Raw genomic sequence first — 123,652 nt, forward strand, 5'->3', positions numbered from 1 at the left:
AGTCTCCTTGAATGCAAACATGTCCCATACTAATTTCATCTGTTTCTGCCTTTTGTGCTTCTCCCTGTAGAGCCCTTGCAGACTAAGGTTGCAGATACCAGTGGGAAGGCAATGCTGCCGCTGATGTTTGGCTCCAATGCAAATAAAGCCAGGATTCTGCCACCAGGTGGCCAAACACCTCGCAAACTAGCCCCTTCCTTCTAGTTTAGAAGAAACCCTTATCATCATCTTGTATTTTCACATCTGATACGTTAAAAATAAGTATTAATGTTTAAATCACGGCAATTCACAAAAACTAAATACGATAAAGACGCTTGAAGACAGATGGGAGAAGTGAGCATCCTCACTGCACAGAAAACTCGCTTCCTACGAATGCTGCGCAACTCTTCTGTGAATCAAGAGCAAGAAAATGGTGGAGTCCTCACAACCCACTTGCATGTCCTCTCTTCCCATCATTAAAAGACAATCCAGGCTTTCTAGCACTGCTGTTTTGTTAGGCAGGGACTCAACCTTTTTAAAGTTAATTACTTAATACGCCAGAATCATATTACTGTTCTCATCTGCCTGTATTCCTGTTTGATTTGTATAAAAATGTACTAAGGAAGACAACTGCACCGTTTAACTGCAAGACTGAACTTGTTTTTCGTTAGTGGAGAGGAAGATAACAAAGTTATCACAGACAGCAGTTCCCACCAAGATTCGATTTGGAAGCTTTGCACAGAAGCTAAAAATAAAAGACAGTGCGGTCATAAATCATTTAAAACAGCATTCGTGGACACGGAGCACTTCAAAAAGGATGTGATCAACTGAAGTGAATGGGATCTCAGGGGTACACAAGGAGCTGGGATCTGAGAGGACCTTCTGGGCGCTCTCAGCAACCCAAAGCCCACGTGCTGGGTTGGGGCAGGGGATATGCAGAGGCGCGGGGGCAAATTCACTCGGTCCAAAGGGACAGCAGTTTCGCAGCTGTCAGAGGGAGCTATTAACTTCGGACATATGAAGTTAGTGTTTGTAAAGAGCTGTGAAGATGAAAGTCCTGAGGATTAAGATTTCCTTGGAGGGCTTCACTCTTTTTTTCAGTTTTAAACAAAGTTTTTAAAAGGCTTCGTATTAGGTAGGAAATATAAAATGCTATTTATCCACACAGTCTTCCAGAGAGCTATATACAGAGACAAGAACTACGCACACAGATGTGAGGTGAATTCCATATCATCTGTTTCTGTTCTGATACTGGCCAAAATATTTTTGCTCTAAAGAGAAAATAACCCAAAAGCTTCCCACAGAAGACTACACATCAGGGAAAGTGGAGAGCTGGTTCACAGAAATCTCTCAAGAAGAATGTGCTGTTTGTAAAAAGAGGTAATAGCCAAATTCTCTGATCACTCTGCCTTCAAAAGCATATTAAGTTGTTATTAATAACAAATAACATATTAAGGCTTTTAAAATCCCGAACCTATGTTGTAATTATAGATAACATTTTCCCCAGAGTTCTCAGGAACGGCCAGCAGTATATACTTTTAAATTCAACCAACCTGTTTAGAAATCACTGCAAGTACTTATGGCACATGATTTCAGACAAGTCTCTCAAAACTTCTGCTGGGTGGTGGTCCTCTCACTATCTGCCAATAGCAAAGGGCAAAGAAAGTAGGTAATTTACCCCGAGACCAGTATGGGCCAAACTAGGACCTAACCTCAAGCTTTCCAGATCTGCTTTACATGGGCAGTCGGTTTCCACTCTAAATGCAGTTGGCTAAAAATACTAAATATGGGAATACTACATTAATTTTCAACACATAATAAGCAACAAGAGAGAACTGCTGCAAACATCAGCCACAAAGTTTAATTCAGTAAGTTGTTTCAATAAAGCTGAGCCATTTCACTGAAATACATTGATTTTGACCAAGTTTTCTTTGCTGACAGACTAAGGTTCAGTGCTCTGATCACTTCTGATTAGAGAGATGAAAACCCAAGCAAAAGAAACTTCTGATTTCTGACTGTAAAATTACTATTCGACATAGAAGTACCTTGCAACATTTGAAAGATTCCTTGCATCCACGTGGCACAAAGACAAATGCTATACAGGGATAGCCACACTAAACCTTCATCAAGCGCTTCTCTTGGCTAAGAGAGTCAGACATTTGCCAAATTTAGACTGCTTTTACATAATAAAATTAATAATAGTAGGTATTGGTCCCTAACCAACACAGTCACTAGAACCTAGTGAATGATTTGATTAACGCACCAGGTCACCTACAGTAGTGTAAGAAGAATCACTCTCTAAGGCTCCATTAACTTTATTGACTAGGCCAACACTGAATATCATGTGAACTTAGACATGCAGCTCACAGGTGGACACATAGAAGTGTTTTAACATTGTGCTGAATCCCACCTGCAGTGTGTAAAAGAGATTTCTTCCCATTTCAAGAATATTCAGGAACAGCAATAGATGGAAAAGGAAGAAATGTTGCTTTGCAGCAAAGGGGCACTTGCTTAAGTCTGAGAATCTAGCACATCCTAAACCTGCCGAAATGTAGTGACAGTCTTTAAAGGGAGAAAAACAGCTCAATAATTAGAGATTTGCCACCTTATCTTCTGATCCTATACAATTACCAGATAGCCAAACTATGTACAAGTCTGAGTAGAACCTGACGTTAATTCTTCCCCTGTAGCCTGTATCTGTGTTGGTTTTGGCTGGGATGGAGTTAATTTTATTCATAGCAGCTTGTGTGGGGCTACGTTTTCGATTTGTGACCAAAACAATGCTGATAACACACTAATGTTTCAGCTACTGCTGAGCAGTGTTTGCACAGCTCAAGGCCCTCTCTGTTTCTCCCTCTGCCCTCCCAGTGAATAGACTGGGGGTGCGCAAGAGGTTGGGAGGGGACACAGAGAGGCAGATAACCTGAATGGGAATGGTATTACAGGGATGTCTGATTTTCAGCCCATTTTTTTCCCCGTGGAAACACAGAATATAATCCTGGAGTTCATTTCCACCTCACCTTTCCCAGATTATATCAGTTTCTGACTCTTCTAAAGCCACCCTTCCTATGGCTTTTGCTACTTGTGACACCCACAGCACCAACATCCATAGCAAGAATAACGGTATCAGAAGTTGCAGTAAGTCCATCAGCAACAACGAAAGTGATAGCAGGGAAACAGGTTAGCCAGTGTACACAAATATTGCAGGGCACACATGGATGTGGCATCAATTTGTAGTTGCCACAATACAGTATTGCTGCTTAATTTTGTAGACGACTCAAGGGGCTGAAAAAAAAATCATTTAAAAGCAGAAGTAGAATTCAAAATTATCTCAGAAAAATGGGAAAAAATGGTCTATGAAAAGGAAACAAAGTCAACAAAAATAAGAGCAAGAACCTAGACTTGGGCAAAAAATATCCAGCTATAATAGCAAACTGTTGACTTGGGAGCAGGAGAGGATCTGAAGATTGCAGGGAGTCATGGGCTTCACTATGTCATACTCTCGTGAAGAAGGCAAACACTGCATTATGGGGGGGAATGAATAGGAGGATATTCCACCAAGAATGGCAGTAACCCTTTCATATCAGACACACTGATAACACCTCACTGAGATATCCACTCTCGAGACTTCCATCACATCACATCTTTATGAACCAGAAAGACGCCAGAGCACAAAAGAATAAGAAGAATAGAAAAAACAACCTACAAGAAAACATTGAAAGAATATGCACAGTTTAACCTGAAGACTAGAATTTCAAAAGACAACTTAATTGCAGTCTTCAAACATGTAAAAGGAACCTCCAAAGAATGAAATAATGTTTCACACATTCATAACAGACAAGATAATAAATACTGGACTTGAATCATGGACAATTCAGATTAAAGAGTAGGAAGACAAACGTTTCATGATGAAAAGAGTGAATACTGGAATAGGTTGTCCAGGAAGGCTGTGGATTTTCCCTCCTCAGATATCTTAATAGAGAAAACAGATCTAGGAATGCCACAAATGTACCCGATCTTGTCTCGGGATCAACTAGATAATTTTATCTCCCGTCCTCCTCCTCTGATTCTATGGATGCCACAAACCGCTTATGAAAGGCTTCGGGTTTACTTAATACATTTCATAAATCCAGTGTGAGCAGATCAAGTATATGAACAAGTTGTAATTCCTTTCACGTACTTAAAACTACCTCCTCCTCATGATAAGGGACATATTCTGACATTTTTAATGGTGCAAAGCCCAGTGTAACTCTAGTGAAACCATAGTCTGTCTCAACAGTTGTTCTCTAAATGTAATCAATGCATATCCTAATACACACAGTCACATGGAGAACCGGAGTGCTGGTACTACTCTAAGGAACAGTAGGCATGCCAGTTTTTGTACCTTTTTTACTACTTAACAGTAGCAAATCCTTACTATCAACCGTGGGAGAGGGTGATTCAGGCAAAGACCCAAAATTTTAGTACAGACTGGTCAATCTTAGTGGCTGGCTGGCTGAACCAGCCAGTCCTAGCAAATACTTGCGAGGTTTTAGCTAAGTTATAATAAGCTATATTGCTAAGACTATCTACCTAATGAAAGAGCAGCTTGGATAAAACAATGAAAACCTAATTCCTGCAATAGCAACCAGGAAAGAAGAGAAAGGGACTGAAAGAGCACAAGGCCACCATTTCTGATTGAATTTGCCCATGTTAACTCTAAACTAAGAGCCTACATACTCAGTTCCAGTTGGAGATGCCATCATCCATAAAGACGCTGTATTACTGTCAGTTGTCTTCTTCCACCTCACAGGCAAGTTCTTGGACCTACTGAACTAGGGTCAAACATTCAAACAGTTGTTCTGCACTAAAAGGGAGAACGTTGTAAGAGTTGGAAGAGCTATAATGCTTTCCAACAACTACAAAGCACACACCTGGAGCTGGCTCTAAAAAGTGTCTAGAGACATGAGAGATCAGCTGGCATCCCCAAATGAAGCCTTGTAAACCTGTGACAACAGCAATGGGGAAGCTGTACAGTGATAACTGTGTATTTATGCCACATTAAATACCTGCCAGCTCTGTTAGCTGTTCATATCTTGTCTTACAAGTGCTACTCCAAGCCATTTGCACATAAAATATCAGAATTAAATAAGATCTTAAAATCACAGCGGAAAGAGCTGGGAGAGACTTTGAAAAGTCATCTTGTCCTGTCTCAAGACCAAACTGTACCTATCTATCATTCCAGATCGACAGGTGACCAGTACTTGTGCATCAATGACCAGAAAGCACAAATCAGAAAATCTTGAATAAAAATATTGCCCTCAAAGACACTAGTCTGTGAAGAATGCCTTCAACTTTACTCTAAAATGTTAATTATGCTTGTGGTTTTTGCTAAATTTGTTTTTACTGCATGTATGCTCTAGGGTAATTGCTTTACAAAAGCTAAAAACTTAAAAAGAATGAATTGATGGATTTTCAATTCTAAGACAGAACTTAAAGCAGGTTCATCGGAGCCATTTCAGGCCACCAGCTGCCCTCCGACCACATGTACAAAGGCACATGCAGCTTGGGCACCAGGGAATGAACTTTTTACATCTACCCACACATCAAGAGCTCAGACTGTGCTTTCTCTAACGTAACCAACACATTCATTTTGTGTTGTGTGATGTGCCTCTGGGCTCTCTGTGTACAGCACTTAGGTCACACCTAGGAGGCAGGACACCAGGGAGGGTAAAGATGCTTGTTGGTAAAGATGTCCTCCAATTACGCAGTCCTTTTAAAATATAGTTCTAGTACTTCACAGAGACTTTATCATAAGTCTCAGAATAAACAGAGATAGCAGGGCAGTTCTGCAAGATTGATCACCGGGCAGGATACAGTGTTTAAAACTACAAATTCATCAACTTCTACAATGATAGATAACACTTTTCCAAAGATTTTCCTGGGACAATCCTGGGATTGAATTATTAGCTTTGAAATCTGGGACCCAAGGAAAGCTTAAATGTTCTTTTAGAACCAACTTCCAGTGGTTCTTAACGTGGGGGGTAAAATTTACACCAACTTCCCTGTAAAGGGTGTAGCAGCGTGACTTTCTTGAAGGAAGCATGTTACCCTTCCTTCTCGCTTTTAATGATATATACAAATGCAACATCTAGAAAAGTAACGTTACCACATAGCTCCATCAATATACACATGAGAATTATGATGTTAGCAAGCTTGGATTTCTAAAGTTTGTTCCTTCATACTGGATTAGATTGTCTTGATTTGTGAGGGCTAAAAATGGCACTTTTAGCTGGGATATTAAGGATCTTGTTTCCAAACCAGCTACGCTTAAAGTAAGAGTATAGCAGCCTCTGTCTCCACATCTTTTCATCCAGCAGTCCAGCTGGAATTAGAAAGAGAAAACATGCTTTAATGATACAAATACAGATGCAGAAGACAGGAAATGCTGAAGAAATTTCAACCGAAGACAGAACCCTTAAGGGACCCATCAAAATGTTTCTTCTTTCATAGATTGCAAGAGATTTGTGATCTCTTGCCATGAGAGTTACTATTTATTTTAACATGTTATTTTCCAATCAGAACTTGCATGAAATTTAAAACAAGTTGGTTGAACTCAATATGTAAAATCCCACTAAATCACATTTGATCATGACTCTAGGAATAACTCATTGTTTGGATTAATGAACAAACTGGAAAAAATCAGCCCAAATAGACCTAAGAATGAATGTTGCTATATTGATTTCCTAGCAAAGCAACAAAAATCCACATTGTTCTCCTCCAAGTATTTTAACAAGTACAAAGCAACAAGCCACCACTGTTACACCAAAACTGCACTAAATGCAGCATCTCTCAGTCTTACTCCAAAGGAAAACACAAAAGGTAAAGGGAAAAGCAAGTGGAATATGGACATAAATGAGAACTACCTATCTGGAAGAACACCAGTAACTAGCAGAAAGCCCTGCTTTCCATTTTAGCTGAGTTTACCTCAGCTTACATCAACCTCATTTTACATTACCTCAGTTTACATCAACGATGACTTCAGGCAATCACCTTGACATCAGCCAACCACTGGTTATGGATAAGAATAATGATACCACGGCAGCTTTTGCACTTCATTTTGTAGCTAACGGTGTGGTACAAATTCATGGTGCTTTCCTTCAATTTGAGCAAAAATAATAACCTCAAAATGTGGGTCCTTAACACAAGGACAACTGCCTCATGCTTCAGGCAGCTTTCTACAACAACCACATGGGCCTGGGGAATACCAGGTTAAACAGTACAGCCTGAGAAAAAGCAAACAAGAAAGTGAACATCTCACAGGAGCCTGTTTAGCTCATTTTCCCCAAGACAGACCCACGCTGGGAATCTTCAAGGTATCAAGGCCTGAGGCAGATGATCTGCTTGACTACAGCATCCATCCTGGTTCTCTCCAGAGAACTTAGTGACAAACATAATTGAACAAAAAGCTCTGGAGCCTGAGCTCCTGCTCAGACTTCACCCAGGGCTTGATGAAGCAGCAGTAACGATGCTGTGCTGGTGCAGCACACCTTCCCTGAAACCGCTGAAAGACCTGGAATGCAGGTGAGAGGATGCAATTCCTTCAGCATAGCAAGGAAATAAAAAGGAGGGGAGTACCCCGAGTTGGAAAAAGCTGACTTGATAGCAGAGAAACATTGCATTTTATGTCAGGCACTGAGCACAAGAGTAGCAGCATATATTACATCTAAGAATCTTCTTGTCTGACAGGGCAGGACATGGATATGTTCTAACACCTGTTAAATTACACACAGATTCACTTGAAGAGAGAAGTCCCTTTTCCTCCCTGGTTACACCAAAGAGTACATAGGAGCACATTTATAGCAATGTAAGAAATCCAGCTTCCAATCCCTGTTCTCCCTAAAGACACCTGAATTTACATTTTCCACCTCTCAGTGCCAAAGAATTTAGGTATTGGGTATTCTTCTGGATGAAGGAGGTCTATTTAAAATATTTGAATATTTATAAGAGTAAGGACTGAAGTCTAAGCGTACTGTGCCTTCCACGTAAGTGCCCTAACAAGCTGTGTTCACTCTCATAGCCTCATGAATATTTAGAGATACTTATGAAGAGGAACAGCTTAACCTGAAGATATGCATGTCTGGTCAGTGACCAATTACAACAAGATTACTGTTCTCAGTGTATCTGGTAAGCACAGTCTCCCATTCTGAAAACTTCTAATAGGGTAAGACACATTTTCCTGTATCACTAGCTTGACATTGTTACCTTTACTCCATATTTCAGAGTCCTTTCTGGTCCAAAGAATATCAGTAGTTTTGCTGAAACCAGAATAATAAAATATGCACAGATCATGAGTCGAAGAGAAAGACTTTTCTACGTACAAGTCAGATATCCTTTGTGAAACACAGTGCTTCCCTTGAGGAACACAAATTTTGAGAGAAGTGATATTTAGAAAAATTGCATCTCCAGCACAGCATTAGATAAAGACTTTTCTGTGGCCTTAAAAGACAGTCACCTCCGCTCCTTCTTGGCTATCCTCCAGGGGGGCAGATGAGACCAGAGGCAACATACGCTCTCAAAGAAAACAATTTTTAGTCATGCTTTACACCACCAAAGACTGCACTTTACCTAAATTTGCTTCAGCGTTACCACATTCTAAGCAACTACTAGCAGCTACTATTTCATGTCCTGTAATCTCCCCAGTAGCCTAAGGAAGATCAAAACTTACTGGAGAACAGTAGAACTGGCCCTTTTATCCATGGCTTGCTGGTGAAAAATAGTATAAATCAGACATTAAATCACAAAAATTATCATGACAGCTTATTTTTAAGTTATTTCTCTTGCAGCAACACAAATTTACAAAGATCCTACAGAAAATAATTCACAACACAGTAGATTTCTACCTCTACCAGACTTATTTGCCAAAATGGGGGGGGGGGGGAGGGCAGGGGGGGAAGTACTAGCTCTTCAGGGAAGTTGTAAAAGACCACCAAGGGACTAGAAATAAACACTTATTCAACCCTGTAGTATTTAGTGATCCATTTCTTAATCTAAGCAGTTCACAATAGTTAACAGAGCTGTACAGGGCAATGGTTCAGCAGGAAAAGAACAGGAAGCACGTTGAGACACTTAGACAATGCCTCAACCTCTCCTATGCTAAGGGCCTTCCACTTGCCATTTGGAGCCTTTCCCTGTAGCGCTGCAGTCTTTTGTTTGCAAGTCTGCTCCCTTTCCCTTATGCACTGGGAGGACGCTGCAGCAATGTTTTCATCTGTGTCCTTCTGTCCTTGTCCTGTTCTCCCAGCTCTGCACCTGCAAAGCCTGAGCCTGCTATGTCAGGTTTCCGACGGAAAGTGATTGACACTGATGCGAGAATCATCCTTTTTTCCCCTCGCGCTTTCCTACCCCCATTTTGTAACTTCTACACAAAAGAAAAAACAAAACCTAGTGAATAACACAGTAGACAGTAGTCCTTCAAATAGCGGATAGGCATTTCCCAGTGGCATCCATGCACAAAGCTTAACAATCAATAAATGCGCAACTCTTGCCTCCGATCAGAGTATGCTCCAATCAGTGCTAAGAGCAACACAAGCAGGAACAACCAGCAGGGAGTTTGAGCAGGTCCCGATCAAAACTATACAGTTATTATCAGAAAAGCATTATGGCGGACCACCTGCCACACTAGAGGGGATGCCCAGGGGAGAAGAGTCACCTGGGGAGATCCCTGTGATGATTTTCTTCTTTGCTGGCCATTGGAGAGTGTTTTTCCTTAAGGTTCGTCCACTCTCCTCTCTTTTTTGTTTTTTGTTGTCATCAGAAGTAACTGTTACCATTAAAGCTGTCACTTGCCACCAGCTATGGACTGTCTCATCATCCTTTGTGCAACAGGTCTGCTTGAAAAATACTACTTCATATTGAAAAAAGAACAAAAAAATTGCATTAATTCTTGTGCAGGGGGGCAGCAGCAGGTTTATCAATCACATCCTCCGTGAATGTTTGTATTACTGCAATGACCTCAACTTAAAGAACACAAGGACTCAAAATCAGAAAACTATTTTCTGTACAGCTTCCTTCTGCAACAATGTATTTGTATTAATCAAAATGTTCTCAAAATGTACACCACTTTCTACAAAAAGTCACCATGATAATTAAGCACTGGCTCTATGCTAAATACAGTATAAAAAAATCAGTTGCCTCAAAGATTATAAAAACTCCAAAAGCAGAAGCTACATTCTGAAGAACTCCAATGGCCACATGGATATTATTCCTTTGGCTCAGCTAAAAAATGAAAAACTAAAACCACTATACACTTCTGGTTTGTCAGGCTTGTGGGTTCGTGTGATCCACAGTGTCCAAACCAACAACAGGTAATCAGCAATTAAACAATATCCTTGGTTTTAAAATATATTAGCAACACATAACACACTGGTGTTATTCTTAACATATGAAATATCCTTTAATATAATTTATGGCTTATATAGTCCTTCACTGCAGGGATGTACTCATTCTTTCTTTTTGGTGAAGTCATATGGTTTCCACCACTGTGCAAACTGCAACACCTTCTTCCTCTGATCCTCAAAGTTTTGTCTGATTCCTTTTCTCCAGAGCTGCGGTTCCAAGTCCAGCATGCCACCAATAATTTCCTTTGCAAGTAGAAGACAGACAGATAATGACAAATGCAAAATTACCATAATACTTCACACTATTTTACCACAGAATAAAGAAATATATATTTTCAAATGATGAGATTATTTGTCACTGTTTTCTTCAAGTGCTAGTTATTAAAACTTGAAATTCTGAAAAATATACCAATTCAAAAATTAGAACTGTAGCTGTTACATGGTTGCCTCAGCAAAATTCTTAAGTACAGCATAGCGATGTACTGCATAAAAATCCTAACATTGCAAGATTGTTAATATATTAGTACATTTGTGACTAAGAAAAGTTCAGAAAAAAGAAAGCTGCCCACTTTGCTCTTAACTCCTTCTGAAGTAAGTTATATTTCTCCCCAACCACTCTTAATGTTTTTGCAATATTCACTCTTTCAATAAATCATTGCTGTGACATAATAAAGAAAGGAAGAATTTATTGCAGCTCTTCTGTATATACTATACTCTCTATACCACATGGAGTAATTTAACCACACAAGTATTTTACTAGGAGTTGTCTGTGAGTCTGTGTGTGTATGCACACTAGCTTACACAAGCAGGAGTCAGTGCACCTATACGAGAATACTATGGCCATGAAAACTCTTAAATAGATGGAAGTATTTTCCATCTATTAGATTATATGTCAAATATCTAGAGTTCCTATTAATTCAAAAGAAACATGGATCTAGAATCACATTCTGAGTATCAGCCAGTGAAGAAATCAACTACTCTCTTATTCAACAAGCCAAGTTATGACGACTCACCAAGAAAAGCCAGCTAATAAACTGGGATAGGTACATCAAAGTGGCTGCTCTGGCAGCATCTGTTTTAACTATTTAAATTTTACAAAACAGAGTATAATTAGTAAACTGATCTTTTACATGACAATACCTTTCCAAAGTAATAAGGGAACTTGTGTTGATCTTCAATGACATGAGCAAATCCTCCTTGAAGGCCAAAGTCCACAGAAAAGTATGGTAATCCTTTAGGAACCTATACACGCAAAACCACATTTTTAGATGCTTAACAGACTGTAGGCATTTAGTTAACCTCCCCACAACTTAATGAACTTGAAAGTGGTTTTACAGTTGATATATCACATTTTATTTTAAACCACCCCTCAAACCCCGTATGTGTAGTATAAAATTGCAACAGAGAAACAGTGAAACAAACAGGTAAGGGGAAAGAACAATACACAACAACTAGATAAAAAGACATGGAAAACTGAAAAGATGATTACTGGGTGGCAGAACCTCCAGAGGCCACCGCTGCAAGCACCAGGTAAGAGACAGGGAGGGACCAGGCAGCAGCATGCACACTGAGCCCATGCCTTCCTGACTCCACACCTCTGAATTACATGGGTTGACTAGAAATTTTAAGACAATCACCAGCAAGTTGCGTTTATTAAAGATAAGGTGTTGTGTGATAACAGGAAACATCTACCCAGTGGAAACATTGACACTCAGGGGGAAGGGGAAACACCTTTATGGAGAATACACTACCAGAAAACCCCACTACATGACTGGAAGTTATCATTAACTCGCCGAATCGGATAATTTTATAATTCAGTCAGCCTACAGAGCAGACGCTGGTTATCCTGCCACAAGGAAAGACCCTTCAGTCTGACAGAGTGAGAAGTGCATTCATTTATTGCTACAGTATTGCAAGTAGTTTCTGCTGTTCACTGCAACAAGTTATTTTCCAGTCTTTTAAATGTTGAGGATGTTCCTGTACAGATAAGATTTACAAAGCCTCAAATTCATAAGCATTTCCTCTGCTACAGTCCAAATAATTGTGCAATTTTCACAAGGTATGTTCCATACATTGCTTGAAAATTCACTCTAAAAATAATTAAGACTTAATACAGAGGGGCAATGTAGCATAGCAAGAAAAAAAACATTTTAAATGAACTTAAAAAAATCATTAAATAAGGAAAAAATGGGCTGGCGGGTGACACCTTAAGGAAGATGTCAGCTTTATCTTATTTGTGTCTAGCAATGTATCAGGTCTGGCTGGGACAGAGTTCATTTTCGTCACAGCAGCCCATACAGTGCTGAGTTTTGGACTGGTGACTAAACCACTGTTGATAACATGCTAGTGTTTTGACTATTGCTGAACAGTGCTTGCTGCCGGGTCAGCTCTCCTGACTGTGTCCCCTCCCAGCCCATTGCCCACCCCCAGCTCCCTCGCTGCAGGGAGCAGAGGGAGAAGCAGAGAAGGCCTTGATGCTGTGCAAGGGCTGGATGCTTAGACTCTGCCTCTGGACACCATAGTCCCAATTTCTGCACACAATCTGCCTATTAGATGATGTCTCAGTCATGTCTGACCCTCCTTCCAGGCACCAGCATCTCCTAATACAACTCTCCAACTTCCCAAACGGCAGCTTGGTCTCTAAACTATACTCTTATATCTTCCTCAAGGATACAGGCACTTCTTTTACCCTAAAATCATGTTAAAATCACACAACCGTGTAACAATTTACACTCAGATGCACTGTATTAATTTAAAGAAGTGTCGTGACTTAATCTGAAAACTGGCCTACCTTCAATTGGGTATATGATAGTCACAAAAATGTATGGCTAAGAAGATTCTTAAAGAAATTAAAGGCCCTGATGCCCTACCATGTGTCAAGAAAATTATACTTCATTTATTTGTGACACATGTTGGCTTTCCCTGTTCTGAAACACTGATGAGCAGAAGATATCCAAAACATGCCTTTTTTGTTTTCTTTTTACATCCACCTAAGTTTAAAGTCTTCCCTAAGTCCTTGCTACAAATTAACTGAATTCCTTCTTGTCTGCACCCAATAGTGCTAGCGAACAACTAAGTACTGTCTTCTGTGAAACAATCTCCTATATACAGAAAACTACCATCACATCCCATTTCAGTCTTTTCTTTCCTAGACTGCAAAACTTCTAAACCAGTTTCTTTAGTTAAGTTTTCTAACCTACGCTCTCCTCTTCTGTAACTGTCTTAAAACACTGTACCCAAAACCAGACCCAAATTTTCCTGGTGAAGCCTCACCACTTTGAATAAGGTGACCCATAACTGACTCCCATTACGTTTATATGACATTTCAGCTTACGTGGCAGAACAAATTGTCTTTTTGCTACCTTTGCTACCACTGTTGGTTTATTTCAAGAGTCATCACAATATACAAAACCTCCCCTACTATACAGCCACTCAATCCCTTACTCTTCTGCATTTAATCTCCCTCTTTGTCACATCAGGCTTCAGGTCTCGTTATTAAAACCCATCTCCTCCTTCTCCTAAACTAGGATTTTTTTAATGCAAAGGTGCTATATTTACTAAAAGACACTGTCAGAAATTAAGTATTATTACTACATAGTAGTAAACTACTTGTGGTAAAGTCTATATACCACACATCTTTAATATTAAAAAGATGGAAAAATTTTTGAACCTAACAGTTTCAGCATTATTTCTTTAAGATTTGTATATACAAAGATGTTTCAGTTTAGTATCCAGGAGACAGATAGAGTACTGTTCCCTTGTTTTAGAAAAAAAGACTTACAATGCTATTTATATTTTCGCTTCATAAACTTAGCAACACAAAAGGCTGTTCTAGGTCAATGAAAAAAGACACATCATATTTTTTCCAGGAAAGTAATTTGCAAATCTTTGATCTACCTTAATTCTTACAGTTAATCAAGAAAATTATGCTGGTACATGTCCTCAAAGTGCCAGCTTTTTTCTCAGTGCTTGCAGCTCAGTCCACCAACTGTTGAAATAAATGGGAATCTTTTCCCTAATGTCAGTTAGGAGTTCAGTCAGACCCTTAATTCTCATCATACCTATGTCATCTCCTGATGCACTAATCTAATTGTGTTCCCTTTCTGCCCTCTTTGAAACTGTTAATAACGAAAAAAGATGACAAGAATTTGCTGAGAAATTCAGTGTTCAAGACATTTCATTACTTACAGATTTCCGAACATCTTTTGAAGAAAGATCAATTAACTTCTTGTTCATGGACCACTCTTCATCAGATTCCATTATAGCTTTCTGTAAAATCATTTTATCTAAATGTGAAAATAGTCCTTCATACAGCAAGCAAAGAACTAACTTTTTAATGTAGTGAAGTACACTGCACTGCAAGTTCTAATTATTTCTTAACAAAGTAACTTTATTTTTGGCAACCTTTCTGATTTCCACAACTTACACACTTTATAAAGGCATCATATAATATCTTCAAACTCACTTAATTCTGTTCTTTTTTTTTTTTAAATTTAACTTTTGCCTGACACAAATTATCTCTAACAAGTTTCAACTAAAAGGTCACATTCTCTTTTTACTAAGCTCATACAAAACCTCTTATGAATTCATTACAGTATATTAGCCTTTTTTCTTTTTTTTTTTTCCTTTTTTAAACACTAAGAGGAGAATCCAGCTTAGAAGGCTGATTGCGCCTAAAAACCTTTAAAACTGCCTCTGTATCCTCCATAGTATGGAAGTGGGTATAGTATAGTGCAGGTACCTTTTAAATTTCATTTGCTGTGTATTTTAGTGGTGGAAACTTCTGAAAGAAAGTTTTATGCAAATGACATTGCATTAGATCTTGTACTTTGTCTTTCCTTTAGTATTCAGACAAAACACAAGTTTCACCAGCACCTGAAGCATAGCAATGAAATCAACCAGGTGGAGAGTTTCAAATGTGGTAAAAGTTACTGCATTGCTGTTCATCATACTGACTGCTCCACTTCATCAAAAACCAATCACATTATTTCCAGAAAAAAAAAAATAATATTTCAGAGAACAAATAAAATAATTTACTTATAAAAGGCAAATCATGACCCAGTTGCTGAAAGCCAAAAGGCCTCAGTTCCAGGCAAGAGCTTCAGTGAGCCTTTCCTTACAGGGTCAGGAGAAAGTGACCAGAAAAGCTACAGAAGAAACACCTATCATGCTGTCTAATGTTCATCAGAGACACATGTAAAATTTGGGCTTACTGAAATAAAATGGGGATGAAACATTATATATTGGTATTTCTTAAAACAGTTGACATTATTTTCTCATTTTGTGCTTGCCAAGGCACATGTATGGGGTTTTAAGTTTATACTACAGGACTTAAGTAAGAAGTATTGCAATCCTTACAGCACTTCAAGGAACTACAATTCTCTCATCTTCTTCCAGTATTTGTCAGTGTAGTCAGACTTGACGCAACTGCACAGTGACATACAGCTCTTCCATTGACTACTTGAAAAACAGAATTACCTCACAGTGCTTGTTTTAAAATCAAGGAATACGATCAAAGAATGGATTAAGCAGTAGGATCAAAGAATCCATCTTTTGAAAAATAGTACTTGAATATTAAAAAAAGTTTTCCAGAAATAGATGAATTATGATAAATACATTCAAATGACCTAAGAAAAAACATTTTTGTGTACCTTAAAGTAGATTGGAGCCATATCTCCTACTTCTTTTGGAAGAGGAATGCATTCATATACCATGTGATACCGTTTCTTCATACTCATGTTTGTTTCTAGGAACACACAGTCCAAGTCTTTAGCTTCAAACATTTTCACCAACGCATTTCGGAACATCTGTTTAAAGAAAAAAAAAAAAAAATTATAATTTGAATTAACCTTTCAAAGCTTTCACATATAATATTTTATATTATTTCACTAACAATTTAATATGAACTATATTTCCTATGATACAAACATAGGAAGTCTAGAAAACTATTGTGAAATACACATTATAATTAACACTACAAACTCAGTTTTAATAAATACCACCTATTTTTACAGTTGAAATTAAAATTATGTTGAAGAACATAACTGTGATGCTCCATAAAACAACATGGATTTAACAGTAGGTCCCAAGCTTGCTATTTCTAAGAAGGTAATGTCTTGGCTTGTACTGACTACAGATACCATTATCCTTTCGCTAGTCCTTCCAATGACACAGTTAAAAAAAAAAAAAAAAACAAAACAAAAAACAAAAAACAAAAAACATAAAAGACATTTCCACTAGGCATGCTTGACCTTTAAGGAAAATATTAATGTTGCCTCAAAATAAAGCCAGCTATAACCACCATCTTCAGTGTATGGAAGCTAACCTAAATGTAATACTTAATACATCTGGCCACAACATACACTTAGACATACAGTTCCCCTTCACAGGGATTAGGTGCTGCACCTATTCAAAGTGTATTTCAATTTATAATTCTGCTAGCTCCAGTGTCAGGGCCCTACACAGGCTCAACAGGCTCTGCAGCCTCTTCTACCTGCTGGTGCTCTGGCTGCCCGTGCAGATGGGCAGCTCTGACATGCTGCAGCTGTAAGCTGGGATCAGATGCAGCAGAAAGAGCTGGGGAAAAAAGAGCTGTGAGAAGTGGGGGCCTGGCCCCCCATCACTCAGGAGCTGCAATTAAGCTCAGGCCCTCACTTTTGGTCCTTGCCTGAGCTAAGTTTCAGGGATGCCTGTGCCCAGCCATGTACCTGGCAGATCTTGGCCCTGACTTGCTGACTTGACCTTGAACCTAAGTCATCGCTGCAGACTTGTCTGGCCATCACTGGGCCGTGGCTGACCCTGTCTACCGTCATGGGACTTGCTCTCTTCTGCTAGCTTGGGTACCATGGGACTGCGCCTTGTCAGTGAGGTCACTTCCCCCACCTGCATTGCCCATCACCTTCCACCCTTGACTTGCCTTCCTGTGGAGCAGCCCGCTCTTGCTGCTCCCCGACTCTTGGCAGTTGGTATCTGCATCCAAGATATGCAAGAGCATCATTCTATAGCTTACACTGTAGCTGCTGAACTAAATTATCAAGCACAAGGGATGATTTCTGAGACTCATTCAGACTCATTTTCAAATGCACAAAAGATCTGACTTTGTGACAGGGTGAATGTTTCCAAAAGCATCTCAAGATCTTGAAAACTGCTTTTTAAAAATGAAGATCTTTGTATTATACATGTTCCTTATACCATTTCCACAGTGTAAGCCAAGAAATGACTGAAACTGTATGAGCCTCATAGACCACAGGTACCATAGTTCTACAACTCACATAACTCATAGGTTGTCCTTTTTGCATTGATTTTTTTTTTCCAATTAACAACACTCAGAAGTACAAACAACACAATTAAAAGGTTAATCCCATCTAAAGGTTTAAGATTCCCTATCTTAATGTAAATGGAGAGTCGATGAATCAAACAAGCATAAGCAAATACACATTCATAAACATCAGCAAGTACTGAAGTAAAACAGACGGAAAACAAATCACTACCAGGTTTTCAATGCAACAGGACTAGAAATTGAGCTCTCTTCTCCCCACCCCTTTGTGATCTTGCACAGTATGAATCAAACTAAAAGTCTAAGAAACTCGGCCAAATATATATCTTAACCAGGTATTTAAGCTCTCCAAAGCAGGCCCTTGTGCCCTGAATTTTTCCTCACAAATAAGCTGCTCCATGCTGTGACAAGAAAACGCTACCACCACCCCCCTAACACAATCAATGAAACACAGCTAGAAGATATTGTCCAGTGAATAGATCACTGTACCATGACTGATATGGGACTTTATTGTGCAGAGCCACAGGCAACTGAATTAATAGCTTGTTGTCTTCTCCCCCTCACCCTAGCCCCCAGACCTCTACTTCTGAAATACACCAAAGCAAGCAACTGTGGTAAGAGAAACATTAAACCAAAGGTTGAAAAGACTATTACTTACAGTTGCTACCCTGCAATATCAACTGAAATATAAATCCACTGAAAAGCCTAGAATACCTGCAGATGTTAGCTAACGTTTCCCAGAGTGCATTTACTTTTTTTTAAATACATTGCACTTTTCCTCCAAATTCTGAGTGGGCCAAAACATCAAGGATAATTAGCAATGGAAAGGACAAAACTATTCATAGGAGCAAATAACAGGGCTTGGCTTATGCTCAGATGCACGACATTGACACATGGAACAGTTCAGTCAATACAGAACATGTAAAGATTTATGTCTTTGCATATTAAAAAAATTACATGCATATTTACTTTGGCAAGTGAGCACGTCAGTCTAAAACACTGAACACATTAAATTCATGTGCTTGAAGGCATACAGTATAAAAGAACCCTTCTTGCTTTATTCCAACATATCTTAAAAAAAGATCCCAGCAAAAATAGGTAGCTAAAACATGTGCTCAATACAACATTTTATGAATATTTAAAGTGTGATAAGCTTTCTTCCCCTCAACAGCAATATAAAATATGGCTCTGTCATCAGAAAGTTAGTTTAGTCATGAGTAAGTGTATGCTTATACTCCTGCTAAAGCCTTCCAGACTCCCCCCACTGAATTACATGGAAGCTGGGGAGGGGGGGGGGGGGGCGGGGGTGGTGAAATCTGTGTCCATCACCTCCCAAAGTACTTTGTTGCAAAGAAATGTTTAAACTGTCTATGAATATATCCACAGGGTCAATGGATAATGGTTTTACCAACTAGTTGCATTTTCTAGCAAGGAAAAGACTAGCATTGAATACAGGAACTGCATTTGCTTATCTTTTATTTATCCTATTTTCCTTCTCATACAAATTTAAAAAAAATATCATCTACTTAGTTAAGAGAGGTTAGGATAAAGATATAGAATAAACATATTTATCACTTTTCCCCATGCTGTGCTGTTCCTCCTGATCCTACTTGTTGCACTTATTTGCTTCTTATCCAACTTTCTTAGGCATTTCTGTCATATACAATAGAAATCCTTTCCCTTCCTGCTTGGGGGGAGCATAATTTACTAGGAAACACTCTATTACATCAGCCATGAGAATCAATGTGGGGAGCAAATTTGGAAAGTCACAGAATCCATCTGCCAGGCTTGAGGCAAGACCAACATTACTTAAAATAATTTCAAACTCATGAATTAACCTGTTTTTAAATCTAAGCAACTGCAAGCAACAAAGCCTTTCTCTACTCTGAAACAGGCTCTAATATTTTGATATAAGAGGTTGCAAGTTGTTTTCTCTTTGTAATAATCTTGATGGCAGGGGGGGATTGACAATCACAGTCAATCTCTTAGGCAGAAGCTTGTTACATTCCTCCCTTGATTTTCCTTTTCCAAAGAAAACAGAACTCAAAACCTTCAAATGACTTCATAAGAGAGTTGGAAAGCATGACCCATCATGCTTGGCACTTTATTCTAACAATTCTTTTCCAAAAAGTAGGAAATTGGATTCTAACAGGGACCTCATTGATTTGAAGAAGACTGAGACAGTTCTCTCTCAATTGACATCCACCCAAAACCCAGATTAGCTTAAAAAACCTAAAGATATGTAAACAACATATCTTCAGCTTGTGTTTCATTGTAAGTGATCTTTCTGCCCTGACAATCCTTTTCTTTTCCTTGGCACTCCCAAGGAAATCCTAACTGTGAAGCCAGTTATTCTACTTTCTGTAAGGGATCAGCTGTACCTACATCATCCCCAAGAGATGTTCCTCTAACCTGGTTTCAAAGACCTCCAACGACAGAGGTTCTGCAGCATTCCAGCCAACTTCCTCTAGTGCTTATAAATGGGAACTTTTCTTCAGTGTGTACCCTGCATCTCCCTTTTTCAATATTTGACCACTAATTTTCATCCATAACGCAAGAATGTTCTGCCCCTTAGTGGAATCAGAAAAGAGCTGCCAGACTGGAAATTATGAAAATAGGTACTTAAGTATACATCATTATTCAAAACAACATTATTTTACAAAACTGTTAGAACATGAGACAGTTTCTCAGCTGACCTGGATTTCTTCCCAGATGTCTTCATCCAAAAGAGTGGCTGCAGTATGGTGCTGTAGAGGGGCTATCAGGCAGTGACCTTCAGTAAGGGACTGGTTGCTTGGTAGGGACAAGTACACCTACAAAAAGCGAACAAAAACTGAAGTGCCCATTTTTCTAGCATTAAAAACCTTCCCATTGCTGAGGCTAAGAAATACATCATTTGCTAAATTCAAACCAATAGAAGCCATTACCTTCTATTTACAGCAAGGCATTAGTAATTTTAGTGTTTTTAAAAAGGTCCCATTATCCATCAGTACCTCCAATGAACTAGTAGTATCCAGAGAGCAGTTCCACCACCAAGGCAGTAATATCAGCCTTATAGACCAACCAGTATCCTAACTATTACAAAATCACACTGCTTAGTCCATTACAATACATTTTTTAATATATATATAGATCTGTATGCATTTTTAATAAAATATAATATATACATAAAAATGCATACAGATAGATATATCTCTGTATATATATGTATTAGATATATAAACACATACAATACACAGATTATATATACACAGATATATACACAGATATACATCTGTATGCATTTTTTATATATATATTATCCATCTATATAAAAAAATAAATGCAATGTAACGTAATACATATCTATGCATTTAATTCCTTGGCCTATAAAAAGTTTCAAATCAAATGAAAAACATCAATAATAAATGAAAACTTTGGAGAAAGAATGACAAAAGAGCCTATACTGACACATTTCAGATGTTATAAATCCAAATATTTATGCAACTTTTAAAAGCATTAACAGAAACAGGAAGGTTCCCTGAACCAAACTTCTGTCTATTTCAAAGGATTTTAGGCTTAAAAATGGAATTCTCCATTTAATTTTCTTTGATACCATTGAGATACAGTCCTTCACCAGTTCAAATTTCCTCCAGTGCAGGGTGATTTAGTCTTCCACAAATCCACCCACAGTCTAATCTCTGCACTCGGATCTTTCATTATTGCTCCTGTCTTCCACAAATCCACCAATGTGAAGTTCTGATATCAAAGATTAGCTTTAAAATTCATGACAGATTTATATCTTTTTCTCCCTCACTCTTGAGGAATTCGTGAAATCAATTGGAAGGGCATGGAAAATAAGATGCAGAACAATAAATCATTTCATAGAAGCAATTTCATTCTTAATCTTAGGCACTCTAACATCAACACTGCCTTCCTTTATTTCTTTTTTATTTTTACATTTGTGTTAAATTGCTATTTTCTTACCTTGGTGCCAATTGCAATAATAAGATGTTTAGAAAGTTCACTGCTATCAAAGCAGTATGGGCACTTTTCCATGCGTGCAGCAAGCTGCTGGTGCTCATGTATTGCTTTTCTTCTTTGTATTTCCTCCTCTTCCCCACTGCGCGCTCTTTTGGCTGCTTTGGAAACAAACATGTCATCCAGAGTGTAGTACTCTCTGTCAGTTTTTTCCATGAGCTGAAAAGATACACAGAAAAATTGCGTGTATATATAAAAAAGCAAGAAAAAATACTTAGCTCTTTGTAGTATCCTTTATTGAGAAAAGCATAAAGTAAGCAGTGGCATTGCTTCCTTCCATATGGCATCTGCAGCACATGCAATCATCAGGTACATCTCCTGAGAGCAGTTATACACAATCTTAGACAGCATAGGTATTAAAATATAGATGTGTGACAGCAGTGAGAAGAGTATATTACTACATTCCATCTCAAGTTAAGGGCTAGGTATTTCAATATCATCTTGACATAACTTCAGCTTTAAATAGATGCACAATTTTTTAAATCATATATTATCATACCTTTTATTTTGGTCTTCTGCCTCCTCCTCTTCTATTACGACTATCGCTATCCATTAAATCATCTCTTGTGAAACAACTAGACCATGACTCTACACCTCATACTCATATTCCGTGAAAACATGCCAACAGTTATTCTTACCAAGTGAACAGTACTAAGCCATTTTGTGAAGAAAACAGTCTTTGTCTTCAATATTTAGTCTTTCTTGAGTGCACCTGTTGCTAGATATGAATAACGAACACAACTAGCACATTACCAGAAACAAGGCTGAATGATCCACAGGTTTTTTGTTTGCTCATTAATTGCTACATTTTAGCCAAATGTGCCACATTTAAAGGAAACTCTGAAAATACAAAATTTTTTATGAAGACATGCTTGAGGGTCAGTGGTATCTTACAGGATCTTAATAGTGGAAACCCACACAAACTGGATATGTCTCACCTAGACAATATTTAGGAGGGGTGACGCAAGGTGACAGAGGACATGGTAAGAAGGTGGCCTTATGGCAATAGCAGCAAGAGACAATGAATTGAAAGGAAAGCAAGAAAAGTATGGGGGTCATGGGACTCAGACCCAAATGACAGTAGATTTCACTAAGCTTCATAACTCACAGAACACTTTTATATATATATATATATATATATATACACACACACACACACACATATAGCATTAGGCTTTATCAATCTTTTTTTATTTTGATGACAAACAAATCCCATGATATCTTACCTAAATCAAGACTTAGCAAGTCTTGATTGTAAAGATTAACTTTTTAAAGGACTTAGGAAAGTATTTCTCCATTTTCTGTTCCGGCTGCTCTACACAACTTTAAAATTATGTGCCATTAATGCCCTAAACATTCAACACACATACTTAAAGCGAATGTAGAAAGCATTTAAATTAATTTTTTCAAGTTTTTATCTTTAAATGAAATCCCAGTGCTGCAACACTTTTATGCTATACTTGACTGTAATTTTACCTTGAATAGTTTCAGTAATCTCCTTATCAAAACGACAGGGAGAAAAAAAAAGTACACTATACAGATTTCTTGATATTGGAAGTGCTGGTCCTTCAGTCTTGGCAGATTTATGTATGAGTAGTTTTGCTCCAAGAATTGCTAAGGAAATGGAAGAAGTGTCTTCAGAACAAATCCTAATATATTTTAGAATACTGACTGGAGTAGCCCTATCAAAGGACGAATGTTAGCTGAAGGCATTTGGAAGGCATACTATCATAATTGAAGCACAGTCTCCAAATAAAAGAAGATTTTGCACATATCCCAGGCGTAGTTTGTGTAGATAATCTGATATTAACAAAAAAAACCAAACAAACAAAAAAAGATTTTATCTTGTAGGGTAGATAAGTAACTTCCCCCCCAAAAAACACAGACAACAGCTCTTGCTTTTCCTGAATACTGCAATTCTCTAATACAGACCAACAACTCATTTTGAATATGCTCAGTACTTTCATTACCTAACAACTGAGGAGCAGCCTCCTTAATATTACTTTATCTAGCTATAATACATTTAACTGCTTATGTGCATTTCCTACTGGAAGCCCCTGCAGACGAAAATCAGTAGTTCAATAGTTCAACTCCATTCTTGTTCTGTTTTACTGTAATGCTGTAATTCTATATTTAAAACAAACAGGAGACTTCTGAGCTTTAGAAAAAATATTTAGTGGTTTGGGTGTCAAAAATCAAGTCTCTGTTCCTCCGTCATATAAGCATAAGGTAAAATTAGAGCTTCAGTAGAAGAAACAGCAATAAGCACTACCTACAGGATGGCACCACTTTCTTATTACCAAAAGTAAAGGTTTACTATTTTCTTTGGGTTTTTTTTTAAATAAAGAAGTCTGCCATGAGAATGCAAATACACATGAAACAAGACAGCTGGCAGACTACAAAGAAGAGGAAGAGTGGAAATCAAAACACGTTGGCTATCAGGGGTATCACATGCACCACAGAATACCATTACTATTTTGCTCTGCTTGCACTTAGAAGAGTCATAGAAATGCCTGGTTTGTTATGTATGACCTCTTTTAAATAACAGTACTTTTCAAAACACCTTAAAAATACTCTACAGATCCTCTTGTGATGAAATAAATATTCATCTTATTAAACAGGATGGATGATGCCTTTCTTCAACAGTGGATAAAGTGCTGTATATTATGAGACATCTGGGACCCAAAACAGAATGCTCACCTAAAAAGCAGTAAACTTTAATAAAGTAAGTGCTGTCTAAAGACCAGATCTGGTTTCTCCTGGTACAGACCAACAGAAGGTCACTACATTTCAAATGGTAATTCAGTAAGACCAAAAAGAAATGATGTTGCTGTTCTTCAGGAATTGTACTTTTCTGCATCGTGTTCGACGCAATATGAAAAAATATTCATAATTCAATTACTCAAACCTAAGAGTAGGTCTGAAGCAATATAAAGTCCAAATACATGACCTTGAGTGGAGTCAATGAAAACAAGCACAATCCAGGAGACTTAAAAAAAAAAGCTACAAATGCAACAAAAAAAAGGAAAAGGAAAAAACAAACCAACCAACCAGCCATTGGCAAAAGTTGCAGTCACCCAAAAGAATGGTGAGAAAGATTATCCAGTTGCACCAGAAAGTTCTCCTAGTGTTTCCTGGAAATCCAATGGTAGTATTTCAGGATTCAAAATTAAAAGTTCTCAAAGTGAAGGGAAGCAGTGGAAAAGATTAAATAGTAACTTCACTTCCAATATTACTAAACAGGCTATATACATAAGTGGAATCATGTGCATACATCACCCATTCAATGTAAGCTCCTAGTGCAGCCTGGATCCCACCCAAGGTATGTGCATCAGGCTAGAGTAAGTCAGCAGAGAGTTAAAATTTTGGATTTTTCCTGGAAATAGAAAGATGTGCAGAAGAGTTCTTCATACAGCTAGAGGCCGAGGGCACCAGACAACATTGCATTTCTGGTTTAAGATGTAATATATGTTGGTCAACAGAATTAGATGAAGCACGTTAGGGAAGGAAGTAAAATAAATGTAAGATTACCTTGAAGAAGCAAAGGAACGAGAAAAGGTAGGTAGCAATGCAGCATTTTGGGGAGAGAAGCCATAGCAAAGGGATATTTAGAGAAGGAATATTCACAGATCAGGTTCAGATTACCTCTACCAGAGTCTCTACCAGCTACAAAATTATAGAACCCATTGCAATACCAACAAATAACAGAAGATAATAACGAATGCAAGGCAGTTCAAGAAACCAACACCCCAGCTTCAAAGACATTAAATAAATGCTTGAAATAAGCAGGGTCTAAGAAAAAAAGTTATTTTAAATGTTTCAACCTGTTTGTGCAATAAAAATAAGCCTCGTCATTAATAATTCATGCCCAACTGGATGTTCTTCAAGCACTATACCCTTCCCTTGCTGAAGAAAAACAGATAAGGACAAAGTGGAAAAATGAGGGGTTATTTTTTTTCCCCTTTTTCATACCTTTAAGGAGAAGTTTATAAGACCTTTATTCAAGTCGTAAGTCTAGCACATCAATGCACAGTGCCATTATACTGCAGTTTTGAGACAAAGAGACCAAGTTGCAGATGGTCACCCTGTCCCTGAATCTTCATTTCTTGCCATGTTTTATCACATCCTTTAGATGACTTTAAAAGAGTGTTAAAACGGGATGTATTTTCACATCTAAAAACAACAGCCATGAAAGGAATAAGAATTTCTTTGCAACTCCCCTATTACTACTGTGTCCTTCCAACATACCTCAAAACAGTTCAGGAAGTACAGAAATCTAAAAAACAGGCAAAAATATCATCCAGCAAGAATTGTGTACTCCTACTGAAATAAGATATAATATGAATATAAGTGGAAAAATCCATTCAGCAATGTTTTCTGCCTTAAAAAAACAAAAAATCACTAATGACATTTAGTCCGCAATATTGGAATAGTAGCAATGAACGTCACTAACACATTCCTTGCCAGCAGCAATGAAAAAAAAAAAAATATATTTTTTAAGGGCATAATTCCTTAAATATGATTATCCCTCAAATCCTACAAATGCCAAACATCAATGTGTCAGAACTGAAATAAAATAAAATGTAGCTGCTAATATGGCAGACTATAGAGTACTCTTCAACTGCTACTCTAAATATTGGCCTTTTTGAAAAGTTATTCAGGAAGAAAATGGAAATTCTCTTTCAAAAAATTTATACTCTTACTTTTGTAATAAGGTGCCCAGTGTGTTCTGCCAATTGCATTATTTGGCTATAACGTAATCTCTGCAAAAAAGTTAAAGGGGAACTGAAAGAACAAGAAGAAAATGTTCTCCAAAATGCCACAAGGAAAGCAAGTAATCATTTAAAAACTGATTTCTTTCATACATATCTTCTTCCATACAAAAGACAGAGCTAGTACAAATCCAAAGAAGGAACTATGCTGATGTATTAGTTACTGGAAAGCTGCTGTTCTGCATCAGCTGAAGCATCACACCTGTTAAACGTGAAAGTCAATGCATTCTGGAGGTGTACATTTAGTTCCCTCACCATGCTTGATATTGCTTGGTACTGCCCTTGCTGTATTTCAGGTGTGGCACAAAGATCAGAAAGAAGCAGCAAGTCACTTTGATATATGAGTTTTAAGTTGGGATGTCCTACAAAACATCACTGAACTGCCTAAAGTTAGTATACAAAATTCAGACATCTATAAAGGCAATGCACCTGAAGTCCTTGTTTCTACCAGACACTGGCCAAAACCAAGAGCTGACCTAAACAGACGTGCTCATAAGACAGATCATCTCCACAGTCCCTTGTCTTCTCTTTCCCATTTCACTTTTTTGTTCTGGGCTCATTTGCCACATTCTCCCTTCGTATGCACCCTCTATTTTACAACTTTCTTTTCTCTTTTGGCAAGCACTGATTAACCAGAGAACACAGAGGCAGCTTTAGGACTCTTAGCACCAGGCAAAATGACATAGCCTCCTACACTTCATAGCGTAATTGTGCAACTGTGAAACTTCTACCATCCATCTGACAGGGGATCCATTTTCCACAACCAGGACGCAGTTTTGGTTTAACCAACAGAGACAGCACCACAACTTTGCTTGCCCTGGCTAAGAAAGGCCTGTAATACACAAACTTTTAAACAGCAGTCAGGGAAGGCATCCAAACTTCTCTCAGGAGCGGATAAAAATCACCCTTTGGGCTCTCATTTGGAAAGCTCAAATACAGTGCAAATGTGGCCAAAACCCAAGAAAAGGAGAGAGATCTCGAACCATTCAGCATGGGAATTCAGAAAGAGATCAGCATCTGACTATGCATAAATGAGAGTGATTTGAGAGACGGAAAAATTACAATGTTGTATTTGCTGATGAAATCCTTAACATGATAATTACCATGAATAATATGAATATATTACATGAATAATTTCATTATATAACATTCTGTTCATAAAATAATTGATGTCTTTTTTCATTTTTTTATGTTATTGAAGCCATCAGGCACCTTGGCATGGGGCTACCTCCTAAAGTAACTCTTGTAGATTTGTGCAAGGTACACTCCAGGGTCAGCCTCATTTTTCTGCCAACACATGTTCAGATCGCTGGAACTGTATCTCATAGCTTAATTTTAAACCAATTCTGTTTTCCTTATTCCAAAGTAAAACCCTTGGAGTCTTATACACTGCTGGCTGCCTACACACTCCATCTGAAGCGTGCTGTGTGTTGTGTCTCTTATCTCTCCCTCTGCTGCTATTACTTGCTCTTTGGGTGCACCCTTTGGAAAGAAAGCCCTACTAAAGAATTTAATATCATTGTGATACTGAAAGGAAACCTCAAGAGACAGAACTCCTAATCATCAAGGATTATTCCTATATAATACCCTGAGTACACTTTTTTCCCCTCTTCAAATTTCCTCTGAAATTTGGGGATGAAACAGGAAATTCCATTAAACACAATTAGCACAGTAATAAAACATACCTGCATCTTTCTAGTGCAGATTATTTTAAGCTTTTTTGTACGCTTGCTTTTCTGCTTATTTTCTTGTTCCATTTTGTATGCAACTATTGAACTGCTTTTCCTGTTTTCTCGCTAACGCAATCATAGTTAAAGTTACTTCCATATAAGCTAATAAATGTGCATCTGCTTGGAAAATTTGTGAAAAAAAGTCTATAGATTGTATAAAACGTATCAGTTTGGTTTTAAATTGTCATGGCAACACTGACGTCTTCAACTTTAAATGACAGAGTTAATATTTGTGGAATGCTGTACTCATATTTTGGGAAGCTGCAATAAAGAAGAATAAACCATTATTTTAGAATATAAACCTGAGTGACATATGAATACATCTCATCACGTTTAAATTCATTCAGCATTTAGCACCTATTGTTTACAACAAAATCACCTCAGAAAAGTCTTTCTGATCTCAAATAGCATTTGCTTAAGCCAAATCAAGGCAGAATTTTATGATGTTAACTTTATTACAACTCCAATCTCCCTATGAGCACAGATATCTGAATTTGTAGGTTTAATTCAACATATAATTCAGCATACCGGCATTTCCCAAACCTGTCATCCCAGTGAAATAAATAATATTTTAAACACATAGTATCAAAGGATTTTAACATATCAATGCGCAGAGTGTTTTTAAGGCCTATGTCACTGACAGGAAAATATTATGAATCACATTGATGAGCAAGGTAGTTCAGGACTATCTTTGAGCAGCAGAAGTCAAGCAATAAACAGACAGCAGAGTACTGCTCAATGGTTAGGGACTAAGCTCCTTTTTGTTTCAGTTATTTGAAATGAAAACTGTAGATTTTGCTATAATTAGTTATTACGACAGATAAAACTTTATATGCAAGTCAATAAAATGAAATGTAAGCCAAACAAAATACCTTCAGCCACAGAATTCTGCTATTAAAAGTGTGATTAGCATTTAACTTTACAGTTATCCTTGGCCATAACTTTAATGCCTAGAAAAGACTGTCCTGCACAAATCTTCATTTGCAACATATCTTGTAATTTTAACATAATTCAGGAAGAACACCAAATGCTTACGCAGTCATTTAATATGGGCTGAATCTACACAGTTCCTCCTGTTCCCAGGTCTTCTTCCCTAATCCAGCTGTCACTGCTGTCGATTTGTTTCCACACGCAGGAACAGCTTTAACTTTGTGTCCACACAATATACACAGGAAGTTGTTTAGTGCATTGAACTGAAATGTAGCGGAACGCAGAACAGGGTGTTTGAAGTTATTTTCTCTTAGGTTTTCATATTAATTTTTTTTACAGCAAACCATGCATATGCTTAGATCTTTAAGTAAATGTAAAAAGCAACAGTGCACCAGAGCTTTGTTAGAGTTTTATCATGTCTATTAAATACTGTGCTAGAATGGCTTCACCATGTGAAGAAGGAGAAGAAAAACGTTTATTACAGAATAGTAGCAGCAGCAACATTCTGCATTTTTCACTTTAGCTTTTAAAATGTTTCTAGACTATTATTTTGGTTTATGGTGACGGAAATGCAAAGATGTGCAACAGGTAGGTTTGCATAGCAAGTAAAAATGATAAGGCTGAAAGCAATTTTCCATTTTACAGACTTCAGAACCAAGGAAAGGCAACATGCAAATTCCCTTTTTGCAAACCTGTAATACCAGCATACCTCTTTACTAAATCCATAAATGAAGGTCAGCATTAGTAATATAGTTCTGTATTTTTTCACTGCTTAAATTCATGTTATGCATGTTATGAATGTTACTGCAGAGATTTTTAAATAAAATGAGTTTATGGCCAAAATTTAAATGGTCTGATGAACAATACAAATTAATCTTTCTCACTTTCTTTTAGTAAAATGTAATCAAAAAGAAAAAAAATGCCTTAGTAGAATTTATGCATACAAATAGAAGGTAATTTCTATTGAGATAATGTTCTAGAAATCAGCCTTTATACACCCACAAGCATCTATTGACATAAGGCAAAGGATTACGTAAGTCTTAACAGCACCAATTTGGGAAAATTGAACTACTTACAACAGTCAAGGGCAGAAGGAACTACAGACAGGGTACTTAAAGCTATCAGTAGTGAAAATCTGAGACTTCACACATATTTCGTATTCTAAAACTGGCAGGAAAAAAAAAAAATCAGTTTTCAAAAATTTTGTTGACTTTTTTGTATCCTATAGTCATGCCTCTGTAGCAGCGAGAACCCAATCTGCTTTCAAAGCTGAAGAAAGTAAAAAGTAGAAATACAATAACTTCAAACAGATTTTTTTTTTTTTAGGTGTAACAGTGAAATATGAAAGAATCAGACTTCAAGGCCTGCTTTTTTCCATATATCAAAAAGATTAGTGTTGGGTTTTTAATTTTTGTTTAAAAAAAGATTTTTCACCACTGAAAATTAAAGATTTGGGCTTTTTCATGATATTCATAAATTTGACACAATAGCATGCACGGGACAGCTGTGGGAGAAGCTGTATTTCAAACTGTCTGAGATAACCGACATCCACGTCAACCTGCTTCAAACAGAAGCAAAAAAGTAACAGGAGATAAGAGCCTCAAGTACAACAAGGTTGTATTAGAACCACGACTACAAAAAGAAGAATGGGCAAGAGGGGAATGATAAATCGGAATTTGCTTTTCATCTAAATGTAAAACATAGGCTCAACAGGTAAATAAATAGCAAAGAGATGGCATATTCCCTCCATCTGATCTCGTGGAGCTCTTGAGAAAAGGAAACTTTACAGGTGGGAAAAAGACTTACAAGGACGAGTATGGCTTGACCACAACAGATGTTTAGTCTGTGAATCTGAGTGGGAGCCAGGCATGAGATAACATTATACAGACCTTCATTAGACAGAGGTTTCATTGATAGAGATTTTGGGTCTACGTACTGACATTTCTTCCAAGTCCCATTTAAGAAAGTAAATCCTTTTATGAATTATATCTTTCTATTTCAACATCTCCATCTCCCTTTACAAAACTGCAATTATGCCATTATCTTCAGAGATTCATAACAACTAGCCTGTATATCATTTGAAATACCATTAAAACACTAAATATCAGGAAAGTAACATTCATGTGGAGCAGAGTATTCAGGTGTGTAAAAGCTGGAAAATATACCGGTTTGTCTTTCTTATTCCATTCCCATTCGTGAGAGCAGTGCCCATTTCCTCCATCCTCAACAGCCACATCACTGGAATTTTCTTTTTGGCATAGTCTGGGAAAGTGATAAAAGCCCTGGGAAAATCCATGAAGGAAATAATAGTGCTGTAGTCTATAGGCTTAGCGGTCACCATGGCTGGCCACAGGCACAACTGCATGGGGAATTACACTGCTGGCTGGTCCAACACGTCACAGGAGTAGGAGCAAACACCCTGCACAACACTGAGGTGATGAAGACAGGGAGGGTTTTGGCTCTTCTGTTCACATTGGTAAATCCACATTGGATTAAAGGTGGCAATAAGGGTGATCACACTGCGTAACCAAAGAGTTGTAAGGACTGGAGAGCCACCTTGCTGCCAGATACTGAGCATTCACTGGACTCAACAAGATACAGACAATATGGAAAAATATAATCTGACCATAAGATAGAAACTCCAAACAAAAAAAACCAGACATATTTGGCTATATTATGGTAGCAGAATCTCCTTAAGTTTGTAGCTTAACTTTTCTTTTTACTTGGCTGACCAGCCAGCAATTTTAAGACAACTAACAAATGCAACAGATTAAAAAAAAAAAAGTAATTATTTTTGGTAATTCAAACAAATTTTGTTTTGTTTTCCATTCAGCTGAAAAGAGGCATCCAACTGAACCTAAGGATGAGCCATTCATCAAACATCTGTTTTCCCGCAAATTATGTTGGCATCAGATTTGACATTAGAACTTATGGAAGCAAAAACACCACTGTAATGAGAAGCAACTGTGCAGTAGAGAACCTTATAGGAAGGTTGTGGTAAAAAGACACCCTCTATTTCATTCTTCAAAAGCAATTGCCTTGTCTGCAGTGGATAACTTCTTCTATCCCAGTAGCCACTCCCAGAAAATCACAACAATCACTCAACAAAAGCAGTTCAGACTGATAAGATGAATGAAATCATTCAACAGAATTTAAGGGATAGGATCTCCCTTCTCCCATACTAGGTGATATCATTTATAGACTTTCAGCAGTTTCCTCCCACCGCTCTTCTGAATGATGACAGATTATTTTTGTGGATATTTTTTCCACTTCTCAAATGAAGGCACAAAGAGAAAGTAATTCGTATGTGTCAAATTTGTGTACTATGTTATCAAACTAAAACTGACAAAACAGGTTTGGTTGCTAGACTTCCTGCTGGACATAAAACACCTTGCTGAATCCACTTAGGAGAGATGCAAGATTTTTGAAGATTGTTTCACTGAGCCCCAGATCATAATGCAGATACTCTACATAGCATAGGTTTATAAAGTACATCAAGAAACCATCCAGAATATCTGTGATCACGCCCAAATTTTTCAGACTGCTGCCAACACTGATCTTGTAATATTGTGAACAAGAATGCATTCTACAGACATAGAAAGACATGGAAAACTCAGGATGCCTAGGAGCCAGTTTCTTAACTTAGGATCAAGAAACAATCACCACCTGGGGAAGACCATCACATTTTGTGGTGACAAGAGCTAGGAATCGCCTGTACAGAAACTACCAAAACTATTTCAGATTTTAACAGGAAGAACTGGCATTTATGATGCTTCTTTTTACGAAAACCGAACAAAAATACCTTTGTCATTGTTTAACCTCAGCCAGCAACTAAGCACCACAAACCCGCTTCCCCCTCCCCCCTCCCAGTTGGGGGGGGGGGGGGGGAGAAAAAGGTAAAACTCGTGGGTTGAGATAAGAACAGTTTAATAACTAAAGTAAAATAAAATACACTACTAAGAAGAAGAATAATATTATAATAATAATTGTAATGAAAAGGAATATAACAAAAAAAGAGAGAAATAAAACCCAAGAAAATACAAGTGATGCACAATGCAATTGCTCACCACCCACTGACCAATGCCTGAGCAGCAATCCATCCCTCCCAGCCAACTCCCCCAGGTTATATAATGAGCATGACGTTCCATGGTATGGAATACCCCTTTGGCTAGTTCAGGTCAGCTGCCCCGGCTCTGCTCCCTCCCAGCTTCTTGCACACCTGCTTGCTGGCAGAGCATGGGAAACTGAAAAGTCCTTGGCTTAAGATAAACGCTACTTAGCAACAACTAAAACATCAGCATGTTATCAACATTATTCTCACACTAAATCCAAACACACTGTACCATCTACTAGGAAGAAAATTAACTCTATCCCAGCCGAAACCAGGACAACCTTCAAAACCTAAATGTCACATTGCATGGAACTGGAGGACTTCAGTACCATGAATTAAAATTTGGACAACTAAAAATCCATTGCAACAGTAACTGACAAAAACATCTACTTTGAGCACATGCTCCAGCACACTTAGCTAGTAAATAAATAATATGGCTCAATCTTAAAAGATTAGTCAAGAGCTAGCTATTCATTCAAGAAGCTTGTTCTAATAAAATAATGTGATGTAATGCATCTTTGCCTAGTAACAAAAAAGAAACACAGTACATAGCATATGACCCAAAGCTTACTGAAGTCAGTAGGAACTTAAGAGCCTTCCCAAACTAAAATAAAGCAGTTGCATAAGCCAGGAAACAAAATTTCTTAATAATGTTACAAGAATGTATTTTATCCTTAAACAAAACAAAACAAAAAAAAAAACAAAAAGAAAGAAGCCTTTAGAATGAAACATACTAAGCTCAGCTGCTCGCTCTAACCCAGTGTGATCATTTTATGTTGCAAAAATTGATCTCCAGCAATGCCTAAAATGTATGGGGAAAAGCACAAACAAAGCATGTAGAACTGACACTTCTGCTACACACTTGCAACTCTCAGCATTTCACTGTGGAAATCCTAAGCCAAAAGCCTATCTAGATCTCCCTATTTAATATTTGCCAATGAAACTGTACTTCACAAAGTCACTGTATTTTTTTCCTCCCACTCACAATTAAGGTCTCCACAGCATCTCATGCTCTACAGCGCGAGTTCTACGATTTCCTTCTTCACTGAAAAAAAAACAAAACCAAAACTCTCCTTCATGTTAAACTCTACTCTGCAACCACCTCACATATGAGAAACCAAAATAGTTGTTTTCTATTAAACTTTTATGCTAATTGTGTGTTCTAGTCTACCAGCTGCCCTTTTCCCCGCCCCAGGATGAAGAAATTTTGCTTACTTAGGTTTTCTTCAAACAGCCACCATTCTGTGCCTTTGACCACAGGGTATGCTTTATGAGCTTGGGTAGCATCCAAGCTATGGGTGCACCATGGATGCACTATAGTAGCCTTATATGTTTTAAATTGATCCTAAATTCCCTTTTTTCACAATATCCAAAATTCTGTTTCTCTTTTTAATCACACCAGCACTGAGACGATGTTTGTAGACTCACAATGACTCTCAAATCAAGCAGTAACAGCCTCTTGTGGTATAGGCACTGTTACAGCTTTCACTCAGCTTCACGATTGCCATCATTTTGCATTCATCAACCCTGACTTTCATCTGAATTTATTGCCTTGATACCTATGGTGGGATCTCTTTCTCCTTATTTGGGAGGTCTATAGCATAATCTCCTGTGTCTGAGCTAGACATCTTAATTCCTTTTATACCCATAATGTCTTTCAGACGTCATTCAAAACAGGACAGATGACTCACACCACTAAAATATGTACGTCTCTCCAGCAACTCTCTAAAGTGAATCTTAAGAATCAGTTCAGATACAAGTTTCACAACATTAGAAAAATCCCAGCTTTGTATTTTGAAATTTTACAATTTACAATTTACAGTGACCTCTATTTTTGACAGTCCTGAATAATTATGTAACAATAACAAATTGTTAGGTCATAAAGTATCCCTTCCTCCAGACGGTTTATATATGTGTTGAACAGAAGAGATTCCTGATGAATCCACTGGTAACCTCCTTTTATAATTAAAAAAAACCCAAAAAACAAAAAACCAAACATTTACTCCTGCCCTCTGTTTCCTTTTTAAAGATTGCCATTATACCTGCCATCTTCTGTTCCTCAGGATGAATAAAGAATACACTCAGCAGTTCATAGTTCAGCATGTCACACCTGACTTCTTTCAGACCACTTACAGGAGGATGATTCGGTTTTAGCCATTTGTTACAATTCATCTCAAATTCAAGTTTCTTTTTGAAGTAATGGATTTTATAAATTTGAGCTAAAATTCATTTTACTAACACTGTTAGCTTGAGACAGTTTTTCACTTATTCCCTATAAATATTGGCTCATGCAAAAGAATTGCTCTGACCTCATTTATAGAGGATATTAATGCAAATAGTTCATTAGTTCTTCTGGCATGCACTTATCTTTCCTAAATGCTCTAATTGCACCTTAATCAGGTTTTTTCAAGACCACATTCTTGCAGGCTTCTTGCTTCCAATGAGTTTAACTCCTACTTTTATGCTTTCAGCAAACTCAAAATAATTACTTAAAGTAATTCCCTCAAGATAATTTTTCAATCTTTCTTATCAAAGCTTACTTCTAAGCCTGCTAGGCTCACGCTCTTTTCCATTCTCCTTACTTGGACATGACGAGTACTTTTTAAATAATGGTTGGGTTCTGAATTGGATTTTTCTTTTAACCTCCAAAAGCTCTTTATCCTTCTGTTCACCTACCCTTGGATTTATTTTTAAATAAAAACAATTAAATAAAGTTTTATCCCGTTTTGGAAGGGTGCTCACTCCCTTAGAATGTTTTCACCAGGGGCATACATGTGCAATTAGCACTGACTACTAGAGAATCCCTCATAACCTGCAAGCATTTTCTCTTTATGTACTCACTTTAAACTCCCACTAGACTCCACATTTCTTCATAATCGTCTCTTTATAGAAGTTAAACACTGTATTGCATTTTTCTCTACTATATGGATGCAGAAGTTCATTTGCCAAAGTTCACCCTCATTTGTACTGAATCTTTATTTTTAAAACAGCTACATACCGAGCCAGGCCATTTCTGCAACATTCTGAAATGGATCACATTTCACCACTGTCCCAGAAATCCTTACAGTGCAAGTAACTAAAATCTTTGAGGAACTGGCTGCAGGTACAAGAATGCTAACCAAAGATGTTATGCATACAGGATTTGGTTTTCTGTTTTCTTCAAATTCAATAATTATAGCTCATGCCTTTTAGCAATAGGTACAGATGATAGAATGGGAGATGAGGAGCCACAGAAAGGAAGTAACAGGGGATATTCAGTCCAATCCCCAATTAACATAACTATTCATAAACCAAAAGCAGAGAGAAATACCAGGTAAGGAGGTACCATAAAAACTTCCAAATTGCTAAAGGCCAGGAAAGTACATAAGGGCTGCATCATTGGAAATGTGACCTGTTATACTCTTTCTCCGAAGCAGTCGCTGTTGGACACAGAATACTAGGCTGAGTAAATCTCTCATATAGCTGCTCTTGCATTAGGTGTCTCAGTCATCAAGAACTTGGAAAATTCACAGCATTTCAAAATTGAATAGAAAAAAAGAATAGAACAAAAAAATACAAAGAAAAATTATCAGAATTTTCCCTTTGAAGACTTACAAAACTAAATAACATAGAAATCTTTGATCTCCCTTCAAGTTCGCTAGTCTTCCTCGTATTAATAATTACTTAATATAATGTCAAAAATACAAAAACCAAACCAAGGACAACTGAACATGCTCTAAGAGTCAAATGCTATTTCCAGTTTGAATTGAAGAAACTTGGAATCAATAAATATATGAATACACAAACAATACTTTTCACAAAGTTTAGAAATTTCAGGGGCAAGCCAAGTACATTACTGTATAAATGCACACGTGTTCCTCAGAAAAGTCTGAATGACCTTTCATTTGAGTTTGGAAAAATCCAAGCACAAACATATTTCTCATTTCGAGAGCACTCTCCACTATGTCTTCATAGGGGCATTGCAAACATTTCCTATTACCAAACTTATGAAGCTCCAATTAGCCTGGTTTTATTTTCACATCTCTGAAAAGAATCAGAGCACAAAAAGCAATCCTGTAAACTGTTCAGTGGAAGCAGTCACATGAAAACATCAGACTGAACACAGGACAAATTGAGCACATTAATAATAATTTCAGAAAGACATGTTAATATTGATTTACAAACTCACCTTCGATGCCCAGATTTGAGTTAAAGATTTTTTTTAAATTCCATTCCACTTATGTTTTAATATATAGGCATTCATACACACACCTCTCAACCACCATTTTTCACAAAAATTACCTCTTCTAAAGAAAATACTTAATGGAGACAAGACAATACAAGATGAATAAGGTCCTTGAGAAAACGGCAACCATTTCTCTTTGTTATGCTTATTGTAATATGCGGACAATACAAAGTTCTATTGTGTCCTTACATTTTCATTTACTTGTAAATGTTTACATGACAGATATGGTAGTTAATTATAGTTAATAGTTTGCACTATTACACAGGTTTTGAAGCAAAGTTTTATGTGTTTGGGGTTTTCTTCTGGAAGGGAAGATAAAGAAGGAAATCAAATACCGGCCACAAGATGTGTTTATTTAACTGGAACCCACAGGCATCATTTTTTTGAGTATGCCAGTGGCAGAGAATGAGAACTTCTACGAGAAGCAGCTGAATGAGAAGATGCATAAACCACACTAAGTTCTGATAATCTCTCCAAAAGAACTTCCTGCCAGATGGTTTATAGCATCAGGTTAAATATTTTCTAGTGGGCACTATCATGGTTTTTCCGATTCTTTTAAGTATCGCCTGAAGAAGGAGAATTTTAAAAAGAAAAAAAAAAACAAACGAAAACCTACTCTCCAGGATCTAGATCTGGTCTGCCTTTCAGATAAATGGAAAAACAAATTTTATCTGTGATGATACTAATTCCATGCTAACAAGCTTTTTCAAAACCTGCTCAGTGGTGCACAAAATACTGGAGCAGTAACCTAGTAAAATTTGAAGCATGCTAGAGAAACTGTATGTCGTAGCTATTGGAAATCATATTTGTCAAACACTTCCATATCAAGCACAGAAAGTATCCTTTACTACTGAGTTTGGATGACAGAAATTAATCACTCCATTTGCACTGCAGTATCTGTCTGTGAGTTGGCCGCTCTTTTAAGTGGAATCATTCATGGAACCATAATATATAAATCTGTGTGGCCTGTGAGCACAAATTATCTCATCCAGGACATTCTGATGGAATTTCAGGTAGTTTGCTTCAAATCTCATTGATTCTTGTAACTTGTAGATGGAAGGAACATTCTAAACACTAAGAAAATGCTGCTTTTATTTGTCACTAATTTAGGGAAAATCTGCTTTGTTGGGCAAAAGCAACCTATTAATGTACAACACACTCTAAAAGTGTTCACCTCAAAAGCGTCAAATTCTACTGGCAGAGGAACAGCACAATCACCTCTATGAAGGAACTGAACACGCCACACTTCCTTCATGCATGCATGTTTCCATCACTTCGATAACATCTACCAGGACCATCTTACAACAGACTTGATCATTATTCAAGACAATCAGAATTCTAAATCAAAAGCAACATATCTAGAGCACTGAGGCCTCATGTTCTCCTTGATATTTCTAATAATAAAATGCTTAATTAAAAAGCCATACACACGACACCTTACCTTTGACGCCATACGCATGAACAGTGAGTTTTGATCCTCTGGTGTTCTCATCTTCTCATTTTTGACCAAATCCTTCAGGTTCATACTATCATCATCCTGAAAATACCTTACTCTTTCTTTATCTATATGAGTAGGGACCTGGAAACAAACATATTGAAAATAAATATTAACCTAGTGAGAAAGATCAACTATAAAATTCAGATCCTAATAATTTAAACAAGTTTAAAGCATCATGAATCAAGCTAAGCACATCTGAAACAATTGGGCTTACTGCTTCATTTGACGTAAGGAAAAGAACATCTTCCCCTTTCTTCAATTGCATCAGTACATCTAAATAAAAATATAGCCTCTTCCCAAAATCGCTATATCCTTTATATCCTTAAGCTATCAGAGCTACAACTTTACCACTCAGGAAAGATGTACAGTAATTCACTGAAACAGTTAATCTGCTCACAAAAATGGAATATTCCAAAAAGTAATCTTCATTATTTACAGAAGCTTTTGAATTGTCAAGTCACAGACACTTCTGAAACACAGCAATCACAGACAGTACTGAAAACTTTTACAAATGTGGTACCTCTGCTGTGAAATGTAGCCATCTTAGACAGAATGCACAAGGGAACAGAGCTTGTCCTTTAGGGCAGGACTAAACTAAATCCTGAAGGAGCATAGGGAATGGTCATTAACATAACACAAGATGGCATTTTCCAAAATGGAAACAACAGGAGGATGACAACCAATTCCTCACTCTCTTGTGCCTTTCACTCCTCTACAGCAGTGTTATAAACTGATCTGTCCTACTCATCAAGAACATGCTTGCTAGTAATCTGAGGTATTGTCATCTCCTCTTATCCCAAGAAGGTCAAAATGTTAGTTTATTTACTGTTGCAAGCAATTATCCTAAGAATAAAACACTGCTCCAGCCTCCAAGCTTCTCACTGTTCCCCAAAGCACTTTGTTACAAAGATTAGGTCATAATTTTTATACTGTAGTAGCAGTATTTTTGATCAGAAGAAAAGGAAAATTAGCCGCTGAGGCCTGAGTATCTCAGTAAAATCTTTCTTATTTTGGGAATATTCACCTCTGCTAATCTTCATTATTTACATAACTTTATGTAATATAAACTAATTGGCTAAGAGACTGTGATAACTTGAAAAACTTACTTTTCCTTGAATGTACATTTAAATAAGCCCTAAAGTGATCCCTAGGGAAATATAGTCTGAAAATAAACTTAATATATGCTTAATAAATATGTACTCTAACACTTAATTACAATCATCTTCTGAAAGGAACTTTTTAACTACCTATTGACATTCTGATAAGACAATCATATTAATTATGGCATCATAAAACTACAAAATCATTTCAGAATTACACTTTAATACACTTGTAAAACTTACCATCTGTTGCTTTCTCCGTCCTCCTTTTGGCTCCTGTGGTTCAGTTGGTGCGGTCACAGGCCATGCCCTTCCACTTTGATCTGTTCTAACAAGGACCACTTGTTCATCATCTTGACGGCTTGAAGCCTGTGTCAGGTTTTAAGACATATTTTAAAACAGATGATACAGACAAAACCAAAAGAAACACCTAATCCACACTAAATAAATGCTTAAAATCCTAAAGATTAAATAACAGATTCTTTACACTTTGCATGTTCATTATAATTCAAAGCAGATAGTATTACCTTACAAAAGGTATTCTTTTCCATATTCAAAAAGAACAGAATACTAAAAATATATTCAGCTAGGTAAGTGCAGAGTTAACAAATCCTTTCCAAAAAGAACCAAGTTTGTATTCTCAGTTCTTTCTCACAAAGCTTCATCCCCAGAAGAAATACAATGCTTCTGAAGTCTTAAATAGATAATATTGAATTAACATACACCACCACCATTATAACGGTGTATTCCTGAAAACCACCTGAAAAGCTGCAGCATGTTACTACTTCTGGGCTTTTTGTGGACAGGGGGTGTTGAGGGGGGGTTGTGTTGGTGTATTTTTTTCCTTTCAAAACTTGGCTAACAAACTAGCCAAAACGTTAGCTATTGCTTTTCAACACATTCCGTTAGATCAGACTTTTGTTTCCTACACTGCACCTACTACCAGTACAGATCACTTTTATCACAATGTAATACTGACTTTTTTTTAATCTTGATTCTAGGATATGCAGAATAGGAAATACAAACATCTCAACACAAGTCTCTCTATGGTGAAGAAGAAACAGATGAGTAGATTTACACTGATTATTTAGGTCAAATTAAATCATAGATTGACGCAGAAATGACAACATTTAAATCATCTGTTTGTGTGCTGAAATATATGGAAACACAAACAAGCATTTACCTGATATATGCCAAATAAGTCATTTGCCTTTGGATGGCAAACACATTCAGTCTCATATAAACTATACTTGTACTTAATTACTGCTTCTACATACCAAAAGAAATTTGAGAATCATGAGGAGGGTATCTTCTAAACCTGACTAAACCAAGCTCTTGAGGTGCTGGAGATGCGAGGTGAGAGGCACACACAGGACAGGGCACCAAGGGAAGCTTTCACATGCTTACCCTTGGTCCTCATGGTGGAATAGAACCACCAGTTCATCTGCTGGAAGAGCAACACAGTAGGGCACAAGCAATCCAGATTTCGAATGCACTGAGGACAAGTACTGACACAAATGCTGAACAAACGGACTAGGAGTGTTGCTCTACTGAATTTTCTACTCAGAAATTTAAAAAACCTAATCAGGGACGTGGAAGTCAGCAGCTGCCTTGGCTGCAGCAACCACGAGATAGTGGAGCTTAAGAGTCTGAGGGAAGTGAGGAAGGCAAGTAACAGAACAAAGAAAAAACCCTGGATTATAGGAAAATGGACTTCAGCTTATTCAGGGATCTGCTTGGCTGGATCTCAGGAGAGATGGTCATGAATGACAAAGGTGCGCAAGAAAGCTGGTTGATCTTCAAAGACGACCTCCACAGAGGATGAGAAGGGTCCGTTTGATCTGCTATTTGGCTAAATGTGGAACTTCTAAAGAAGCTCAAAAACAAAAAGGAAGCTTACAGAAGGTGGAACCTGAGACAAGTTACCCAGGAGGACCACAGAAGCACTTTCCAGGCATGCAGGGATAGAATTAGGAAAACCACAGCTGAAGCTGAAACTAGCAAGAGATGCAAAGAACAAAAAGCAGGGATTCTATGAGTATATTGGATATCCCTCTACAAGCAAGGACAACATAGGTCCACTGCTGAAAGAGAGGAAAGACCTAGTGACAAAGGACATGAAAGAGGCTAAGACACTCAATACTTTGCCAGTCTTTACCAGCAAGGTTTGCTCTTGGGCTTCTCAGGCCCCAGTGCCTAGCGGTAGAGTTTGGAGGACAGAAGTACTACCTGCAGGAAAGAAGGATCAACATAAGGACCACTTAAGCAAACTGGAAATATGCGAGCTTATGGATCTAGATGGGATGCATATATTACGCTGGACAAGAGGTCTCTATCACATCTGGAGAGTAGTGGTGATCAGTGGATGCCCCTGGAAAAAGGTAAATGTATAGTTACCTTCAAAAAGGTGAAGAAACACCAGGGAACAACAGGACGACCACCCTCACCTCAGTCCCCAAAAAATTACAGAACAAGTCCTCATGGAAGCCCCTTCCAAGCACAAGAACAACAGCAAGGTGACTGGGAACAGCCAACATGGATTTGCAAATGGCAAATCGCGCCTGATAAATCTGCCCTCTGAGGTAAGATGACTGGTTCAGTGCACAAGGAAAGTACCAGGGATGTTGTTTACCTTGAAGTTTGCAAGATTTTCAACGCAGTCTCATAGTATTTTTGTTGACAAATTGGAGGGATGTGTAGACTGCAAGACGGGTGGGAAATTGTCTGGATTACCAGGCTCAAAGAGTAGTTGTCAAGACTTCAAAGTCTAACTAGCACTCCTCATAGTATAACTAGCACACTGTTACAGATGCCATTCCTCAGGGTTTGATCTCTGTCAACACAACTTAACTTCAACATCTTGGACAATGGAACAGAATGCGCTCTCAGCAAGTTTGCCAAGACACCAAATAGGTGGGATGGGGACATGGTTGATAGACTTGAGAGTAGGGTTGCCATTCAGAGGGAGCTCAACAACCTGAAAGAATAGGCTGACAGGAACCTCAAACAAATGCAAAGTCTCCCACCTGGGGACAAACTCATGCATTGGCAAAAGTTGAAGACAGACTAGGGGGCAACTCTGTAGAAAAAAGACTTGGGATCCTTGGTTGACAGCATGTCAAAAAAACCAGTTTGTGAGTCAGCTAATCACATCCTGAGCTGCGTTTTCTGTCTCATAGATTAGACAAAGTAATGAGAATTCTCGAGGCCAAAATGCTACCCTTAATCATGCACATGCAATTTATTACACTAGTTTACTACCTATAGAAGAATTGCAAAAAAGTCATTTTCAAAAGATCCCATAAACTAGTAAGATTACAGAGGGAAATGGGCAAACAAGCTTAAAGCATTCGTTCTCCCAAAACTGCTCTAGCTCTGGACAAAATACAGTAGAAAGACATTCTGAAATAACTCTTATTTTTTTAATGATATAAGTATGTAGCCTTGAAACATGGTTGAGTGAAATAATCAGTTTTGTCAAATACTAAAAAATGTATATAGAAAGTTATCATTTCCCCCTCTGTAAAACTAAATGGAAATTAACTTCTCGAAAATGTATTTTCAGATTAACGTCTTTTGTACTATCAGCTAGACATTTTTCAGCAATTTTCTACTCTATATTTTAATATTTAACATTGTTACAGACACAAAACAGTTTTTAAGCAGACTTCCTGTGTTCTTTATATAGAACATAATACAACTGCTCATTTACAATGGATGTAGAGCTTTGCAAGTCTCTGCATTGCCTTTGCTTTCCTTGTAATCGACAGATATCCGTAAGAAATCTTTTATTCTTAGCAAAAAACAGTTTGCTTACTGTTATTATTGCGGTCAACAAGTTCTAACCTGTTCTCTTTAACAAGAGAAACAGCGCTAAATGCACATCTTACCAGCTGTTTCACAATTACTATTGCCTGACAAAGCATGGAGACCTTTTTATGACCTATGAGCCAAAAAAAGGATGATTATGTATTTTCTTTTTTCTTTAATATGCTTATTACAACTGGTGTAAGAGTTCAAAACTTCTAAACAGGAGCTACCTGATCTAGAAACAGTGCAATCAGTCAACCGAATCCTTTGTCTGACATACATCTTGTATTTAAACTGAATAAAGACCAATAGGAAACTAAAGATAAACAGTGTCATTTTCCTTTCATTATTTCTATCAGCACTCTGAGCACAATTTTTTTTTTGCAATACTGGAGTTCACAAAGCACCATGTCCCAGGACCCAAACTAATAGAAGACAGGACCCAGAACTAGTCCTCTGGTTTGTTTGAGTTTTTTAAACTTTGATTTCAAACTTGAAAGGCAGATGACTACAGAAGAGGTATCACAAGAGCCATGTCACAATTTACATAGGGATGCTATCATAAAAAAGCGCATGTCCATTCTGCATTATGCTCCTAATCTCTACTTCAGTTGAAGGGGGGAAAAGAAAAAAACACCAACAGAAAACCCTATTAGCCATGACTGACAGTTCTTCTGAGATTATATTACAAAGAAGAAAAACAGAACAGCTGTGAATACATTAAATGCTGGATATCAGAAAGAAAGAAGTTCATAGAGTGGTCCTTACCATTAGACATAGATAGAGAAGGTTAATATGAAAACTACTGGTAATGTTGATTTTTCTTTATCAGAACCCAAGAGGCAAGCTGCCAATTGCCTGTCTTCAGTTCGATCTGTCAGGCAGTGACAGGTGAATGGATAGTAAAATCACTATCACTCATATGAGCACAGAGGAGTTCCCTCAATTTCCTTGTACAATAGGAACATTTTGCCAGGTAGTGTAAATCCTTTTTGTATTGGGCACCTTCAGAACTATAAGACCAGAAGCAAACACCTGCCTCAAGGAATTACCTACAAGTGAGGTCATCTTAGTTTGGACAGAAAAGTGTAATCCCTGAACTCCTAGTCTACCCTTCAGCACTTAAGATCTTATGGGCACGTAAGTTTTTCTCAGTGGAGTTCTAGAGTCATATTGAGTTATGCTTCCGAGCATGTCCAAAACTGCTCATTTAACTTCAATGCAGCTCAGGAAGATTACAAATCTCTCTCTCACAACTTCTCTACCCACCAAGCAAAGAGAGGAGCAGGAGGAGGCCTGGAATACCTGTACAGCAGGAGTGAAGAACAGACATGGAGGACTCATTAAGCCTGACAGAATTTATCAGCACGTATGAAAATGGAGCATTATCATATAGCTCAGTGATGAAGGCACTCCCATGGATTCCAGTCCTTCAGATAAAATACCAGGGAGTAGAATGAATATATCCATTTCCCAAATGACTGCTTAAATACTTCATTACACATCAGCTATTGCAAACTCCATTTCCAGGTACTTAATAGTTGCAGCTTACAGTATTGTTGTCAGCTGCCTACAAGTATAGCACAGGAGTGCTAAGTGCTGTTCCATATCACTCCCTTTATGCGCCCAGCCCTCAGTCTTCCTGTACCTTCATCTGCTCCCACCAACTACCTTCTCATTTGGAATGGAAGTTACTACCTTTTCAGCTGACGGACATCCGTTCAGATGATGGACGTCCTGTCAAGAGCCAGGTTAGCTCAGCTCCCTCCAAACAGGGACAACAGTACCTTCCCACTTCATAGTGGTGTTCTCAGACTTAAACAAAGATAGAGAGAGATATATACATACACACACAAAAATAAAAAGGCAGAAATTCTTCACCAGAAAAATAAGCATTTCACTTTCTGAAAAGATTAAGAATAAAAAAAAAAAAAATTAAAAAGCCTGAGAGCTTCTTGATTGCACTACAAAGATGTTTAGGTAAATCGGTTGATTAAATTAGAGCAAATAATGGGGACATCACTAAATCTGGTGATATTAGGACAGCCTTTGTCAAATCTTATAAACAACTTTATTAATCTCAATTTGAAGCTATTTTCCACCAAACAACTTATGTCTGCTTTACATCTGCCATCCTTGCCTAATGAAGCTTGTTCCAGAAACCCCAATAAAGTCTGAAAATTCTGTAGATACTGAGGTATGCTAGCTTCAACAGCTTAATTACATTTTTCCAAAAAAAGTCACATGAGGTAGAAGTTATGGACCAAAAAGCTGTCTAGGTAAGCCAAACTTCTCTCTTCTGTATCACCAAAGGCAAATTTCATTTTGCAAAGCAAACCAAGATGTCGAACACTGGTCTGGCTCCAATAACAATAATGGTATTTTCAGAGAATATACATACAACATTACTTATTTCCAGCATCAGCCAGATACGTGCCTCAGCTGTTACTTTTTCACAAGATAAGGTGTTTTCTCTCTACTGGGAGGGGGAGAAGAGGTGACTCATCGCAATAGGAGAAAAAGGCCGTGTGCTTCCACCCCACACTTGCCATGTGCTAAAGGTCAAGCCTGGCTAGAGAGAGACCACCAGAGAGGGGGGACTGTGTTTTCATGTCATCACTATGCCGTTCAGACAGGTGTGAGACCTAGTTATTGCTACAGCATTAAAAGCACTATTAATTTGAAAACATAACAACAACAACAACGATCAGCATTAGATGAGCAAAGACAAAGGACAACAGGGTGGAGAAAGAATACAACATGAGCGAAAAGCAGCAGGATGTACACCACACTTTTAAATGGTATATAAATGCAAATGGAGTATTCTGGATATAATAATGAAGAGGTAATCGATGCAAGTTGCTAGGGTGTTGGTCATTTCTTTCTGCATGTAAAAAAAACTAAACCAAATAGGCAGACATTTGTGAATATTGTAATACTTAAACAACCTATGACTCAGCAAGGCTCAGTACTATGACAGACAGTAGAAACAATTTTAACAGTTGAAGGAATTGGGGAAAAGGAAAGTCAAAGAAAAAGCAAAGTTTTAAAAACTGGGGGGGGGGGGGGGGGGGGGGGGGGGGAGCGGGGAAGTGTTTGCTAGGGAGTACTTCACTTGACAACAAGAAACTCACCCATCTGCAACATCTGGTTGGAATAAGCACAAAATTTTGTTTGAAATGGTGGAAAAGACAAATACACTCACAGGCTAAATATTTTAGACTTAACACAAGATAATCATGTAGAGGAAAATCATAAAAAGAGCAGTATGAAAAGACAGAAAGGAAACAGGGAATAATTTTAAAAATGTATACCCAGCAGATAGGGAAAGCAAAGATGAAGTTAACACCAACAGAACGTATCATAGGAAACACAACAAATGCCCTAGTTCTTTAAAGTCTTGGATGACTCTACAAGTTTGGAAGCTGAAGACCCACGTGGCCACACAGGGATACAGCAGCTCTCCCAAGAGGACTAATCAAATCCACACACAGAAAGGGGAGCAAATGACAGGAGTTGAATGAGTGGCTGGAAAGATGCACCTGACTGAGGATTTCACAAAAACAGGACCCTTCAGAAATGCTTACTTGTTAGATTATTCACTGAAAACTGTGAAGGGGCCTGCTGCCCCTATGGAGACTCCAAAAAGATACTGACTTCAGGTGAATCAGGTCCCTCCTTCCCCACATCTTTGTGTTGCTCAGACAAGAAAAGGGATGGAAATTTTCCACAAGGAATAACTGCAACTTTTCCATTCCCAGTCTCTAAATTTTCACCTCATTGTATACACAACTTTTCAAAAAGATAAATCACTAAAAACAATAGACATTACAACAGCAATGCTGCAGCAATTGCACAGAACAGTAAACATCAGATTCTTATGTCAACTTACAAGCATATAATTTCTTTTTAAAACATCCATCCCAAGATTTAAGTGTCTTCACTAAAATTTTTAAAAACCAGACATTTCAGAAAGGATGCCATTGTTGAGCAGCCTCTTATTTTCCCAAAATGAATGGAATTCACAAGGTGTTCTACATGTCAGAAAAACAGACTTTATGTGCCTTTGAAGACAGGCTCCAAAATGTTAGATCCTAACAACAGTTGCACTTTCTTTTTTCTTCTCATTTCTGCATGCCAACACACTAACATACAGGCAGTAGAAGAGTATCTTCTGGATCTGAACCATGGAATGAGTTGGGGCGGGGGTGGGGGATGGGGACTCAATAAAATAGAGCTGCCTCTGTGCCCACTCAAATGTTTCTCCTTTCTCTTAATGCATCTGATAATCAAATTCTTCACTAAGTTTTCATCCTCAGGAGGGTCAACTGTTTCACCTCAAATATTACACTCCTTGTAGGCTGCTACCAAACTTAAAACATCTGGCTGAAGATCAAGCAAAAATACAATACGGTAATCAAACACCTAAACTCCAATTTTTTTGCAAAAAGCCTTTTATAGACTGAGAGAAGAAAAATGACCAAATCTGTCCAAATCTGATGATTAACTTCTGACTTAGAAGTATGATTTTGGACATGCTTCTGGTATGTTTTTAAGTAGAAGTATCATGTTTGATACAGATATCAATGGTTTATTTCCATGTTTAATGATCATCCACATAAATAGGCATATGTTTCCTTCCCACCTTTTTACTGTTTAAAGGTGCTCTAGTTCTGCCTCAAAAATCACTTTCTCAGGTTCCCGATAAATGTCATCCCGTGAGGTCCAAGTTGTCTGTCTATTCTAGCAATAAGCAATTCACAATTGAACACAGCACTAGAACATTTTGTTATTTTAGCATGATACAGAACTCAGTAGCTGCCACCAAACACTAAACTGCTGCTAAGCTTCTGTTTTTAGAAGTAGTCCTCTCTAGATATGATCTTTTCTCCAGGTGAATGCTCTGATCTTGGAGATGCAGAATGGTTCACAAACCAAGTAAACTTATGTTTTGTGGAAAAAAACAAGCATTATACTGGAACGTATACACAAGATGTATACCAGTATAAGCCAACTTGTGTGGGAATACTTCAATTTTTCCACTTGCAAGACTTCGGATGGCCTTACATCCTACTTGGGGCATTACGCTTCAAGAAAGATGCAATCTTAACACGACAGAAACTGGAAAAAAGCAAGAAGAATGACTAGAGGACAAGAAAAAGTTCTTTAAAAAAAAAAAAAAAAAAAAGAGAGTTGGCAGAGAAGGAAGACAAAATTAGGGAACACATGCCAGTAGGTTGCAAAAACTCAAAAGGTTTTGGCAAACAGAATATGTGATGAGTAAGAGGAAAACAAAAAGGTTTAAATTGCAGAAGAAATGCAAGTTAGGTATCATAAAGGTTCTTCTAACATTAAGGACTGTAGAACAACAGTACAGTTGCCTAAGAAGAATATGGAATCATCATCATGTTTGGTTGTTTTTTTTAAAATGAAGAAGGGCTAGAAAACTACTAAGAACCATATATGTGTACAGTGAAACTAGAGAGGAAGACAGTAAGGCATTAGTAAGTTCTAATGAGAGATTTCAGCAGGCTCTCATTTACACAACATGAAATGATGAAGAGGATAAACATTTAGATATAATACATACTGAATTCTTTGAGTCAGAACCCTACAGCTGGCAGGTTTTTATGGGTTTTGTGAGTCTGGGGGTTTTTTTTCCTAATTTCAAACAGTTCAGAGTCCTGACACAAGGCATATGAGACTGACCATAACGTATTTAGATTTAATATTCCAGAGAAAAGGAAAAGGCAAAAAATTATAGTAATATTTAGCTTTAGAAGACAAAGTACAAAAAAAAAGAAGTGGTCCATCAAAGAGAAATTAAAAGGAGCCAATAAAAGGATAAAATAATTATGGACAGCATGAAGACTAATGTGAAGTCATGTTAGAGACTAAAAGTAAATGCATACTATGAACCAAGATTAATCCAATGGATCAGATATGCCAGGCATGATTATTCAGAAGATTAAAGATGTTATTAGAGGTAAAGACATCTTTCAGAAGTCAAAATCCTGTCTAAATAGAACTGAATTAAAAACACAGCATAAATATAGAAAGTTAATTGTATTAACATAAAAAGGCAAGGCAAAAGTTGATTTTGAGGAGGATCTTACTAACAATAAATACTAAAGCTATTTGTAAATACATCAGAAGCAGAAAGCTTTACGGTAGAAAAAAAAAGATGCTCAAGTGGTTATAGCAGTATCAGAAGATGACATTTGAATAATAAATTAATTACCTGCATTCTAAATACAGGATTTTCCTATTCAACAATTTTTTTTTTCTTTTAAAAACAGAATAAACTTTAGGAACCATCCTTAAATTGAAATATTAGTAAAAGAAGTTTTCAAGCAAGCTGCCATGACGAGAAGATTTTCACTAGAGCTCCCAAAAAGAATTCCAATACATAACGTCCACATCCTTCAGCATGCTTTATATCACTTAAATAGGTCTCAGTACGAAAACAATGGAGGGTGGCAATTACAACATAAACCTTTAAAATGTGCCAAAGGCTGATTCTGGGAATGACGGGGCAATGCACCTAACATTTGTAATGGACAAACTCACACAACTATAATAAAGAACAGAATTCCTCTACACTTGAATAAACGTGGCATACTGGGAAAGAGCCTTTGCAGGGAAAAGCCATGACTCACAGAAGTGTTAGACTTTTCTGAAGGATTTAAAGAAGCATGGATACCAATCTAACTGAAAGAGTGCACTTAAAACTCTCATTTTATCTGTTGATATTTTCTTTACACATGTATAGACTTGCATTCCTACAACTATATGAGATTATATAGAGTAACACATATGTGCCATTCAGCATAGCACAAGAATGGAGTAACTACTTTCTTTCGTACTAACAAACTGTGAAATTGCCCAGGAGACCTTACAAATATTCCCAGGAACTGTTACCATCTTTCATAAAAGAGGCAATAATTATCTTTTTGTGCTTTATGTAGAGATTCACTTGAGTCTGGCTTTTTGCTTTTGTTTTAACTTGCTTTTAATATCTGGAGATTGTATTATTTCTTCATGCAGTGGCATGGCATTACATAGCTTACTTTAAACCTCTCAAGTTTCATAATTAATTACTTATGAAATAAATATTATTAAATATTAAACATATTAAACTATATTATAAACAGATATGTTTGTGATAGTAATATAATAATTATTGATAATTACCAGATAAATATTATCTCTATTTAAGTACAATATAAATTTAAAAATATATATTAAAGTACTTTAAATATGATACATATTATTAAATGTTAAAGTTGAAACTGGAGAAGAGGCTCAAGTCACTGTCCCTTAATCTTGTGATGACTGCTACACAAACAATATAATTTACAGTCTGAAACAAACAAAGATAGTGTGTATTTACAGAACGAGAGGGGAACTGTTTGTTGCCATTCATTAAGGAACATGAATTTTTACTTCAGGCCAATTAAGTATGCAAAGTACACAGTTGTTCTCACCAAATGTACAAACCGCTATACAGCGATTAACACCCAACTGAACAAAACAAAGCAGACAAGTCTGGTTTTGAAAGATAAATGCTTTAAATTAAATACATAAATAAATAAAATGCAGTTCTGAAAAAGATTTTTGAACTCTCCAGAGATGATGCCTGTTCCATAATCCAGCAGCAGGAAATGGAAAAGCTCTGCCACCAGGTGCATGGCTTAATTTGAGGAACAGACACTGGAGTAGCTGAACAAAGGGACTAAGCAGGCCAAGCATCTGAGATAGGATCTACTCAATTGGAATTGGTTTTCAATGTTAACAGCTAAAGAGAATAAAATATATTTTAAGAGTCAGTGTATTGTGGGATAGGGAGCAACTAGAGCTAGGAAAAACAAACATGTTTTTTTTAATCACTGAACCAACAAAAAGCTGCATGCTGAGTGAGTTGAGAGCTGTCTGCAAATGTTTACCGAGAGCTACACTAAAGTGGTACAAGCACAGTGTAATGAAGGAACAACAAAGCTCAGGAACAGTCTTCAGCAAGGAACAAACCTCTACAACCAAATGCTAGCTATGGACAAATTAGATGCTGGACTAAGCATACAACCCATTTCCTTTCTCTTACAGTCTATGGCCAATGGAAATGCTTTGAATATTGTCTTATTCCTCTGTTGGAAAAGTCTGTCCTTATAATATCAAATAAGTGTCTAGAAGACATCTAGCACTTCTCAGAGTGCTGGACGTAGCTATTTCTTTCATCTGCTGTCTCCTGTTCTCTTCCATTACTCTTTCTTCTCCCATTTCAGTTACCCTTCTGTTAGGTTCTCAAGTTGCGTTTACACACGATCACTGCCGTTATCAGAAGGATGAGTCAATCCCATCTAGAAGGAGCAGTCTGCCTCCTTCAGTGCTGGCTCTTTGTAAGGGCATGTCTCATCATTGAGGAGTCAGTGCAGTCACCACCTGGAGTCCCCATGTAACATAGGTTTCAAAGCACCTAAGCTACCCTTCAGGCTCTGCCATTTGTTGTGAATAATGGAACTGTCAACTTCAAGGTAATGCTTATAAAATCAGTAGATAGACCATTCTCCATAGCAAGTCCAAGGTTTGGATCTCACAGCAAGATGAAATTAAAATGGTCACAGGTCTGTAACAGCAGTCCACTGTATAAAACTTGTATCTTTGATTTGAGTTTCTTATAGCAGAAAAAAATAAGATTAAGAGAAATAGCAGCATGAAGAAGGGAAGCAAGAGCAAACTTCTACCTAGGTTAAAAATTTAGTATTTCAGGAAAGACTCAGTAAACATAGTAATAAGCATCACTATATCAAAATGTATTAAGCTAATACAGAAATAGGATTAAGAAAAGGTTTTACAAGATCAGAAAGTTGGTCTGTATAATCAGGACCTTGTGCTTAATAGTGAGGAGGAGCATTAGAAAATCTAATGCAGGTTGTAACACAGAAATGAACTAGTCTACATAAGAGTAGTACTAGGTTTATGTATAAAGCATGAGACTAAAAAAACAAAAAACAAACAGACAAAAAACCCTCCAAACCATAGCTCCTATTTATAAGTGAAAACATTAATTATTAGAAAAGGATTAGGTACTTAGATAACTACTAATTGTTTGGTCTCTATCCTTTCTTTCCCTGTCAGTGAGCGACACAGGTTAATAACATGTTATCTAAAAAACTTAATTTCATGTTATTGATATAAAATTGATTGCCCTTTAAATTCAACAATTCTTTGTTCTTATATTACGGAAAAGGGTATTTTAGCTAAACTGTTTATTACTCAGAATAAGTAACGTGACCTTCTTATTCATCTCCTCTTTATATTTAATGCCTCCAATCATCCCTGCATTCAAAAATCTTTCTATTTGCTCTCAGTATTTATCTTCTTAGAGCATCTCTGAGATGGGGCGATCAGAATAGTACCTCATGAGTAGAACAGACACACACACAAACCTCCAATCAAATTCAGTAAGAGTTGTACTGCCAGGCTGTGGAAGTAAGATTGGAACTAGTAATGTGTAATTTACAGCAGCTTGTAATGTGTTCAGTGATGTGCCTAGTAATGGGGAAAACTAAAGCGATTAAGTCTAACTTAACTTTAATATTGGATGTCAGGAAGCCACATAACCTTGCAAATACAACTTAAAAAAAAGGAGCTAAAGATGCAGTTTGATATTTTAAATTGTTATTTAAAATTGTTGTTATATTCAACTACTTTGAAATGGTCAGTCACTTAACTGCACCATCAATGAGCCACTGTAGGTATGGGATGTAAAAAAATTTTTAAAAATGTAATGACTAGATGGCTTGTTTCTATAGCAAGAACATCTGATACAAAACATATATGCTCAGACCATAAAAAAGAGAAGTATTGCAGCATGTTGCTTCTTAAGTCCACAAATTCCTGTTTCACCTTATCAAAGACAGAAATGTAATATACGACTGAGAAGGTGATAAGCAGAAGTTCGGCATATGTGAATAAAAATAGCATTTACTTAACTAAATACAAAAATTTAGTAACAAGTAAATAAAAAAGTCCAGTAAAAATACTGCAAGAAGTTTCAAAAATGTTCAGGCCTCAATATTCACTATTTAGAAAAGACATTTACCCTAGCTCTGGTATATGAGGTATTTTCAGAGACTGTAGTATCAGAAAAGGTAATTTTACAAACTGAAAGCAACAGATTAACCCAACCAAAAAATAGTAATTCAGGCATATGAGGGAGCTTAGTAATGCATTTTTATTAGAAAGAGTAGTCCAACCTGAAAAATTATTATTAAAGGAGTATATGTAGAAAAGGGTCTTCAAAAAAAAAAAAAAAAAGCAGAGGATGAATGTGGGCAATTAGATGTTGCAGAACAAAGATTCAACTCTGCATCCTTTTAAGCTTCTACTCATGTATATTCATACTCTCAAGCCATTATCACTGCTGTTATTTTGGGAGACATCAGAAGAAAGCCAAAGACTTGAAAAAGCAAGGAGCTGATAACATCTTCTTACCTAGACAGGCAGAACAGAACGGTAAAGCTAATACTGACATTGGTAGTGGTGCTTCCATTTCAGACACTGGTGGAGTGCCCCACTCTCCACAGCCATCAGTGCAGCACCCGTGAAGAACCTCTGTAAAAATCTCACGCACACAACTTCACAAGCCGTGCTGCTAGCTGAAAGTATCTCATTATCCAGATGTGCTGGCCCAAAGCCATATGTCTTCATTCCTTTTAGAAGGATGGGTGCATAGTTTAATTGCTTCTCTTAAATAGCCTATTTCTATAAAATGTTTCTGCTTTATGTTGGTAGCAACAGCTAATGAGACCTAACATGTAATTACACTAAAGACCAGGTGGTCCCAACAGCCACTGGGTGATTAAATTCTCCTTTCAAAACCTCATTTTGAACACAATAATTGTGTTTCATTGCTTAAACATACAAAATATATTGTTAATTTATAGTTCACACTTTTATAAATGGTTTTGCGTGTAGATTATATTAAGTCCAAAAAGGTTTAATACCATGTATTTACCAAGTGTGCTGGTTTTGGCTGGGATAGAGTTAATTTTCTTCATAGCAGCTAGTATGGGGCTATGCTTTGGATTTGTGCTGGAAACAGTGCTGATAATGCAGAGATGTTTTCCTTATGGCTGAGCAGTGCTTACACAGAGTCAAGGCCTTTGCTGCTTCTCACACCACCCCACCAGCGAGGAGGCTGGGGGTGCACAAGAAGTTGGGAGGGGACACAGCCGGGACAGCTGACCCCAACTGACCAAAGGGATATTCCATACCATATGATGTCATGCTCAGCATATAAAGCTGGGGGAAGAAGGAGGAAGGGGGGGACATTCAGAGTGATGGCGTTTGTCTTCCCAAGTAACCCTTACGTGTGATGGAGCCCTGCTTTCCGGGAGATGGCTGAACACCTGTCTGCCGATGGGAAGAAGCAAACAAATTCCTTGTTTTGCTTTGCTTGCATGCGTGGCTTTTGCTTTCCTTATTAAACTGTCTTTATCTCAACCCACGAGTTTTCTCACTTCTACCTTTCTGATTCTCTCCCCCATCCCACCGGGGGGAGTGAGCGAGCGGCTGTGTGGTGCTTAGTTGCCAGCTGGGATTAAACCGCAACACCAAGGCTGTGTGAGGACCAAGAGAAGCATCAGTGAGGTTCTACCTTTCCATTTCAGATTGGAAGTATCTACCACACCAGAAAGGCTTTCCAGGAATGTTTTTGCTTTTCTTTTTTCTTGGGGTTGGAGGGGGTGTCAAATTTGTTAAGAAAACCAGAATTTACTCTGAGGAAACACAGTGAAAGGGTAGATACAGCAGTAAAAATATGCAGAAATTCAACATAGTATTAGGAGAAAAACAGAGCTAGAAAAAATAGCACCATCAGCTACAAGTGCTGCATGGCACTTGGATACGGCTTTTGCTTCCAGTGTCAAAGCATACTCCAAAGCTTTTGTATTACCAGTTTGAACTCTAAGAAGTTTTATCCGCTCTACCTTTTTATACTTGCTACATGTACTAAAACTAAGATATTTTACATCATTTAGTTACTGATAAAATTTCTCCAGTACTTTTTAATTGCAAAAAACAGTTTCTTATAAGTTACATTCAGGAAGTTAAGCCACTTCATCTTAATATGTTTTTGTCTTATAAATAATTGTGTAATCTTCTCTTATTCACATCAACAAGAATGTTCAGGAAATACACTCACCAGAAAATGCATATACCTACTATTTTTAAAAAGTATGCACTAATGATATTAAAGCTGTTCTGCAAAAGTACACCCACTTTATTATTCCCTGTTCCAGTTAGAGCTAGTCAACTCTTTGTATGGAAAACAAACTTTTGCTGAAGAAAGAATGGCACAGCCATCCTGCAGACAAGATTCAAGTGTGATGGAACAGCATGAATTAGAAATTATGATGAGCTGAAAACATCTGAGAGTAAACAGGCCAAGAGCCATCTGTTGCTGTATCTCCCCACCATCTGAAGTTCCAAATGAAATCACAGATCTTTATTGTGCATTTAGTGAGGATCATTAACCCCCAGCATTCTAGTTTTTATACAAGTGTCTCAGCTGTATTTTTCTGAGAAGCAGTTTTAAATAATTTTTAAATGATTTGTTATATATCGTAAGTCTAAAAGCATTACTACAACTGTATTTAAGTTCTGCATTGGGCATGTCACAATGCAACACCACCCAACCATGTGTTACTAAAACATGTTACATGTAAACTTTGACAACCAAATATTTTTATTGCAGAAAAATATCTGTGTTTGTAGTCTCAGTTCCCAAACCTAAAATTAAACATGCTGGCACACCTGCAATTTTAAATGTTAATTTTCAGAGCAATTTGGGGTTTTTTTGTTTGGTGTTGGTTTGGGGCTTTTTTAAAGGAAAAAAAACCACACATCAGAAGCACTGATTATTTTTTTCTTTCTTTCACTTCCTATTCCAGAGTATTAATCCCTATCTAAATTTTACATGTATACACACATATACACAAACACACATGCACACACACAAACAGACCACTTTACTTTTAGATAACTGGCTCTTTTTCCAAGGAATCACTGTCATTTTTAAGCTATTTTTGAAAAGACCAATCTTGAAAACACGTGAAAAATAAAGAAACATTCTCATTTTCCCCTATTATCATTATTGGAACCAATAGAATAGTATTTCAGGTTTGTTCCACAACTGATTCCTCTTAGCTACTCCTAATATCATATGGTTTACTTGTTTGGGGATAACAACTGTGCTGCAAATAATTTCTCTGGATAAAGATCCAGCACGTTCCATCCTGTCTCTCTTAATGCAGAACTATACATAATGGTATGCAATGGATGGTATTTTATCATAAATAGGATTTGAGGTATAAGCCAAGCTGTTGTATTCAGTTTCCTTTCTGAAAAATGCTGTGTTAATTCTTCAAAAAGAAGAAAAAAAAAAAAAAACATTCACTTATACTGAGCTAGGTTCCTCAGAATTCTCTCTCAGTCTGGACTCTAATGCATCTCAGGGATGCAAATTAAACATTAGACCTTCAATACATCAAAATTTGCGTTCAGATGTAGTTTGTAAGAGGTGGTGTTGGAAACCTAATCATCCTTATTATTTATACTCGGGGAAAAATAATTAAATAAAAAAAGCAGAAGTATTTGAAGTACATGAAGCTCTTGATATTATGAAGGTTTTCACTAAAAGATGTGCCCTACTTCTGCCATAAAACTAGGTAAATTAACTTTTCCTTGCACTATAAATCTTCTCCACCTGAGATGCACAAGCAACGGACTGGAGAGTGTTATTCTTACAGACGGAACAGGTAGCCTAGAAAAAGTTTTCTCCTTTAAAGCAGCATCATGTCAGTCAGATGCCTACTGTAAAGTGAAATACAGTGCCTGCCAAAATTGAAGACTATTGCTCTGTAAATATCTTTCATGCCCAAGAGGCTTCACAGGAGCACTACATACCTTTCATTAGAAAAACTTTAGGAGATTTTTTTTCTGAGGTTTTTTTGCTCTATCTTGAGGAATACATATATCTTGTGAAATATATATACATATTTATATATTTTATGTGTGTTTCTGTGTGTATATATCTATCTCAATCACTGTTTTATTCCTTATGCTTTGAATATATTTATTAAATGAATCGTACTAGGCTGATGGACTTTCATAGAAAATTCAGTTATTCAAATTAAGATTTGCTATGCTGAAATCATTCATGTTTTCCTAAAAATTTCTCAAATGCATGATAGAAAAGCCTGTATTTGTTTCTCTCTACTTTTTCAGAACTTCCCTCTCTTCTTTTAAATACTCTATGATAGTACATCCTTTACCATGTTATTTTGCTTGAAGTACCACCTTCTAACTTTCATTCAATTTTGTATTGATTTTGTATTTTAAACACAATTCATCATTATTAAGAACTGTCTCTAGCAATTGCTCAGCAGAGACTACTTTCTGTTTCCCACATACTGATTAAGTGCTATGGAACACAGTAACAGGCTTAGGGTTGAGAAGCTTTTTTTCTTATAGGCCATACTTCATTTGGAATGTTTTAAAATGAACAGTTTTAAAAGATGCATACACTTATACTTCATTCATCCACCACCATGAACTGAGTCTAGATTTACCTAATTTTGTATCATGTCAATATTCTACCTGATTAAAAAAGTAAACACAATTAAGTCAGTTTGTAGCAACACAAAAGCAAAATGTTTTTCATTTAGCAGATTTGACTCTAATTCTTATGCAGAGACCGTATTTAAGGAAGCACGAGAAAAGATGGAAAAAATTCTGAAAAAAATTGAAAAGGCAAAGCACACAAATAATGCACATCATAAATTATTTAAAATCGTCATAAAGAACACTTTCTACACGCAGATTAAAACATAAAAGCAGCTATACTGGACCAAACCAAAGCCCAACACGCCTTCTCCAGCAGCAGCCAAAATTGAATGCCTAATGAAGAGTACAAAAAGAAAGGATGCCTCCAAGCATTTGTGACTCAGCAATTAAGAGTCAGACATCTTTTCTGTACAATCCTCAAGGGATTTATTTTTCATGAACTTGTCCAGTCCCTCCTTGAATCTGCTTGAGCTCTCAGCATCCACAACATCCTGGAGCAACCATTCTGTGAAGAATCACCTTTTTTCCACTTGTTTTCAATCTGCCTTTTCAATTTGGACTAGATGATCGTTGTTGGACTAGATGATCACTGTCGGTCCCTTCCAACTGAAATATTCTATATTCTGCCTCTTGCTCATTTAAATTTTACCTCCCATTTTCTGTACCCACCAAAACCCACTGCAAATGATGTGCCTCAAAGGAGTGCTAATGTTCCAGATATATATTTTTTAGGTAAAAATACAGAATAAAAGCATAAATTACATCAGTTATGACTGGTACTGACAATGGCAGAGGTAACATCCTCATAACCAATGCACTCAAATCAAGAGTTGTGTAGCACTTTCAGATAATAGAAATACAAACTGTACTTAGAGGTAAACCATGAACACATGGAAGTTATTTTTTAAATGCTGAAGTCTCCGCAATTTTCTGCTGTCTCTTTACACTCATTTTCATCACCTATCCTAACTCAGAAACCCTATGGTACAGCAGGCTTCTCTCACAGGTTCACTAGGGCTCAAAGTGCAACTTTGCTTTTCTCAAAATGCCCATGACAAATTAGACATAAGCATCTGAACATAAGCATCATTTAATTCTATCACCAATGAAATTAAAATATTTAATTCAGGGTTAGTCCCTTCACACAGCCCAAATGCCTCTTTTGCATATTCACTCAGTTTTTTGATTTCCATAGACTCTGAAGGTTGCCTCCTGCTAAAAGGTAGCGACAAAACAAGCACAATCTACATCTTAATTCATCCTTTTAAAAAGGGTCTTTGCATGTGCATTCATTGTAGTTGTATACATGTGACTCAAGTATTTAAGTACAATAGCCACTAAGGCCCCAAATTTCACTTAACAGATAGATTAACCGTAATCCTGCTAAAATTTATAGGACTACACACTTAAGGTAACCTGCAGTGAACAAGAGGGGCTTTACCCAAGCTGAAACATCCACACAGTGTGCAACAGACACACCACACAGGTAAACTTCTGTCTACAGACTTTCAGGATGCTACATTCAGACAAGTCGATGTCTCTCTGACTGGAGCTGAGCACACAAAACCAGTTGAGACACCTATGCATTTTGCACTTAGTGCTTTTAGTCACAGACTTTCCATTTACAACAGACACACACAGAGTCTCTACCCCATGACAGCTATCTAATCCAATGTGCCCTAAGTCACATAAGTTTGGTGTCTAGAGTGCTTAAACTGTTGTTCCAATCTAATTTCATGTTTCAAACTGGAAATATTAGGATCAAAATGTTTATTTAATGTTAGTAATACAGAAAATAACCTGTAATGCACTTGAGGATATCAGATATTCACTTTAGAGGTGTGAAGAGAAGAAATATTAATAAATCTACCTTTTACCTCCAGTTATCTTCCTGTCTAGTCTGGTGTTCTGTTTCACAAAGCTTTGATACTGAGGAGCTTTCCCAACTTATGGCAGCCCGGTACACGGTGGTGTCCTCTCACAGGCCTTCTGCTTACTGTAGAGCAGAAAACTTGCATCTTCTTAACTGCATATTCAGGCATTAAGCCTGATACTAGCAATGCTTCTTAGCTCTCCTAGCACAACTAACTAGGAAAAGACTTACGATAGCACCAGTTCACAGGCTATTAAAAAACACTTATCCTCTATTTAGGTTTCATATAAATGTCTGTGTGTGTATATTTGTATTTATTTATAGATATAGATATTTTATCAAACAAAAATTAGCTACAGGAAAGAAGTAGGAAAAAGTGCAATTGAGAAATTAAATGTTTAAGATGATGTGGAAATTATGTGGGGGAAAAAAGTAACGTGGAAAATATTAAACAACTTCAGTGAACCAATATCCCCAAAACAACATTCCCTAGTAATTTTTGTGAAGTACCAAAGAAGCAAGATAACAGCTACTCATATGCCTTCAAGAGGAATATATATAAAAACTAATGTCTTCAAAAAAACCACACAAATTTTATTGAAAAATTCATATCTCAATTCAGGCAAAAGAATTCCATTTATAAAGCTACTCAAAAGCCACAAACAATTTAAGAACAACTCAACTAACACTTTTTCATCTTTTCTGCACTTTGGACACATGGAAGGCTAGCAGTTGAAAAATCAAATGTTAGACACACAAAACGAGGGCTGGTAGCGCATAAAAGAAACACTTCAATACTGCTGAAAAATGGTTTAAGACAAAGTTACTTTTTTTTTTTTCTTCACTATCAAGAGAATCCAAACATGTTTTAGCCTGTACTGAATTTTAATCTGGGATACCGTCATACACAGAAAACCTATAACATTATTACTTGTGGGTGTTCACTTCATTTAATAAAAACATCACACTAACTACCAAGAACAAAGAAGAAAAAAAAGAAAAAGAAAAAAAGAAAAACAACAAAAATCCTCTTCCTCAAGGTAAATTTTTGCTATAAAATTACCCAATTGGGCTTACTCAGGATGCAGCTATGGACTTCTCTTCTGCTTCAGTATCTTTTACAATTTTCTTGCTATTCTAGGTTCAGAAAGATGTATACATTCATGCTTTTTGGCTTCTTTCAGCTGGAAATCTCTACCTGCAACATCTAAATGCATCACAAACAGCAGGTCTTAAAACTACGGATGACTTTGGCCAAAACGAAAACTAGTAACAAAATGGTCTTACCAGGATCTGTACGCTTGGTGAAATATATCAGCTGATAAACGTAAGGTTTTTAAACACCAAACATCAGTATTTGGAAATTGTACTTCAAAAACTACATTTTTGGGGCTGCTTGGGGTAGGATTCTTGTCTAAATCAAACAAATTATAAAAGCTAGATTTGCCTCTATTCTCACTGACAAACAAACAAATAAAACCAGGATTTAAGCTACCACTTTACAGTCCCTTCAGTCTGTAGTTTCTTGATCACTTTAAGGCAGAATAAACCAGCGCCACTGTCAAAAGAATTGATCCCGTCCTCTGTACAAAATGCAGCCACCCATGCACACCTCCTTATACTAGCATGAGTCTTCATTCAGTCACACAGTGAACTAAATTGGGAAATTGATCCATGTTCAATTAATCAAGAAAAAAAACCTTCCTAGGGACATGCATTCAGAATTGCCTTCACTGCTTCCTGATTTATCTCCCCAGTTCTCCCAACAGAACTGAAAATAAGGCAAAGCCACATTTCAGGACCTTTCAGCATGACATTGGCCATGCTGCTCCAAGGAACCAGACAGACCTGCCTGAAACAAAATGCTTCATGTTTGTTATTGGTAGCAGAGGCAAAGCTATCAAACTTTGGGATCAGTGGCACATCCATTTGGAAAACCACTTCTGTGGAAACTGCTTCAGATATCTTACTTGCAGTACATATGGCTGAACTGACTGAGGCTATCACTTGGGTGGTCAATGTTACAGAAAGACTGATGTATACAGTACCAAATACACCTTCACTAATCAGCCTTTCTTGTGTTATGAGATGGTTTCTGAAAATCTAGGCTGTTTAAACACACAGTGTGATATAGCTGGCCCTTGATATACAGGAGTACCCAACACATTCTGCTTGCGTCCCAGTAGTCCAAAATCAGTCTGAAGCTGTAAAACCAGTAAGACTACCCTAGCAGCTATCACAAGGACAGGACTTAGGACAGATCAACTGTCAGCTTTGCTGGACTGCTCACACTCAAAAGCCATGTAATACAGGTTAGAAGTAGCCATGAAACAGGCACAGGCAACAAGAAGCAAGCCTCTAAAATGTACAGGAAGACCTTCACCCTCTGGAAAACAAGCCCTGGCAGTAATTAAAAGCCGAATGACTTCACATAAACTTCAAGGTTTTCACCATGATTTGGGGAGTCTGTCAATTTACCGCAAGACTAAGCAGCTGAGCAACTTTACAGCAAGTTGTAAAGAGGTTGATACTGTTCTGGCATGATGCAGCTCAAGAGCTAACCTTTGCAGAATTACAAACATCAACCCTGTTGTATCTGTAAGGGACTATTTGCATTGGCAAACCATGGAAAGTCCAAAACGGCAAGACTGTCAACAGTCCTGGTTCCCATAAACGAAAGATTGTTTCTGCAAGACGGATGGACTCTAACATAAAAATAAGCATTCTGAGACGAACAGACCTAAAAACCAAGCTCCTACAGCTAGAATTATGTAAGAAGCTGATCCTGAGCTTCAGAGGAAGCCAACATGGAACTCACAAGGGTAGACATTTTGCATCCAAGATACTTCAGAGAGGAAAGAGTCCTGTTTTTAAATTCCTTCAGTCTTCCAAAGAAGCTTATATCAATCACAACACTAAGGTGGTCAATGGGGGCTTAGTCAAGCTCCCACAGCAGAGGAAGAAAAAGAGGGGGCAGACTAGGGGTATGCACAACTTTTTCCACCATGTTTAAAGGGAACGCAGGACAAGGAGTGGACATGCTCTGTAAGTCCTCAGACCCAGCTTGGGTAAATAAGCACACAAGAGTGCAAAACTGAATATGGACAGGCACACAAAAGATAAAAGAAAAATCATAATTATCTTATAGCATATTCATGAACAGAAATGACTAAGTCCATCACTTTGAGGCTTTAGGACAGCAAGATGGTATTTCCAATCTAGCCAAGTCTATAATACACCTTTCTTTTTCAGTAAGGCTCCTCCTGGACGACTCACGCATTTTTCAGATGCCAGTCCAGAGACAGATTAGGACCCACGTCAGGCCAGAAGGATGCAGACTATTTTTTCTTTGTCAGTTTATCCTTCTGAATCCTCAAACTCTTGCACTGCTGAGCTTTGTGTTTCTACATGTAGGGAGGAATCTCCCTGTTGCAGAGCAGCCTATCACTTGGTAAAAGCACAAGCTGTGAGATCAGTTGCCCTCAGAATGAAGAGAGCTAGAAAGAGAGGCCTCATGCTAAATATGTTTTCACTTGTTTTTTTTAAATTATTTTTCCTTTCTGAAAATTCAAGTAGTAGTTACATTTGGTACTTTTGCAATGACTACATGCTGTTAGTTTTAAAAATCCTTTAATTAAAAATTAAGATAAAAATCAGACTATGGTTAAGACTAAGGCTGACCAAAATTGTTATTCATGACTCAATTTCTAAGGAACAGGTCTTTACCAACATTTCTGAGGACCATCCATAACACGCCCTCTACTTTCCAATTCTTTCCTGTGTAATTACACAACTCCAATCTGCTTTATTCAGTTTTTTTTGTATATACATGAAAAACATGCCTAAGAGTTGCACTGCAACAAAGCAGAGTCTACCTACACAGAGCTTTTGTAATCGTAAAGTCTTGTGAATTCAAGGTCTGAGACTTCATACTTTAATACTACTGTCACAATGTAGTCAGCAAGAGGCCACAGATTAACTTCCAGTTCAGTCTGTCTTCTAAAGACTGAAGAAATACTAGTCAATGTATGAGGGCTGGGACGAAGCCTTTAGAAAAAAAATATTAGCGTCTTTTCAAACTCAGCTGATTTGCAGCTGAATTTTCACTGTGGAATTGGGGTCAAATTGAACAAGAACATTAGTTTTTGCCTAAAAGTCTCCTCTCCATCATGAGGACAGAGCTCATAAATGAAGATATTGACCCTGTTTCCTTGCAGCTATATCAAAGTTGGTATGGAATAAGATTACTATCCATTTCTTGAATACCACCCTTTAAAAAGAACAACATTTGAAGTGCCAGCTTCTTCACAGACATCAGAGTTATGTAACAGCCAGCACAGTCAACAACATGACACATATCAGTTTTATTTTTAATGGAAGATATATATCATTGCTGAGAAAATATTACCAGTAAAAAAAATCCTATTGAAGTTGCTAAAGTACAAAGTTCTGTTTACCACCAAAAAGTACAATTCAATTTGAACAGTAACTCACCTAAAGTCACACCCTGTAATTTTCCTAAGTACATTTCACGTTTTCTATAATTCAGCTGCTACCTGTATTATACCATTGTGTTAGCACAAAGAAAAGACGAATATTTTCCCCTCACCTCTCCAACAGGCTTTGCTGGAATCTGCCCTTGAGTCTCTCTCAATTTGCGAGCATTCTCAAGTTCTGCTTGAAGTTTTGAAGCTAACTCCTTCAAAGAAAGTGGTAGTACTCCATTAGTTTGACCATTTTAAACTTTTAGAGACCTTTATATCAGAATTAACTATTGATTCAATTTCTTCATGTTTTGATATATTTTTTAAACTCTAATGACACAAAAGACTAAAGAAAGCATGTCAATATAATTCACACAATTCTTTACTGAAGATAAAATAAAAAAAATTGTTCAGAGGCATGTAAAGTATAGAAACATATATTGTCATAAAAACACCAGAAAAATTATGCTTAAACATTATTCAGTTATACTAATAAATGCTTTGTGTAGCTAAGCATAGCTACTACTTTATGTATAGGAAGCTAAATAAGGAAGCCTGAACACATCAAGTGTATAACCTTTCCAGGTTACGCTACATATCCTTTTATTTATTTTTATATATATACATACACACACACACACGCAATGGATCTAGGGAAATATCTCTCAGACATTTTTGCTATGCAGTTTCACATCTCTCTACACTGCATGTCCGATTTTGACACTTAAGACCTTACTTTGGGTATTAAAATGGACAAGAGGTGGAAAATGAGAACTGTTTAGAGTCTTGTGTAAATTGTTTTTGATGCTCCTGCTCTCTCATCCATCTGTTTATTAAATAAATACAAGCATTTTAGAATATCTTGGTTTGCTAAGAATTGATAGGTGACAACCTATCAACCTATAAGAAATACAACCATTTATACTCTGACCACTTTGCCAGTTCCATTGATTGGACTCCAACAATCATACCTATACTTGCTGTCCCAAAATTAAGTCATTTGATCAACACCAAGCAGCAAGTGAGTAACAAAAATAGATTCAGAATTCATTTGTCCCACATGGTCAACCTTGAGCTCCGGCCACCAGGACATGCTGTTACATAACCATCTGTTCTGGTGTGTGGGGATGAACTTGTTTAAACAAGCTGCATTTTCAATCTGATCAGAGAAAGTCCACAAAAAAATATTTAAAGAGCAACAAGGCAAAGATTAGTTATTTATACTGTGGGTTTTTTTTTTTAACTAGGCTAATTCAGAGTGCATATGTAGAAAAATGTATATATAAAATTAACAGTAAAATTATAATGTTGGCTTCTGCTACATGATTTTAGTCAAAACAAAATGGTAGAATAATAAAAGAATCACACGCTCCTCTCAGAACACCTGTACATTTTTATTCAAATTACTCTTATTCGGTTACTGTCAGGCTGAAAAGAAAAAACCCACACATGTGCTCAAACCTTTATTTGGACAATGCTATTGAAGCTGAGTAGTAGGAAAAAAAAAGTTTACAAATTTTTGCTGCTCTCCATGAGAGTCTTTGGAAAACTTTCGCCTCCCCAGTACTTTACAGCAACTAGTGTATAGATAGCTTCAATCATTTTCCCCTGTAGGAAAATGTCTTAAAATAAAATCTTAAGTGACTAACACCAGTCCCTCACAAACCTATCACATAATTACATTTATAAACATATTTTTTCCTCATTAGTGTATTTTTTTGTGTATTAACTAGGAAAACTACAGATCAAAACACAGAGGGATCTATTTAAATCATTAACACTCATTATGTCTTAGTAGAAAATACACTGCTTGAAGTTACTTCTAATTCACTTTTGAAGCTGATAAGATTTCAAATGGACAGGATTTCTAGAAAAGGTGTATTTGTTCAAATTTTGTAAAGTTACATACACACACCTGTGTCTAAAGTCTGTGGAAAAAGAATTCATAATATAAAATCAGTTTGAAAAGAAAATATTTATAAAATGGACACTTTCTCCTAACAAAATTTAAATTATGTGATAGCGGCTTTGACAAAGACCAACACTGTGTCCTAATCCAGCAATAAATTCATAGGCCAAACATCCTAAAAATTCCCACAAAACAAAGAATCAATGGCTCTCAGGAAGTATTAATTTGGCACTTGAAGTCATAACATGTCTTATTTATTACTTCTTAGCGATGCAGATTTTGGTGCAAATATTCTGTCACAAGAGGCAAAGTAAACAGGTGCACTAAAAATTAATCTTTAAAAAAAAAAAATGCAAAGGGCCATAGTGATAGGATTCACTTCTAAAAAATGTTATTTTATTATATCCTTCAAAAAATTTCAGCAATACTTCCTTAAGAGCAGCTATTCAGAGCAAGCACTTGTAAAACATAGCTTAACCTGGTTATAACTGACACTTCCAGGCAGTACTACTGAATGCAATTAACTCACTATAGCCATACTTAATGTAATAAAAAAAAAAAAAATACTTCCAGAGTTTAGAGTGTTCCAAAACAGTGAAATTCTTGATCCTTCAGGTTGCTGTCTGAAACAAGCCTCCCAAAGCAACGTTAAACATGCAGCTGTTTATCTCAGCTCCACGGACCCCATCTCATTCAGGGCAGACATTTTGTGGAGCTGACCACAAAGCATTACATAGTTGTTCTCATTGCAGAGCTGGATGCAATGGCCTATGTGGTTCCTTTCAGGTTTATAATTCCATATCATAATTAATAACTATGCTTATACAGCAGAGCTATGGACCACAAGCATCTACCTGTGAGAAAGGTGATGAAATAACAAAAGCTCCAGGCACTGTCTATCTTGTAACACAGATATCTGCTTATTAAAAAGACATTAAAGCCTATAAAAAAGGCAGAGAACAACCAGTTTTGGATATGCTGCCTAGCCTACAAAACCTGGGGACCCGAATCCCCTATTCTAATCTATGAACCATTGCATTTAAAGCAGAAGTTACAGTAAAAGCAGTATCTTCAAATCCTATCTGATCAAATTTTGCAGGACTTCATTTGCTTGAATTTCTTTTTTTTTTAACAACTAAATCACTGTGAGCTTTAAAGAAAAATTGCAGTAAATCATGACAATTTTTCAAAGACGTTACCATGTCTCCCATGAGTTCTGCTTTCACAATCCTCGCTCCCAGTCTGTTCATCTCCTCTTCACTAAGGACCCGAGGAGGCTCATCCTTTGATGTATATCTGTAAAACACCAGCAGCACTAAACCCATAGAAAAACAATGTAATATTCACCTGTGTAATTAAGTATTATATGCCTACTGTACTGGTACATACGATCCTATTGTCAAAATAATTGATAACAACATATTATAAAAATACATTTGCAGTCAGAAGTTGCCAAGGACTCTGAAATCAAAAAGCTTGAATAAAATTTTTATGAGATATGTTTCCTTTTACTTTTGAGATCAATTAAAATGAAAAGCACTATCTATGAACATTTCCTCAGCATGAAAAAACAGTCAAGAGCCAGTCGCAGGTATAAGCAGACAAAAAGCAAGGAAACGAGGAGCAGAAAGAGTAATTGAAACCCACTCTGTAATTCTCCTTTCTGGCTTTGGTCATGCTTTTACTTCTCAGCTCCAGCAAAATCACCCATTTCCCAGTTCTCCTCCTGTACGCCAAATGGCCTTCCACCTCTTGAAAACTACTTATATGCCCATACTTATCTGCTCACAGTACAATCTTTGCTTCTAAAGATGTTATGTCTGATATGGTAGAGTTTCCACGGAAAATTAACTGGTACAGTTTTTAAAATATGAAGTCTCCCTAAAGAAGCTACAGCTAGTAACAAATAGTATTGTACCTTAATTTTAATATTAAAAAGTCAGTGTATGAGTTCTTATGATAATAAATAAGGTCTCTAAGAATTATTGCAGAGGCATGAAACAAGTTTGGCTCTTTTTCTCTAATCCTAGGAAAGACTAAAACCAACCAACTCTAAAAGTAAAATATCTAACACAAGAGAGACATAAGAATAAAGTTATGATATTGGTTCCTGCTAGAAGTGGGGGGGGGGGGGGGGGGGGGGGGGGGGGGGGGGGGGGCGGGGAGAGAAAGAATTCACTCACTACTCAGTATGGTTAAACCCTGTAGCGTTTGAAGAACGGGAGAACTTTGAAGATGGTGTAATCTTTAACTGCCAGATCTCCCCAGCCCTGAGGAAATTACCAAAGTTACTTTTGTCTGTTTTGAAGACACCCAATCCAAAACCCAAAAACTCAGCAGAAACATTTACATCAACTTCACCAGAAACAGAATCCTCAAAGATGAAGTTCTCACTTCTCCTTAACCCATATTCTTCAAAACAAGGCAGACTATTTCAGTAAAGGGAGCAAGAGGTGTTTATTACTTCATATATGCTTTTTTTAAGCAGTGCTAGCGCTTGAATCATCGTCTGAACTTTGTGAGACTAGAGACATTGTTTTGATTTGCTTTTTATCTTGTCTCAAATTAAACTCTGAAGCAGTCACATTATTAAGTGTGATTTTCAGCAAATGCTAGCTGGATGGACTTTTCCTCTGAGGAGATCCCTTGGACATCCAATCAGCACTTTTAATTAACCTGTGTCATAACTGTCCAAAACACTTTGATTTATAGGCTGAAGAAACTCTTTCTGTGCTTTAGAATGGATAAAACTTAAAAGGTACATTGTCAGCGTGAGAGATGAGGAACTGAACCAGCAACACCTATTAATCCAAGCCTTCACGTCAATGAAGATTTACTTTTTGTGACTGACTGACAACACTACTGACAGAGTACATGTATTACAAGACTTGAAACTTTAGGAAGAAAAAGCAAGCAGCAGCTTACAAATTATTCCCAACAGATAACTACCCCACATATCCAAACCTGAAATGTTCGAAAAGCCAGAATTTTCTACAAAAAAAGACAGTTCTCATTTAAGGAAACAGGAAGACAGGTTATAGGCTATCTCAAACACACAGAAGCTTAGGAGTTAAGAGTCAGCTTAAAATAACTCAGAAGTAAGTCAGTCAATAAGCAGAGACTATATGGTTTTCCAGGCCTAAGTAATCTCCACTTTACTAATAAATCAGCCCAGTAATTGTATGGGCTAAGAAATATAATTAAAATATCACAGAAGATGCACAATTGGGTTTAACAATACTAAAACAGAAAAAACATGCAAAAGAAAATATCAGCTAAATAGTTTCTATGCTTAGTTCTCTTCTGTGAGGAAAAGACTTATCTTTTCTATCATAATAATTGAATATTTTGAACTTGAATAAGCAAACCACTTCCGTACATAATCTAGTTTCCCAAAATTTGCAGCTCTGTCCAGTTACAATTAGCATTGCACTTACTACATGTGGCAACCAAAAGCTAAAAGGTAGTTTTTGTACTTGCAATTAAAAAAAAAAGTGCATCACCATTATTGAACACAAAAAAAACCAAAAAATAAGACTGTAAAGGAGTAGTTGCTTCTTTTAAGATAACAAAAATGAGGCAATGGTATCACTAACTTCTGCTCAACAATTACATGCTCTACTAGGTCTGGCTGGGATGGAGTTTATGTTATTCATAGCGGCCCGTATGGTGCTGTGCTTTGGACTTAACTGGTGACAGTGTTGATAGCACACCAGTGTTCTGGCTGTTGCTGAACAGTGCTTACACAGCCTCAAGGCTTTCTCTGGTTCTCACTGTGCACCCCTAGCAAGTAGGCTGGGGTGAGCAAGAGGCTGGGAGGGGACACAGCCAGGACAGTCGGCCTGAACTGGCCAAAGGGCTATTCCATGCCACATAACGTCATGCTCAGCAATAAAAGCTGGGGAGTGCAGTCTTACCAAAGTAGCTGCTGCTCAGACATTGATTGGGCATCAGTCTGCTCAGGGGAGGAGGTGAGTGACTGACTGCCTTTGCCTCACTTGTTTTTGTTTCTTTCTTTCACTTGTTAAACTGTCTTTATCCAATACATGAGTTTTTCTCCCTTTTGCTCTTCTGATTCCCTCTGCAGGAGGGAGAATGAGCAAGGAGCTGGGTATGCGCTTAGTTGCTTGCTGGAGTCAACACACCACACATGCAAAGCAACACCCCGCTCCATACCTTCCCTACCCCTACCCCACCCCCCAACCCCCCCCCTCCCCCAAAAAAAAAGGAAAAGAAAAGAAAAAAGAACAAGGTGCAAGGTCTTCACATGGTCTCTCTCGCTCAGTCTCTGAATTTTGGACAATCACCAGTCCAAACCAGTAGTTCACTACAGTTAAATAAAGTATACCGGATGTCAGAACTCCTATTTGCCATCAGTTGTATGACACAGCTGTTAGATCTTGCTTTCTCCTTCTGGAAGTCACGGAGGAAACAAAACTGAGAACAAAGGTAGACTTACTAAAGGATTATATGTCATTTACACAGATTTTTTGCTGCTAATCAGTGAAGTATTTGGCTTTTTTAGAAAAGTGCATGATATTTAAGATGAAGGATAAGACCCTAACCAGGCATAATCACACCTTTTTATGTGTGCAAAAAAGAAGCTTCTTAACAGGGTGGTTTTTTTCCAGACATATAGTTCTGAGTGTATATTTTCATTTTCATGGAGTCTGTGCCCGAACTGCAGTGCAGATGCACTCTCTCAGCTCACCACAGCATCCCTCCTTACATGAATACCTACCTTTCCTCATGGAAACCAATGCACCACCCAAGGCAGGCAGAAAACAACTGTGGATTGTGCAGAATTTGTACCTGAACAAAGTCATGAACAAACCAGGGCTCAGGAGCTGAGGAATTCTCATAGGCTCCAGCTCAGACACACTGTGAATCATTCTAATCAGAAGTTTACAAAGCACATTGAAGTGGTAAACCCCAGGCACTTCAGGGCAATAACTATTTGGGCAATATCTAGAAAAATAAAGAGTATCACTAAATTTGAATGTCTAATAATGTCTCATACATCACAGGTTTAATGCTACAAGATCTTTTTTTCAGAGTAACTAAAACAACTATAAAGATATATTTCTTATTTTCCAGCAAAATAACACCTAGGCAAATACTAAAATAAACCATAAAACAAGACATGACAAACACTTATGAGTCGGACTTCCCATACTGCATACAAACTATTCGTGCCAGAATCGGGAACTACTCCTGCCATGATGTATATTCAAACTCATGCTTTTTTAAAAGAACAAATAAATAAATTAGATTAAGTGACCATCGTGCAAATGATTTATCTTCCTGCTATCAAAGAAAATGTAAATTTCCTTGGTTCCTATCAAAAGTAGAAAATATAGCAAGTAAAATCTGCAAAAAATACCCAACCTATACAATATAAAGAATTGTGTAGACTAAGCTGCCTGTTTCTGGTTAGTCATGCAGTACTCATTTAACGTACAATTTTTCTTTGCAAATACACAGTGAGGTATCTGCAAGTACTACATGTAGGAACAGTTATAAATAAATATTTTTAAGGTATAGTCTTGTTATTAGAATCCAACAATTGAACATTAAAAGTAAATTCATAACCCTGCTATAAGAAGTTTTTTCTGCAAATAACTGACATAAGCTTATAAGAAGGAATTACACTTGATCATATTTCATCAAATGCTGTTCCCAACTAAATCATATCACCCTTCTTACATACTCTGACCAAGCATATTTACTTGTCTAGCTTTCCCAAGCAATTAAATAACACCATCCTGACTCTAAAATACTTCTGCACCTATTATTGGGAAGATCTGAAGGAAAGCATTCACAGTAATAACCACACTACTGATATCACTGGAAGAACCAGCAAGCTGGTAATACTGGAGAACAGGTGGCCTTGAGTAGAGCAAAAGCTCAGTTGTCTACAACTTACTTTTCTGACCACTGCTCCTGACTACTCTCCATTGTCTTTCACTAAAGCAAGTCAGGCAAACTGAAATTCCTAGCACATATTAGTTGGCGCTTCCCTTCCCACTCCTATTCATCTTTCCTCTTTTCCACAGCAAATGTACTTTTCTAATCAATACCTTCTACTGTTTTTCATGTTACTACTTTAGCATATGATTTTATCTCACAGGTGCAAACCTATCCCTGCTGTATTAATTATTTCAGTTTTTAGTCAACATTTTCTAACATTTCAAGTTTGTCTCCTATAAATTCAACAACAGTTAAGATACTGTTTTGCAGGTTTTTTTGCCTAAGAGGCCAATTTTACTGCAGTGTGAACTAACATTAGAAAGAAGCAGAAAATAATCTATCATTAGCAATTCTAAAATATGCTGAGGAGACAGGGCAAGTAGGGGGTGTTCATTACTTCTACAGTGGTCTGTTTTAGCTGCCCCTAGCTGGGAGGCTAGCCTCCTCCTAACTAAAGAGATCTGATATGATCAGATCTAATACTGTCAAAAAGAAGACAGAGTTTCCAGTATACTTTGCCGTGAAAAATACAGCAAATAAAAGACAAGTAAAGATGTTTGTAAGATACCTAGAACATGATGTTTTACTGTCAGGTAACGTTTGTTTCTTCTCAGGGATATCGCTGCTTGGGTACTCCTGTCGCAACTTCTCTTTTTCATCACTTGGAGTTCTTTCCCAACTATTGTCATCAATTTGTTCCCTAGTACCTGATGACTTTTGATCAGACGTTAATTTCTTATTGTTATCTTCTGTGTGTGTTTTGGTCCACAGTGCAGTATCCTCACTAGGTTTTTGGAAACGGCTGCTCAAAGAGCTATGAACTGGCAGTTTGGAAGAGGACTGCTGTGACTTGTAGTCTCCAGCTGCACTGTAAGATGATAAATCATCTTCAGAGGGTTTCAGAAATTTGTGTTTCATGTTGCTTAGAGATGAACTCTTTTCCTGACTTCGTTTTTCATCAGAGCGTTTTTCTGCTTTGGAGCTGTAGTCTCTCAATACTGAGTGCGTGCTACTGTGTCCACATTCTTGGTCTTCTCTTGACATATCTCTTTTGTAACCTTTGTCTTCTTGCACCCATCCCTTGCCATACTTTTCCCTAGTATAGCCCCCAAACACATTCCTGTTTCTATCATCTTCTTCTCGTGTCTCCTTTTTCATATGCTGTTCTTTCTTCTCTTTCTCACCTTCTGAATAGTCAGTTTTCTTCCACCTTCCGCTTCTATAACGATTTTCCTTTCTGGATGCAACTTTTTCAGCTTCTTCTAATCGTGACTGAAATGCCTCCATTGACTATAAGAAAGAATAAAAAAAGTCATACTGCTTTTAAGATCATGGGGTACTGTGAAGCTCCCTACAAAGTATTACAAGAAAGGCACCATTCTGTGAAAATGAGACACTGTGCAAAGGGCAAGGCATGAGCCGTGGAGTGGAAAGGAAGACTAGTACGAAAAAGGGAACTTATAGCCTCGTGTCTAAGATGCTCTGTTGGGAAGGCTTTCTGATCCCTTCACTTGGACTATTTCTACTTTAGAGCCACAGGATGAAAGTTGAAGTGCTAAAGCACTCCTGGGAACAGGGACCAGAGCCTCAGAACTATCTCCTCCTGGCAACCTGGAGATTAGGGGCTTGAGCTAGGGAGAAAGGCTTCCTCTTTCTCACTCATGAACTTTGCATTTATGCTCACTAGATGCTCAGCTTCTATAGAACCAATGGACGTTCCCACTAAACCATTTTACAATCTAGTTAAACTCATAAAAACACAGGAGAGTGGGTTCAAAATCTTTAGCTTGAAACAGGCTTTGAACCCCTGTGGACTGTTCCTCTTCCCTCTTTTGAGCTGAATTAAAAGCCATCAATTATATTCCCCCCCCCCCCCCCCCCCCCCCCCCCCCCCCCCCCCCCCCCCCCCCGAAAACATTATATACTGAAGCAAATCAGGCAGGGATCTCTTTCAATCACTATCCTGTACTTCAGCAGCCAGAGTGATTCATGCTGCTTGAACTCTAGTTTCTTGAGAAAGATTCTTAAAAATAATATTCTTTAGAATCACTGGCACTGAATAATTTCTACCAGCGCTGACCATGTTGGTTTCATCACTCAGGAGTGACTACAATTCAGTTCAAAGACAATAGTATGAAGTCATACTGTCTTATCCAAGATTTCCACAACAAACCAGCCTAATCAAAAAACCCACAGAAAACTCAAATGTAACACTATGGCCAAGATTTAACACCCCACACCTTTGACCAATGTTTTTAAAGACAATAATATAATATGTAGGGGAGGCAGGCTTTAAAGAGTTAATATTGTTATGGCAGACTGTTCTATTAAAAATAAATTTTGAAGACTTTTAAACCCTTCAGAAGCAAGCAGCTTTCTCAATATGTCTGGACTGAGCAGATCACAAGTGGCTAGAAGATTCATATTTGGTAAAATTTGACACAGCTCTCCAAATTATCTTGGTATTACCATTATCCACAACGTGCATTATTATCCACTAAGTGCAGGAGAACAAAATCTATATTCTAGTATACATCATAATTTTGGAAGCACCGAGGTACTTTTTAACTGGGATCATTTGAACCTCCTGATGTAGAAGATAAGTATTTTAAATTTGCTACAGGATCCCATATATTAAAAAATATTTAACAAAAAAGATATAAAAGGCTGGGTAGCTCTAAACTCTTCACCACTTGAGAGAAGCTTCAGAGGTTGTTTTTTCCTGCTTCTTTCCTTATGTCTTAGACTACACATTAAGTATTTGTGTCTTTACATGGAAGTAACCTTTTCCAAGCATCTATTAGTATGAAAAAAAGGTAACTGAAGATCCTTACCCCATATCTCTCAGCTACAATTTCCTCAAAATTTCGTTTCTCTCTCTCAGCCTGCTCCTTCATCCTTTGGTATGATTTTCGTAACCAACTTAATCCAGCATCTTCTACCACTGTAACTAAAGTAGAAAACAATGCAAGGTTGTAGTTTTATATCTCAGCAGTTATTCCTATTTAACCTTACTCTGTATGTGACATTAAACCTTCACCTGAATGTAATGTAAAAATGGAAAGGGTGCAAAAGAAAAATAGAAAGAATATAATAATACAATTACATGTTTTTATAAGTTAATGGTGGATATACCTCAGTAATACCACTGATTTAATTTAAGCGTCTCCATTTTATCATAGAACACAACAAGCAGTTTCCAAGACAGGAGTGGTATATGAGAAGTTGTGGGGATGTTTTATGAAATGAAAGAACCTTCTTATTGTTTCCGCTTTCTGTGTCCATTCTTTGGCATACCCCTTGAATACAAACAAGTGCATTCCCCTTCTCAGAAAATTAATGAGTAACCCATTGCTTTCCATTTGAGAAGCTAGCAGAGTTCTTAACATTCAAGGACATATACTCACTGATGCCTGTCACCACTTACAGATCACTGATCACTGTGACTCCTAGAAGTGGGCATGAGGCTAATGGTTTGCAGGACAGACTGTCCACAGGGAAAGGCTCCCAAAGAGAAAAGCCAGGGACCCTACTGTTCCCTGTTGACAGAATACAAGGACCCTTCTTATCACATAATAAACGCTTTATGACATTATGAAAAACGTTTTTCTAACTGCTCTTGCTGGAAATAGGCAGGATAACCCTAGGGTAAGGAAAGAAGTGAAAAGGTTACAGAAATAATATTTTTCACGAACTGCATCTGTAATGTACTTCATTTTAATGTGACTCAGACTTCTGTGGTTGAATATTTTAAAACTATAATTTGTGTAATGGAATGAAAAGAACCAAATGAGATGACAACAATTTATCTTGTCTTGGTTAAATCATGCTTTCCTTTAATTAGTTCAAAACGGAGAATTTCTGTAAAGATATTGAAGGTCAAACCACTCAAGATTAAAAACCAGTGAAGAGAAATTCTGCAAAACAACATACTATGATATTAACCCAATATTCACTACTGAATTTTCATCCAGATTTTACTTTATTACATGTTAGTCATACTCCCTTTACATCAACATCAGTAGTAACCTGTTAGCAACACAGAGACCAGAGACTGGAGACAGAAATTTAAGATTATTACTAAAAGTTGCTGTTTACCTTTCTTAACTGAAGCTGCTTCATCCTTCTCTGGTGGCAAACCTGTACCACCGCCTTTCCAATAGGGATTGAGTTCCCTCTCAGACAGCATGGCCTAAAACAGAAATAATTTTAATGTGTGCATAGCATATGGTTTGTATTTTCTAGAATATTTGATAAATTTTGTGAGACTTGTGTGGGAATAGAACAGCTTACTCATAACTTGTGCTATCTAAAGACAGGTAGAAATAAACATAAATCTCCATCCTGAGTCAAAGCTCTCAAACATGTGCTTAGTTGGCACCCTTATTACAAAGAAGCAGTTTTACTGTTTGACGGCATTGCCGGTGTAGCAGTAATATGCGCTTGTGTCTGAAGCACTGCTTTTATAGGGGCTCTTAGTTTTACCTCAAGTTACTGCTTTACACCCTCAAACTAGATCGCTTATTGTGATTCTGTCAACTGACTTCTCTGGAAGCAGGCAAGGAAGTCCACTGAAGAAAAGGGTTGATTAGGCATTCCAGCACTGACAAAATTTTGAATTTGTCTATGTTATATCGTCAACTCATCACCACCACTGGCATGCTGTATGCATCTGTTGTACACATTATTTTGGGTATCAAAGAAAGGACAGACATTCTGGTGTAGAAAACACAAAAGCATAGACCTGCCTGGAGAGCCAAGTGGTTGGGTGGGAGAGTCTATAAAAATCATATTCTTCTAGGATCAAGAATACATATAAATTGTCATTAACCATATAACACATGCTGACATTCTGGTGATTTGAGATCTCCACATTAAATGGTCCTTCAACAGTTCAGAAAAAACATTCAGCAAAAAATCATGTGGGGAAGAAAACAAAAAGATTAATCCCTTCTCAGAAGACAATAACCAAAGTGCTGCATATTACACAAGAACAGTGCTCCAGGTCAATTTCGTTCCTAGCCACAACACAACTGGAAAACCTAACAGCAACAAATGGCCTACTGTGAGATGTGAGGACAAGTAAATATTAGATAGCGATCAGCAACTATGTCTTCAGATCAGACTACATTGCATTTAAGGAGCTGAATGAACAAATGAAGCAGCCAGCAACTGCATGTAAACAGAACTAATTTAATGACAGCAACCCCTTCCTCAGCCAGACCCTGATCCACCCATGTGTTCATGCACAACTGCGGCATGAAAGGCACAGCAACTGCTCTGAATTCTTTCTTCAGGAAAAAACAAGCCTCAGCACCCTATGCTTTAACACAGTAACTTAGGTAAGCTTTTACCACACAAAACAATGGTGCTTCTTTCACACATACCATGGGAAAGAAGGCCAGACCAACAGTCTGTCATTGTTATTAAGTAAAACACCTCAGAAGCACTTCAAATATTACTGAACTTAGTACTAACAAAACTGGCTTTACCTTACCTAGAAGATAGCTTAAAGGCTTTTCTCCACAAGATAAGACTGCTGTATGAACCCTTCCCATCCCAAACAAATAACTGACCAATTTAATTGAAATCACTATCACACAACACATTAGGCATTAGTTTAAAAACTATACAAAGACTTATGTATTTGAACCAATTCATTGGTTCATTCATCACACAAAATTTAGTAAGATGCAGAAAAAAGTTGATATATTAATTCCTCCTACCTGTTCAAGTTCTTGAGCTTTCTGTCGTTCCAATACTTTTTCTTTGTGTCTTTCACCTCTGACAGCTGCTGCTGACGTGGTTTTCAATGACATGAAGTCTAAATTCATCCATTCTTCTCTCTTTAAGATAAACACAAAGAATCAGTGTTCATACTTCCAACAAAAACATGGCCTAGGTACAAATCAAACCAGTGCAACTACTGACAAATCTTACTTACAATAAACAGTATAGGTTTTACAAACAAATATTAAATACTTTAATGAAAAGCAAATATGATTTTAAGAACCCCAATCTTTCAATTTTTTAATATTTACTTACACAAATAAATTCCATAAATGTCTTTCTGTAATTTGAAATACATCTTCACAATGTATTTAAGACACTAGTAAACATGTGAACCGTACAGACTGCTTATTATTTGCTTAAGCGAACACTGTACATCTAGACCAACTCCTTTTCATCTTGCTAATTCTGACTTCGTGACCTCTTACATCTCTTCTGGCATATACAAAATCTGCAATCAGTAACTGAGCATAGTTTGTACCTCGGATACCTAGGCACTAACTGCACCCTCAAATTAAACAGTTACACATCTAAATTCTGTGAACTGTACCCACAATAACAGGTAGAAAACCGCATTTACAAAATCTAAACCAGACCAAGGACATTTTAAAAATGAGGACTACTCTCTAAGAAAAGCAGCATATAAAAAGCCTAGATATACCTACTACCTTTATACACACAAAACCTGAAGCCTCAAAAGCAAGCAGTGACATACACATTATAAACAACTACTCTACAAAAACAAGTACTTGGAATACCTTCTGTGGATAGTATAGCAACCAAAATGACAAGATTACACCTATTTTGAAACATGTCCTTGCAGAAGACTCTTCATATCTTCAGTAGGGTTCAAGTCTGAGTTGTCAATCTCAACAGATGCTATATGTCACACTTTCTATTAGGCAACACACCAGAGAGTTTCAGAGGTGAAACACAACATTCCACTTCTCAGATCTCCTCTAAGAAAGAGGAGGAACTGAAAAATAATCTATCTTCAAGTGATTCAACAGTATCTATGCCCACATTAGGAAGCAACATGGATCAACAGAAGTGGACGTGCATGGGACCTCCGAAGGTCATCTGGTCCAACCCCCCTGCTCAAGCAGGGCCACCTGGAGCCAGTTGCCCAGGACCATGTCGAGACGGCTTGTAAATATATCCAAGGATGGCGATTCCACAACCTCTCTGGGTAACCTGTGCCAGTGCCTGATCACCCTCACAGTAAAACACTGTTTCCTGATTTCAGACAGAAACTCCTGTGTTTCAGTTTGCGCCCATTGCCTCTGGTCCTGTCACTGGGCACCACTGAAAAGAGCCTGAGTCTGTCTTCTATATAGGCTTCAGATCTGCGGTTTGGGGATTTTTTTTTTTTTTTTTATTATTTTATTTTTAAGTAAGCACTCTGGACTAGCCCGAGACTGGTCCCATGGAGCACCTTAGGTGCACTTTGAAAGCATATCTTCTAACTTAGTTTAATCCATCAGGAAATGGACTTACATGCTCCAAGACTTCTTCATAATGTTAGCCAAAATACAAAAAGTAGGCATGACCTGGAAATTCCTTTCAAAAGCACACTCTTCGTCCAAAAATAGACAAGCCCAGGGCACACATTATACAAGAACTGCTTGGAAAAACTGTTTTTGCAGTATGAATTATCATGACATACATAAGGATTTACATTTCATTACTTTATACTTCTCCAAGAAGATAGATATGATTCAGAGATCTTTTTTATGTCTCTTAACAAGATGCACAAATTCAGAATGAGAAACAGGGACTTTTTTCAGCAGTGGAATTAGACACTAAATTAAAAATCATCATTTTCACACAGCTGAGGATGTCGTGATATGTGACTACATTTATGTTACTAAAATCACAGCAGTTCATTTCAGAATGACTCCATTTTCCAGAATAAACACTGCTTACTGGGCACAGAATTCACCTAGGAAGATCAAGAGAGGCATTGATTCCATAAATATTGTTGCTGAAAAGTTCTACACATCTCTTCCTTACATCTGTTTAAGCACCACAGAAGCAAAAATTCATTCAACTGTAGAACAGCCACCAAAATTATGCAGAAAAAATAACATGTCTAGTCAAGATCTTCAAGTTGACTGCTTCAAGAAAATCAAGCTAAGTTGCTAGAGCCTCAAAACACGATGAAAGGAATTGGTGCTAGGCAACTTTAAGTGTAGTGCCTTGTTAAATACTAAGCAACTATTAGGTAGAGAAGTCTTCTGATGAATGAAATGTAACATTTACTTAGCTAAACAAAGACATTTGTATGTAAAATAGGTTTTGTTCAACACATTGCAAAAGAGCTGTCAAGAAACCTAAGCACATTTCACATTTGGTCATGCTGAATTTATTTCTGGAGTAGTTATCAGACTGCTCACCTGCAGGGAGGGTTCTTTCACAGCATCTGATTGCTTGTTGACCTTCCAAGCCTTTTCTGTGTTATCTGACTCTGACACATTTGACTCAACCCATTCAACTGAAGAATCCTAAAAATAAGAGTTTAATGTAAAGAATAACACCTTAACATACTCTTATATGTTGATAAAATGCAATACTAAGTATGTTGATAATCAAAATTGATCCTTATTAGCATTACTAATATAATACTGTTTATTATTTAAAAATACTGATAATAAAAATAGAATATTGATATTCCCACAGGAGATTGTTCCTTCATGATCAAAACGTTCCACCATACTTCATGAGCACGTCACAGTATGTAACACTAGTTCATACTGGCAGTTTATTAGCATAACACTGCTAAAGTTAAAACTGTCAGAATAAAAACAAAAACAAACACAATTGGTTTTATGGCATTACAAAAACAAAATAAAAAAATCTAAATTCATTACTAAGTATGTTTTACATTAAAAAAGTAAAATCAGTAACACAGTACAATATAAAGCACTGTACATGCTATCTCATATTTTCATACCCAACTTCCTACAACTGCACTTGCAAACAGTGTACTGAGATTTTATACTTGAAGCAAATAGGACTCCATTGAACAGAGTTTCTTTGCTATTTACATGAACCTGTCATGGGAATAACAGACTTCGGATAGAAGGTACCAGGCAGGACTGTGTTGTATCCTAGGACTCACTGATGTGGTCTGAGGAGTTTTGATGAACCGCATGGGAAATGTGGGACATTTGTGCCTTAGGTTACTTCCCACACTGAAAAGCATAGTTCACCTCTGATATCAGTCCCTGGAAAATAAATCTCATCATACTGCTTGTTCCTCCACTCAATAAAAGAGACTCTCTGAAAAGAAAAAAAAAAAAAAAAAAAAAAAATCACAGTGCTACCTGACTTGCACCAAAATGCTGGGAGGATGTTTGACATAACGTGGCCAGAAAGCAGCACCCAGATTTCTAACGCAGTCTCTGTACTGTTTTGCTAGAGTGCCCCTCAATGTGAAGGCATCTGTTTACAGATTCAAATGCACAAGTTTGAGCCTTCCTTCAGACCCACGTACAACTCCCATGTTGTTGGGAGTTTCCATGGTTGAACATCCATGGAAAAAGGCAGCAATAACTCAAGCTTAAAATCAAAGTCAAGTATTTGCAATTTTAGACACGTCATTCTACCATATACCACTAACTACAGGGAACCTATAAATTTTTCCACTCTATCCTAGAACGAGGATTTTTTTCAATTTCTCTCTGCTGAAAAACTATAAATCCCTTAGTTCCTAATGAGTGAATTCAATATTATAAAATTCACAAGCACTCACATAACAGCATCTTTTAAACTGATTAAATACTCAGTATATTAAAAAGACAAACTTTGCCACCGTTTTTCCCAACAGAAAATGGTAAGAATGAGTCTTAATTTCACTAATCATGTGTACCCACAGAGACTAAAATGGTGCAGGTTTTAAAAATGTCATTTGAAGCATTTTAAAGTCTCTTACTTACCGAAGAACTATCAAGTAAGTCATCCTTCTTTTCAGATTTTTGTTTCTTATTTTTCTTCTTTTCTTTCTTAGCTTTTTTTGAATGCTTATCCTTTTTCTTTTTTTTCTGCACAGAATGTTCCTACAAGTAAATGTTTGTAAATGAGATCCAGTAAACCAAATCACCCACATAAAAGAAAAACAATCACAACCTACTTAAGCAAACCACACTGAAAAAGGTAAAACACACACAGCTGGACACAGCTACATTTCACTTCTACTACCCTCTCTCTCTTTTATTGGGGGGGTGGGGCGGGGAGGGTATGCCTCACATCCATAATCAATTTTTCTTCCCCCTCTCAATATGTTTTTCACTGGAACTAAGGCACTATGACTATACATAGAGTATCTTCTACACTACATTTATTTTGGTCAAATCTATTTCCTCAGGAATCACTGCATCATCAATACACATTTGTCCTTCGCTGAAATATCTGCACAGATTTCTACACTAAAAGGCTTCTTGTCTGGCAGCGCTTGCTCTTCTGCATTTGGCAGAAATTAAAGCTGGAATTGAATGACAGAAGTTTTTCCTCTTTGTGAGTAAAAGATCATATCCACTTAAAAAAAGCTAATATTGAAGCATAAAGAATTCAGAAATCAGGAGGTTTTTAAAGATCATCTTAAAGCCTTCAAAGCCTTCTGTTCATATGAACATGCTGTAAAGCTAACAACACAATTTAATGATTTACAGTTCTGTCACCTTTTCCAGTTGTTCCACGCGTTCATTCACATCAGCAAGCATCCACGTATCTTCACCTCGTAGATGCTTTAGCAGCTTGCGCTTCTGCTCCTTTTCATAACTAATTTTGGCCTAAGATGAACAGAGAAGAAAAATAACCAGGCGGAGTTCAGTAGCGTTTACTCACAGACACACCTTTGTAAGCCACACTGACACAACCACACACAATGTTGAGAACTGTACTTGAGAACTTTTCCTTTTAGAGGACTGCAATAAAAATACTTTTGGATTACATGTTAAAGGGGAAATTCAGCTAAAACATATTAGGCACCGTCCTTCCTCAAGCTACAGCTTTGCAGCTCCTCTAGCACTGATTTCATCATATCATCCTAAATAAGAGTGACACAAAGACATTCAACTTCTGTTCTTCATTCAGAGAAGTCTTCTGTTCTTACAGCCTTCATGAACTACATATGATATGATATAGTGGACTTCTGATTTTCTATTTCAAAAAATTCCCTGGGCAATTACTCCATTGCAAAGCACAGCTCACTATCTGTTAATTTGAGAAGTTAGCAAGCCTATCTTTGTGCACATTCAACTTTGAAAATATCTCAGCCAGGTGCAAAACTTGGAACTGCAGAAGTCCATGCTCTCAAGGAGTATACAAGTGTATAAGGATTAGCATTTTGGGCTGCAGAATGTTCTTCCCTTTCAGGTTATGGAGGTAAAACTGGAAATACTTTTACTACTACTTCTGGAAAAATAATAATCACTGCAGACAGTTTCAACTCCTGAAAAGGATTTTTATAAACTACATCAATAAAATAATGACCTTTTCAGCCTCTGAAGTTCCCTCTATTGCTTTCAGCAGAAACATGACTTTCACAAGTTTACTTAAATATAACCTTGCCATTAGAAAACTCTTTATCCCAAAGTGCAACATATCACCACACCTGATTAAACAGGAGGAAAGTTATATTATTACAACCTTAATTTTGTGTGAGATAAGTCTTGCAAGTTTGAGCTTGCTTTTGGTGTTTTGTTTGTTTGTGGGGTTTTTTTAAAAATAACTAAAGTCAAAGCAAAAACTAAAGGTGGAGTTTGGTTTTCATCCTGAAACAGAGTTTTACCAGAAAGTGTATTCAATCATAAGCCAAGATATCGCATACAAGTTTAAAAAAGACCAATACTTAAAAAAAAAATAAAACCAAACCTCAGGAGATTAGACAACCAGTTGAAGTCTTTCCTCCTGGTCAGCTATTAGTTCTCTGTAACAAACTCTAGATACAAGCCTGTGCACTGCACAAGACAGTAACTTCCCTACCATGAGCCACTTCTTTTTTTTTTTTTTTTTTTTTTTTGATACAGCCAAGAAGGAAATTTGCAGCTTTTGTACTGATAGAAAACAAGGCTTGCAGGAGGATGACCAGTACACCATAAGGGTTCAATGAACAGAAATGCATGCTAAAAAATAAGATTAAAAGTTTAAAAAAAAAAAAAAGCTAACTCATAAGGTAGGAGTGCTGTTGTATCTTTTAACATTGTCATTAGCAATATTGAAAGTGGCACAAAGAACAAAAGAAAAAAAAAAAGACAAAAAAAACTACACATCTGTGCCCAAACAAAGTACCCTTTTAAACTTTTATCGTCTACTTTCTTAGAAGCCCCAGGTGATAAACTTTCTAATGCATTTAAATGCAAGCAAAGCAAGGCTACTACCCAGACTTCTTAATTTTAAAAGAAGGGACTTTGCAAAACCAAAAAAAAAAAAAAAATAGTTTAAGTCAGCTCAAATAAAGAGGCCAAGACTGGGACTTCCATCTCTAGAATGAAGCTGACAGTCTACAAGGGTGAATGCTACATCTTAAAATTCAAAGGCCAGGGATAAAGAAAGAATGAGTTAAGAGCATGTTGAGACATTTATTCCAATATCAAAACAGTTTTCCAGTTTATAAATAAACAAAACAACAAAAGAATAAGCAGGATTATAATTCAGTGAGAGTGAAATAGCTGTTAAGCATAACATAAGGTCACCAAAACCACCCAGGACTCCAAAAAATGCAGGTATGTTTCCTGCTACCTCTCCATGATCCAGAGAGCTCACTGGCTAACCCCAGCCACCCTAAGACATCTATCCATCTGGGACAACACCCTTGAAAGTTCATGCGGAAATCAATTACTTATATTTTCTGTTCTAGTCCATACAGACAGCGATGGCCCTTCTGTCTTAAAAATATATTCATCTGACTAAAATAAAGTAACTAAGCATGCCACATCTGTGGACAAGTGAAGGGTAATAACCTCAGCTATGCAACTCACAAAATGTCTACAAGCCACACATACACAAAACTTAAGCTTATAACTGGACAGAGATGAAACAGTGGAGATAAAGGGAATTTGAATACAGTTCTAGATGGGAAAAACACAACAAAAACAGACTCCAAACTTGTTTGCTCCACAAGTAAACACGAAACATGTTGCCAAGATTTAGACTGGGAAAACGACAGGCTTTCTGCATACTCCATTTCACTTCTAGTTGAGAAAGACCTGCAACTGGAGTCAACAGTTCCCTTCCACCCCTTTAGCAGCTCTTGGGCATATAAACCTATAAACACCTCAAATAAAGGCCAATCAAGATCAGCTTGTCAACATGTCTTCATTTAATATGCTCCTTTACCTGTCTAGGAAGATTTAGCCTCCTACTCTTCTCTATAATAACAGGTATACTTTAAATAAAATTACTATTTCCTTCATGTTACCAAAGTTACAAATACACATTGCATAAAATGAAGTTAACATTATAAATAAGGTACGAAAGGAGCTTTTATACTTTTTATTAGATCTAAGAATAAACAGAAAAAACACAGGCAAGTGTTTAGGTAATTGAGATACATGATCCTAATAAAAAAGGTGGATCATCATTTTGGCTGAAGTATACAAATATATATTCAGAACACAGAATGACTAGAAATTACCAAACTGCAGACTGTTGTCTCCTGAATACTAAATGAAACAGAATTGGGCAAGATGAATCTGTAGTGGCAATACCACCAGACAGTTAAAAAGAGCGAGACAGACACAAAAGCATCAGGTGAAAGTTTGTTTCTTCTTAGACAAAGATACAAAGTGTAGAAGATTCTTAATAATATCTGTATGTAAAATAAAAAAAAAAAAAAGCTGCCTAGAGATTTAAAAAGATGAAAGAAGCTGTATTTTCACCTAAATTATCATTTTAATACAAGACTATGAAGTTAGCAGCGATACCCTCTGATCCTTTCTATCTCTAAAAACTATCTAGCTCCCTCTACCATCAAATTACAATATTCATTTTTATTGTTGGTGAATGCTTTCCCCTCACACACACAATTATTTCAAGTGGGGGGGAGGAGGAAAATCTGTCTACACTACTTTATTAGCTTCAAACCTTACCTTTCTATTCTACTTGTCTTTCATAATGATGCAGGGTTTACTACCGTCTTATAAAATGTAGAAAAGGAAGAAAAACTAGTTAAGTCCCCTGTCAGACTTATTGTTCTATGCTATGAAGGCCAACTCTAATAGTGTCATATCTCTCAACCCACAGGAGTTCAAGCATTTAATTCACATTAAGGTTCATTAATACTTTATGATACCACAAAAATATCCAACAATTTATCCTTTCCCCTTTACAAATGAGTACTTAACTTTAGGTACATTTTAGGTCACCACTGCAATATTTTTAAGTTTTTTCTCCATAAATATAAGATGTTACATTTCTGAAATACCTCTATTTCAAAGTAATGCATTAATTATGCAAATGACTGTGCATGCTACACACGAACACAGAGGACCATTACAAGCAACAACCTGTCAAGAAGGGCAAGCATCGTCCTACATTACATACTTCTGCAACACCCTAATAAAGTTGCTCATAGTCTCCTTTGCAACAAGCACGAGGTGAAGTATAATGCTGGCAAAGCACTCTGAAAGGTCTGTTGGTAAGGTGCTATAAAAACAGTAAGTACTCTACAGCACTATGTTAGCAATGTTTGCCAAGGTGAACAGAGCCAAGCTTTGTAGTTTTTACCATAAGCAGGCCAAGGGGTCTTGGATTTCACAGTCCCATCTGAGTAAGGAAGGAAATCAAGTTCAGGGAAAGTGCTTTCTGGTTGTCATTAGGTAAGTCATTAAGGCCAGCCTGCATGGTTGCTGACAACAGTATCTGCTAAATGAAGAATAAAACTTGCTCCAAACAGCCTGTAATACACTGCAGACACAAACACCAAAAGCTGTAAAAATCACACCGTGCCACCCCAGGAAGGAGCAGAAAAGATTACAGACACTGCCAATAGCCAAGGTCTAGGTCATACAATAAATGGAGGTTGTTACACGACAGTGCCCCAAAGACGTCCAGAAGAGATGGAGGGATGTCGCCTAGGGAGGGAGGCTAAAACACTCCCTCCCCAGCTCACAGAAACCCTGACCAACACTCTTTCCTGACCCCAATTCTATTTACCATTTCAGCTCTCACCAAGGCCAGAGAAAATTTTCCATACCACTACAGAGACCATGCAATTTCCCATCTTTAACCATGGTAAACCTCTAGTTCTCCAGATGATAATCACCACCATTCAATAGTCAACTTCTCCATCCAAAAGAAGAAAAATTCCCTTTTTCTCTAACAAGCAATCAGAAGAAACTCTACAGCACAACACCAGATCAATACAGCATGACAAAAACATCCAACACATAAAGCAACAGCTAAGCTGCTCTAACAGCTACCTGCCACTGAAGGGCAGGGCTCCATTCCCATACCTCTCCTCTCCGCACTCCCCCTCGCTTGTTCCCTCCACCTTCCCTGCACAAGCCTGTCCCTGCACTCAGGGGAAGCCACTTCAAGGACCACCCTGACACAAAATGAATCCCACCAACAGCAGGGTGCAGCTTCCTGCAGATCAAGCTTCCAAGCTGCCCCTCTGGCAAGGTCATCAAAGCTACCAGTTTAAGCACAAGGAACGGGGGAAAAAACGTGCACCTTGGGGAGGAAGAAATGTGGTGGGGAGGAAGAAGTGTGGGGAAAACTCCTTTTGGCAACAGCTTTCTGTTAGACAAGTTCAAAAGACCTAACACCTAGCCCAGTCCTTTAGACATCAACATAAGGCACCCAAAATCTAAACAATGAGCTTTTCTTTCTAATTTCAGGTCCACCTCCCATCCTATCATACAAACCATTCCACTCATTTACCAGTTCCGATGTTCAGCTATCAGAAAGGTTGCTGTGGCCTGTATTACCCTCCCAGCTTCCATCAACCCAAAGCTCAGGGCCAGAGAGCCCTGGTTACATGAGTGCTTACCTTCAGGGAACCTGAACATACCCTTCCTTGCAGTTCTGATGCTCTTATAACCACACACTTATTTTCATGAATGCTTACACTATTTTCCTACCCTCAATATTCCAATTATTGTTACATCCACAAAGCTTTCCCAAGGAGGACAGCAGTGGAAACACAAGAAAGGGCTTAGCTTCCACCTCAACTTGCCAAATCACAACTGAATCAGAGTGCTGCCTGTACCTCCACCTCCTCCAGACACAGCCGTGCCAGCTGGAAACGTCACCGCTCTTTGTCATTTTCGCCTGCCAAAAGGCACAGAAGACAGGTCACTGAAATGACCATCACTTAAATCATTTAAGCTTCTTGTGATCAATAATCATTACAGAACAGTCAGACACGCGATTTAAAGAGCAGACTGTAGGAGATGTCAACCGTCAGTCAGAAACATCTGGGAGGCAGTAACTGTTTCTGCTGGCACAGCTGCAGACACAACAGATAAACAGATGCACTATGGTAGCTACTACTGCTAGGAAACTGTAGGCAGATACTTCATGTTAATGTAGGACCTCTCCACTCCTGTGGCAGAGCAAGCTCTAGAGGAAGGACTTAGAGAATATAACAATGAAGGCATGTGTCTTCATCACTCACCTTCTAAAATGACCTGTTAAATCAAAGATGTTGCTTGCAAAAATGCATATGGAGGTGCTTTGTCAAAAGTCTGAAACCCTTTTGTGAAAAGGCAGTATTCATTTCTCAGTGCTGTTACTCTCCTAATATAACTCAAAGATTTAAGTGCATATAGTAATACATGCTTATTTCCTTCGACAGAGAGTGTCAGGGACGTAACACTTCATAAAGGATTTAAAAGGGAAACAATAAAAAGGAGGTGCTTAGTATTACAGCACAGAAGCAACTTCCAACAAATAACAGCTCTATAACCCCTAACAGTGATATGTTTTGCTATTAATTTCTGTCTAAGGAGAAATTTCTGTTATTTTCCACTGAAAACTGAAGTGTAAAATACTGCCAATGTATCAAGAGAAACTTAAAAGACAGGATTTTCTGCACAAGGAATGGTCAAATCACATCACCCTCAGAGACCAAAGAGTGAAAGACTCAAAGTCCATGAAAAAAACCAAGTAACAGAAGAGCAACCCTGAAGTACAGAAATACCATGTCATAGCACAGATGCAAGAGTAATTCAAAATTGCATTATTGCTGTTTTTTACCAAAAAAAAGCATTCACATCTAGGAAAAGTACACATCCCTGCACTTACCAAAACACCCACCAGATTATTTTCTCCTTCTAAACTTGCAAACTAGAACAGTAGTGTCATGAACTATCGCACTCATCAAAATAAGATGCTATTTCTGGAGCTTAATAACAATTTGCATGTCAACACTTAATTATTTGATTACTGATCATTATCATAAACATTACCAGCTGCTGGGTTTTACCAATGCAGTTGGGAGGACAGACTACACAAATAAAAGAATACCTTTCCAAAATTTAAAAGAGAAATCTCAATCAATGAGTTGGGTGGTATTTTGGTTCTTCAAAAGAAATGTAAGCTCATAACTGGCAAAAGACATGAAACAGTAAATAAATTTAAAAAAAAAACCAAACCAACAATGAGAAGCAACTTCTTCTGTTCAGCTTGTTTTAAAAGTAAAAGGTACTAGAGATATCTATTCTATTTCTATAACTGTTTCAAAATCTACTATATACTTAATCTCTTGATTATTGTGCATATGGAATCTGCAAGAGTGAGCTAATCCCAGATTCTTCGACTGAGCTCGGTGATTTGGGAAGAATTACTTCTGAAAGAGATAGTGAGGGTTCTCTCAGACTCCTCACTATCCTTATCAAGAACCAGAGTTAGAGAGCTCCCTTTTGTCTTAGCCCCAACTACATACTCTGTAGAACAAAAGACAAACTAGTAATTTCCAATATTTTATAACTAAAAGCTCCTTAAGGTAAGCTGGTTGAACATCTCATCTTTCCAGAAACAGAACTGCTGAAGTACAGTCATTTCTGCAGACTTCTTGGATTATCAGAAGCAAAGACCTACTCAATTTCCCAAGTGTCTTTCCCAAAGCAAAGCAGGAGCTTCCAAGATTGCAACCACCAAATAACTGTCTTGACTATGTTAGCCACATGTGAAAAGTGCCTGTGCATCTCTTTTTTCACCTTTGCAAGCAAGACAGTCAAAATGCACTGAGATAAAGCCTTGCAGTAGTTTTCTCCCAGTTCTGTTCCACCACTATAGCAGCAGGCAGTCTAACCATAATCAAAGTAACCTAAGTAAAGCAGAGAAAGTCAATACACTCAAGACATTAATCCATTCTCACTTACTGATATTATCAATAATATACATAATTTAATGAACAGATGAACATCTTTAGGAATTCATTAACTTCAGAAATAATTAATTTTCTTCAAACGAGAACTGGTTTTCCTTCCCCCGTGAGAAGCAGGGAAGCAAAAAAACCCTACCAACTAATATGCCATTTACAACTTTGTTCCTGCTGTCATGGTTTAACCTCAGCCAGCAACAAAGCACCATACAGCTGCTCGCTCACTCCTCCCCTCTCCCAGTGGGATGGGTAGGAGAATCGGAAAAAAGTAAAACTTGTGGGTTGAGATAAGAACAGTTTAATAACTAAAGTAAAATAAAATATAATACTAACAATAATACTAATAAAATATTATTATTATTATTATTATAATGTAAAGGAATATAACCAAAAAAAGGAAAAAAAAAAAAAAAGAAATAAAACCCAAGAAAAAACTGTGACGCACAATGCAATTGCTCGCTGACCGATGCCTGAGCAGCGATCCACCCCTCCAGGCCAGCTCCCCCCTGTTTATATACTGGGTATGACGTTCCATGGTATGGAATACCCCTTTGGCTAGTTCAGGTCAGCTGCCCTGGCTGTGCTCCCTCCCAGCTTCTTGCACACCTGCTTGCTGGCAGAGCATGGGAAACTGAAAAATCCGTAACTTAAGATAAGCGCTACTTAGCAACAACTAAAACATCAGTGTGTTATCAACATTATTCTCACTCTAAACCCAAAACACATTGTACCAGCTACTAAGAAGAAAATTAACTCTATCCCAACCAAAACCAGGACACCTGCATAAAACTTCAGGCAGAGTACCCCCAAGGGGAAGTTAGTTTTTTTCATTTGTCTGTTTTCAGCTTTCTTCTTTTTCTGAACGGACAGAGAAAAAGAAAGATTTTCATGCCTGCTCATGACAAAACCTGTTTTTAACTTAATTCAAAAGACAGTTTATTAAGAAAAGTTCAAAACTTAAAAAACAAAAATGGAGTTCAAACTTAGCTAAGTACTGACTATTGCTAGATGTGTGATACTTAATGGGGACAACATCAACTACTTAAGCTAAATATAGAAGATTTAACCACTTTATCAAATGCTGTTTTTAATGGCACTATGTCACCACGTGTCTGAAGTACTAATACATATTACATATATACTAGTACGTATACATATATATCTATATCCTATATATATCTATATCCTATATATATCTATATCCTATATATATTCATCTCCATGCTTTGCAAGTTACAGTGTCTCTCAACTTCAAGGAAGACAGAAATGTTATTCTGTCAGCAAAAAAGTGGCAGCAAGTCAGTTCCATTTCTGAAAAGCAGACAGAGTACTGACATGGCAACTACAACATCCTCGTGCTTCCACATTACAAAATGCTGAATTGATTTTGCACAGAAATAACAGAGTAGCTCCACAAGAAGTCTTAAAAATTTTGCCATTTTACATAGCTTTATGTCAGGTTATTTGGTCCATAAATGGGAAGAGGAAACATGCAATAAGTTTTAAAAAAACAAAAAAGTTTCATTCCTAAATTTCTCTATCAGCCAAAATAGGGATAAAGGAAACTCTATAGCCTCCTTTGTCCCACATCGACTTGAATAGGATAAAATGCTTACTATACACTTTTGCTAACACATTCTAAAACACTGGTACAGAAAGGGGAGCAGGGGGGAAACTACCAACCTTCAACATGTCCTCTCCTTACTTCAACTTTTAGTTCTTACTGCAAGGAAAAGAAATAGTTCAAGGACATACATATGATGATGAACACAGCAATTCCACAAGCAACAGCAACGAAAAAAATCTCATCATTGACGTACCTTTCAGTGCTATGCAATGGACGCAAGAGAATCCCTGAAAGTCATGGAGTCTGACCTAGCTTTAGGTTGCTCAGAAGTGGAAAGCTAACACCATGGAAAAATAACACAGACTCCAGAATGTGCACTTTCAGTAAGAAGCTGAAAAGTCATACTGCAAAGTTTCTCAATGGCCATATAGGGATCAAGGACCTCTAATGGTTAAATCCTATAGAAAACAATGGCATTGTCTCAAGATCCCTTCCTACACGTCACAAAAAAATGGACTTGTAAAACCATAGTGCCTAGTATTTCACAAATTATACTCCATCCTGCTTCCCTGTATTGAATTTCTCAGCATTCTGTCATTCTCAGAACTGAGAAACTAAGCTAGTATCCCAACTGAAAAATGTCCAGTAATGTCCAGGGAAGCTGACGAAAGTGGATACAGGGTTAAGCCCAAAGTGAGAAATCTCCAAAATATTCCTGTATCCTCCAGCAATTTGAGGCTCAGCAGCTTTTCAATCAATAACTTTCAGCCTGTATTTTTGCTTTTAGGCTATTCTTGTCCGGATAGAAGTGAAGTGTCAATATTTGCAATATGCTATACAAGAGGCCCTACAAGTTCTCTGTGCATCATCTGAAAGTTCATTTCTTTTGTCTGCTCTGAGCTGGCTACCTGCAAATCCCTTAATACGACCTAGTTCTTGTTTTGAAAGAAACAGCAGATAGCAATTCTCTATTCCCTTCTCCGTATCACTTATGATTTTACAGAACTCTCTCATATTAACTTTTTTTCAGCCTATTTTTCTCCATCTCAAAACCTTTAGTCTCCTTGGACAGTCTGTACCAACACCATCTCTGACACCTTTCTTCCCACCTTCTCCAAGGCTATTCAGTTCTCCTTGATATGCTGGGACCAGGACTGCATACACTATTTGATATTATACAGAAATCAGTAGTATGTCTGTGCAACCATTTCCTTTGCTCTTTGTTCCTTTCCCAGTAACTTCTAACACTTGATTACCTTTTGTATGAGCAATGATGTAGCACCTTTACAGAGCTATTTACTCCCCAGCTGTTAGTCTTGAGTGGTAAAAAGTCAACTCTGAGCCCACTGTTGTATACAGAAAATTAGGGTTGCCTTCCTCCAGAAAATTAGGGTTGTGCATTTAGTTTTATTTAGTATCACACAAAAGTTGCAGATATGTTTTTAAGATTTCCATCCAGGAGTAATTTGTATTCATGGCATTTTAAAAATATGCTGAACAATACAATCATGGTCTGTTTCTTGTTCAAATCAAAGAAAAAAAAGTCACAAAATTCAACACAGATCCTATATACATACCTTGTAATACAGCACATCCTATTAATAAGAAACCATACCAGACTTAGTTTCATTCTAAAACCTCCAAACCAGTTTTTCTAATATTCTTCAACAAGGCTGATGAGCAGCATCTAAACCTACAAGAACGTATTAACACTGAGAGTTAGGACCCATGAAGCTACATTACCATCAAAGACCTCTTGAGACATATCCTAACAGTAAGAAGCATAGCCCCTACGCTCAAGATACCATGCTTTCTAGTACCAACTCAAACTCTGCCAAAACCAGCCTTCGCCCCTTTTCCCCACACATCCTCTGTACGAATAAGTGCTCTCATCCCCGACTTCAACCTTTCTCTATGAGAGTAGCTTTGGCTCATTGCTGTAGCGTTTCTCCAACACTACCGCAACCAAAGCTCCTTTCTCAGATTTACTGCCTCCCTGAATAGAGACTTACCTAAACATGATGAGAGGTTAAATACAAATTCATTGCCTTTTCCACAGATTGCAGCATATTTAATACCACAATCCAGTTACTATAAAAACATCACAAAGTGTTTAATGCTACATCTCTTACTTCAAATTAACAGTATTTTAGAGATATTAACAAAAAAAAGTAAAAACCACCCACAGATATTTGAAAAGAAGTTAAACCCAAATTTTTAAACAACATCCTCACAGAACACTTTTAATTCATGTTAAACTGTTGATGCAAATAGAAGCAAATGAAAAGAGGAAAATGATTATTTAATAAACTACTGCAATAATGCCTGACGCTGTAAAAAGCTTTTACAAAAAGTAACCATTTATCAATGTTTTTTACTCAGGCTGGCAGCCTGTCTCAAGTGGGGTCCCCCAGGATCCCTAGTGGGCCCCACACCGCTCAACATCTTCATAAATGATCTGGATGATGGGACTGAAAGCACCCTCACTAAGTTTGCTGATGACACCAAACTGGGTGGGGACGTGGACACGTCAGAAGGGCAAGACATCTTACAGAGACACCTGGAGAGGCTGGAAGAGTGGGCTAGCAAGAACTATATGAAGTTTAACAAAGACAAGTGCAAGGTCCTGCACCTGGGACACCATAACCCAAGAGCCCAGTACAGGTTCGGATCTATGTGGCTAGGGAGCAGCCCGGCTGAAAGGGACCTGGGGGTGCCTGCGGACAACAAGCTGCACAGGGGTCAGCAGTGCACCACTGCAGCAACAAAGGCAAATCGGATCCTGGGCTGCATCCACAGGGGCATTACTAGCAGAGATAGAGATATGATCATCCCACTCTACTCAGCACTTGTCAGGCCATGCCTGGAGTACTGTGTCCAGTGCTGGTCCCCGGAATTCAAGAAAGATGCAGACAGACTGGAGAGGGTCCAAAGAAAGGCCACGAAGATGATCAAGGGGCTGGAGAACCTGCCCTATGAGGAAAGGGTGAAGGATTTCCCTGGAGAAGAGACATCTAAGGGGGGACCTCATCACAGTATTCCAGTACTTAAAGGGCACCTATAAAGAGGACGGAGGCTCTCTCTTCACAAGGAGCCACATGGAGAGGACAAGGGGTGGAATCCCCATCACTGGAGATTTTCAAGACATGACTGAACAGAGCACTAGCTAACCTCATCCAGGCTCTCTTTCCCACAAAACGTTGGACCAGGTGATCTTTCAAGGTCCTTCCAACCAGGGCCGTTCTATGATTCTGAAAGTCTGCCATTGCCCCAGACAGCTTGCTGTACAAGTGGCACCAACTGAGAAGAAAAGGTAAAGTAGGATAATGGTGTCCTACATAAGTTTTGCTTCCATTTAAGAGTATTTTCTGAACATCCAAGAGGTTGAACTGAGCAAAGGAGCACTCTTAAACATATCAAACAGCAGTTCAAATAGAGCAAAAGATATCTTAACAACAACAACAAACTTTTGCAGGATAGTATGACTCACTATTACTAAGTTAAAGGAATCTCCCTTCAACTGCTTGTCAAAAAGGGGGAAGCACACAGTGCGCCAGGATCACTCCACACTTGTGAAGTCACTGAAGCCTGGAAATGGTTCCACAACTGTGCAAGGGAGACACCCACACAATACATTACCTGAAATCCTCTCTCTGTCTTCCTACTTTGCCTTGAGAAAAGACGTCACTACCGTGTAAGCCTCAGGCTATTTAGGCCATTTTCCAATTACTTTTTTTCTGAAAATATCTTTGCCTGGTAAGATTTTGTTGCTGCTTACTTTGGCCTTCCTTCTCTGAAAAGCCCATCATGACAACTTCATACTGTTTCCATACCCTGTCCTCTTCTTACACTTTTCTTTCCAGTTATCCCCCACTCCTTGAACTTCAAAACAACTCATGTCGTGTAACTGAAGTGCCATTTGCTATTTTCTTGTTGTAACTTGTAGGTAGAGTGAATGCTAATCAGCAGCTTACTGCACAAGTACTAAACATGGCATATAGGCAGATTCTGAATAAAATGCATCAGGATTAGCACAGATCTCCAAGTCACAGCAACTCTACCAAAGCATCTGTGAGTGGGAGCCTCCTAATTCTTGGCTAACACTACAGCAAGATATAACCAAGCAAATAACATCCTGGCTCCACGAAAACAGGCTGTCCCACTTCTGTTCAAGTTACTACAAGTTATCACTACTCCATGACCAGAGTGTTGTAATGGAGAGATACTGACTCTTTAGGAAAGACAGGCTAGGAAGAGAAGGAAGAAGAGTTGCCTTTTATGTCTCATTTAAGGAAAGGCTGAGAGCTGGGACTGTTTAGCCTAGAGAAGAGAAGGCTGGGGAGTGGGGGTGGTGTCATGTTATCAATGTATACAAATATCTGAAGAGAGAGTGTAGAGAAGACCGACGCTGGCTCTTTCCAAAGGTGTAAGCACAGAAACACATAATAAGTGAAATACCAAGCAGATCAATACCACTACAAGTGGCAAAACGCATGAACTCAGGTGGCTGTCACTCAAAACTAAGTTCCCGGTTGCTTTCTGCCACTTGCGGTACTGCAGCCCAGCTCCCCTCGAGGCAGAAGGGGCTCTCCCCAGGGCGTCCCCCGCCTCCAGCTGCCGCTGGCGGGCCTGCGGGCGGCAGGCCGCGGCCAGGGCCGCCCTCAGGAGCGCACCGACCCCGCGCAAGACGAGACTGCCCCAGCACCCAGCCTAGGGGGGGAGGGAGGGGGGGCTAAGCGGTCCCCGGGGAAAGGCCGGGCCGGGCACCCCACCTGCGCCAGCAGCGCCTCCCGCTGCCGCTGCCGCTGCTCCTTCCGCGCCGCCAAGCTCCGCTCGCTCTCAAACCCGGACGCCATCGCCAGTCGCTGCCGGAAACCAACCGCCGCGCAGCAACCCAGCCGTACGGGGGGGGGGGCCGTACGGCGTGTCGTAAACGTCGTAAACGGCGTCCCGGGCAACGGCGAGCGGAGCGGGGCGGAGCCCTGGCTCCTGCCGGCGGTGCTGTGGGGCCGCGGGGCAGAGCGGCCTCCCCGCCGGGCCGGGGCCCACCCTGGGGTGAATCGAAGTCCGCCTCCCGCGTACGGGGTGAGGCGGCAGATCCCCGGTCCCTCCAGACGCCAGCTCTCAGCCCCTCTGGTCTCGCCAGCATCCAGCAGTAACGCCCTCAGTCTCATGACAGAGTTTCCCCAGCTCCTCTCACAGCTTCAAAATTAAAGTCAACTTGTGGAAGGCTTTCCACGGCCTCGCAGGTGAAGGTCACAGCGAACATCGTGTCGTGGCACGAGCAGCTTAGCAGATGCCTGTGCTGCTTGACTGACAGGACCACAGAGTGCCGGGATGGGGATACTGACTCCAGGCTCGCCTCTCCCGCTGGGCCGAAATTACCTTGCGTGAACCCCGGCCTACTCGTCTGGACCAACGTTAATGAGAAGTGAACAAGGGAAAGGTGGCCTAACCGACGCTCGCACGCTCCAGTGCCACGCAGCGCCCGCTGCTCCGCATTGCCACGGCCCACCTGCAGGCCATCTCCCAGCCACTTTCTGCCCCGTTTGCAGCCAGTTTGGAGCGCCTGTGCTAGCCTGTGGCTTCTGTAATGGCAAGGTGCTAGCTGCTCGGGATGTGCTCGGGTAGGAGGAGGGAAATTAAAAAATACGCATGTTCAAGCACTTACAAGTTGCAGTTGGCCAACAGTGTTTGACAGGGCTGCTATATCTCAGGTGAAGCAAATGTTTATCTGAGAGAGAATTTCTTTGGGATGGGATCAGAGCATTATTCATGTGTCTGACACCAAACGTGTTCACAGTTGCCAAGTAATAACATTATTTAAGTAAAGGTCTGAGCGAAGTGCTTGGGTAATTTGTTAGCTATTTGCATGGGACAGTATGTTTTCAAAGTGATAACAGTAATTTAATCATCATCTCCATGGTGGTATTAAATGTGTAAATTGCATTCGCATCTTTGTTCAATTTATGCTATGACAGTTAACAACATCTCAAGAAAAACCTGTTGTAGATCACCACTAAGGTAGAGAATGATTACTGATAAGCTTCATAGGCACCATTTGGAAAAGCAGTGCGTGAACCCCCTTTGGGGAGCCATTTACAAAGCAAACGGATGGATACAAAAGGTGTTCCAGCAGGACTGACTAATGCTGTGCTCAGTCCTTAGCTATATGCAGCAAAGTACACTGGTTGAGAGAGGAGAAGCAAGAAAACCGCATGTTTGGCCCACTAAGGAAAGCCTCTTCTCTGATCGTGATGTGATCTTACCAACAAACTGGTTTCTTTCCATCCCAATGTTACCACTTGCTCCAGGCAGCCAGCGGAGCGTCTCAGGTGGGTGCTCCCTAATTCGCTCAGCACACAGACAGGCATATTGCCTTAATAGATTTATATTAAATCTAAACAGCAAATTGATAGTCCATAAGCTGACCCAGCTAGTTGTGACTGAATCAGTTTAGGAAGTATTTGGAAGAGCTGCATGAGAACAGAAAGGCTGGCAGCTGTGGCAGAGCATGGATAGCGACAGCTGTGGACAATTTGTTCCTCCAGTACGGGATTGAGAACAGGGGATGTGTTTTGTACAGCAGGAAGTTACAGACAAAGAAGACAACTCAAAGCAGGGTGTGAGCTTTTGCAGTATTTGGTGTTATTCCTGATATCCGTAACCCTCCACGTCATTAATAAGGCACTACGGTAAATTTTCATTTTAAAACACATTTCCAGTGCTTCTGTTTTTAGGAGAGAAACCATGATGCAAATACACTCTGGAATCTCAAAAACTGAAGAACAATAAAAACTAGAAAGCTATTTTATAAATACGATCATTCAGCCATTGGGGTTTTTGAGAGCTGACTTTAATTTAGAAGTCAGCGGTTAGGGAAAAGATGACATAATTTAATCTTATTTCCTCTCCTCATCCAAAAAAAGGATTTTCTCAGAGGAAGCAGGCAAAAACAAGTGTAGCCTTATTTCTTTCAAGATATTAGTATGTCCAAGAGCTCCTCACATGCCCAGAAATCTCCAGTGAGCCTAGAGAACAAGTCCTTGGTATACCACTTTTAATGGTCAGCTGGGCACCTCTGTTCAGTCGTCTCATTCTCAGTGCCAAAATTAAATACGCTAATAAAACAATAATGCTTCGGAGATACTGATCTTTGCTGAAGTCCTACAGGGAGGCACTGACCTTGCAGAGTGAATTATTATTTGCCATTTAATGGCACATTTTACACCTTCTCTGAAAGAAGCTGGTGACTCTCCAACTGACCTATGTTATAAACCTCCATGCTGCTAACCTTCACTGCTTGCCTTCAGCACTCTGTTTGATATTTTATTTTTATATGAAAAAGGTTGGAAAAAATCTTCTCCACTCAGTGTGATCCTGTGCAGTTCTTTTTAAGCGAAAGGCAATGTTTCAGTAGGGAGAAGGGGTTCTTTACTTTGAGAATACAAAACTTTTTTCCTGCAGTGCCACTGGAGAGAGTTTCTTACCTCAATTTTAACAACACGTTCTGAAGTCTTCATACTAAAGAAGCACAATTTAAGTCTCTGTTAATTCTCATTCTGTTCATTTTTAAAACCACCTGGTTTTCAGTTGCCATTGGTACTGCTGAGCAGTCATTTACATTCGATTCTGAGGGATTACTTAGAGTGGGATGGCAATTTTCAACGACTTGTCTGAGAAATAAAAATGTCGATCCTTGGAGAAATTGCAGGGGGAAAAAAACCCAAAGAATGACGCAATTGTGGGGAAAAGCATATTTCTTTCATAGAAATTTCATTATATTTCCTCAGGAGAAAATTAAAGCAACTGTGTCTAAACTCAGTGCCATAAAATGATAGAACACCTTGCCCAAAAATCAATGCAGTAGCAATGCCTGGGTTATTAGTTGCTCATGCCTGAATTGTGCAGTGAGCACCTGAATTGAAAAACCAGACAGCTTTCTACTGTCCATCAAAAAGAGTGCTCCTGGCAGCGACAAAAGAGCCCCTGTGACACTGAGGATCCTGATAGCCTGCCTTGGAAAGGAGAGCTCAGCTTGCAGTGAAAACAAACGAGGGGACTGGTGGATCGAAGAATGATTCACCCATTGTTCCATATTCAATAGCAAATCGTGTGTTTTCTGCCCCTGAGCGACAGTTATTTTTGTGAATTTGCTCAGCTACTTTGAAAATAAGTGATCTCTTCAGCTGTAGTTCAGCAGACCAGGAGGATGGCATTTAGAAACATCCATTTTCCCTCTCCCCACCCCAGCTTCATGACTGTAATTGTCGTGGTTTAACCCCAGCCGGCAGCTAAGCACCACGCAGCCACTCGCTCACTGCCCCCCCACCCCTGGGATGGGGGAGAGAATCAGGAAAAAAACCTCGTGAGTTGAGATAAAGACAGTTTAATAGGACAGAAAGGAATGAAAAACAATGATAATGATAATGATAATATGACAATAGTAATACTAAAAGAATTAAGCTATACAAAGCAAGTGGTGCACAATGCAATTGCTCACCACTCGTTGACCAATGCCCAGTTAGTTCCTGAGCCGCGATCCCCCCTCCCAGCCAGCTCCCCCAGTTTATATACTGGGCATGATGTCATATAGTATGGAATAGCTCTTTGGCCAGTTTGGGTCAGCTGTCCTGGCTGTGTCCCCTCCCAGCTTCTTGTGCCCCTCCAGCTTTCTTGCTGGCTGGGCATGAAAAGCTGAAAAATCCTTGACTGAGTATAAACACTACTTAGCAACAACTAAAAACATTAGTGTGTTATCAACATTATTTTCCTACTAAATCCAAAACACGGCACTATACCAGCTACTAGGAAGAAAATTAACTCTGTCCTAGCTGAAACCAGGACAGTAATAAAGAGAATTATTCATCTGGGAAATTCTCTAGTGACAACTACTACTAATAATAAATGTTTGTGAGGAAGTTGTTACACATGTGAAATGATAACTCAGTTCATTTCTTGTGGGGCTTTTACATGCTTTTTTTTTCCTTCGAGAAGTTGAAAACAAAGACTTTTATCAGACAGGAAGCTCACAGCAGTGATAACACCCATGCTGACCTTGATTTTCTGAGTCTGGTAACACACCTTTTTAGAAATCATTTCTTTGAGAGAAATCATAAGTCTTTTCTGGTGCCTGCTCAACTTGGAGAGGTCCAGAGGTGCACATGTCAGGGAGCTTCAAATCAGCTCCTTTCAAAATGAGACATAAATACTGACTCAGATCACCTGGCTGGGGCAGGAATTCAAACCCTGGGGCTTTAGTTTATCAGTCCTTATGCATCAGACCAATGCAATAATAACTCAAACAACCTTAGGCAGAGCTTCAATGCAGTGCAGTGGGTTAGTTTTGTTTTTAAAGTGAGATTAAAGCATATTTTTGCTTTTTAAAGGTAAGTCAGTTCCAGAAGCCAGGTTGTAGCCTAGTCCCACAGACAGTTGTATCAGCCTGTTAGTTACAAGAGCAGCCATACCTTAAGCTGATATTGCAGATACTCTGTACAGAGAAACCACAGCCCTTGGCTGCTCCAGAGACCTTGGGGCTGTCTTTGCCCCTTTCTCCTGCAGTGCTGTTGCTCAGTCCAATGCACACGCACGTGGGCAGCACCCAGCAAACTAAAGGAAGCTGCCGCAACACTCCCAGCTGGACTTTACACGTAGAGTATCGTAGGAGTCTCCTGCTTTCATTGCAATAGAGAATCAAAATACACATGGGGATGGGAGCATGTCTTTCTCTAATGAAATGGTGAACACTCACGGAAAAAAATTGTTGAGACCAGTGAGGTCTTGCTCCATGGAAAGAGCTCCAAGGCACTACAGCACAATAATGATAATTGTAAAGAGAATTTGACTGCCACAGATAGTGTCCATAATTGTCTCTTCTGGCAGCAACTTGAACAATTTACTTCTCTCCAGTTTTCACCCCACAATTCCTGAAATTGCTTTTCATTTTTCTTTATAGTACTGTGTTAAGAGGGAAGGGTAATTTCATATCCAATTCTTGTCTCAGCACTTGACCCAGAAATAGCTGTAAATACTGAGTAATGTGCCTGATATCCCAAGCCACCATCTTTGTCACTGTTCTTGACAGCAAACCCTCTCAGGAGTGTAACACTACCAGCTTGTCTTGCTGCTCACCTCATTTTCAAGCACAAATGCCTCTCCAGGCCCTGTTACTGCAAACACTCAGGCAACACCAAGCAAGCATATCTTCAAGCATATGTCATGGTGTTGGATACCACCGAGTCAGAAAAGAGACCATACAGTGAGAGGACCTTGGATTTCTTTTAGTGTGTGCTTTGGCCCCTTCCGTCCTAGGAGTTTCAGAGTGGGAAAGACCAAACATTGTATCTTTCATAGTCAAGATCCACTTGATATTTCTCTGTGATGTGGTTTCAAGCTCTCAGCTTGCCTGTCAGAAGCATCCTAGGGAGCTGCTGACACAGACAGAGAAAGACACAACCCTGCAGGGTATCCTGCCGGGATGGTGGATTCAGAAAGGGATCGGTCACAGAGTAATAATGCCTTATTATAAGGCCTTTATGCCTTATAAAGCCAAGCACATATTAGACAGGGTAGATGGGTGAGAAGTGATTTTTGCTCCTGTATTTTCTCCTGCCTGTTCCCCCAGGAGAACAGGCCTGGCCTGTCAGCCTGGCCAAATGGGTTGACTCAACTGAGCGGACTATTTGGGAAGAGCAGAGATGAGGCAAGAGCTCTGGCCATCCTAACAACGCTCCTACTAGGAATCCTGGTGTGATAAATGTAACTGTGGCCTGCAAGCTGGCTCCATGTCTTTCAGATTTTGTAACAGAAATGAGAGAGAACAGGAACAGTGCTATAGATTGCAGAATTGTGTTTATTTAATCTGTGAGATATCAACAGAAAGAGACAGATTAATCACAGTAATTCCTCTAATTCAAAGCATACAGATAAGCTAAATCTTCAATATCAGCATTGCTTCATTAAAAGGAATTGGTGTGAATGTGTTTCACTGCAGATCACCTTCTAATTTACATCCTTGCCACATACAGCCTGAGACCCAAGAAAAGTGCACGATAAACAAACGTGCCTTTTTTAGTGTATTCTTAATAGCACTGCCTCAGAAAGAAGGGTTAGAGACCTTTTCTGGTAAAAACAAGACACAAAACTCAAGCCCATGTTCAAAAATGTGCCTCCTATACACTGACACAAGAACCATTCATGTGAGGAAAGGTTCAGCTTTAATGAATGGTGTGGTAAATCACTGCTTTCACTGAACACGTTTGCAATGCAGAATAAGGTGCTACGGGCTAGAGATATCTTAGTATGCATTTCAGTCTCTTTTCATTTAATTGAATACACACAATGTGATGCTCTGACTCCCTTAGAAACTTTGTTTCTTTGTCTGAGGCTTAAATGAATCTAGATGAGAAGGAGACCGTGTTACTATGCGGGGAAGCAGAGGGGAAAGTACTGTAACAGTTTTCCTCTGGTCTGCCTAACTCTGAAACCAAGTCGAGCCCAGAGGCAGGATTCCTGCATCCCTCTCCGATCTTAGGTACCGAAGTGCTGGCTGCACTTAGCCAGATTAGGAACCTCAGACGGTGACCACACTTCCTCTGGCCTCCACCATGGAGGCTTGTAATAGGCACTGCCTTTAGGCCCACGTGCAATGTTAAAAGCTGCAGGTGACAGCTCACTCTTGTCAGTGCCATAGAAGGACTTAAACCAAACCACCTACCAGAACTAGATGCCTTTTAATGCTCCATCTGAGGCTCTCTCTGCAAGTCCCAGTTCACAAAGGCCAGAGTAGAGAGCGCTGATACTGCAGGAGAGTCTAATTCATTTCTCGTTAATTAAAAAAGATATTAGACTGGTTGGAGGACTCAAAATATTTCTTACGCTCTGAATATGGATGCTAGTTTCCAGTGTCTGCAGTAATTTAACTTCAAGGCAATTTGAGAGGAAGCAATCTGAAGGAAGATGGGGAACCAAACAGTTGGGCCAGATGAAATATAGCCTCTCATTCTGGTGGCCTGGTGAGAGGCAGTGATGAATAGCTCTAAATAAAACATCCTCTGATCCTTCCTCAGCATACAGGATGCAGAGTGAGGAAAGTGAGATGTGAAGTGAGTACATGCAGCAGAAATCATTAGAGTAGCTATAAAAAAATGAGATAGGAAGCATTCCTCAAAGAAACCATGCAGTCTTGAAGGTCATAACCCTTCAAGAAAAGGGTCATGCTAGAAACTGCTAGAAACTGGTTCTTACAGTAAATTAAAAACAGCATCAGGCTAGTTACCAGACAGGCTATTTACTAAAGGGCTTTATGTCAAAAGTTCCCAGTCTGAGATGCCTAAAAAGAATCTTTTTTTTAGGAACCAAAAATTGCTCTCAGAAAATTCAGGTAGACTTAAAGCTTAATCGTTAAATTCTAAGAGTAATTCCTTTAAGCTCTGTGGAAGTCAGGTCTTTGGTCATGCTTGCTCCTCTGTGGATACCTAAGACAGAGACAGGGTTCAAGGACTCATCCAAAAAGTGAGCAGCATTTGGCCAGTGTTGAGGCTTGTGAGTAATCCACCCCCCGGAGGCGTGCAGACCTGATGATGAGACGGCTTGTTCTTTGAGGCTTGAGGGTTCACATCTCACATAATTCCTTAATACGGAGCCCTCCCCAGGATGGCCAATATCCTTTTAAAAGCTAATGCTTGATTAAAAAAGAGCCATAAATGGAGATGGTTAGAAGTAACAAAATGCAGGTATGTGAAAGACTGCATAATGTTCTGCAGTAAGGAGCAAATAATCTGAGGAGAGTTTTTGAATGGGAAATATAAAGTATTAGGATTTTCAAGGGACTCAGGCACGGCATTACTTGTGAGTCAAGGGATTATTCCAGTATTGGTATATTTGGAAATCTGATGTGGGTGAGAGTTGAGAGGCCATGAGGCCAGAGAGAAGAAACATGTACATTAACGAAGGTGAAAAGATGGACAAGCACACACAAACAAGGCCTCAGAAAGGGATGTTGTGCACAGAAGATTGATTTGGAAAGGAAGAAAAGGGGAAAGAAAAACAGCAGATTTGTGTTGCTAGATTTAGAGAGAACAAAAGAATGTATCAAGACTATATACTGTGCAAATCACTTTTGGAAACTAAGCAAGAGGCAAGGGGAAAAAAAGAATGAACAACCTCTTCTCTGTTTCTCATCCTTGCCATCTTTAACTAGAAGAATAAGGCAGCATGAAAAGCTGGGGAGCTTTGAAAATGGAAAACTGAAGGCAGGATTTGCCTTCCAATAGCAGGAGAGCAGGATTCACTGTAATTGTTCTAACAGAGCTTTAGATATTGTCAGATTGCAACTTGAATGATTGCTGAAGAGAGCTGCAGCATACTGTAAAGGACTCTGCCTCCCTGAGATGAATGCTTTAGCAGTTCCTTGGTTGAAAGTTTATACTTTGAACTCATCCAAGGGTATGAGAAGTCTGACATTAAGGACTGATGTGTGTTTGAGCAGTTGAATGTGATGAGAAATGTGCTTCTCCATCTTCTGCTCTGCCAAGGCATCAAAGATGAACTAGCTGAGGAGACAGGATGGCTCAGCAACAGACTATGAGCTATTTTTAATGTTAATAATTTCTAAACTCTGTCTAGGCCTTGGAATCACTATTTCAGTTTTGATCTAGATTCTGAACAAGACATCACATGAAGAAGCACAAAATAATTTACAAAAATATATATTTCACACTAATTTATTCTACTGTCTTATGCTTTGGTTCAGTAGTTTTCCCTTTAATTTAAATTTCAGTAGGAATATAAGACAAAGACATAGCTAAGAATAAATACATCGATATCATTGACTGTTGTGATAGAAGACTGATTTTCTTTTTATTTTTTAGAAAAAGGGCATTAATTTTACAACAAAGGTAAGCTTGCTATCACGTTAGAGTGATAATACAGAGCGTTTCCGCATTGGAAGGAGAAATTTAATTACTAATATTGCAATGACACATCTCTCCACCTTATTTGCTTGTGAATTGGAAATTACTTGCCTTTGACAACTTGCTGTCATTGGGGCTGCTATTTTGTAATGGTAAAGCATAGGCATAGCCTGCTTAGGTGGGAGAGGTAAGTTTCATGTCAGAGAGCTGTCTCCGTGTCCCTGATCCAGTCAGTGCCCAGATGTACCTCCATAAAGGTGCCTATGTGGAGGGGCTGCCTACAGTGAGGTCCTGATGCCCTCAGACCTACAAGCACCTCCACTCCTCTCTCATGCTACATCAGACCTGGCACGTCCAGCCCTGCTGGCTAAGCCACCTTCCTCAGAGCCTGATCCAGAGCTTGCAGAAGTCAGACGGGCAACTCTCCATCAATTCCCAGGAGGCTTTAGTTAAAGTCCTAGAATAAAATGCTTAGACCACCTTATTTACTGGAAGCGAAGGGAAGAAGAAACAGACAGGACAAGAAATCCCACTGCATTGTCTCTAGCTTCCTCCTTGTGTTATCCTCGGCTCTTCCAAGCCACAGCTATGGTTGACAGGAAAAATGTTTAGCTTTGAGAGTTAACTCACACAAGACCAGATATTTGATATTACAACAAAGTCACAGGTTAGACTAATTTAAACAAGGCTACCTTTAAAATAGCTTAAAATCATTGCAAATTTTCTATTGATTTTATAGTATTTACACCCCAGTAGTGGCTTGCTGCAAGTGCAGAAGTACAACAGGGATACTGCAACCTTAAAGTCCCTCTTCCTTTGAACAAATAAATAACAAATGATATTTTGTGAAAGGTCTTGCAGCCCATGATTTTACTTATGACTTTTATCCCTGGTTACATTAGCTTAGCTACCTATTAACCACAGCAACCCATCTGCATGCAAAAACTTCCCATTAAAATAAAAGCAAACAACAAATCCAGGGTTTCAGTGACCAAATGCATTGACACGAATGACTATACTCTGTGCAACTTAGTGGAGTAAGAGAACTGGGGCTTAGATGACCCGTACAGAAATTATATTGATATTTCACTATAGCTCAGACATCATCTAGCTTAGTTATGCCCATACATTCATAGTACTCACATGCAGGCTGGATAATCTGGTGAATCGGGGTGACCACAGGGCAAGTTGCTTATTTCACAGTCCAAAACTAGGCTTTTCTTTCTTCCTAATTTCAGCCCAGAAAGGAATAACACTGATGCAGGGGTGACTTTTACCTTGGGAACAGTGGGGTCCATCTCCACCAGAACTTCAAAGCCATCAGTAAAACCTTTCGGAGTCTTTACCTCTTGCACCAAGTGCAGATGGTGCACACATGAGCACCAGGCCAAGCAGCACAGCACCCTGAACTGACACATGCTGCCCCTGCACAGCGGCCCTTAACAGCAGGGAGTCCCTGCCAGCTATAAAGCACGAGAGCTGCTTCTGCACGAGTGGGTGCATCAGAGCACTAAAAGCCAAGAGTAGAGCTCTCTCCCCCTTTACTGGGAAAGCAAGTGAGATACAGGCATTTTCTCAGTGTAAGAGCAGCTCCTGAGAAGGTGTGAAGGAAGAAGCTCAAGGAGAGCAGTATTGAAGGGTTCCCTTCAGTGCCCAAAAAAGGATGAGGACATAAGAAGTGGTCTGAAGTAAAAGAGGGATCAGATGAGCCTGGAGGAGCCTGTCACTCTCATCTGGAGTCCTGCATGCACAGATACAGACACACACACAGAGGGCAAGAACAGGAGCACTCCTGGAATTCTTAGATGCAGAAAGCTGGTATTGCTGGCTGTTGCATCACATACACTTTTTTTTTTTCACTTCCAGGACTTCTTATGACCTCCTTTATCTTTCACTTAACATTGGTTCACATCCCAAAGACCTTGAAAACAACGGAAAAACAGGATGTGACAAAGAGAGGGTCAGTAGAGGAATGTAAAGAGAGTGGCAAGACAGTGAAAGTGAGAAGCTGGGAAGATAATCTCTGCAGTAGCACACTGGATACAGGTACCTAACCAGACATAAATGTGGTAAGATTACATTGCTGAGACCAAAGGAAAATAAATGTTGCAGCAAGCAAGCCACAAAAACCTACAGCTGGAGAAAGGCTAACAAACTTTTTTTAGCCACAGTGAGTTGTGTCTGCCAGATAGCCAAGGGAAACAACCATGATTTTAATCTGTCATAAATAAACAAGTCTGGAATGGAGACTTTGACTTGCAGTTGTCTGCATACCAATGATAATTAATTTTGTATTTGTGGATGAGACTACATCAAGATAAGGAGGAGAGAGGAACAAGGGGGAAAGGAAGAGGAAGGGGAAAGGAAGAGGAAGGGGAAAGGGAGGCAGGCTCACTCAAGGACATGCACAAAGTGATTAGAAATGCAGGAAACTCAGGAAGGCAAAGCATCACAGGAGCAAGGGGAAGACAAGATTTCAAAAGAAGAACAGCTGGCATTCTCAAAGGTAAAATGAATGTCCGTGAAGATGAGGCTTCAAAATCTTGGCTAAGAAAAAGTCTTAATTTTGTAACCGTCTGACAGGAGATGTATTGAATATTTTGTACAAAATGAAGTCAGTCAGATAAATAACACTATAAAGTCCCTATTGGTCTCTGATAACTATTCAGAGCGTTTTGCTGTCGACCTGAGACATAGGCATCAACATCGATGTCTTTTAAAGTTAGATGAGGTGGCTCAGCCTAGAAATCTGTATCTAGCTTGTGGACGAGAGCACTATCAGGCACAGGAACAAGCTGTCTGCATTCAACAAGCACCTCTGTAGCAAATATCTGGTGAGGAGGCAGGCAAGAGAAGGAAAATGATTCATTTGTGGATATTTGAGATGTCAGGTATGGCCTTTCAGAACAGTTTGGACAAAGCCATGCAATTCTGATTCTGCCCCAGGAGGACACAGATTAGTTAATGCAGGGCAAGTTATTTGCATAATAGATTAAGGTCCAAATGCTGCTGTTGTCAGTGTAATCACTTCATATAAAGCACATTAACACACACAAGAGAGATTTGCAATGATGAATGAAATGTCTTTCCCTCTTTTCTCCCCAATAAATTATAGAAAACCATAGTGACACACAGAAAGTGATAATGACAAGAAATCCTTAATTGTAGCAGCAAGAAGAATACACAAAACAAAGCACATTGGAGACAGTAACTATTAATCTTCTTTAGGATTTCTAGACAAATCTTTACCGTTTTCCCTTTGCAAATGGAAACTGTTTCTGTGATATTTACAGGTATAACACATCTGAACTGGAATTCTGAGACTAAAACTCGTCCAGATTCTGGTAAATCTGAAAATCTGGTAATGTATGGAAAATGTTATCACTCTAAATATCTCATAATGTGTTTGGGATGGCTCCCCATCCACCCAGTATTTCCCATACTGTCAGGGGAATACTTTGTACAATTCAGAACATTTGCTGTATGCAGTGACAGCTGCATGACATTAGTTTCTGGCACACGGTTCCCCAAACGTGCTCATTGCCATTCACTTTATATGGAGCATGTCTGAGCTCTGCTCAGGGGAGACTTACCTACACAGCTGACTTTCCATATCGTTTTCAGAAGTTCTCTTCATCCTGTATGCACACCAGCAGCTTGCTATCACTCAGACTGATTGCTGTTTTTCTAGCCTATATTTAATGTCTCTGATAGACATTTACTTTAATTGTTCCCACTGGGATCATGCCATTTAACTTATCACTATTAGTCTCCACTCTCTGCTGTCATGCTCTATTGATATTAAGTTGTAGTTTCTATTCACCAAGCTCTTCCCTATAACCTGTTCTTATCATCTCTGCTTTTCCATCTCCTAGTACATTAAAGCAACTTCCTGACTTCCTCACTGCCTTATACCTCTTTAACTCACATTTCAGCCTCTGTTATATACCCAGTATCAACATGGATGTGATGGAAATCAACTCTCTCAGTCAAAAGCCAGTAGCAAGATGCACACTTTAATCTTACTTGTACATATGAAGCACATCTGTATTTGCATTTATATGGACTAGAAGGTTCAGCACATGGAAAAGTTTCATATTCATAATGGTTCTGCCAAGGGAAGGAGATGCCTAGTCCCGGCATAAGAACAGGACATCACCATTTCCCAAGGCATGAAGAAAGACAGAGGAACAAATATTAAAAGTCAAGGAAATAAAAAAGATAAAAGTCTAGTGAGTAAAGGGAGGGAGATTATTTCAATGAAGACCAAAGCAAGTCCCAAATGAGGTTTGGGGCATAAAAGTTAGCACTATTCTTCATGGTTCTTTCCTCAAAACGAAAACTCAGAACTCAAGTGGTCCATGGCCACGTGGGTGAGGTAAACACTTCTAAGATAAGAGGACATAAATCTTTCAGGTTTGAATTTGGGAAAGTACATCAAATGTGGTTTCTTCCTTCTGGCATTACCGCCTTCATTGTTTAGATTTTATAAATATACACTTAACATTTGTTTTTCCCTTAACGCTGTTTGAGTTAAGGGTGACCTCAATGTAGATAGCTAACATCAAGTTATTACACTCCATTCTAGTCTTCAGATAAGGGAATAGGAACATTTTCACAATGCCCAACACTAGCCACCCCTTTAGGATATATAGCAATGTAACAACGTGCTTCCTCTGAGCTGCATGGATTACTTCAGGAACTGGTAATACAAAGGCCTCCATGGAAGAAGTGTTTTACTGATAGCCAGCTCTAGCTAAAAGACCTTCTCGGCCTGCATCAAGGTTAGTGGAGGAATGCCCACAGAAGTTATGGTATCACAACTTTTGAAAAAAATCTTTGAAAAAAATTCTAAGTTATTTGGACAAGGCCCTGAGCATCTTGCTCTAACTTTGAAATTAAGCCTGGTTTGAGCAGTAGGTTGGACTACATGGCTCCAGAAGTCCCCTCCAACCTGATTCTTTCTATGTTCCTATGCCTGACCCTCAGGCACTTTGTTACACCCCTCATCAGCCATTTGCATTGTTTTGCTATTTCTGCCTTCCCAGCTACACAAGTTACATTCCTGTCTCTGACTCAGAGTTTTCATCTTCATCTCCATCTCCTTTTCAATCCCTACCTCCCCCACTTTGTTACACCATGTCGGGCAAGAAGAGACTGGTAACGTATGTTCAGCATTGCTCTTCATGCCCTGACCAACAGCTTCCTCCTTTCCAATCTCTGACTTGCAGCTTTTCAAGCACAAAGTGCCCATTACAATTAGGACACCATTTTAGATCTTTCCACCTCAGTGGCTCCATCGCTCATCAATTTTTGAGGGAGCCTCTGCAGGTACCTTCTTTAGACACGCTTAACCTTCTTCTTGTCATCATTCCTCCTACCCGGGCCTATTCTGCTCTTTCGTATTCTCCCAGCACAGGAACCTCACTACTAACATCATGTGAAACAATTTCTCCACTGGTTCCTCTTCCAAATTATTTTTTTCTGTAGGGTCTATCAACCAGTGCCCCTTTCCCCACCTTTCTTTGCTTTCTGTAGGGTCCCCCTGTAGACAGCTGATCAAGAGACACCCAACCTTTATAAGCTTATTGTATTATATAGGAAACAGCCTGAACTGGGCATGCCTTCCAAAATACCAGGGATCTAAGGGGAGGGTCAGCTGTGAGGGATACTGCTACATCATCTATCATAGTCAAGCTCCTGAAAAGAAATCCCCTCTTTTTTGACGAGAAGAACCATGATTTCTCTACACCCAGCTGTCCAGGCACATGGGAGAGGTGCCGGTGGTGGACAGACTCTTAGCCCATGTTCTGGACAGCATCAGGACATGTCACTGGCGGAAAGACGTAGCCTTTTCTGTGTTAAGTGGCAGAGATCTCTGACTCCCACAGAAGCTGTATTGCAGTGTTCTGGTATTGAGAGATCCCAAAACCTAACTGTATAAATAGTCCAGAGTTTCAGCAGAAGAGGAAAATCCCTGGCTGTCCTATCAGTTTCTGTACAACAGGGATCTGGGAGACTTCAGAGGGGTAGGCTGCACATTTGCATTACCAAAACTCCTGCTAACCAGCACAATTTAGACTCCCCCCAGCTGTGGCTTTGCAGGCAGAACAGGCTGGCCACAGGATCATGCAGACCAGTTTGCAGGCACAAAACCCCATGGTTGCTGCAGTCCAAGCTGAACAGGGAGGAAAAGCAAAGTACAGTATTGCCTGCAACAAATTACTTACTCATTTTTCCAGCCCATAAGACAGTGACATTTGGAGATCAGGGCTTTGTAGCAACCTTGTGGTTGTTTGATTAAAATAGCCCTTTAAGAACAAAGAAAGGGGAGTGGAAAGGGCAGAGGAGTAATATGGCAGAAAACTATCTTCTTTTTCCTCTTTCACTCTCAAGTTGCAGCAACACAATCCTCTACTGCATTTCAGAAACTAAGTCAGACTAGCAGAATCTTTGCCCATTCCTTATTCTCCCAGTCTCTATTCAAAGACATCTTTAAAAAATAAGACATCCCCCCAGTGGGGATTAGTACAAGAAAGCGAGCAGCAGCAACAGCCTGAAAAATTTAAAAAAAGGATCTACAACCACATGCCTAAGTCAAAACCTAAGCACATAGTTGAACTATTTAATTTCTTTTTTGAATTCCCCTGAAACTGCACTGAGACCCGGGGCACCGCTGAAGCAAGTAGCTGCAATGCAAAGTGCGAAATCTAGTTCAGTCGACAGCATCCAGATGTGGCAGTAACTTTTGACGTAGCATCTTGTAAACACATCTGGTAAGAGTTGCCAGGGATGTTTTCTCTAACCACTTAAGAAAAAGATACGCACACAAACACCCACTGAAAGTTTGTTTTTATCTTGGTCTGCAAAACCTTAGTCTGTATTAGATGAGGTAAATGCAGAGTTCTTTGCTGTTTTCTCATTTGTTCGTAATAGCAGGGAGGGTCTGGGGAACACAACGCCATCCAGATTCTAATCTCTTTTTATAAACTGGTTGTATGTTCAACCATTGTCCTGGTGGCTTTACTCTTTATGCAAAGCAGCAGCACTGTGTCTGTTTAAAGGAGGCAGTAACTGATGGCCATCGGCTGGCACACAGACCAGACCCGGACAAACAGGATGAAACGGAGGGAAAGCAATTTTGTTCCAGCTTTCCTGCAGAGGGACAGGAATACTAGAGTTGCCTCAGGGGCAAAACAAGGAATCAAGTCATAATGGGAGAATCACAGAATCATAGAAAGGCTGGGGTTGGAAGAGACCTTCAAAGATCATCTAGTCCAACCCCCTGCCATGGGCAGGGACATCTTTCACTAGATCAGGTTGCTCAATGCCCCTTCTGACCTGACTTTGAACAGAATTCAGCCTCAGATCAGGAATAGGGAATGAGAGGGATGTGTTTGTCCAGCACAGCAGGCTGGGTCTGTCTGCTCAGTAAAGTACATGTTTCTATAGAGCAGAAAACCATGCAAACTTTTACTGCCGGAGGACATTTTGGAGGACTTTGCCCTAAATTCTGAAAACATGCTATAGCAGTGAAAGGATCTGTTGCCAAGAAAAAGGATTGTATTTCTCCTTCTGCTTCTCACATAATTCAATATAATATGTGAATCAAGAAACCTTTGCAAAGTCTGTAGCTCTATTATCTGAACGACCACATGTCCCTGCAGAAAGACAAACTGTGAAGACCAGGTCCTCAACCAGCTGCCCCCGGAGATGCATCACAACCTTGGTGGCCCACAGCAAATGGCCACACTTCCTAAAGAGACATCAGAGGGCTAAATTCAGATGGTGTCTTGACCCTGTGCTTGGGAGACACAGACATCTAACTTAATGCCATAGGGGACATCTCTCTCCCTGTGGGATTTTCAGCCATTTTCCCTCTCTTGGGGTTAAATCAGGCAGAAGGGGTCTGGCATCCCACTGTGGATGGCAGTCTTGGGCAGAAGGCAGTGCCAGGCTAGGTCTCAAACCTACCTGCCTGATTTAGCACAAGGATTCGTGTGGCAGCTGCCTGGCTGAGGGAGATCCTACACTTTCCCGGGAAGCTGGTCCGCCTCATGTACGTGCTGGCTGAGCTAACACAGAGCTGCTTCGTGGCTTGGTGACTTTAGGGCCAGCGGAGGGCTTCGCTTACAGCCTCATCACAAATCGATCTCCTCAGCCTAAGAGGAACTTGGAGGCACACAGGTCCAGCCTGGTGGCATCCAAGCCGACCCTAAGCACTTAAAGTACTGGGTGAAATTCCCTGCACCAAGGGCTATCACAGGTATTTACACCCATAGGAAATTAGAAAGATCCAGGTAAAACCAGAGGTTGCTGGCTTTATCCTTGTGAATTAATTTCAGAGAAAGATGCATTTAGCAATATTAGAAGTGGCCCTTTCTTTCTACAGTTTTTAAGTCTGGATATCTTTTCACATGAGAAAAGTGCAAAGATGAGGGGCAGGAAGAAATTGCAGTAAGCTGTAGTGCTTCGCACGGTATGTGCCACCCGTGCCCGCCTGTTCCAGAGGGTTGGGATGTGACAGCAGATGACAATAAGGGGAGAAGCAGACAGAGAAGGTGTCACCTCTTCCCTCCCAGTGCTCCATGATATTTCTCTTTCTCTTACTTGACTTCAGAACAATGCCCTTCAAACCCTGGTTCTGTGCCGGACTGCCAGCACCTGTCCCCTGTGGCAGGGAAGGACCTTTGCAGGGAATCAGACCATGAACAGCACGGGAAGCTCTTGGCCCCATTTTGCTGCTCCCTGCGCTGTCCCCTCCCTGCTGCAGCAAACAGCCAGCGTGACTGTGCTGGCAGCACAGACACTGGAAGAGCATCAGTCTGAAGCAAGAGAAACAGAGACACAGAGGGAGCAGTGAGGGAACCACACAGGTGAGCAATTTGCTGACAAGGGTCAGGGGGAAAATAAGAAGAAAAAATTGGAGGTGAGTTGTGGTCACAGAGTCACAGAATTTGGGTTGGAAGGGACCTCGGGAGCTCACATAGTCCAACTACACTCAAAGTGGAATAAATTTCAAAGTCCAACCAAGCGGCTCAGGCCTTTGCCCAGCTGAATTTTCAAAATCTCCAAGGACAGAGATTGCACAAGCTCTCTGGGCCCCATCCCAGGGCTGACACGTGTTCAGCTTGCTGTCAACCAGGAACCCAGCTTCTTTTCTACAGAAATGCCACCTAGTCGGTCAGTCTCTCGCCTGTGCCAATGCATGGGGTTGTTCTGCCCCAGGAACTGGACTTTGCGTTTGTCTTTGCTAAACTTGACCAGTTCCTGTTGGGCACATATGTTCACGACCCCTTAACACCAGGGAACAAAGCAACTCAAGTACTGAAGTCAGGTGACCTAGCAGTAGCAAGGGTTGTCTTTCCAAATTCCACTACTCTAAAAGTAATTTTCCTTCCATACCTGAAGGTAAGTCCTCCCCTTCCCAAAACATGAAAAGGATTCCCACTGATAGCATCACACCACTTCCCTGACCATCTCTCTCGGACAGCTAGGCTGCGAGCTCAGTCTTTAAAATATTCCAGGAAAATCAAAGATGCAATCCTGCAGGCAAGTCCTTCTGTCTCAGAGTCACTCTCTTTCAGACCACTGAGCTAACAGACCCTGCTGGGAGCCCCTCTCTACAAGCTGCTTCATTTTCAGGGAATCCCACCAGTCCTGCCCTTTCTGTCATATTGCATCCCTGCACAGCTAGAAAGTGAGCAAACGTCCTTCTCAACCTCCTGACTCCAAGCAGAGACAGAAGCATCACAAGAATAACAACTACATTTCTGTATCTCTGTCTGCACACACACCAGCACAGTGATCTTTCCCACAGCACCGGGCAACTCCCCGGCGAGCTCAGAAGAGTGCAGCTCTCCATGCACGTTCCTGTGGGTCCTCCCTCTCATCGGTGCTTAAACAGAAAACATCAAAGCAAAGCAACTTCACAGAGCCCTCATACCCATGCTCTTTCCTTCTGTCAGTTTTGAAATATGACAAGCTCTTTCTTCTAAAGCCTTTATTTCACAGCCACTCCAGAGCCCAAATGTGCTTCCTGGGGCCTTTTACTTGACCATCTCTGACTCCGACAGAAAACAAAAGCTGGTCCAAGGACACCTGACCCCGAAAGGAACAAGCTGTCCTGTTAGCAAGTGCGTGTTGCACCTTGATTCCTAGCAACATGGAAATAGGGAAGATGGCGATAGATCCAAAATAACACACATCTAAAATCGCAATGAGAAAACTTCCCACACAACAGCCTTGTAGGCCTGAGCATTTGCACGAGGTACTTGCAGTTCTGCTTTGTGTATTCCCATCACTAAGCAGCTCTTCACCTACCTCCTATCGACATTTCAAAGCTGTGCCCAAGCCTCAGGAGGCACAGCCTTCCTCAAGGCATCCTCACCACAGCTCCACAGGACTAAGCCCCTCCTGTGAAGTGTGGTCCACTTCAGTTTTCACCATGTGGGATGCTGTAGAAATACATACCAGGAGACAGGAGACCAAGATCCTATGTCAAGAGCTTCTCGGAGCTCTTGACCCCAAACACTCATCTTCATCTAGAAGTACACTCTGCCTATTTACTGCCCCTTGTGTTGAAACCATGCCTCTGAGTTGGAGGGAGCACAGAAGCATATGCAGGATTGTAAATTCAGCTCTTGAGCTCAGTGACCTAGAAGTTTGGCACAGAACAATTTTAGGGGAATCTTTCTATGATTTGCCTGAGCCGCAGAGAGCTGAGGCCGTGGCTGTCCCCATAAGAACAAATAACTCAATGCCAAAGCAGGTGTCTTCAGCCTCCTTGAAGCTTAGAGATACCTTGAGCTTTTCTGGGTCAAATCATGAAACAGTCATAGCATGGACAGATGCGAGAGACCTGGCTCTGTTCAGGCGAGAGAGATGCAGCCCATATCAGCAGCCACGCCTGATTTGGACCCATCATGAGGATGCAGTATAAATAGTGCACCCAGGTGCAGTATGAATAGTGTCATTCTGCCCAGGAGATCCTTTCTTTTCAACATGAACTACCGCTGGCTTCTCTCTGCCATTGGCATCAGACTGCTGTTCTGTTTGTCAAACCCTCACTAAAATACTGCCCCTTTGAACAAGTCTGCAATGTGTCTGAGGCAAGGATGAATTATCCTCAGCTCTAGACATTTTGTTCCTGTACCTCTCAAACCACTCTGACTACATAAATTGGGAGAAAAGACCTTGACCTAAATATCTGCATCTCTTATACAGATTAATTGCTTTGTCTGCTAAGAGCAGACTGACGGTCTGCAGGATTGAAGGCTGAATACCTGGCAGATTCTTCTGAACTGCACATCTTCCTAAGTCCTCATCCTGCTTCAACATTTCCTACCATGCAATCGCTTTTCCAGAAGAAAGAAACTGGAATGCTGTTTGCTAACACAGCAATGTGTGAATTCGCTGTCTTGATGGTTTGTAATTCAGCTGTCACTTCTAAAAAAAGCTTATTATAAACATGTCAATGTACTTGTAAAAACTAAGGAGAGATTAGGCAAAGCAAAAGCTTGGGAGGGGGTCAAATACCATCTCCTGCCATCTGAACCCTCAGTACAGATCTGCATGGGTCCATGGAAGAACCTTGAGCTGGGCAATCTCATCTGTCTCAGGCCTCTTCCCTCCTACAAATCAGGTATCTCATGTAATTTTTCTCCGTGCAGCCATCTCAAACAGTTTTCAGCATAGCTGAGAGATGGGATCTGCAGCTTAAGAGAAGACACATCTCAGTCTGCCTTTGCTGGTGAGGAACACGCCTATGGAACCAAACCCTATGTGCAATACAGCTGCAGAGGAGGAGCCAGCTGCACTCACACTACACAAACACAAAGAGCACACGCCTCAGAGAATGCACAAAGTAAGGCAGAAGGAAATAGGGATACAGATGAGGGGAGCAAGGAGTCACCCAGCTGTGGGACAGGCAGTAGCTATTGATAGCACACTGCTCCAGTATTTTCTAGGCATCACTGCAAAGGAGAGAAATAAGGGGACAAGACAGTACGTACTATTAACCATACAGAAGACAAGACAGAAAACCCCATTTTTGGAATTTGCAGAAATATGGACCCCAGTAACAAGGGAAATTTGTGGGCTGCACATTGAGACCCCTCCCAGATTCACATAAAATGGGAAAAAACAGACTAACCAGCCAGTCCAATGGCTGAAGTATGGCTTGCCAGGGGGGAGAGTAGTTGGGATTTTTCTGTATTGGCTTTTTATTTTCATGTTTGATAAACAAGGAGTTAACTTAAAATGCAAGTTTAAAGTTTTTTGTATTGTTTCTTGCACATGGAAATGGCATTTTTTTCCCCATGCAGAACTTCACTAAACACATCCACAAATTTTTCATCACACATTTCAATAAAATCATGTTGGAAATTGTTGTGCACACAAAAATAAAGACCTTGACAAACTCCACTAAAAATAGAGAAACAGTTCTGAAAAAAACAAACACTAAACAGAAAAAAAAAATTAAGCAAGAAGCAAACTTGAGACTTCTGTTGCTCAGTAAAGACCTAAATATTCTCTTAGAACAATCATTTGGAAGCTTCACCAGAAACAGGTTCTCAAGTAGATTTTGATGCTTTAATCAAGGACTGACACATAAATCTATCAAGAATTCTTCCATCATATTAAAATTGTTGAAGTTCCAAAACAGGGAAAATTGCCTTTGCCACTGCATTCTCCTCTACGCTGACTTCACATAGCCTTGAGGAGCAGTAAAAGAGCTCATCTTCTGCTCACTCTGCCGAGGCCAGTCCTTCAAGCCCTCTGAAGAGAAGCTGTTGTCCCCATGCAGCTTTTCGGGGCTCTCAGTCAGCAAAGCAACACAGACAGCACGTTGTCCCTTTCCATGTGCTGTCCTAAGCCTCTCCCTACTAAGCTTAAGCTGAGGACTTCCAGGGAAATCCAGCCTCTCTGAGGTCTGGGGGAGTTTTGCCACTGGCATTGCTGCATCAGGACGTCAGTCTGAAGGACCTCTATGAAGTTAAGAGAAGCCCTCAGTGCTTTGCAGGTTTCATTTTTTGTCTGCCCCCGGGACAACAAATCACATCACTGTGTACGTAGCTTTAAGCCCGCAAGTGCTCTGAAGCACTTGTTTTGTCAGGGCAGGACACTGCAACACATCAGTGGACAGGTCTGTGTGATGCAGGGTCAGGTGGGGTGGCCTAGTGGTCCCTGGAACAGGAGGCGGGGAACAAGGGGGACAGTGGTCCCCAAAACAAACAGCCACCTCTGGTGTCACCACCAGACATTTGCCTGCACGTGCCCAGAGCTAAACCAAGGGTCATACTTGGGCCAGAGCAGAAATTCCCACCTCCCTACTCCTGGGTGCACTGAGGCACTTTGAGGATGACTGGGACACGGGGCAGGACTGCCGCCGCAGAGGCACTGGCGTTCACAGCACAGCTCATACTCACATGGAGCTCTGCTTTCCCTTTATCTTCTAGACTGCAAATGAATGACCATTTAAGCACATTTGTTATTTAAATAAGACCAAAAAAGGAACATCATTATTATGAAAACCACTGCACTGTGAAACCTGTAACATTTAAATCCAACTGTTGACCTTAAAGAGTTTCAGCTCATTACACTTCCAGGAGGTAAGGCGGCACAAGCGAGTACTGCAAAGGGCAGCTGTGGCGGCATGTAATTCTGTGTTGTAATGAGCTCCTCAATAAACCTCTGCAATACATTTTGTTGACACCTACCTGCCCTCCTCCCTTGTCATTTTCTCCTTCACCACTTGATTCCTCTCCGAGCATCTGAAGAGACTGCTTGACTTTAATCAAAGAAATATTTCATAACGTTTCCAGGCCTTGGAGGACATCAGAGCTCTTTAAACTCTTCTAATGTCTTTGAAGAGCTGACATGCTCCTGGGACCAGCCTCCGGCTCACAGCCCTCAGGAATGCCGGGAAAACCGCCTTTGGTAACGCACTATGTACTGCATGTTCAACCCACACATCAGCGTTGCCCAAGCTGGTGTTCTCCATGCCAGAACCTCCTTCCAGAACCAGGACCAGCTGAGACCCATCACCGCCGGGCTGCCTGGGACAGGGAGAGCAACACTTTCTGCTCTGGGTCAGGGTGAAACAGATGGGAAATGCTGCTGTGACTTAGCTAAAAGCTGCTGGCTGAAAGGAATACCTTGTAGCAGGAATACCGATGGTATTCGAAGGCTGATAGCAAAGTCTGACTCTTCTCTCAGGCATCCCAGGTGCTTCACCATAGAACTGATGAAAGAGGGAATCTGACCTCTTCATTTATGCAGCAGTCAAGAAATGATGTTCATCAGCCTTGGCAGTCAAGAAATGCTTAATGCCACACCAGACCCTGCCTAATGCTGCCTCTGCCGGGGAAGCGGAGAGAAGCAGCAGAGCTCTGGGGCAGCCACAGGGCCTGAGAAAAATAGATCACTTTGTTACATGAAGTCCACATTCGACTGTTCAGGGTTTATGTCTACTTTGTGCATTCAAGCCCTAGGTTAGAACAGTGCTTAAGCCCATGCCCAGCTCAGAGCCAGTGGTTAATTTGGAGGCAGCACCTCTGAGCTCTCCCCAGTCAGAACAAGGGTACTTTGAGTAATCAAACACTACGGCAGACCCGATTCCTAATTTGTCACACAAGGTCAAGATACAGCAACACTTTGGACTGTTTCAAGCAGTGCTTGCGTTTCTTGCCAGGACACTGTATATCCTTACAGAAAATGCACCTACAGGCAAACGTAACAGCAGCTGCTGTGTGCTCAGCAGGAATCCAGGCACCGACAAACACATGGCCATGCAGATAAAGAGTGTAAGAGATACAGTCCTCCTACCTTCTTCTACATGAATGCAATCCACAGTAATCAGAAATAATAGGCAGCCCAATTTCGTGAGTTAGTCACTGCACAGACACCCAGCAGAGGGGCTGTCCCTGCTCTCTGTCACCAGTGACATACCAATGCTGTGTGGCACTGCGCTGGGGAGCCATCCGGGCTAGCTCCAGTCCCACAGCCCACTTGGGAACTGGGTGTGCTGCTGCACCCAAACACAGCGTCCCAATACTGAAGCCAGCTCAGGGACCTCCAGGCAAAACTGTGTCATGCAGAGCCCTTCTGAAAACTGGTCCCCAGTGGGAAATCCAACTTTCTGGGAGTGTCCCAGAGGGGAGAGAGCACACTGGGGCACCCCTGCAAAACACAATGCAGTCTTAATAACTGGTAGGCAGGTTTCTCAGCAGTATGCAATGCCAAGTAAAAGTAAAATAACAACCCAAGTCTCACAGCTGATTTGCTTCCTTAAGTTTTCTTAGCTTGAAAATATATTACTCAGTGTTGCCATTTACTCATGATACCTATCAGCATAGCACCCTCCTGCATGTCTTCCCAGAGCCATCCTCTGCCCGTGGCATGTCAGCTGTGAGCAGAAGCAAGGACAAGCAAGTGCCCCTCTAGGTCAAAGGAAGAGGAGGAAAATAGGAAACAGCAAAAACAATGATTGGTAAGAGACAAACAAGGGCCAAAGGGGGAGCAAAAAGCAGAGTCAGAGAACAGGTACCAGCCCTACTGAGTATCAAACACATGCGATCACTGCCCAGGGGCTACACTTCAGTGTATGGGAACCTCCATACTGACTGCAAGAGCCATGACTAGCCCCTCTCACTCGGACAGTGTGGGGAAGCCCCACTCTGGACAAGGGCAGGGAGGAGGCAGTTGTCTGGAGGTGGGAAATAAACAGTTTGCTATGCTGTAAATGCTTTAAGATTAGAGGGGTTGCCTGGTCCTGCAATGCAGTCAGCGAATGGATCACATTTCCATCTCTGCCTATGGCATCAAGCAGTTTACTTCACTCTTTGGACTCAGTTTCTGCTTCCCACCTCGGACTTTCTTGCTTAAATCAAGGCTTGGAGTGACAATTGCCTTCCCCTGTGTGCCTGCACGCCCAGAGCACTGTTCAGTGAGTTGCTCCCACGATAGAAACTGCACAATCAGCGGTCAGTGTTAGTTCTTCACTTTCCAGCACCGTGTCTCCCCTGACACCAGGGCCTGCTCACATCACTAGGTCTGGATCAGCAAAGCCCAACAGCCTGACCACAGATGTTATCAAGGAGAAAGGAAGGCTCCTCCTGCATAAACTCACCAGCTGCCGCAATACCAGAAGAGCCAAACCGCACACGTATGGGAAGTCCAACACTTCCCAGCTATGTGGTACTTACTGAATGTGTGCAAACCAAGTCCTGAACATGCCCAAGAAGGCTCAATCCGCCATGCACATGCCTTCATGTGGCCCAAAGAAAAGAAATCAGCTAGGATAGAGCTGCTGTTACATGGACAACATGTGCAGCTGAGGAATGAGATCTTCTTCCTCCAGGGCTCTTTGGAAGCAGACAGCAAGCAAGGCACAGGCCAGATGAATTGTGGTGGCAGCAAGCTCCTCTCTTACCACTGTCATTCCCCTCAGCTTTTATCCACTATATGATGGGGGAAAATGGCAGAGCCTAGGAAGAAATAGTGACTGGGAGCAGGCTTGCCAGCATAGCAGCCTTTAACTTGCAAGTCTGAGGCAGGCAGGAGTAGGCGAAGGGCACACAGCTGTCCTCCAAGTCCCCACATTATTCAGGATGGGCACCTCGGTTTAGATGCCATTAGTTACAGCAGCAATGACCTGCCTATACCATAGATCTTGCTACAACTACAGGCGATGAAACAATGAAAAGAGCAATAAGGGCGTAGCCTAGCAGTACTGGTTTCCAGTGGCACCAATAGCCACTCACCCTGCAAAAGCCAGTCCATTATATTTTAATTCTGGAAGTGCATTGCAGGTGGCACGCTCCTTTGATAGCACAAGAGCTGTGTTAAATAAATTGTGCTAGTCATTGCAGGCAACGCAGCAATGGCTGCTTGAGTCAGCCAGCCCAGCATCAGTTCCCCTCTACTCCAGTTCTTTGTTCTTTTGAAGTACAATAAATAAAACCTGTTCCACTGCCAACATTTAGGGGTTGAAACTACCCTGCAGAAAACTTGCACCAATATTGCCTTCACTTTAATCTTTTCCCTGTTTTTTTTCCAGGAGCATCTGAGTGGTCACCCCACACCACGAGCCCTGGTGCTACAGGCACAGAGCCCTGCACTCACAGGAAGGCAGGCATTTAGCACAGCTGATGAGGGTATTCCAGCTCGGCAACTCACACCTCAGAGGAGCTTTCAAACAACACTACAATGAAGAACTAGACAAATCTGGGGAGTGACAGCATGAATTGTGGGTGCTTGAGGGTCAAGGAAGAGAAAAAGGGCTGTGGTATCCCCACTGGCTTTCCAGTTCCCCTTGAGGAAATCATTATTACCATGACCAAGAGAGTAAA

The 123,652-nt window shown here is 39.2% G+C and overlaps 1 protein-coding gene across 4 annotated transcripts; it reads right to left on the reverse strand.

Annotated features, from left to right (window-relative positions):
- Positions 1 to 10,001: 10,001 nt before the first annotated feature.
- Positions 10,002 to 97,213, reverse strand: CWF19L2 (CWF19 like cell cycle control factor 2). 4 transcript variants are annotated; one of them, XM_050912416.1, is made up of 18 exons: positions 97,155 to 97,213; positions 83,164 to 83,274; positions 82,423 to 82,542; positions 80,881 to 80,988; positions 78,421 to 78,540; positions 76,793 to 76,886; positions 75,529 to 75,644; positions 73,263 to 73,984; positions 67,924 to 68,020; positions 64,941 to 65,030; positions 40,264 to 40,389; positions 38,864 to 39,001; positions 21,601 to 21,813; positions 20,331 to 20,447; positions 16,010 to 16,165; positions 14,547 to 14,627; positions 11,499 to 11,600; positions 10,002 to 10,601 (listed from the first exon to the last, which is right to left on the reverse strand). In XM_050912416.1, the coding sequence occupies exons 2-18, from the start codon at positions 83,203 to 83,205 to the stop codon at positions 10,461 to 10,463; spliced, it is 2,583 nt and encodes an 860-aa protein (XP_050768373.1). In that variant the 5' UTR covers positions 83,206 to 83,274; positions 97,155 to 97,213; the 3' UTR covers positions 10,002 to 10,460. The 4 variants fall into 4 exon arrangements, with proteins under 4 accessions (XP_050768373.1, XP_050768382.1, XP_050768354.1 ...); XM_050912425.1 differs by lacking the exon at positions 97,155 to 97,213 and adding an exon at positions 91,261 to 91,304; XM_050912397.1 differs by lacking the exon at positions 97,155 to 97,213 and adding an exon at positions 81,697 to 81,766 and having other exon boundaries at positions 83,164 to 83,260.
- Positions 97,214 to 123,652: the final 26,439 nt, after the last annotated feature.

Source organism: Gymnogyps californianus, chromosome 1 (assembly GCF_018139145.2).
Source record: "Gymnogyps californianus isolate 813 chromosome 1, ASM1813914v2, whole genome shotgun sequence".
NCBI lineage: Eukaryota > Metazoa > Chordata > Aves > Accipitriformes > Cathartidae > Gymnogyps > Gymnogyps californianus.

Coding starts and splice junctions, on each gene's coding strand:
- CWF19L2 (XM_050912397.1), bottom strand. CDS start 83,189: ATGAACGCGTGGAACAACTGGAAAAG. Junction 82,543..83,163: donor GCGTGGAACAACTGGAAAAG/GTGACAGAACTG, acceptor ATTTACTTGTAG/GAACATTCTGTGCAGAAAAA. Junction 16,166..20,330: donor ACATCTGGGAAGAAATCCAG/GTCAGCTGAGAA, acceptor TTCTTTAAACAG/ATGTTCCGAAATGCGTTGGT.